Below are 144179 nucleotides of genomic sequence, written 5' to 3'. Positions count from 1 at the left end.
TTCTTTATTGTCGTATCATGTTAAGTCACATCATATCAGATGTTCTTGATTGTCATAAAGATATATTTAGAAGTGTGACAAACAGCCTTGGAAAAAATTGCCTTTTGATGGTTGATTGTATTGGTTAATGGATAACTGAAGCCAGCTAGAGGCAGCCATATATAGACAAGACAATCAATCTTTTTTTTTTTAAACCTTAAAAGGTGACAGAAGTGTGAGTGCTTCTAATGAGAACATGGAAGTGATTGTGTAAAAAAAAGCATGTTTGAAAGCATTCTAATACAATAATTCATATTTTATTTGAGTCTCTTCTAATTAAAAAAAAGAAGAAATTATGTCTTTTGGGAAATATCCAGAAACATTGTATATTTATGTCCTAAGATAGTTTTAGGAGCTTCTCTATGATCAAGATTTTTAAGAATCATTTTCATAATGGAACCATACTTTCATTAAAACATCCATGGATCGTTCCATGTAATTTCTTTTAACCCCACCAAAAACACGTCACCTACCATTTGCAGCCTCAAGAGTATATACAAATTTGTTAAACCATCTTTAGAGAAAAGCTTGTAGATTTTTCAAGTGTTTATGCTTAGTTTATTAACATTATTTAAATTGTGACATAACCAGTGTTGCTTTGCTGCCACTACCTTGGAAATGTTTAAACATTATTATAACTTAGCTCTACATTCCAGTTTTCTCTCTAAAATTAATGCTTTTAGGGTCAATTTATGCCTGTCAACAAGTAGTGATCAGAGATGTGAGCTGGCTCATAATCCAGAGGTACTAGGTTACAATGTGTTACCATGGAAACTGTGTTTTATTGCATCTTCTCTTCTTGATTTAAGGCATTTGACAATCACAGTAACTGTTTGCCAGTCTTCCCACATCATAAAAAGTTCAAAAACACAAACAACCAATAGGGGAAAAAAAAAAAAGGAAGGAAGTGGGGGTGGGGATCCTCTACTGTTCTTGGACCTCACCAGAAACATGAAAAAGAAATGACAGCCTTATATTTAACGTGGACCTTTTGTGAATAGTTTATCTCTCAGAAAGTGCAGGAGTGTTGGAAAATTCAATCAGTGGTTAGTCATCGAATGGACCTGTCTGCCTGTGGTTCATTTTGTTTATTGCATCATATATCTTTTATGATCACTGGGACTTTAGCCTGAAACAGCATTTTCTTTAACAAGAGCCATGTTTCCGTTAACGTTGTTTATTGCATCTGAAACATTACTCCTTGAAATCATGGTACATTTTCTATCGAGCAAAGGTCTGCAACAGACTCTTGCATGAATGTGTTTATTCAGAATCTAGAGTTTAAAAAAAAAAAAGGTCCAGTTCATGTAACATTAATCACTTTGCCAGTGTTAGCTGAGGTCATTGCCACATTCCTAGCAGTATTAAGGCAAGTCAAGATTAATTACGTACATTAAACCTTAGAAGGGAAGCACGTGAAAGGGATCTCAAATCAGACATTTCTTAAAAGACAGAGAAATGACTGTGGCGAAATGGGCTAACTCTGCGGCAGTTTGACTTTACAGTATGCTTGCTTTTACTACATGGGGTCAGTACCGTCTCTGTGAATCTGTAGGCATCCTGCTTCCTATCTCTGGAAGTTTATAGGTCAAATTTAAGGTTTTTCTGAGCATTCAAAATGAAGATTCATTCACTAAACAATTTTTTAGTACATGCTAACCACCAGGTACCGGCTAGGAACTGTCCAGGCAAAGATGAAACAGACATGGTCCTCCCTTTCCTGCTTCCTCCAAGAACTGCATGATCTACCCAGGGAGATGGGTACCAGATGTGCACAATCTGAGCAGAGTTTTGTGGGAGTACAGAGGAAGGAATGATTCATTGTGATGGAAAGTCAGAGAAGACTTTACTGACATTAACTTTACAGGGGTAGAAAGGTGAGCAAAGCAGTCCAGGCGGAGACCCAGTGAGTGTTCCCAAACTAATTAGTGATTTGATGGGACTGGAGCTGAAGGCTTTTGTGCAAGAGCTGAAGGCAGCGGCAGACAATGAGATTGTACAGTAAGTTAGAGCCAGACTGCAAAATCTCTGAACATGTACTTTATCCTAAAAGCAATGAGAAGCCTTTGAAGAATTTTAAGTAGGAATTTTTTTTTTTAAATAAATTTATTTATTTTTGGCTGCATTGGGTCTTCGTTTCTGCATGTGGACTTTTCTCTAGTTGTGGCGAGCCTGGGAGCCTGGGCTACTCTTCGTTGCCGTGGCTTCTCTTGTTGCGGAACACAGGCTCTAGGCGCACGGGCTTCAGTAGTTGTGGCACGTGGGCTCAGTAGCTGTGGCTCTCAGGCTCTAGAGCACAGGCTCAGTAGTTGTGGCCCACGGGCTTAGTTGCTCCGCGGCATGTGGGATCCTCCCGGACCAGGGCCCGAACCCGCGTCTCCTGCATTGGCAGGCAGACTCTTCACCACTGCGCCACCAGGGAAGCCCCCTAAGTAGGAAAATTTAAAGAACCAGATTAAGTTAGAAACTGAATACAACTTGGGGTGAGGGCAAGTTGGATGGCAGTTTCACTGGTAAGAAACTAGAATCATTGTCTTCAAAAAGGAGGAGAATTCAGTCATCCATGAAAGTGATAACAGCTTACGTTTGGCCGTAGAATGGAGAGAGACATGTATTATGGAACCAGATGTGATAGGAATATTCACCTGAGTTCCTGAAGGGAGCCAAGGATAGATGATGGAGAAAAAAGAATCCAAGATGGTGCCAGGGGATCTAGCTGGGTTGAATATGCAGATGGTAATGCCACCAACCAAAGCATCTGAGGTCGTCGGAACATTCAAATGGTGATTTCTGTTAGGATGTTGGACATACTACACGGCACTAATGAATGATGTTGGGACTGGATACACTGATTTGGGACCATTAACTTATACCAGGTTAAGTCGTCAGGGAAGACGAGAATGTTTAAGGGGAGAAGGTAGAAAAAGAAGGAAAGACAGTCTAGGGAAGAGTTTCTGGGGGAGAAAGTATTTCTCAGTTGTGTGATAGTTTTCACGTTGAGAAAAAAAAAATTAGAGGCTTGAGGAATTTTTATGTTTTTCTCTAAATAAATAGTAAACTTGGTACACAGAATAATAATGTCTAAGAGAGAAAATTTAAGAACAAATATTTGATTAAAAATATTTTACCACTGGTTGCATATATATATAATGCAATCTGTATTTAAGACGCTAGTGGGCTCATATTTGAAAAGCAATGTTTCATATGAGAGGCTTACATTATTTTGAACCATCGCAGCTTTAAATGTTCATAATATGCATATTTAAATATGTTCTTACATTGTATGTGACAGATTTACATACTTCCCATGTCACCATCATACACTTCCATTAAAAATTTATTTATATTTAAAAATACATTTTATATTCCCATAAAAAGGGGAAATTAAATCATAAAAATCCACACCAAGTTAGTGTTTATAGTCTAACTACTACTCTCACAAAAAAGCGTTAGAGTCGGTGTCTGTCTTGCCCGTGTTGAGTAAGGAGAGAAGGCCCAGGTAAGAGCTTTTTGCTCCTGGAGTTTTGTATTTCAAGGACTAAATTTTCCTAACAACATAGATACAGCAAATATGAAATACAAAACTGTTGCCTTCTAATAGAGGAAAGGGTTGAAATCGTATTCATCTATGCTTGGCCTCACCTTTATTAATATTGAAAATTTAAGAATTCGTTATCATCCAGTGTCAAGAAATCATTGGAAAAATCAATACTGCATGTAGAATTCAGGAACACCATTTGGGGGAGGTTTATGCCTCCTAACTAGTTTTCTGTTCATTCATATAATCATTCATTCATTTAGTAAGAACTTACTGAGCAGCCATTATGTTCCAGACTCTACTAGTAGATGTAGGATGCTAATATGGTCCTTGCATTCAAGAAATTAATACTCTTGGCAAAAAGATGAGATAGATTCTCAGATTGCTGTTGTGATTGGCTATGCCGGCTGGGCTCTGTACAACTCCAGAGGGAGCCATCCTTTATAGGCTATAGTGTAGCCCTGGAGTGATCCCAGCCCCAGCTTAAGCCAGTGGGCACCTGCATCTCCCTGGTCACAGTGATTAGCTCAGAGATAGGCATGTGACCCAGTCAGAGCCAGTGAGATGTGAAGAGGTGTTTGCTGGAACTTCTAGTAAAAAGAAGTTCCCTTTCTCTTCCTGAGAGCTCCCCAAAGGAGACTGTTTTCTGCTGGATGATGTAGTGTGAGCTATAAGGAATTGCTTCAGGTGTTTTGCCAGTGGGAGCTATGAGCCTGGAGTTACTGAGTTCCATCCTGTGGAGTCTGAAGAAGGCAGAGAGATGGTGGGCAGGATAGGGGGAGGGAGTACCCGGGTCCTTAGTGACGTCATGGGAGCAGTGGATCAAGCCTCTTAAAAGGCCAGGACTAAGTCAGTTGCATAAGCCCATACGTTCCCTTGTTTTTTGTTGTTTGTTGTTGTTTTTGTTTTTTGCATAAACCAGATTGAGTGGGTTTTCTTGTCACAATTACAAGAATCTTGACGTAGTCACCAGTACTGTTACCTCTTGTATAATATGTAACTTTTATGCCTTTTCAGACAATCTAGTGGCCATGTTCTTCCACATGTGTATTCCAGCTTAGGGTAACGTGGATCCCAGTGCAGTCAGTGAGAGGATGGATAAAGCTCGTTCAGAGCTTGACCTCTAAACTCAGAGGTGGAGCCAACTGCTTTCCAATCCATCAATTCTCATTCAACCTGTTATGGAGATGATGACAAAGAGAATGAATATTAAAAAAAACAAGAAGTATTGAACATTCAAAGCTAACCTTCCAAGCTGACTTGACACTATCTTCCTAGATTTGAAGGCTTTTTGTTTTTTATATCCTCAGTGACACATAGGAAAGTGCTTAGCGTTTATGCAAAACTTAACAAACATTTGCTTAAATTTTTTTATGTGTTTTTATTGTGGTAAAATATACATCATTTACCATTTTAATAACCATTTTTAACTGTATCATTTAGTGACATTAAGTACATTCACAGTGTTGTGCAACCATCACCACTATCTATTTTCAGAAATTTTCCATCAACCCCCAAAGAAACTCTGTACCCATTAAACAATAACTCTCCCTCCTCCCTGCAGCCCCTGTAACCTCTATTCTACTTTGTTTCTATGAGTTTGACATTTTAGGTACTTCGTGTAAGTAGAATCATGCAATATTTGTACTTTTGTGTCTTATTTCACCTAACATAATATTTTCAAGGTTCATCCATGTTGTAGCATAAAGATTTGCTTTCAAATATGTTCCTCTCCCTTTCCCCCAAGAGTGTTTAATTTCTGCTATTCAAAAAATAATATGTAAATATTGGGTTAATCTTTTAAAAAATTAGACCATACTCAGGAACTGACACATATTTTGGACCCAGAAGGAACCAGGCAGTGTACTAAGCATATAACAGACATTACATTATCCAGTGCTCACAGTCATAACAGTTGTGTTACTTCCAAAGACCCACAGTCACAACATCACATGATATTGTAGCCAGGATATGATCTCAGTTCACTCTGACCCAGAGACCATGCTTTTCCCATTTCTCCAATGTTCCATGGAATTCAAATCAGAGAATGGTCTAACTATAAGCCTATTTCTAGTTTTTTAATATCTTTAACATTTCCAGGGTAATAGATTTATCTTTCTAGTTAGGTTTTATTTGTGCTGATAGAAAAACTAGTTCACACTGGTGGGGTTTACTGAAATCTTTGTCATGAGGTTACCCTCCAGAAACCTACTGAGGGGTGCATAGTCTCATCCAGGGACTCAAGCCTTCTGTGTCCAACCCAGGGTTCACTACACACCCAGCACACACATACTCAGCTTGCTGTTTGTCTGAACGCCTCCTGTTCTTTGCACATGCTAACCCCTCAGTACACTTGCACTGAACACGTGGTATCCTTGGCTTCTCAGAGGGGATCTAGGCTCCATCAGACATTAGTGCTGATGACTCCATGACCATTCTTCAACAAGCTATAGGTCCAGATGAAATTTTAAGGCCAAGATGGAGTTCGCCTCTGCATCTTCTGCCTTATACGGTCCCTTGAATTTCCCTCTTATTATTTTAATCCCTATCAAAAATAAACAAATGCACGATTACCTGTGATTCTTTAGGATACACTTACCATGATTACAGAGCTCACCATTCTTCTTGCCCCCCTGTGCTACCATTCCAGCTACCCCAGAGGAACCCTGCCCAGCCGCCCGAGAGCCAAAGGACCAGGGCCACTCTTCAGCTCAGATCTACATGATTGTCTGGAGATGTCTTTAAAAGGATGGAAAAAGGCTTCTGAAAAAAGGTATTTCATTTTCTAGAGGCTGAAAAAAGTGGGTCAGAGGTTTTTTCCAAATCTAGGGCAAACCTATTTTTTGGCTAAGGACTTTATAAGACATTGCTCTATTTAGCAAGCAAACTGCATTGCCACGTATCTGGCTCCTCTGAGAGAACTGTCTCCCTAAGTTTGGATCATCACTAAGTGTGTGATCGTGCATTCTTCACTCACGTATAGTTTAACCTTGACAGTGGCTCTCCTGGGACACATTGGGGGAATTAGCGTACACACTGGCAAGCAAATAGATAGCGCAGTTAATAGTTGGAATCCCAGCTCCAACACTACTTCCTGTGAGGTTATGAGCAATTCTCTGGACCTCTCTCTAGCTATCATTTATTTATTGCTGTGTAACAAAGCAGTCCAAAACTTGGTAGGCTAGAAACAATAACTTTTTTTTGGTTATCATTGTGTGGGTCAGCAATTTGGACTTGGTTCCACTGGGCAGTTCTTCTGGTCTCTATGGGGTCACCCATTTAGCTAAGTGAGACAGTGGCTCAAATGGGGCTGCCTGGTCTAAGATGGTCTCATTTACATGTTCGTCTGGGGCACCGCCGTTCTCCGCCCCATCACCGTTCCAGCAGGCTAGCTTAGGCTTGTTCACACAGTGGTCTCAGGGTTGTAACCACAACCTAAAGAAAGCAAATCCACGTGCAACACTTTCAAACCTCTGCTCACGTTTGTCATGTCCCATTGGCCAAAGAAAGTCTCATGGCCAAGCCCAGATTCAAAGAGTGGAGAAATAAACTCTACCTCATTTTGGGAGGAAAGGCAAAGTCACTTTGCAGAAAAGTATGAGTATGGGAATGGGAGGAATTATGGTAGCCACCTTGCAAACAAACTCCCTGTTTTCTCTATGAAATGGAAACAATAATATATGGAATGTAACACTATTGCGAAAACTAAACTTATTCCCTCCTCTTTGTCAGTTAGATCACTAGGGCATAGAAATGGAAAAAGTGTGGGATAAGGTAAATTCAACCCTCATTATGGAGGGTTGATTGAGCTATTGGTTGATATTTATCTCAGCCAGCAATGGAGACTTACTGATACATCGTGCACAAGTTGAATGACATGATCTGAACTTGTTTAGGGAATGACCACTGTTTAAAATTATCTGCTTCATTTGTTTGTTTTCTTGTTTATCATCTATCTTCATCTATCCATGAGATTCTAAGTACCATGAGACAGAATAAGGATTCTGTCCAGTTTTCTATTCTGTCCCCAGCATGAAGAGCTTTGTCTGGCTCAAGAAATGCTTGCTGTTTAATTAAATGTAGTCCAAGTCACTTCGAAATTCCTCCTATGACATGACTTACAACCTTTTTTCACTGCACTCACCCATATCAAGATGCAGGATGTCCTCTAGTCCTCAATGTCCTCTGGTACTGTAAACAATCTCCCTTGTGTGTTCAGTGACAATTAGAGAAGGGAAGAAGTATCTCTTGATCTGGTTACTTCACTTTTGTTAAGATTGAATTTCTTGGCTCACGTGGAACTTTTAGGTAACTAAAATTCCTAGGGTGTTCTCTTACAAACTATTAGTCCAAATCCTAGCATTCTCTCATCCCAAAATGGTCACTAAAAATAATTAAAATATCCTGAATACACAAGTGTTGCCCCTGTTCAGTTTTGTCTTCAGTTTCTGGCTCATCATTCAGATTTGTCAAGATTGTCCTGAATCTACACTGTGTCATCAAATACATCTGCTTGCCTTCTCAGTTTTGTACCAAATTCAAATTTGATAAGCACACTTCCTCTGTCTTCAGCAAAGTAGATGGTAAAATGTTAGACAGGGAAGCCCTCCCATGGCGACCTGCCACTACCGTACCCCTGGACATCTTCCTCTAGGTTTAACCAGCACACACCACTCAACTCTCCTATCCTCCAGTTTTCATTTCTCTACCCTTTCCGAGCATGTCATTAGCAATTTGGCATATGTCTTGCTGAAATGAAGGTATCAAATGTTTGTAGCATTCGCTTTTATACCAACCTACTTAACCAATCCCATTTTTTTAAATAACAAGAAATGATTTGGTCATGGCTTGTTTTTACCTTCTCGTTGACTGATCTACATGCAGCCTTTCCTGCCACTGGGTCCATTTTCTTTACCTTCCTTCTTAAAAAGAGGATGTTTCCAGGGGAGAACATCCCTAATTCACTTGATGTTCCGTCCTTCTACTAGGACTTCTCCTATTATTTCCTCATATCTTCTCACAGACTTCAGGCATCCCTTCTCTTTTGTAGCGGCAGTCTTCCTTCTTCATTGGATCATAGCCGTTACCACTGCAGTATTTGTTCTCAAATCTGATTTTGTGTCAGAATCGCCCAAAGGGCTTGTTAGAACACAGATTGCTACATCTCACCCCCAGAATTTCTCATTCAACAGGTCTGACATGCGAGCAATCATTTACATGTCTAATAAGTTCCCAGCTAATGCTGATTCTGCTGGTCTGGGGACCACATTTTGAAAACCACCAACCTGATATATCCCATCTCATTAAAAACAAAACAAAACTTTTTCCTGATTTTATTAATACCTCCAAAAATGGTGCTCCTGTTCCCTCTTCCCTTTCATAGCCAGACTTCCTCACAACACTGTCTACTCTCACAGTCTGCACGTTCTCACCTCCTGTTCACTCTGATACCCCAGAAACATCTTTTAGCAAATTTACCAATTGGTTTTCTTGTTGCCAAATACAAAGGTCATTTCTCTGACCTACTCTTATTCTCTCCCTTCACCACATTAAGAATGTCTTTCTTAAAACGCTTTTCTTCTCTTAGTTTGAAGATACCGTATTCTTTTATGCTTTGCCTCCTAATTCCCTGACTGCCTCTTCTCTTTTGCTGGCTCACCCTAGTCTATCCAAATTCTAAATGCTGGAGTGCTTCAGGGCTCGGTTTTAGACCTTCTTCCCTGTCTCATTCTTGCCCTAGAAAATACCATGGTAAAACCTTATACCATGGTTTTAAATACCATGACTTCCACATTTATACCTACTAGCCAAGACCTCTCCCCTGAACTTTAGACAGATATACAAGTAAAGATCCATCGTCCGCATTGGATGTCCCTAGATCATCTCAAAGTTAAATCTTTATTTATCAGCTTAAACCTAGTCCTTTCCCAATTATCCCTGTGGTGGAAAGAATTATGGCCCTCCCAAAGATGTCCGCATACTAATTCCTAGAACCTGAGCATATGTTACCTTACATGGAAAAAGGAACTCTGCAGATCCAGTTAAGATTAAGGACCTAGAGATGGGAAGACTGTCCTGGATTATTTGGGTGGACCCAGTATAATTACAAGGGTCCTTAAAAGTGGAAGAAGGAGGCAGAAGAGAGAAGTGACAATGGAAAAGAAAACTAGAGATATGACAGTATGATTATCCATTCTCTCCAACCCTCAACCCCTTAAAACCACCAATTTGATTTCTGAGTCTGTGCATTTACCTCCTCTGGATATTTCATATAAATGGAGGCATAAATTATGTGACCTTTTATGTCTAGCTTCTTCCACTTAGCATGTTTTCAAGGTTCATCCACACTGTAACATAGATCAGTACTTTGTTCTTTGTTATAGCTGAGTAATATTCCTGTGTATGAGTGTGTGTGTGTGTGTATTGTTTACCCATTTATCTGTTGATGAACATTTGGATTGTTTCCACTTTTTGGCTATTGTGAATAGTGCTGCTATGAACACGTATGCACATTTGTTTTCAATAGGTCACAAATCCCATTTTGGAATTTGGAATGCAGGCAGTGATTTCTAGACGTAAGCCTTATTTAGTTCTTGCCTGTTTCTGATTTTCTCCATATTTCTCAGGCCCCAGGATTTTTCAGAGTCATTGAGAGTAGCTTAATGATCATTCCAGTTCATTATCATAGAATTCTTCATCAAGTTGTTTATTCTATGGATTAATACAGCAGGTTTCAAATTTAATAGGGCTAGAGACAGAACTGGGAGTAGGCTGGAAGAGATTAAGGAGAAGAGTGGTAGGTGTAGTTAAATTGATGACTTTTTAAAAACAAGCACATTACAAGATAATCAATTTACTCCTCCAGTGATAAACTTTATGTTTCCCGCAGAAATGTTAGTAACTTTATGTTTCCCTCAGAAATGTTAGTAGCTACCAATGCTTTCTGAATTAGGTACTTGGAACCCCTTGGTAGTATGTTCAGCACCGTCTCCAGTGTTAAAAAGTTTTAATCCACAATTAGATATATATTAAGCCATTAAAATATCATTGCATTTTAATGATTTGAATCTATGAAAATATGTAAATTAGTAATGGCTTATTAAACTTTACAGTTTCGGGTTATCGTACAAAAAAGATCTGTACATATAAAATGTTAGAGAGCAAAACGCCTTTTGTGTATTTTATTACAGCATCCTTCAGCAAGGATGACAACAATGGAAATGCTCATGCAATTCCGAATTTTAAAAAATAAATATATTCGCTGTCATGAATAGAAATTATTTCCATGAAAGCCAAGTACGCACAGTTGTTTGGGTCTGAGCGTGTTATCTTGATCCCTGGCACTCAATTTTGTGCTTTGGAAGGCTCTACTCAATTCAAAACATAAATTTGGAAAAGGCATCCTCCCTGGAGCCCTTTGAGAGCCTGTAGTTATGGTGGTTACCTAAATATTATTTCCATAGCTACGTTGGCTTCTAGCCACAGCTGAAATGCGTATCAACAAGCTTGGTGTGAAAATGGGCAGGAGGGGAAAAAAAGAGGAGACAGAGGACACTAATTTTCCTTCTTCGGAGTAGGAGGTATAATGTCTTTATAAAGTAATAATTAAAAGAAAAACAATTACTGGAGCCTTATCTGGACCATGCAGCTGTACTTCCTTCTTTTGCATTAGCAGTGTTTCTAAGGTTATGACAAACCATGAAAATTGCATCTTTAGAGGAGTTTTATTCCTTTTCCTATGATTTGATTGAAACAGACAGCTACATTTTGTGTATATATAATTAGGCAGTAAAATAGGCTTTGAAGGCAGGTTTCCATTTAGTATGTGAGTCACACACACAACAGCCTTTCATTCACCAGCCAAAGACTGATCTTTTTAATGCTTCAGCTCGCTCAACATGTTTTCTGAATGCTACATCTTGCACTGAGGGGGAAAAAAAGGGAAAGAAAAAAAAATCAGCTTTTCGCCCATATTTCTTTCTTTTTTTCATCTTCTTTCCAAAGGGAAAACAATCTGAAAAGCCAATCTAGGAAGTCTTTGGTGATTTAACCTTACGACAAACTGATTTTTATCGTCCTTCTTCCAGATTGTCGTCGGGCACCAGTGAATGCTTCGCCAGCTCCTGGCGTGTCTAATCCCTCTCATAAAAGGCCATTGTGGCAGTAAAACTGAGACCAATGGCTTTTTCATTCTCCACCTCTCAGCTCTCCAAAGTAATGGCGCTGGGTCTCCTCTTCGTGTTTTTCTTTTCAGATGCATAGTTTCTTCCTTTAACAAGGTTAAAAGGGGGGGGGGGGGCGGGGATGGAGGAAGAAGGAATCCAATCCCATTTTCTCAGTGCCGGTCTCGTACGTGGCATGAAGTGATTTTTTTTTTTCCTGAACTTGAATTAGGAAAAGCATTTGAGATACAGCCTGTTTTTATGAAAGTGATTTTCCTCTGAGATTTTGCGTACAATGAGAACAACCCCGGGTGTATTTTTTTTCTCATAATAGAAATCAGGCCTATCAGCTGTGCATCCTCATGCCTTATCTGATTAAAAAGCAGTTGTCTATTAATCTCCATCCTTTCATCTGCCTGTGTCCCATTTGCTTTCTCCTGTCCCGTTCTGACAAACCCGAAGATGGAGAGAAATAATATCAAGCCTACTTGGCTGATTTAGGCAAGTGATAGTTTGTGTTTGTAGAATGCCTTTCATCTGAGGAACTCAAAGAGCCTGAGGAACATTATCACAAAGGGCCCAGCTCCAACATAAAGGGCATGGAACAGCTATAGTCATGTAAATCTAAGTTTCTAGAGTGATTAGTACCTAGGTAACCAAGAGAGATGAGCCAGGTTCTCTTTTCTGATGTGAAATTCGATGTCCATGCAGGAATTTCAATTTCCAATTCAGGCCCCACCACAAGATAAACTACTCAGTATTCAATTTACCTCCTGCGATGTCCCCCTGGGGAGCCTGCTCCCCAAGATGAAGGGCTTTACATGACAGGCAGGTGTATATATTTCTTCAGTTGGCCTAATCTAATAAAGCTGGGCATGATTAATATGTGCAAAATGTTGCCACGATAAATAATTCAGAATGAAACTGCCTTTTTTAGTTGTGCTACAAATAGATGTCAGTCTGCATTTGATGGTGCTTGTATCCCACAGGGACTCAGGACCAACTGAAAGGAATATAGTCCTTGTGCTGGTTCTGAGGAAAACACTGGGGACAGCTCCCCTGACTGAGCCCATGTGATTTTGCCTCAAACCAAATGAAATCTTTCAAAGTGGACTCTTTTTGCTGGTTCTGTTTTTGTGATTAGAAGGAGCAGCTTCCATTGGAGACTGTTGTACCTGTCAGGACTTCCATGTAAATCTGACACAGAGTCTTCTTTTTTTTTTTTTTTTTTAATTTATTTTGTTGAAGTAGAGTTGATTTTCAATGTTGTGTTAATTTCTGCTGTACAGCAAAGTGAGTCAATTTTATATATATATATATGTATATTCTTTTTTTTTTTGGTATTCTTTTCCATTATGGTTTATCATAGGATATTGAATATAGTTCCCTATGCTATACAGAAGGACCTGGTTGTTTATCCATCCTATATATAATAGTTTGTATCTGCTAATCCCAAACTCCCAATCCATCCCTCCCCCACCACCTTCCCCCTTGGCAACCACAAGTTGATACAGAGGCTTCTTATTGTAAGAGATGTATGTGTACATGGTCAAGGCCCAGGTTGAACATCAGTGTCTCTTCCTAACAGTCCACTTTTTTTTTGCAGACTTCCTCCTTCCTCTTCACAATTCTCCCTTCTTTCTACCTCACAATCTCTTTCCCCCTCCCAGTCTTATTCCCCCAAACTGTGGATTTTTTAAAAGAATTTTTTTTTCATGAAAACCATATCTTGAGCCAAATTTTTATTGCAGCTTATCTTGAAGTCATAAAGTTTGCGTTCATCATTTCCATATTAACCATAGAGACACACGGATCTATCTGGTTAGAACTCCACACTTCCCTAGCTTTATGCTTCTGAACTTCAGCGATGGTTTGCATTTACATGATAAAGCAGAACAGGCATTATTTTCCAGTTGGAGCCTTTTTGCTTATGACAGTGAAATGGCAACATTATGAAAATGATCCCGCCAATGTCGGGAGTTTCCTGATAACTTTTGAATGCCAGTCTGTATTATCAACCTAGCCTAATTTTATCAATGACTGTGATAAAACAAAGGAAAGCAATGTCCCATGTTTTTATTTGTGAACTAGGGAGACCACAGAAGTCAGTTATTTCACCAGTCTTAAACAGCTGATTGGAATCCTAGCTTTGTGTTACCCTGAAAGAGGCTGCAGCAAATGGCCAGGGATGGAGTGGAAGATGGCCAGGGATGGAGTGGAAGATGGCCAGGGATGGAGTGGAAGATGCCCAGTAAGCCCTCCTCCTGTGCGTCCCATGATCACACAGAACCAGGACATGATTTTTCTGGGGCTGGCCCTGTTTTAGATGGGAAATTCTTAGTTAATATCCCCTTTAAGGCAAGCATATTTTTGCTGCTTATTTTAAACCCAATCCAGAGGAATATTCTACATTTAGGAAAGGAGTTCTTCATTGATTTTTTAATGAAAGAGTGGGGGCAGTAAGAGCGTTAAAGTTCCTCCTGCCCCCATCATTTTCCCTCATATCATCCTCTTCTGTTTTCTTACTATCTGAAATTATCATTTTTATTTACCTGTTTACTTATTTCTCATTTTCACTGGTGTAAACTCCATGACAGCAGGGACTTTGGTATTTATAATAGATATACCTGGTGTCTATAACAGAGCTTGGCGTACAACGGATGCTCAAGAAATATTTGTTGATTGAATGAGTGAATGGATATTGATAATATGGTGAATGTCTAGAAATAGCTCCTTCTAACCAGATATATCAACATTTGATAGATTTCTGACTCTATAGTTCTATAAATATTTAACTAGTATAGAAATGACCTGATTATTTTGATTTTCGTTTGGTATAAACATCAAATCCACTAGAATTAATTACAAGCCAATGTCCAGTGACTCTCTACATCTACTTTATCATATCTACACTAAAATGAAAAATCATATGCAAATGAATGACACAGAATCAGTGCAAGATGCTAATGTGAAGTTATAATTTTGAAACAAAGCTTCGATGTAGGTTTTGGGTAGTTTATTGTATTCAAGTTCATTGATAGTCTGTGGAAGTCATACACTGCACCCCTACCAACTAGTGGATGAATCAAAGACTGGTGTTGCTAAATCCAGTCCTCTTACTGTTCCTGCCTTCTTTGGAGGTCATGGAACGCAGCGGTTGAGCATGTGGACTTCGAACTTGTGCAGGCCAAGCTCCAACTCTCCTACTATGTCTCCATTTCCTTCTCCCCAAAATGGGATAATGGTTCCCATCTCAATTTTGTGAGAGTGAGAGATTTTAAAAAGAGAATTATGTAAAACACTTAGCACCATGCCTGGCACATAGCACTTAATAAAAGTTAGCTCTAAGCGCTAAAAAGTAGAAGTGTCATTATTCTCTTACTATTATTCCCAAGCCCAGTGTGGTTAGCCAGTCTTAATTTATGGAATCTTTTCCTTATGTCTACATTGTCTCCAGTTCAAGGTCTCCCTTCGTTAGCCTTTAGAATTTGTTTGACCCACTTTTGCTCTTTCATTGGAATGGATCAAGCAACAAACCTGCCTTTATTCATGGCTGTCTGTGAACTTCATTTAGTCTCCTAACCCAGCACCACCAGCATTATCCATCTTGCCCATCTCTGGAATCCCAGATTCTTAATTCAGCCACCACCGTGAGCCAGTCTCTCACTCTGGACTTAAAAAATGGTTTCAGGGGCTTCCCTGGTGGCGCAGTGGTTGGGAGTCCGCCTGCCGATGCAGGGGATGCGGGTTCGTGCCCTGGTCCGGGAGGATCCCACATGCCGCGGAGCGGCTGGGCCCGTGGGCCATGGCCGCTGAGCCTGCGCGTCCGGAGCCTGTGCTTCGCAACGGGAGAGGCCACAACGGTGAGAGGCCCGCATACCGGAAAAAAAAAAAAAAAGGTTTCAAAGATGGCTCTGAGTAGCTAGAATATTAGAATAATCTTGCTACCATCTCAAACGTGTGGTCTTGGGCAAAATACATGCAAGCTGAGCTTTCACGTTTTCAGCTACAAAATTAAGGGAGTCAGAGTAGAATATTCTTTAAGGTCTTTTCCAGCTAAAAACATTTGATTCTAATTATGTAATCTTTACTTCCATACCTGGTCAGGTTGGATTTTCAAAGAATTTCTACTATTGCAAAGTATTCAACCTCACTATTATTTTATCAAATATCAAACTACCTGATCTAGATTGCACATTTGCTATTTTGTCTTTATCTCAACATCCCCCGTAGCTGTCAGTTTATAATATCAGTTTCTAACATACTCTTAAGCTCATATGTATAGAACTGACTTGACTCCTCTATCAATTCATCCTGGAAATGCAATTTCAGTATATAATACTAGTAAATTTATTCTACCTGTTTGTATGACCCATAGCAGTCAAGATGCAGTATCATCCAACTGCAGGCTTATTTGATAGTTTGACTAGTCCACATATAAAATGAAAATGCATTGCATTTACAGATGGCTTTATATTTTCAAAGTACATTCATACACATTATCTCTTATGACCCTCACAAACTAATGAGGTAAGTAGAGCAAGCCTTATTGTCCCAGTTTTTAACAAGAAAAACTGGGGCACAGCAGAAAATGTAAGTGGCTTGCCCTAGGTACCACAGTTGATTGGTGACATCTAGGACAAGAACTTGGGATTCTAACTCTGAATTCAGGGTTCTTTCCATGGTGCCTGCCCCCATTCACAGCCTGCGCGTCCGGAGCCTGTGCTCCGCAATGGGAGAGGCCACAACAGTGAGAGGCCCACGTACCGCAAAAAAAAAAAAATTATTTGGACTAGAAACCATGGTGGGTTTAGACTTAACTTTTTAACCTTGGAATAATTGTATGGCTTGAATTACAGAAACGAGTGAAAAGAACAGTGGAGTACAGGTACAGTCATATGATGTTGGTTTTTAGGAAGATAACATGGACTCACAAGAAAAAGGGGTGGCAGTTGGTTTTGGACTCATATAGAGTTGGGTTCAAATTCGAGCTTGCTGTCTTTCTAGCTACAATAATAGGAGTTACCATTTGAATGCCTGTTTTATACCAAGTATTATGTTACACTCATTATTTCATTTAATCCTGCAAGTAACTGCCTGAGTTAGGATGCCTGGCACATAGTAAAAGCTCAATTGATGTGTGTTAACTTATTTAATACTAGAGTATGGGCCTTTTTCTATTTACAAGGAAGCCAAAGCTGAAAGAAGTTATATTACTTGCACAAGATCACACAGCTAATAAAGTTACCTTTCTGGGTTGGTTATGGGTTAAATGAAATACTCTGGTTAAAGGTTTAGTACGATGCCTGGCACACAGAGAGCGCTTAAATAAATATTAGGATAAAACATCTCATAGAAGTCAGCTGATATGGAATGAATGAGGAACAATAAGGAGAGCAGTAGCACAACTATTTTTGAATTTTCAGCAGTTTAAGGCAATGTGCTCAGAGTTGATAGAACTTCAAATGACCCATGTAAAGCAAATATTTGATGAGACGTTTGCTTTCATGCTCAGCCATGGCCGCTGTTACTTAGTTTTTTCTGTCTCATAATTTGAATCCTAAGCATAAAAGAGACAACTAAATGACTTTTTGTGGAATAGCCTCCATTTTCCATATTTACTAGTGGTTTAAGAATAGTTTCTGTAGGGATATAAAATGTTACTTGATACTCCTGACTTGTATAATAACTTAATAACTCTTTGAGGTGTTGATATCAAAACATAAGCTTTATTGAAAACAACCTAAATATCCATTCAGTCTGTTCAGGCTTCTATAACAAAATATCATAGACTGGGCAGCTTCTAAACAAGAGAAATTCATATTCTGCAGTTCTGGAGACTAATAATCCAAGATCAAGGTGTCACCAGTGGTGAGAGCCCACTTCCTCAATGAAGCACTTCCTTGATGATGGCCATCTTCTTAATGTAACCTCACATGGCAGAAGGGGCAAGCTGGCTCTTTGGGGGTCTCTTATAAGGGCACTAATCCCATTCATGAGGGCTTCCCCCTCCTGACCTAAGCAACTCCCAAAAATCCCACCTCCAAATACCATCACATTGGGCATTAGGATTTCAACATATGAATTTGGATGGGGGAGGACATAAATATTCAGTCCATGCAATTCATCAGTTGGAGAACTGACATAATAAATGACAGTATTTCTATCCTGAAGATATTATGCAGCCATAAAAAGAAAAAGAATGAAATCATTTATAGGTACTGAGCTGAGAAGATGTTTATCATTTATTTTTAAGTGAAAAAGTAATTGCAGAAAAGTTGTAATAGTGCAATTCCAGGTTTAGCAGGAAAAAAACTCTATATATCATTTACGTACTTGTAAATGCATGGGAGAAAGTTATGGGAAGACACCTACTAAACTACTGGGAGAAGTTTCTACCAGAGAACGGAATGTGGTTAGGAGGAGAGTGACAGGAAGCTTATGCCTTTTTACTTCATATAATATGTATTCTATCCTTTTTTTTTTTTAAGCTTTTTAAGATGAGCATGATTACTTTTATTTCTTCAATTTAAAACTCAGCAGGGGTTCTATCAACATAGTGCTGTAAACATACTATGTAATTCCCCTTACACCCTAAACTCCACTGAAATGATAGAAAATCATCTTTTAAGAGGGCTGCAAAACAACATGGGTTACCATGAGAGGTCCATATATTTTGAGAAATTCCTGGAAGATAGAAACCAGTGGATAGAAGAAAGCTACTACAAAGGTGATACCAGTAATCCCAATAATGACCTACCATGTATAAAGTTCAATAGGGGTCCCAGGATAATTCTCAGGGCACCTGAGAAGCTGCATTTGAAAAAGCTGTACTATAGGGTCCAACTCCTTAAGAAACTGAAGTGAAGGCCTCTAGCATGTGAGTTCAAATTGGAGAGGAACCCCATGTAACACAAAGTCTACTGAGGAGGGGAAATATATGCTGGATTCGACTGCTGTCCTTTCCTTTTATGTAGCGTTTGCTGCTAGAATAAAACCTTGAATAAGGATCTCTGAAGTGGGAGTCCTTACAGGTGCCATACAGGTGGCACCTCAGGTAGCTTACAGATGCCCAGAGGAGCTCCCAACCCAGAATATAAGCCAGGAGTATACTCTTCCTCCCCAGATGGTGAGATAGCACCAGATATTTGAAGGAAAACATTTTGAAAAATAGGCTCAAAATTCAGGAAGCAGAAGAATTAAGTCCTGAGGAAAGGTCTCAAATAATAGAATCGTGTATTTAAACTAGAAAAAAAAATATTAGGGTGAAATATTCAAGAGAATATTCGGGAAAGAATAGGCTGATGTGAAACAGAAACATTAAGATTTTCAGAAATAAAAATTATGATTATTAAAGAGGGGAGGGACAAATTAGGGATATGGGATTAACAGATATAAACTACTATGTATAAAATAGATAAGCAACAATGATATACTGTATAGCACAGGGAATTATAGCCATTATCTTATAAAAACCTATAATGGAGTATAATCTGCAAAACTACTGAATCACGATGCTGTACACCTGAAATAAATACAATGTTGTAAATCAACTGTACGTCAATAAAATATTATAATTATTGAAATAAAAATCCTTGATAGGAGAAGTAGCAGAATGGATTTGCTATGATCCAGTCAGTGCACAGGGAAACTGAGCCCACGTCTTTACCAGAATGCAGCTCAGAATGACAATGTGATGGGCGGAATTGTGTTTCCTCCAAACTCATATGTTGAAATCCTAACCCCTAGTACCTCAGAATGTAGCTATGTTTGGAGATAGGGCCTTCAAATGGGTAATTAAGGTTATATTAGGTTATATCTGTGGGCCCTAGCCTGACTGGTGTCCTTCTAACAAGAAGAAATTTGGACACACAAAAAGACATACCAGGGATGCTTGCCGACAGAGGAAAGGCCATGTGAGGACACAGCAAGAAGGCAGCCATCTGCAAGCCAAGGAGAGAGACCTTGATCTTGAACTTCTAATCTCCAGAATTGTGAGAAAATAAATGTCTGTAGTTTAAGTCATCCTGTCTGTGGTATTTGATGATGGCAGTCCTAGTAAGCTAATACAGACAGAAACATGGAAAGTATGAGAAAATAGTTAGGAAACACAGAAGATATACCCACAAGTTTCAGTAAGTATTCACTCAGACTTCCAGATAGGTAGAAGACAGATAATGGAAGAAAGAATACAATCAAGAAAAATTCTTAGAACTGAAAACAAGTTACTACTAGTTAAAGGAGTTTCAGGTTTGCTGAGCAAGATTCATTTTTAGAAGACCCACACAATTGTGAAATTTAATAAATTAAAAAAAAAGTGATGTGAGGGTCTCTTTGAATACAGTAATCTATTTCCAAGCAAAATGCACCAACAGGGAGATTGTTACAGCCTAACAATAGTTCTTGATGTCTTTTCTGTCTCCTGTTGGTAGAATCAAGGTTTAGAGGTGGATCAAGGCTTAGAAGCTGCTTCTATAGATCTCTTATTTCTTTTAAATAAGGAAATTGAGTCACAGAGAGATTAACTGGCTGGGTGTTTATAAAAACATAGTTTCAATTCTTTTTGACACTCTTTCACAGACCCCTGTAGGGGTGGAGTCTCTGTTCCTTCCCCTTGAATCTGGATGGGCCTGTGACCACCGGAACTGATACAGTATGGCACTAGGGTTTCCCAAGACACTCCTGGTTTTGGCACTGCAAAGCTCCCAAGAAACTGCTCAGAACCAGAGAAGAGACCTAAGTGCCTTCCAAGGTTGGACCCTAAAAGGCCAGGTAGCTATCACCTCATTCACTAGGTCTCACTCTTGGAGCCCTGAGAAGCCGTGTAAAGAGTTTGACCATTGTGAGCCTACCAGGTTGGAATGCCCATGTGTAGGTATTTTGATTGACAGTCCCAGCTGAGCTCAGACCTTCAGGCACCTCTCCAAGGTGCCAGAAATGTGAATGAAGCTGTCTTGGACTCTCTAGAATAGCCCATGCTCTGACTGAGTACCACCAAGTGGCCTCTGTCAACACCACACAGAAGAGAAAGATTCGTCAGCAAGACCTGCCCTTATTACTGACCCTCAAAATCATGAAATATATAAAACTGGTTGTTATTTTAAGCCACTAAATTTGGGGGTTGTTTGCTACATAGCTGTAATTAGAACAGTGGCTGAAATTATCAGTAGATTCTCAGGTCACTTCAGTTCTGGTCCAGTGTTTGGTCTATCACAACTCAGCATTGTGATTTTTTTAAATTAATTAATTAATTAATTATTAATTTTTTTTTGGCTGCACTGGGTCTTTGTTGCTGTGTGCTGGCTTTCTCTAGTTTGCGGCGAGCAGGGGCTTCTCTTCATTGGGGTGCGCGGGCTTCTCATTGCAGTGGCTTCTCTTGTTGCAGAGCACAGGATCTAGGCACATGGGCTTCAGTAGTTGTGGCACACGGACTCAGTAGTTGTGGTGCATGGGCTTAGTTGCTCCGTGGCATGTGAGATCTTCCCGGACCAGGACTTGAACCCATGTCCCCTGCATTGGCAGGCAGATTCTTAACCACTGTGCCACCAGGGAATTCCCATGATTTTCTTTTTCCTTTCAAAATTACTATAGATTCTCTTCCTAAATTTAGCCATAGCTTTCTAGATATTAGATACACTTATTGGTCTATAGTAAGTGGATGTTAAACTGTCTTTTGATAAAGGAATGATTATAAAGATTTTTTAAAAAGCAGATATTTTGGGCTCACAGTATATTTTTATATCAGTCTTCATCTAATCAGGGAGAGGAACCAAATAGTAATTGAGCAGGGAAAGTTTAATATAAATAATTATTAAGTATAACAGGGGATTGTAGTAATGAGGGACTGGCTAATAAGAAGTTACGAGAACTTTAAAAAAATGTAAGAATAAAAGGTATAATATGTAATATAATATCAGAAATAATACAGTATAATACAACCACTATCCCTAGTGCTGAGATAAAGCACCCAAGGAAGAGTTCTCTGTTCCCTCACACCCAGAACTGAGATCCACACATTTTGGAGACACATGGCCTTGGTTCATTGGATGGCGGAGAAGTCTTTGCGGGGCCATGCCAGCAGAACTTGCAGGAAATCTGCTCCCTAGAGTGTTGGCGAAATCTGTACACAGGGAAGTATCTCACAAGAGGCGTTTAGCAATGGTGCTGGTCACCTGGGTGCCAAGGGAGGTTGCTGGTCACCATATACTGCAGGAGCCTGGTGAGTGAATATGCTAGAACCAGGATGCAAAACCCTTCCCTTCTTCAATGTCTCTCTAGTGCCCTCTACCAACAAAGTTTAATATTGTGCCAGCTTGCAAGGAAAACTATTTAAAAGGCTCAGATCCACTTTTACCAAGTGGGCAAAAAGGATGAATTCAGAGCTGAGTAACTCAAAAAAGATAACTGTGATAATTTTTATGAAATATACATCAAGATTTTGCTTTATCATGTCTTGAACCTCTCATACCAACTTCTGGGAAGGATTATCCAGATGTTTCCAAAATGTGCATATTTTAGATGGTGATGGTCATATTGAAATATCAAACTCATTTTCCAATCATAACTTTTATGTGAATACCATGTTTTAGAGTATCAAAACATTAAATGTTGTTTCCAAAATGATTATTTAAAACCCCATTAGTGACAGTAAATAGGCACAAGGTTTTAGGGAGATGGGGATATTCTAAAATTAGATGTGGTGATGGTTGCAAATTTCTGTAAATGTACTAAAATTCATTGAATTGTACACTTAAAATTAAGGGTAAATCTTATGGTACATAAATTCTATCTCAATAAAATTGTTTTTTTTTTAAGTCAGACACTAATTATATGCTAAACTTTTCAAATGGAAAAATAGACAATATATATTTAAAGGTCTGAGAAGTGCTAGGTAACCTGTTTTTCCACTGCTAATTCATTTAACAGTTTTAAGACTTATCAGATATTACATACATATCCAGTGCCTACATTTTTTCCTTTTTATAATATTTTTTCCAGAGCTCCGATATTTCATAACTTCCATAAAGCTTTTCTGACTCCTCTTGTGAATGATATACCACTTCTAATTATTTTTTCCATTAGAACATCTTTGAATGTTTTGGGAAATATTTTTAGAATATTTTGTATAATCATCTTTAATATATAGTTTGATTCTATTGGCAGCAAAATGATATTTATCATCCTAGGAACTTTCCTCTTTCTTACTCACTATTTATTCTATTGAATTTAAGTAAATTTTCTGAGATGGCTGCTGAGGTTGCAGATTATTTTTGTTTTCTTCTTGAAACAGTCTCATCTTGGAAGTTTTGTTTGTGACCTGGTGTTACTTATGGTTTTGACAACCTTGCTGCTGGAACTGGACATCCTGAGCCCTGTTTTCTGATACTGACCTGTGCCTCAGCTAAGGGATGCAGGGAGTTCATTAATTAGTTTCTTGTTTCTAGAGTGCAAGGGTTAATGACTTTGTAGAATTGTGTTCGTCACTAAGTGACCATCCAACTTTTTAAAAAAATTTGAAAGTAAAATATAAAAAATGGGTCCTTTTCAAGAATAAACCAATAAAGTTATTTTTTGTATTAAGTCTAGCACAGTGTCTAGAATATAGTTTGGTGTTTGATAAATGATATTTAAGTAAAGGAATAAAATAACAATGTAAAATAAACTAGTAAGATTTTAATGGTGTCAGCTACATTTTATATTGAGGCAGGTGCCTCAAATGTGGGTCAATGACAAACCTTCACTTTGGGTTTACAAATAGCTGTAAATACAGAAGCCTTTTACCTTAGACACATATGACCCAGTGGGATGTAAAGTTGGAATGGAAAGTTCCTTCTTATTTTTATCATCTAAACCCTGTTAAGAAAGGGAGAGACTAATTTAAAACAATACACTCATTAAAATTTTTATACTTTGGCAAGATAAATCTGTTCTAATATCCCAAGTTTCTTTTTCCTTAACTCATCAGCTTCCCAGAAAGTTACAGGATATACTGAATTATTAAGAACTCTAGGTATCTGAATAAAAAATTCTGATTATCTGGGTCTCTATTCATATTAGCTATTTCACTTCATTGCCTGCTGTGACTGTTCTGGGTTCCACTGAGGTCCTTATGATCTTGCTGCGTGAGGGACAGTCTCCTTGTTCAAGCAGCTCCCTGAGTCTCCACTTAACTCCCTCCACTTTGGGTTTTCTGTGCTAGAAATACTTGTTCATGACGGAATGGTCCTGCGGCAGACACAGCTGAATGGTCTCTCCTTCCCTGACCCTCCTTTCTCAGCTCAGATCTGTGTTCATCAATTAACCTCTAAAACTTCAACTCCTCTCTCTACCGATTCCTTTCTCTCAAAATGGGTGTTGAAGGCTGTTTCATATTAACAACAACAATAAAAGTCTCCTCCCAGACCCTATTCAAACTACCCTCTCTATTCCCTTTCAACAGCAAGCTTCTAAAAAGAGTAGGCTTCATTTGATCTCTTGATTTGCTCCCCTCTGTTTCAGTCCTGAACCCATTGGTTTTTGCTACCATTTTGCTTATGTTGCTCTTTCTACGATCACTAAGTCTTTCTCCCAAGTAAAAACCAATGGAGGCTTTTCAGTCTCACACTTACTTGATTTTCCCGATGCATTTTGAATTGTTGATCACTCTCTCCTTCGCAGAAGTATCCCTTCCCTGTTGGTTTTTTGCTTTTCCTTTTATTCTCTCTGCTCACTCATTCATCATTCAAGCAGTTGTATTTTCTACCCCAAATTTAGATGTTGGTGTTCCCCAGGGAGACCATTTTTGACCCTATGTTCTGTTTGTTGACATATTTTGCTTCAATCAACATGTTTTCACTCATAAAGACCTATCTTTCAACAGGTTTACATTCATAAAGACCTCTCTCTGTTCTGGTTAGTTTATTTAATTTGGCTGTAGAGTATTCTTATAGAAATTGTACTTTCTAAGTTGAGAGTTTCTAAGTTCAGAGTTGGTTTACTACATGTTTATTGTTATCATTTGTCCACTGAATTTACATGTTGGCTTGAATATTATCTCAGTACACCTTGGGCTGCTCGTTAACCATTATGATCCCCTGCGTTTTTTGGGAATCCTTTCTACTCTTCTCACATTTAGAAGTTCAATATAAGTTCATTAGTTTAACAAACATATTTTGAACATTACAATTTCCAAGAACTCTGCCAGGCATCATGTTATAAGAGATTTAAGAGTTTTCCATAGGCCTACTAAAGCTAGGCCATTCATTGCCTTGTGATAAACTCAGACTTCTCATCACGGGATAAAGACCATCGTCCAGTCCAGTCTGGCTGAGAGCACCCTTTTATACATTATGAAAGGCTGCCCTTTCTTAGGCTGACCCAGCACAGAGCCAGAGCACATAGCTTGGTGAACAGAGCATGAGCTGGATGTCAGCTTCCATAGTTCCCTCACCAAAACACCTCTCTGCAGATTCATAATGGCCCTATTACAATAAGCCTTCAACCTACATCTATCTGACCACCATTCCTCCCCTTCAGGGTCCCTGTGATCTAGGTAAGCAGTGAACTAACACTGCTGTTCTCTTCTTTTTTGCCTCTATACCTATGTTCGCTGTGTTTCCTCTTCTTGGCATGACCTTCCTCCAGCTGCATCCTAATGTGGGACAACAATTTCACCTACTTCTTTCCTAGAGTCTGTACTGACTCTTTAGATAATGTTAGCTCTTCTTCTTCCCCAAAGTAATACTTTTTTACGGACTATCATAAATTAAATCCTCTCTGGAGTTTGGCAAGTGTCTTACCTCAACTATGAAATTTGAAGCATCTCTAGATCAGAGATGATGTGATGTCTTATTCCTTTTTGTATTTTCTGTGAACCTGTATAACACAATAGAGGTTGAATGAATATCTCAAACTTAATCTCAGGAAATGGGTTAATATTTATAAAATGCTTAACATAGTGCCTTTCACAGAGTAAGTGCTATACAGGTGTTTGTTAAGTAAAATGAAAGGTTGCCAGGTCCTGAGTTTGGATTTGAGAGGACTATTGTTATAATTAATGATAATTGTGTCCATAATTTATTTATAGACTCGAAATACTTTCCTCTTTTATCACTAGACTTTTAGTAATGTAGAACCGCAGAAACATTGCTTTCTTTTTATATTCTATTCCTTTTTCTAATTACATATCATTTCTCTCACAATGATAGTTAAATCTCATTATATTTAATGATTTATCCATTTTCTGCTATAACAGTTTTATCAGTGACTCCTTGTGTTATAATCTCATTATTTCACAAAATTATATCCTATTTGTTAAGAATAGTAACTGTTACCATGATTTCATCTTCTTCAATGCTCTTTTTAATCTGTGTCATAGCCTTCTTTGTGTAAAGATTAAACATTTTTCTCTTCATTTGGTCTAATTCTATTCAGTGTTGCTTATATTATATAGTGTCTTTCACTGTATGTTACTATTTTAAAGAATTTAATTCTGTATCTGAACTGTTGGTTTCACTTCTACAACTCTATTTCTTTGAATAAGACAGAAAACATGCCCTGAAGAAATCTAAATTACCAAATACTTTTTTCTTTCTCCCAGTGTATAATATACCTGTGATGAAATGTTGAATCTTCATTTCTTAATTTCTATTGAATATATTTCTATGTGGGATTGATTTTTTTCCTTTTTTTTTTTTTTTTTTTTTTTTTTTTTTTTTTTTTTTTTGCGGTATGTGGGCCTCTCACTGTTGTGGCCTCTCCCGTTGCGGAGCACAGGCTCTGGACGCGCAGGCTCAGCGGCCATGGCTCACGGGCCCAGCCGCTCTGCAGCATGTGGGATCTTCCCGGAACGGGGCATGAACCCGTGTCCCCTGCATCGGCAGGCGGACTCTCAACCACTGCGCCACCAGGGAAGCCCCACTTTTGTCTTTTTGACAATAGCCCTTCTTGTAGCTGTGAGGTTGGCATCTCACTGTGGTTTTGATTTGCTCCACTCCCCCTGTGTGTGTGTTGTGTTTCAGTCCTGATTTCAGTGTTGCAGAACAAGCTTGTTGTGTGTGTGCACCAGGGGAATTTTTCTTTTATTTTTTTCCCTTTGTGATTGAAATAGTTTATATAGAAAGTTACAAAGTGTTCAAATAGTACATGTTGAAAATAGAAGTAGAACATTACAGATTTTTACCATATATAGCCCAGCAAGTGAATTTGACCTAAAACAAATAACCAAACAAAAACCTGAGTAAACAAATGGTAGGAAGCAAGTATAATCGGCTCCTGCTTGTTTGTATACACAGCATTGTCATTTGAGAGAATTTTACCCTATTAGGTTAATGCCAAAAATGTTCCAAAGCCAAGGAATAAATTGTGTTCCTGAATAACCCTTCCTTCTCAAAGACCTAGTAGCTTTTCTTCTTACCCTTTTAATATAGAAATTTCCAAGTATATATGTGTGTATTACATAAAGAATAATATTATGATTCCAATGTATATATCACCAGTCTCAAAAATGACCAGTCGTGGGCTTCCCTGGTGGCGCAGTGGTTGGGAGTCCTCCTGTCGGTGCAGGGGACGCGGGTTCGTGCCCCGGTCCGGGAGGACCCCCCATGCCGCGGAGCGGCTGGGCCCGTGAGCCATGGCCGCTGGGCCTGCGCGTCCGGAGCCTGTGCTCCGCAGCGGGAGAGGCCACAACAGTGAGAGGCCCGCATATCGCAAAAAAAATAAAATAAATAACCAGTCGTATGTCATTTTTAACCTCACTGTGCTACCCATCGTTGTAATTTTTTTTAATGTTTCAAACATTTCAGTTGCATAATAACAAGAAACTGATTTTCTTTTTTTTAATCCTGAGTCTTAGGTGCCACATCTTCTGCTTGGCATAGTATTAATCTCTGGTGGAAAGAAGACACAGTGGCTTTTCTTTGATTGAAAAGTAGTTGAATTCATTATTCTTTCAGGAAGAGAAGTCACCAGTCACCTGCTAATGTTTCTATGCTCAACCAAATGGGTGGAACTGTTGTCTTGGAACCATGTGTGGGTGGCAGTTCAAGTGCAGTGGTTAAGCAACCAGACTCGGGCCAGTCTTCCTCCATTAAATCTTGGCTCCACCAAGATTTGGCTTTGTTACTTGAAAACGCTCCTTATCTTTTCTCTGTCTCAGTCTCCTCATCTGATGATGATATCTCATGGGGCTGTTATGAAGATTAAATGGATCAATACATACGAAGAATTAGGAAGAATTTCTGGAACATGGTAAGTTGCACATATATTTCCCATTATTATTCACTGTCTTAAATTACAAACCTCTTTTAAGTTTGAAAAAGTTGTGCATCCTTAAGACATTTGTGGGTTTTGGGGGATAACAATGTAAAATGTTGGACAATTAAAAAAATTATAGATAAGTTGCCTTAATTGTGAGGGAAAATATATTGTCTTCTTTGCTCCTAAAAATTGTTTGACGTGATTACTTTTCAGTATTAAGTGTTTTAATTTCATGTTTTAAATTTAAAAAATCTCAGAGAAAAGAATTCTAGTTGGGACAGGTAATGTTTAAGAAAAAAAAATTAAAGCATGTGTTACAACAGTTTGTTCATGTAACTTGTGTGGGAATTCCTCTAAAATCCAAGGAAACACCATGAGAACCCAATAAATAGAAAACATTAAAATATGGTTAGAAGAAATGTCCCTGGACATTAAATTCCATTCTTAGCAGATCCCCAATATGATCATTACGTCTTAAAAGTGTTTTAAAAAGAATACAAGGTTCTTCCCTGGATGATTTTAAGAATCTTGAAAAAAGACGGAAGGAAAGAAAAGAAAGGTGATTAAAATATTTTTGGAAGAAGAGGGTCCCCAGAGCAGGCTGGTATGCAGTGTTCATTGAGCTGAAGAAACCTTAACATACTGGCCCAGGAATCAGCCAATCAGGAGGCTGAGAACCATATTTCCATAATGATGATTGGCTGGTGGACTGGAAGCTCAGCTGAGCTGAGGATGGGACGGAAATGCTCTGTTGAGAAAATAGCAAAACAAGTTTCTGGCTTTCTGTTGTTTATTGCATATTCTCCAAATGATTGTAGTGATTCATCCTTTAGGAAAGCTTGTTTTGAAAACAAAAGAGGCACAGTTGTTCACAACGGAAGTGTTACTCAGCAGCCAAGGAGCTGAGTATAATCGTATTCTTTTATTTTTCTTTAAAATAAACCTGTCTCCTGATTTTTTCTAACCAAGTATGTTAAGACTTCCTAGGCGATTCATAAGGGTTTGATTTAAATTATAAATTAGACAAGGGCTATAATTTCTGATACGCTTTCATCCTTGCTTTATTAATCTGTCAGCTTTGTGAAGTACGCACAAATACAATGTAGTTTGTAAAGTGTGGGAAAGTCCTTAAATTCTAGTGCCAAGAGCGTATGAAATACTCTCACAATTAAGGGGATTCTGCCACCCTCCAAAAAGAAGCTATATTAGGAAATCTTTTTCATGTAGTCATATACGTATGAAAGCAAGAGATACATTTATCAATGTATTTGGTGTTACTCTCACAAATGTTTACACATACATAAAAATCCACTGTCATTAAGTCATAGAGATTTTTGAAAACAACCAAAGGGGGCGAAGAAAAAGGGAGGCAAGGAGGAAAGATGGAGTAGAACACGGCTGTATCCTGCTGCCTTTTGGCCCTCTCCTGCTTGGTGGTTTGTATTTTGTTGTAGTTGTTTTAGATTCAAATAGAGCATTGACAACATTTCACCTCCACATTTTTAAGCTTGGTTTTACAATCATATTTTCCACCAACCATCTTTCTGGAAATGAGAATAATTCTATAATGCAGATTAAGCAGAAGTGTTTTTCAGTTTCTCCCAGTGACCATTCCTTGGCTAGCTAACAGACCAGCCATTCAGAAGCAATTTTCTTCAGGCTGAAATTATGTGCTGACCGTAGCAGATCACTTCCCATAATAACCCTTCCCCCACCCAATGCTAAATACAATCTGTCTCCTACCCACTGTAATAACGTGCAAATGACTGTAATTTTGCAGACAAGAAACAGCCCAAAGTGAAACGTGTCTAAACAGAGGTCGATTTGAAAAATCAGGGCTATTACCTAAATCTGTAAAATACATATTGTAATAAAACCAGCAACAGCAATCTCCAATAAGTAGTTTTAAAAAAATGTAACTTGTGTTTTGATCTTCTTTAGGCACCCGGTCTCCACTGGCATAAAAGAAAAATCCTTTTCCAGAAATGGTTTCATTACATGCGATGTAAACTGCCTTCCTTTGCTAACTGATCTGCAGACCTTGCTTGGGCACCCGTTCAGATATAGTAGCGCACACCACACCAGAAAGACCCGGCAAGCAGAGGTAAGATTTCAGATACTTAACACTGACCTACATCACAGTTCTCTCAATGTGAGCAGTATACAGATGTTTTCCTTTAGAAGAATGTGCCGCTTTGCAATATTTTGCTGGGTTCCCTAGGACTGTATGGCATAAAAGGGACAAGATTTGCTGCTTTTCCTTTTGGATTCTTTTCAGGTTGAGGTTTGGGAGAAGGAATGGGGAAATACCGACACATACAGGGAGAAACTCCTTTAACTTTACAGTTCTTTACTATTAAAATTCATTGTAGTCGTGAGTCTCAGAGCATGGAAAATTTGCTTTATATCATTTCAATTTGTTTAAGCAAAACCGTGTTATAAAGGTTTTGGAAGATAGACATCATTCTCCCTCCCTTGGATGTAGAGTCCCTTTGTTTTACGCTGAGGAGTTTAAATTGAAGGTGAACTAATAGAGCATAGAAATGACCTGAAAAGTTAACACAGCTGTGTTTTACAGTGTGTGTGAATGTCTGTATTCACAAAATGTATATCAGAATGCCCATGGGTCTCTCATGAGGCGTCTTCCATGGCAGGGTGAACACCATCCGTGTCTTGCTTCCCTAAGTACTTCCCCCATTCCCATGGGGATGAAATAAAATGTTTCTGTGCCAGGTCCTCTCTCTCCACTAGACATCTGCCTCTTGGCACTCTTTTTTGGTCCAGTGATATTTCAGGATATTGCAAAAACGTCAAATGTTTGACTGAGAACACTGCCTATCTCTTTTTGGGGACAGTTGTTTAGAGATGGATATTGTTAACAATACAGAAACTTGAATTGGATTTAGGAAGCATGTTTGAAAAGAGTTTTCTCTAAAAGACCTTTCCTCGGTAGCAAGTTAGGATGTTATCTCTAGGTAAAGTGAAGAACATCTAGTGTTTGTGCGGGTGTCTTAATAAATCACCCATTCCATATTCCCTAGAAACCAGGTCACTTGCCCACAGCCTTGAGGCAGGTCTGTTCATAACCAAGCCCAGACAGATAAGACCCTTTCTCCACAATCTTCCTGGGCAGCCAGAAAGTTTCTCATTATGTCTAAATTAAGTTTATTTTCTCATAAGTCCATTCCTAGGTAGGTTTTTTTTTTTTTTTAAATAACTTTGCTTTCCACTTTTTCCCCTTGGTCTTGAACAACTCTCTAGTGTCAAAGTTGGCATAGATTTAGAAAAGTTAGACCCACGTATAGACTGCCTTCCAAATAAACAAAAATCCAAGAAATTATTTCTGATCCTTTTATGATACAGCACAAACCAGAGGAAATAGGCACCAAAGAAAGACCACTGTGTTTTCCTGTGTTACTGCCTGAAGCCCCTGGCCTCAGCACTGAGCTCTTTGCCCTTAAAAAGGAGGAAAAGTCTTGTGTCAGGATCTTCTGATCACCTAGTAATGGAAGCAGTACAAGCAGGAGCTCAGCTGGTGGTGGTGGTTATTGGAGATGGGATAGCACTCTTTAACTGCTCCTTTTACACTATCCTTCTGGCTCCTCCCACCTCTTCTTTCCTCCTAGACTCCTTTCCAGCCGCTGCTCCCCTCTACCACATCTCTGAGTAGACACACATTAAGATGTAAAATTACAAAGTATACATGTTATACAATAGTGTACTGGTATTATCAACTATATGCGTGTGGATATCAGTACGCAGGCTAGTATGTTCCCTATCATCTTGATAAGAGAGGCGGATAAAATTTTCTTCTCTAAAATATGGTAGAACTTCCTAATTTTGTGAGGGGAGTAGCTCTGATTTTCTAAGCCGGTAGTTAATTATCTTAGTTTCATTCATCAATTAGCTGATAGCCCTCTGATGTCTCTTGATTGGCCCCTTTGTCAAACAAAAGAAAACAAACACTCACAAAGCCAGCAGAATGACTCTGGTTGATTCAAGTCTCTAGGCGGAACTTGGAGGGTAGGAGGTGGGGGCAGGGTGCGAACGGAGTGTGGAGATGTTGGAATGGAAGGAAAATGCTTGAATTTATCAAAAACGGTTTGGGTTAAATATGTGATTGAATTTGGCATAAGCCTTTATCTTTAACCAGGTGGGGTTTATTAAAAAGGTTGAAGAATTAGGGTTAAGTATTGAAGTAAGGGTTAGATCAGATTATTTGAATACCAGGAAGCCTAAACTTTGGTTTTAGTTACACTAAATCTATACTGCAGAGCCTGTGATTTGCTTTTACCAAGGGAGTGTGTTGGAGGTGTTGCTTCTACCCTTTATGAACTTCAGCAGGTCTTATTTTCTATGCCTTTTCAAGTCCAGTTGTTTTAAAAGCTAATTATTGATTTTTCCAAGCTGATTATACAGGGTAGCCATGGGCTTCCAAAGATGGAAATACTCCAGGGACATAGGAAGTGTCTGAGTGATCTGGTCCTTTGAGGAACCACTCTTCTAAAAGAAGAAGAGTTAAAAATCAACGTGCATGTTCTATTAGCAGTGGGACACACACAAACTGTAAAATCTGTACGTTCAAAATGATAAAACAAATATGAAAGTTAAAATAGATGATAAGTGGATATCAGATTATCTTCTCTGCCCTATTTGTTAATGTACGGCTTTGCTTTGAAAATAAATCTATTTAGGCAGATCTAAGGACTATTATAGATTGCATTCCTCTAGTTTATGTACCCCAGCAAAGGATGGAAACTGCTGTTTATTACTATTTTAGCATCAAATCGAGTTCATCTTGGGTAGTGAAACAACTAATTGGCATTAAAAAAAATGAACTAAATACATCGAAAGCTCAAACACGAGTCAATAGACATTACTTAAAACATGTGACATAAATATTTTTATTGATCCACAAAGTCATCACTGAATATTTATATCATAAGCAATCTTCTGCTAGCTCTAATTCACTTTATATGTCCATTTGACTCAGTTAAGACACATTCTTAAATTGCGATTGTCGTGTGGAAATTACAAACCCGGTAGTGCTGCATCTTTAACACTTGGGATCATGACACTTTCAATTAAATTCAGTGCACCCTTTGACTTTAAAATTTCCATATTCCGGCTCCTAAAAGTGATGGTAAATAACAATGAAAAATTAAAACTAAAAGTGCTTTAAAGGCTTAATATATATAACTACATTAGCTTAAGTATATTAGCGGTTACAGTACAATACTTGTTATTGTTAAACTTGTTATTTCATATTAACCTCTCTGGTCCTATGACCTCAGAGTCCCATTAACTTGGTTGCTGGCATTTGTCCTACAATACATTCTAAAATATTTTTGTGTTCTTGGTGGACTGCACGGTGCTGCGTTCAGAGGACTTTGACACCGGCTCTCCCCAAGAGAGGGTTAAATATTTGGGGAAGGGGAACTCTGACAATCCCTCGGCTTAAAAATGGTACTGGGACTGTTTAACGGGTTAATCTTCCTAGTATATTTATCTCCCACAAATCGATTTTTTTAAAAAATGAGACTAGCCCGAAGTGTTAACATGGTTGGCCGGGACCTCATTTTTTAAAAATTTAAAAAAATTTTTTGGAGCTGCCTAGGACCAGGTGGAAAAGCTTTGTTACTAATTCCAGGGAAGAACCTTTCACGTAGTGGTGGTTAAATGGTTGCCAGCTTTCACATTTCATTGCTTGTGGACCAGAAGCCTGGGAACAAAAGGGTTACTTGTTTCCCCACCACCGCCTTCACCCCCAGATCGATTTTTCTTATTTAATCAGCGAGTAAAATGAGAGACACAAGGAAAAAAAAAAAAACACCCATTGAAAGAAGGGCAAAGTGGCGGGGGGAGAGTTGAAAGCCAGAAGGTGCAATACAGAAAATCAGTCCGGGGAGTTTGCGCTGCCGAGTCCTTGCAACACGGAATGGAAGCCGGCAAAACGCTCGCAGTCATTTCCACACAGCCAACCTCCCTTTTCTCCTCGCTACGCGCTAGTGGCTCATTTGGCTTCCCTCTGCCACCGAGCGATCACATACATTATTTCCCCCAAGATAACACAATCAAACTTATATTTACCGACATCCTCTCCTCGCAGCCTGTTTGAGATTTGTTTTAATAAATAAGTGTTTTATGTGAATGATGTAGTAATTGAAACAGGCGCACCATTTTTTTTTTTTTTTTTCATCTTACTGCAGGAGGTTCCTCAACCCCAATCTGGTTGGAAAATAAAACGCTTTGTCTCCACAACCGCCCCCCACCGGACCCCCACCCGCTCTCAGTGTGTGTTTTATACGTGTGTATATCTCAACCCCCTACAGTAGCCAAGAGAAAGCAGCTAGCCAATGAGAGAGCCCAGTTTCATAAAAGCTGCTCTCTGATTGGCCCGATGAGAAAGGGCAATGGGAACAAAGAAAAGTCCCTTTCAGGTATAGAGGCTGAGAGCTCCTTTTGCTCCACTCCCCCTGTGTGTGTGTTGTGTTTCAGTCCTGATTTCAGTGTTGCAGAACAAGCTTGTTGTGTGTGTGCACCAGGGGAATTTTTCTTTTCTTTTTTTTAATTTGAATTTTTGTTTTTATAAAAAATACACAGGCCGGTCTGTGACATTTGATGGTCCATCTTCTTTAATAATAAATTTGTTGAAGAGATTATAATTTCCAAAATAAAGCGGCTGCAACCAAACACATTCAATGCAGTTAGAAGGAAAAGGTCAACTCGATCCAATACAGACCGTAAGTACGGTTGCGTGGTGTGTCTCTATATAGCACTTAGCGGGGACTTCATGCAGGGGAATGTGCGAGTTTTATGCATTGAAATGAGGAACTAGTTACAGGGTTTGGCTTTTGCATTGAGAACAACAATCCAAGAAGGGTGAATTTTTATTCAGTGGAGGGTGAAGCATTTGTAACTTCTTCACACAAATTAAGCTTGACTGGGCACTCGGGGTAACTTAGAGTAAACTACCTTTGGGGCTCTAACCCAAGGAGAATAAAAGTGACACAGTTACAAATCTTGATCTGCAGTGTCCATTCTCTAGCGCACCTCACCCCTCCCTCTCCTATCCTAGCTGGGAAGGACCCTCTTCCAAACTGAACCAGGAAAATGGGGGCAAGGGCAGAACAAGCCGATTTCTGTCTCTCGTCACTTCTAGTGCCCATAATTTAATATTAAACAAGGGAATAGTCACCCATTACCTGTAATGGTTATAATTACCATTTTCCACCTCCTTAAAAAAGCAAGCAGCAAAAACACCATTAAGGGAAAAAAATGCCCCACCCAACCCGAACAAACCCGCAAATAGTAACAATGGTGTGTTTATTACAGGACCTGGATTGGGAGCTAGCAAAATGTTTTTCTTTGTTTAAGACATGAGGGGGGGTCCCTAAAATCCAAGTAGCGTGGAGGTGCCCTGCCCCCCTCGCCTAGTCGTCCCTATCCCTGGCCCCTTGGCAAAGACGGCAAATTGGAGATAAGCTGAGGAAAGGTTTATAAGGTGTTTCTTTAAAACATCTGCTTTGCTCTTGTACTCATTACATTTCACTCCTTCCGAACTTCCGAGAGCCTAGATCTGCGAGAAATGTTTCACATTCATAACTTGTAGCTGCTCCCACTGCAAGGGCGGGAGTGGGGGGAGGCGGCGGGGGGGGGAGAGTGTGTGCCGCGGGAGGGGAGAGACCTTCAGCTTTTTTTTAAAGACCAGATCAGTATTTTCTTGATACGCTTGTCACCATTTTTGTTCTCACGACAACCAATTGAGCCCTTGATCCTCACGTGATGTGAAAGGCTTGCACTGTAACAAAATCGCTCCTTTTCGATGGTTGGTTGTTGCTAACTCGCCCATCCCCCTCCCCCAGCCCCGACATTTCCAGCAAAGCGACTCTCCACTTCCAATCTATCAACAATTCATTACTGCTTTTAGCTTCCAAACGCCAGCTAATTAAAAATACTAAGCCAAGCTCTGGGGCCATCTGACTAAACACAGGAGGGGGGGGTGAGAGAGGAGGAGGAGAGAAAAATAAATAAAAAGGAGACGCACCGTTTGCTGCGACTGTAAACGGGAAAAACTGTCCTGAAAAAGGTCGCCTTAAAAAAAAATCTTTTTTTGACTCTAATTATCGAATTACCACATGACTGATCGGCTTGAACGACAGCGGATTTTTCCCCCCCTCGGGGACTATACTAGGAACTCGGTTCCTTTTTCTTAAAACAACATAAAACAGGAAAACATCACATCCTTTAGGTTTCGAAGACTGAACCAATTTTAAACGCCGTTATTTTCCCTACCCCGCCGCCCCCCGGCCCCCACCCTGAATGCTGGTATAACTGGTTTATCAGCTCACTGAATCATCTGCTCCCCTCCCCCTCCACACCTTTCTTTTTCTCCTCTTGCTCGACTTCTCATCCCACCCTTTCCTCCACCTCCTGCTCCCTCCCTCCCCCTTCCTCCCCCATCCCCTTCCCCCTCCTTTCCTCTTAAGTTAGTTCAAGAAATCAAATCTGTCAGGACGGGCGGAAAAATGCCACTTCCCGACTAACAGGCGGAATCCAGCCCAGATTTTCAGTCCTTTCTTCTTATTCTTTCTTCCCTTTCACTAATTTATCCCGATGTTAGCACATTCTGTCTTGTTACTAGCGGACGCCTGTAGGTTTGCTACATGGGATCATTACTTACTGATCACGGTGACTCTGAAGTCTGGAACTGAAGGCGGAATGAGAAGTTGGGAAAACTTTTTTCTCTAAGCTCTCTCTTTTTTAAAAACTATTATTCTCGATGCTTGTTAAGAGGAAAAAAACCCTTTGGTGCTTCTGTTGTGAATGTGAAACATTATCTTCCAGCTGTACAGTGACACATTTTTTTAAGGAGAAAAGGACTGATCCGTTTGCCAAAAGGGGGGTGGGGAAGTGGAATAATGTTATCGAGTGATTATTCTGGCTGAGATGTGTTATTTGGTTCCTTCCTTCTTGATCATTTGGTGTTTAAGTAAAATGAGGCACAGGCTTCTTTGCCGAGTGGAGTGGGAAAGGCATTTTGATTTGCTGGCCTAATTAAAAAATGATAAAGGAGTAAAGGTAAGCAATGTCTGTGTGTGTGTGTGTATGTATATTTATTTATTTTTTCCTTGACAATCAACTGTTAAAAAGGGGCTGATCCCTTTAAAAACCGTTTTAACTGATCTTTGTCAAACACACACTCATTTGCGGTCATTGAGGCCACCTTGGCGCAGATCACTTAAAGTGTATGTCTTAATCAGTTTCCCGTACAGTCAGTAGCACCATATTTAACAGATTGAGCCAGTCTGTGACCTAGGAATACGGTAGAATTGTTTAGATGTAATTTCTTTTTCTCAAAAGGCATATATTTAGCCTTTTATTTGACACTGTCTTTTCTAAAATAGAGAAATGCTCTTAAAGACGTGTGTGTATATCTCAAAAATAAAATTGTATAAACTGTTGGGGAAGAGAGGATGGGGGGGTATGTGTATGGGGGCGTTATTGGTTGTTTTTTTCTGTTCCTTACTGGGAACAAAAACCAGATTGCCCAGACAATTTGTAAAAAGAAGTAATAAAATTAGAAATGAGGAAAATTTAGCAACATCATTCTGAAACTAGCCTTAGAGAACTTCCAGGGTCTGGTCTTTTAAAAACTGCAAGATCTAGGACATGTTTAAGGATGTTTAAAGCGTGTTCCTTCCTCTTGTCCGAGTGTTCAGGCTGTGTTTCTGGGGTTGTTACCATGTGTATGTGCTAGAAAAAAAAATCCTAAACTCTTTTTTTTTTTTTCCCTTAAACCTTTCTGGACTTGACTCAGATCCTTAAGATATTTTAATGCTTTTTAAAAAGTGATTATCCTTGTGTTGTTGATAAAGGGCTTTTCTTTTTTAGCTACTGTAAGATGCTTACTGTCATGGGTACGTTTTTTGGGTTTGGTTATTTTTCTTTAAACCTGATATTGGACTGTGGAGACAATACATGAGCCACCTTCCTCACCATCCTTCCCTGTACCCCTCACTGACTCCCCAGTATTAATCGTTTTTTATTCTGGTAACACCCAGACAAGAAATATTCGACTTTTCCCCCCTTCACAGGAAAAGGTGGACCTGGACTGAAGGGTGTAAACCCCCTGGACCCATTCCTGGGGCAGGAAAAAGAAGAGGAAGATTAGAAGATTTTTTTTTTTTTTTTTAAGAGAAAGCCCAGCGGAGCTAAACGAATGTCCCCTCATCTCCAAAGGAAAGTTCATCGGATTTTTATTCTAGAGAGCTCATCTTCAGGATGTCAGTGAACATTTCTACGGCAGGAAAGGGTGTGGATCCAAATACGGTTGATACTTATGACAGTGGCGATGATTGGGAAATCGGGGTTGGAAATTTAATAATTGATTTGGACGCTGATTTGGAGAAGGACAGACAGAAATTTGAAATGAATAATTCCACCAACACCACTAGCAGCAGCAACTCTAAGGATTGTGGAGGTCTGGCCTCCAGTGGGGCCGGTGCTACCGCAGCCTTAGCGGATGGCCTAAAATTTGCTTCTGTTCAGCCCTCTGCTCCCCAGGGGAATTCACACAAAGAGACCAGCAAATCAAAAGTGAAAAGGAGTAAAACTTCTAAGGATGCTAATAAATCTCTGCCTTCTGCTGCCTTGTATGGGATTCCCGAGATCAGCGGCACTGGCAAGAGGCAGGAAGTCCAAGGGCGCCCTGGAGAGGCAACTGGCATGAATTCAGCGCTGGGTCAAAGTGTGAGCGGCGGCGGCGGCGGCAACCCGAACAGCAATAGTACCAGCGCCGGCACCTCCGCTGCCACCGCGGGAACGGCCTCCTGCGGGAAAAGCAAAGAGGAGAAGCCAGGTAAAAGCCAGAGCAGCCGAGGCGCCAAGCGGGATAAGGATGCGGGGAAATCCAGGAAGGACAAGCACGACCTGCTTCAGGGCCACCAGAATGGCAGTGGCAGCCAGGCCCCTTCCGGGGGCCTCTATGGCTTTGGGGCCAAGAGCAATGGAGGTGGCGCGAGCCCCTTCCACTGCGGGGGCACTGGGAGTGGCAGCGTCGCGGCTGCTGGGGAAGTTAGCAAAAGTGCCCCGGATTCAGGGCTCATGGGAAACTCTATGTTGGTAAAGAAGGAAGAGGAGGAGGAGGAGAGCCACAGGCGAATCAAGAAACTGAAAACTGAGAAGGTAGGATAAAGATGCCTTCCTAGATCTCCTACTTTCCTCTTTGTGTGCATTTGTGTGGGTGCGTGGTGGGTGGGGACGTGCCTCTGTGTGCCTTACACTTCGTGCTTTCTGGTTCTTTGTGAGATTTCTCTTCTGTGCATCCTTCCTGTGAACTTTTGGTATGGGGCAGCTTAACTTGGGTGCAGTGTTTAGCTCCTGCTTCTGCTGCTGCTTGTGGTGCTAGTGTTTGGGTCCCCAGGTGGGAGGGTCTGGGTGTTCCAAGTACCTTTTGCCCTGCAGAAGGGCTCTTGGCCAGTCAGCTCGTTGCGGTGTGCTTTTAACAGAAAACCTGCTCCTGTACCCACTTACCTCTTCTCCTGATTTCTCCCCCTAAGGAGAACTGTCTTCTGTTTTAATTTACACGTCCTAGTATTTCTGGTAATGTGTCCTTAGGTGCAGGGTTCACGTTGCCTCCCCGGAGAGGTATGTCGAGGATTCGAATTTGCACTCCACCCTCCACCCATTTATTTTTTCATGATATTCTCCAAGATAGTCTTGTCAAAGGATATGTTACTGTTATTGGTCCCGAATGAAACCTTGGTCTCCTAGGGTCATTGGTTTCATAACCGTGTAGCAAGAATGGAATGGTTTTGGTGACCGCCAGGACTCTTTCCTTGTTCCCTTGCCCAGTTCTTAGCTGGAGATGTAAGAGTGTTATCACTTGGATTTCTTGCCTGACCAGGGAGCTGAAATGTTGGTAAGAAAAGTGAAATGGACTTGGTGGATTGGTGTGCTGAAAGGTGAAAACGGAGCCAAAAGGTACCCGAAATACGTGTTGCATTTGAGCGGTGGGGAGCGTTGATTTAGGTAATTCGGACCCTTTTTCCCATCTTTGTCATTGTCGGAAAGTCTAGTGAGACACTGCCTTCGAAAAATTGCCCCTCGTGTTGTGCTGCTTTGTGCTGGAGGCCTAGGACTTACTGGTCTGGCAATTACTGTGCATTAAGTGATGTCCCAAGAGCTGAAGGTGCTCTGTCCACAGAGCAGGTTGGGAGTGAACTGGGGGAGTGAGTGCTGTCTCTATAAAATTAACGTTTAATTCCACAGATTGTGCCTTGCAGAAGCAAATGCGTGTCGTGTGGTTCGTGGCATGGTTGTTTGGTTATATGCTTATTAAATAATTTGATCTTTGCTCTTTCTCACTTGGTCAAAATTGTGAAGTGTCTTTGGGTGATTATTTCTGTGTACAGTTTCTCACTGCTGTCTATTTAAACCTTTTTCTTTTTGCAGGAATAAAGTTTTGGTTTTATGATTTTAGAAGTCGATGAAGGTACATTAAGGTGTAGATGATGCCAAAATCGCAAAAAGCCTCTGAACGCCTGCTTCTTCTATCCATATCCCCTTGGTCAGACAGCATTTTACACTGATGACTTTAAATGCATTAAAAAAAATACAATCCAGGTTTCGATTCTTATGCTGAAATGTGGACTTTCACATAATTTCTGCTAAAAGGCGTTCTGAAGTCTTCTTATTAGTACAGTAGAGCATTTACTTTTGTTGCCAGTAGTCTTCAAATTGCAGTTCTAATCTGCCCTAACTATCTAGATGAATTGCCCTAATCCAGTGCTCACAATGGCTGTGGTTAAGGAGTCAGAGCCATTTGATTGGATTCACTGCTGCCTGGAATGTGGGAGGTACTGCCCTTAGCCTTTTAATCTTCCAGCCAAATGTTCACAGTCAACAATTTTGTTTAGCTGGCAATTGGAACATTTCAGTATCTCAAAGGCTGCTGTCATGGCAACTGAGATGAGAGCGTGGTGTCGGTTCTCCAGTTTTTGTGTTCTTTTCACTTTCCAGTCACACAGGAAACTGGATGAAAAATGGAAGAATTAAGTTATTCATATACATGCAACTCATCTTCAGTCAGAGGAGTATAAGTGTGATAATGTGAATTACCTAAATAAAGAGCAAACAAGTCATGATGGGTCTGGGGTGGAGGGAGGGGAGCAAGCACGGTGCATTTAGATTCGTACCACTGCCAACCGTAGCTGCTGGTATGGGCACAGGGCCCCTTCAGGGATGGCTCCGAGGGGCTTGAATACTGCAGTGTGGGCCATTCTCTGTCAAGCTATGGTGCTGGCTCAGGATCTGGAAGCCCGTTCCTTCAGCTTTCCTCCCCACGCCCACTGCACCCCAGAAGGACTTCTCTTAAGAACGCTTTCCTCCTTGGCACACAGATATGGCACTCCCTTGTACAGATGCCACCCAGGGAAGTCACTCTAATTCCACTAACTCTTGGTTGTGTAAAATTTGACTTCAATTTAGAAAATACTTCCTAATGACAAGGAGGAGACCTCTTGAGGCGGGAAAGATTTAGTAGGACAAGCTTTACCTGGCAAAATAATTCGACACCGAGGCATGCTTTGAGAAAGGTTTTTTGATGTTTTTGTACAATGTTTTAATTTCAGCCTTGTTTGATTATCTGGGTTTGTGAAGAGTAAGTGTCTTAAGGGTGAAGGTGGTTAATTTTCGGCAATCGGATGTGGCTCATGAAGGGGTCAAATGTGAAAACCAAAGAGGGGTGTAATGTGGTGTGTGTGCTTTTTTCTTTTTCTTTTTCCTGGTTGGATGGTTCCAGGAGATTCATAAGACTTGCTGTCACCGGTGAATTTTCACAGCATGCTTCTATGTCTATTTTTGGTCTGTTTATTCTGTTTCTTCACTACACAAAGTCATGTAAAACATGATAAATTGGACCTTATGAAAGGTCCAATTATGAAATTAAATCAATGAGCGTTCTAGTCCTTTATGTGGAAACCACAAGTATGTTGTAAAAGTCGCCACTCTCTTAATATGTGAACAAAATCAAAACATGCCATAATTCTAAGATACTTGAGCTGTATTTCTATAGCCCATTTTGTGGTTAAGCCACCAGTGACGTGTCTGAATAAGTAGATTTGACGGTTTGGTTTTTGGTTGTTAAAACCTGCTTCCCCACCTGCCCCCTCCTTTTCTTTTGAAGCATAATAGCCTGTATTGAGGCTCTTCTGCATGTATCCTCCTTAACCGTCTTACAGTTTTGACCTATCAGACGGAGGCATTCGGCTGGGCTAATAGTTCAATACAGTACATGGGTTTATTTGATCGCTGGGATATTCCAAAATACATACAAGAATTCTTAAAAACAGCTGAGACTTCAAATACATGTGAAGAGCCTAGGAGATCTTATGGTTGGGTCTTAGGATTCTGACTCTTCAGTATGCATTTAGAAAAGAGAATGATTTGAGTAATATCATGCTGCTTTCATTAAGCTGGTCCTTAACAGCCTAAGTGTGGGCTCTACAAATGGACCTGTCTATAAAGGATATCATTCATTTTATTTTATTCTCTTGTAGAAGCCTTTTTACACTTCACTAGGGAATTCTGGCACGTTTTCTAAGTGAGTGTGATTAGTTGAAGAACATATTTTGATTAATAAGTTTTGTGGATGATATGCTTCCCCCCCAAATACAGTGCCCCCTACAAATTCTGCTTAGAGAGTGCAGTTTATCTACTGTGAAATAAAAGGGCAGAAAGGTCACTTGCTATAATTAAAGAACAAAGTCCATTGTTGTTGGACAGCAAACTGTTTTGAAAGCTACATAAGGGATTTAGCTGTTGAAAACGTTGGTAACTAAGGGTGGCTCCCAAGCAGCATTGATTCAGCTCCTTTCTTTTCTATAGGCTTCCTCGGAGGATGACAGGGCTTTTGCAGTGGGTGCAGAGGGGCTGCTCTTTCCCCAACGAAGTTTTCTGTGAGACCCCGTGGAAGCTTGGAAGATTTGCATAACCAGGCACATCCCTGGGTTCTGAGCACAGTATCTGTAATCTGCTGGGCTTGCTGGAGAAATTTTAAAAATTACTCAGCAACTGATCAAGATTGTGCTAAAAGAGATAAATAACGTTTAGCAACTTTTAATAACTTTGCAAATAGTCTGTAAAAAAAAAAAAAAAAAGAGGCGGGGAGGGATTGATTGTCCAAATGTCATGAGGTTAAGAATGCTCTTCAAGGGAAATTGCTTGGCTGCAAGATGGTTTTAATTAGGGTGTTAGAAAGACTTATTTTTCCTAAGCAGCATTTTATAGTTAGTAAATGAAATCTATGCCGAAAGTGCTAAGCAGAAATCTCCCTAACCACAGAGGTGTTCAATAACCAGATTCAAACAACATGGAAAGAACCATCTGTTCTTCGTTTTCAGCATGAAAAACAAGGATTGAACGGCTGAGATTTGCTCCAATTTTGACTGTGTGTGCCTTTTTTTTAATTTAAAAAAAGTTCACCTGGTACTTCATAGCAACTCGAAATTGCTGTAATATGAGCAACACTGTGAAAACACGTGTTCCTACATTTATTTTAACCAGTTCCACTTTTATTTAAAAGATTTCCAGAAGCTCAGCCATTGAACACTTTATAATGGTTATTCAGTTCCTGCAGGCAATCACAATGAGGGGTCAGTTCTTCAAAGATCTAACTATTTAGGCAGTATCTGAATTATTCTGTCAATTTTCCCCCTGGAGGCAACGGGGGGGGGGGGGGCAAAGGCTCTCCCAGGCTAACTCTGGTCAGCGTTTATCGGTTAATCTAATTGTACGTGGTAGCCACACCTGGACCGATGTTTGTTCTACATAGACCTTGCTCTGGTTCAGAGCTGTTAGTCTAGGATTGTTGATCATGAGGGAAATATTCTTTTAACACTGATAACTTTGGAGTCCTTGACTTTTAGATGGTAAGCTTCTTGGCTTCTGGTTTTAGTAAGAGCCCTGGGTAAAACATTATCCGGCCTTTGTTTGAGGTCTTTTATAGAAGCTAATGACTGGGCTTGTGCCTCCCTCAGATAAATGACATTATCTCTGAGTGGGCTGACAGGAAACAGACATGTTAATGGTGAAGCTGCGGGGAGGATCTGCCCGGGTTCTGACAAAAGAGTGGAGAAGGGACCCCTGGTTGTGGTCATTAACACATAATGCATTCTTGCTCTTCCTAAGAGGCCCTTGATAATTGGAAAGCTATTTTAGCCACAAGCACTTAAATCATAAATCTACCACTCCTAGTTCCTTTGCATTCTTAAAAGTAGCAAAGTAATGTGTTTTTTGTTAACAAGTGTGTGATCTGGTTTTTAAAAATGGTGGCAGTTCTAGGCGGTGTGGTAATGACGTTTGGGAGGGCTGCACATCCCACTGCTTCTATCAGATGGGATCTCTCTTTGTCTTTCACCAGGGCTCAGTCATCCCTCTACTTTAGTAAACGAAGAAGTGGGTCCAAAAAGTAAAAAGAAATCATTTTTATACTTGAAGATGTCTCATGGAGAGGGATAGAATCTGTTTTTTCTAAGTTGGGCAAAAGATTTTGCTCAGTGATTTGAATGTAATGAAACCTGCCTTTTGAAGTGTATGTTTAAAAAGTCATGGGTATAATTGAGTTTCGATGCAGTTTAAACTCTCTGCTTCTTGAACAGAGATAATTGCCATGTTGAACACACTCTAGAGGTGTAGAAGAGGTGGAAGGATCATGTTATTCTATTCTTTAATATTAAGCACTGGAAGTTTTTCATAGTAATTACTGTAGCACAACATAGTTTTGATTGCCAGCACTCTGAACTTGCCGGTGATCTGAACATCAAGGGTTTTGCTTGAATACTAAACAGTTTATTCCTAAGTTACTTGTATCACATTCTTGTAGAACATGGAAACCAGAACTAAGGAAATACTGGGCGCTCCTTAGCAACAGCGGAGTGGAAATAACCCCTCTTCACGAGGACAGTTGTCGATAAATAATAATACCCTTTTAATCTGTACATTTAAGGTTATAGGGAAAGAGAACAGGTGAAATCTCTGACCCAGGAATGACTTCAGTCGTCATTACAGGCTCATACAGGGATCAGACTGGTACCCTGTGTCTGGTATTTATTTCATAGGTATGTGTGTAGAAATGTTATAATGGCATATATAGCTGTTGGGTTGGGAGTGGACTGGGAGTGTTTAGTAAGTGTGGGCTTTATTCTTTTAAAAGAAGTCACCGTTGATTTTCTGTTCCACTCTGCTGCCAAGTAATTGGCCCCTTCATATCCATCCAGTTCTCTCTCCCAGCTGAAGTTTCTTTAGTGACTTCTTGCTCTCCGTAGCAAGTTCTTTTTAATTTAAGCTAAAGGTTTTGGCAGTGCGAACAAAGCCTTTGCAACTGAATGAAAGGTTGTTAAATAATTCATAGTAGATTGACCATCAGTCGGGCTGTTTGTAATGCTATTTTGAGCGCATAAAGGATATTCAAGACGGGGAGATTGGCACCTTGCTCCTAGAGCTGAGTTCTGCTAAATATCTGCTAAATTTTGGTTAGAAATACCTTTGAGAAAGCATTAAAATAGATTATAGGTTTTGCCTGAAGAACTGAAGAGATTACAAAGCGAATACTTCTTCTATTTTGATAGGTCAGTGGCCTTTGAACCACCTGTATCTCATCTGGTACTCAGAAGGCTTCCCCCACTTCCCCATGAAGCTAAATGAAAATTTAGAAATATATATTTTGGTTGTAATAGAGAACTCAAAGAGAAGGGTGCTTCGGTCCAAACAAATGGGTTGGAAGTGATGAATAAATACTGCTGCTGGTTTTTCAAAGCTACTCTTTCTTCTTTCTCATCCCCACCTCCCAGCCCAGTTTGATTATTATTCACTGTGGCTCTTCTCGCTCAACCACTGAGCTTTTTGCAACTCCTGGTAATCCTCATTCTCAGCTAGCACCTTAAGAAAAACGTGCCTACGGGGGACATTTAGGCACATTCCAATAATGCCATATGAAGGCGGCTTTCACAGTTTAAAAATACATCGATTGTATTTTGTGTTGTACGTAATGATTTTAGAAAGCAGATATTTAGGTTGTGGAATTGGCTTATTATCTTAACCAGAGAGCAGATGGCATGGTGCCACAGACGTATAATTTTACTTAAAGGGACTTTTAAGGTTTTGATGTGTTTTCTTTTCCTCTTATTTCCCTGATGGCTTCTTTTTATTGAAGGGTAACTTAAGGAGACCTGGTAGCAATTTTACTGCCTTCCCCCTGACAGTTTGAAATAATAGCTTGGTCTTTGGTTGTACTGATCTTCTACCAGTCAACTTGATTCTGGTTTTTGTCATGTGGCAGTGAATTAAGGGAAAAAAAAAAGGGTTTGTAGTATGTTTTAAGAAATGGACTCTTTTATATGCTTCAATTAGCAACAGACGACAAAGTTCCAATTGGTCACACTTTCAGGAACTCCTAGAAGTGACTGTTCCTCCTTTTGATTTAAGAAAACTCCTGATTTGGTTTCTTAGGAAAGCACATCTGGTCCTTTGGCTGCTTTAGATCCACCTTTTTGTCTTGTGCATTAGTTCCTGCAGGTTCAAAGGTCCTTTTTGAGTTGTTCTTGGTAGGTTAGCACGCTTTCCCCATACTGGAGGGCTGTCCTGTTTTTGGTTGCTACGCCTACCACGTGTTTGAATTCACTTGGCATAAAAATACCATTTGTTTCAATGACTGGATTTTACAGTTTTACCCATTCTTCACTTAGAACATCATCAGGATGAGTTGGAAAGCATCTCTCTCTCTTTTTTTTTTTAACAAAGTGCGCATAGCCAGACCAGATTACTTTTGGATTTCCTGTCACCTCCTTGGCCGATTTATGGATGGCTCATGTTAAAAGCAACAATAATGTTTGAATTGGAAGGGCTGAAGCCTCGGGTTTTCATTCTTCACGGAGAACTGTTTATTTGTGTGTGGTTCACCACAGTACATGGATAATGCTATCAAATCTGTGCTTTATTATAGGCTTATGACTAGCACAGCAGCACTTAGTTATGTGTTTCTGCGTTTCCCTTCTTTGCCAATTCTTTTGTGATGGAAATGAAATTAGAACCGAATCTTTGCAGCCAAGGAGAAAATAGGCACAACAAGTAGAAATTGTCCCTTGAGCCAGTTCAGAAGTAAGCAGTGGTGATTTAAGAAACATTTTTCTCAAAGGAAGTGAAATCCATAGGAAAAAAAGGACTCCGATTTAACTTTTCCGTGAAGATCAGTGGAAGATGAGCCGCACACTTTGACAAATGGAGGCTGTTCCAACAGAAAGGCTTTATCCCTTTATATTGTTTCACATCTGAAGTAACTGATTGAAGAGCGGTTCCCATTCCCAAACCTTTCAGCTGCTTTGAAGGTGGAATGTGAGTTCAGTAATATTGTTGGCTTCTGCTCCCCGAAGGGAACAACATGATTTGAAGACAGAGCAATTGAGCTTTTCCGCATCAAACTCCATTTGGCCAATTGTCTCCATTTACATTCCTTGCCCAAATCCTTCACCAGCCTTTCCCATGATGCCGCAGCAGATGCCAGACACTGAAGTAGAAAGCGAGCAGCTGTTTCCATTACTCCAAGGCTGTATTATCCTCCACAATCTGCTTGCTTTTTCGCTCCCCTCCCCCACTGGAAAAAAAAGAAAGAAACCTTCTCTCCCTCTGACGTTTGCCCGCTCGCTCGGGTTTATCAGCCTGCGGATTTTCTATCTTATCAGGACCACGGATTTCTCGGCAAGGCCCGGTTTATTGTTCCGCGGGGGAGCAGATGGAGGGCCCTGGGCTCCGGGGAGCGTGGCCGGGCCCGCGCGCTCCCGAAGCTGGGGGCCTTGGCGGGGGCGCGCCGCCGGGGCCGCGCCCTCCTTCCCTCCCAGGACCCGTTTATAGCCCCGAGCGCAGTAAATCTGTCAGCTCTTCACGACGCCGTCACCTCTTTCTTCATTTGCTCCGGCTTCTAGTTTGACAACGTTCCCCTGAGGCGGAATTCTAATCTGCTTCCAATTAGTTGCAAAATGTGACTGAAATTTCCACATTATGACTGCTGTTTTACTTGCACGCATACATCCAGAAACAAATTAATGCTCTTGAATATTTATTTTTTGAGCCCTTGGATTTCCTTGAAGAAGAAGAGTTTCCAACTGTTGGGAATGACTTCCAGGATTTGCATTTTCTTCTCTAGAAGCCTTCTCTACTCAGTATATTGCACAATAACCACCGTGGGGTCCCCCCCATCTCTTAATAAGCCTTTTCCAGCTTTTTCAAGATTTCTCAAAATGTGTCTGTTCAAGTTACACAGATTAATTTTTTAGTATTTCTAAAATAAAACAAGCATGTTTGCCCGAGTTTAATGGAGGGGGCCTCCTGGTGCATGTTTTAATAGAACACGAATACACACAAATTTGCTTCTAAGTATAGCTGAAATACATTTGGTCAAGGCACAAAAGACTTGTTACACACTCTTAAATACTTTCATTTGATATTCAGAAACTGAACGAATCGAGCGATTAGTTAGCCTAACAGATACAAGGACAGCATTAAAGATGTCACTATGGGCACTAATGTTATCCTACACGTTTGTGCCTAGATCCTGAGCACACCTTCTGGCAGCTGTTGGAACTCGTGGGTTGCAGCAGACATAGTCGATGGCTTCCTGTGACTTCAGTACCCCTTATCCTACATAATCCAGTGTTACGAGAATGTCTTGGACTCTGGGTTTCGGGGTGGTTCTACTTTGAGGGAGGTCAACTGCTCCAACTCTCTTTCCTCCTTTTTAGTGTTTGTTTTTTTAACAAAGATACGGATCCATCTGATTATATGTAAATATTAGAGTTGTTTGCATCTTGGCTGCTGAGAGGTCAAATTTAGCTTTATTCCTTGTCTAAAAGACTACTCTCTCCTGTACTGCAAATTTTAGTACCAAGGCAGCGGGGTCTCGGCTTTAGTATTTGCAGAAAGGTGGTGGCCTTAAAGAATGTAAACAGCCGCATTTACTGGTGTATTTTATTGTAGTGTTCCGACTTCAGCATCTTGGCAGATTGATATCAACAGTAATGATGGACTCTAAAAAGGTGTGAAGAATTTTATTGATGGTAAAGTGGTTATGTTGATCACGTTACTCTGTATTAGTTTCTAAATAACACCTTCAAATGTAAATAGATCAAGTTTTTTCTACGACGTTGTCACATATAATCATAAAAGCCCTATATTGATTGATTTATAATGTCCTTTTTTAATGTGCTGTTTTCAATCTCTATAACCAGGAGGTGGAGCGTTTATTTTACTATGTTTAAAAATAAAACTTATTTTAAATTATTTATGACATGTAGGATATAAATTATTCAAATTATTTTATCAAAAAACTTCCAGCTATTCTGGAATTCCACAAAAGAAGTAGGAACGTTCTTTGTTTTGCTTCCTTTCTTTTTACTCTGTGACTGGTAGTAGAAAAAATAGCGAGATTGAAATCCTTAAAAATTTAAAATGTGGGCCTTTCAGGCTGTAGAGACTTCCTGGGTTTAAAAAAAAAAAGAGAGAAAAGAGTGGCCCCATAGTGAAATGCTCACAATGGGCACGATTGTGCTAGCCCCTGAAGTCCTGGGGTTCACTAATTGCCCTTTAATGAGGTCGGTCTGCCCCAGCTTTTCCCCTACCTTGGGAGGAAAAGCACACAAGACAGTTGGAGTTCAAGTGGATCTTGCTGTATTTGCAACTTAGCATAACTGCTCTGAAGGCCCCCAGGGCGCTTAATTGGGGCTGGGCATTTTTGTTTTGGGGGAGACTACACACAGCTCCCCATTGTGTGTGTAGAAGCCACCGTGCGTCTTGGAAACATTACATGCTTTTGTTGATGGTGCATAGTTTTATAAACTCCAAATGAGCTTATTGCCTTTTAACCACTGGGAGCACTAAATAGTGGAAAAGCCTAGAAGTCTCTGGGTTGGGTAGCCGCCAAGCAGTTAAAAAAAAAAGAATGAATGGTTTAATTGTAGAGCAAACCATTTGTTTACAGATTAAGATTTATTCAGTCACCAAATCCTATGGACCAGGAGGTAAAAGAAGGAGGCCTTAAGGTATAGGAATTGAGTGCCCGGTGTTATGTTTTGTGATCATGCTTAGCTGTTTTTACCCATGTTTTTCACAAAAGAAGAATGAATTGTTGAATGGTGAGAACTGCTTGGCCAAGTGTACTTTTTAAACTCTAAAGAGAGAGGGGAGGAAGGAGGAGGCAGGTTGTCATTTCTTTGCTGCCTGGTCAGGAAGCTAAAGACTTAAAGTTTCTCCACCTGAGAGGGGGACACTGGCTGTCGCTGAATTTTCCTGTTCAAATGAGGGGGACTGGTGATGGTGGCGGTAGAGGTAGGGAGTAAAAAGTGGGAAGGAGGTGTGTGGGAAAGCGGGTGGCTGGTGGAGAGCCTTTGTTAAAATGGCCCTAGACAATGCATTCTCTTAAATAATTGGGACCCTTTTACAGAAATTCCCCACTATTTCATTAGTTAGTGGCCGTGGTACTGAATAGAGAGAAACTCTCCAGCCACGGCGGCAGGGAAGTGGTATATAATTTTGTGGGGGGGAGGAACTATTGCCTGGCAGCCAGAATTTCAGGTTGTCTTTTTTTCCTTCCCTCCCTCCCTCCCTCCCTCCCTCCAATAGAAGAGCAGAAATCCTGGCATTTGGTCCCACTGTAGTTGTCGTCCTTTTAATCCGTTTTTGAACAAAGGGTTTAAGGACATCACTAGATCACTAGTAAAGTGCTATTTTCTAGAAGTGTCATTTTGAACACTTCCCAATTCACTGTTTTTTATTTTTGCATTAATCTTCTTGGGAATGAAACCCTTTATCTCAAAGTGCTCTTTTGTGTATCAACTGTCACCCTAATGATAACTCTGGTTACTTACAAGTATTGTTTCTACGAGATGTCTTTGTATGCTGTTTGGCCATGAAAAAGCCCATTCCTTCTGTAACATTAAAATTACTTGTTTGCTACTTGATGCACATTTGATAAATTGAATTTTCAAATATGTTAAATTGGCTTAACATGATCTTGTTTTGTTTTTCTCCTTAACTAAGTTCTGGTACTTTTATTTTGGTCTGATCCTTTTGAAATGGCTTGATTTTCGAGTCTAAATCATGGCTGATAGCTTCACTTTACAAATCTTTCCTTTGGCGGGTGGTGAGTAACAGGATTATAGGAATGGGGGCGCAGAGAGGGTGTAAAGATTTAGGTGTAAATGTTTTCAGACTTGTCAAACTGGTGACTTTTTAATGTGCCGTTGTTCATTCTAGATGCTCTTCTATTAACATTTTCTGTGTTAGTAAAGAAAGAGACTGGATTTTATTCCTGTGAGCATCCAACATAATTTTTCAAACTTTTAAAAAAATTTATTTTATTCAAGTATAGTTGATTTACAATGTTGTGTTAATTTCTACTGTGTAGCAAAGTGACTCAGATATATATGTATATACACACACACACACACACACACACACACACACATTCTTGCTCATTCTTTTCCATTATGGTTTATCACAGGATGTTGAATATAGTTCCCTGTGTTATAAAACTTCAAACTTTTAAATCTCGTAAAATTCAGCACTGTCATAGTCACTAAGTAGACTGAATTTGTGTAAATACATTTTTTAAAAATCATGTTTTACCAAAGAGGTAAATCCCTGCAAAGCCCACCTAAATTTGATTTCTTTGGGTGTAGTTTGACTGATCATACGTGCTCAACCTAGGTTGACTTAGGAAACCAAAACAAAAATGCAAAGATAAAGAAACATAGCTCATGTTAATATTTATGACAGCCTAGAGGCTTTGCAAGATTGAAATCTCTTTGCAGTTTTAATCCCCCCTGGAAAGAGAGGTTCCCCAACCCCCCACCGCCCCAGATTGTTAGTGCCTCCACAGTGTGAATGCTTCTCTGAGGGTTTTAAAAAGCACCTAAACATACCCTGTATTTCAGTGAGTTTGGTCTGTGTTCACGTGTACATAGAGAATGGGGAAGCGGTGCTGAGCTTCCTGCCTTATTAACAAGGGTTCTCTTTTGTCTCATTCCTCCTCTCTAACCTGTTCTGTATACTATTTTAATTGGTTGTTTTTTTCTTGTCCATATAAAATGTGAAAGGAAACATGCTAACCTTTTTAAGATGCTCTGAAAATGACTTTTATAAACCTGCTTACACCAAAGTCAGGTACTTTCTATTTTAGCTCACATTAAAGGCTTAAAGTCTCCTTTGAAAGGCTAACATACGAATCTATAAGCCTGCTATAAATTCATGTACCTTATTTCCTTGTAAAAACCAGTGTTTTCTACTTACCTGGAGTTATTAGTACAGCTGCGGAGTTACTTCCCGCAGATACTCCTGTCCAGTCTTAGGTGGATGGAAGTTCTGTACCATCTACAACTCTTTACCTGTGACGGGCTGATGACACAAAATCACTTGCCCTTGTTGGATTTCAGCTGAAAACTTAAACACATTGAATTTTCCTTTTCTGACACATAGTGAAATCTGAAGAGATTTGTAGACTTTCGTACTTGAAAAAATCTAGAAAATGCCCAGTGTATTCAAATCACATTTTTACTGGTGTTCAACATGTAGATACAGTTCTCTTTAAATTACCTCTGAATTTGGTGAGCAGCTTGTCAGCACACACTAGTAGTAGTAAGAAGTTTAATGGTGGAGGACACATATACCTGTTTATCTTTTGCCTGTAAAATAAATTCTGCAGGGTTTTTGAAGAATTTCATTTTGGCTTGTTTGTAACTCACTCAGGGCTCTGAAGAGTAATACTCACTGTACAAATATTCTGTGCGATGTGGTCTGGTCGCCTCCATGTTATTTGAGCCTGGATGTGCGTGCATAATTGGAGAGATTATTGGAGAGAGAGTGTTTTGCTGTGGTAGATGTGGTTTAAATCCTAGCACTGAGCATAGCATTTACTTTCTCAGCTTACCCACAAAATCTGTGACTAATTTAGTGAATGTGAAGATTTTAGTCCAGATGGTTAGGTTTAATTGTAAAAACTGGAAAGATTTCAAAGTACCCTTTGGGGGAGTGCGGGAAACAACAACTAAACAACAAAAGAGAAGGAGAAGTAAGTCACTAAATATAGCATATTTGTATATTACACATTTATAAAATGTGATACACACACCCACACCCACATATATATATATGTCTGTATATACAGTCAAGGAAAAGCTTGAAGAAGTTTTTATAGCAGTCAGCAAGAACAGCTAGGATCAAGAAGATAAGTGATTTTTAATGTTTAATGATTTAGTATGTTCTTTTTCAAGTGTTTCCTACTATTTGTGTGTTTGGCCTTTCCTGGGCTCAAAATAGGTTTCCTCTCAAGCGTGTTAAGAAGGTACCACTTTCCTGTCACCCTCTATTCTTGGTTAAAGAGTGTTGGCAATTACCTCATCGAGAGTTCGGGAAATACCACTCTTGCCCAGGCCTTGGCCTGTGCCCCCTCACTGTGGTGCTCTCTGAGGCTTGTGCCAGCCTGTCCTTCTGCAGCTGTGAAGCTCAAAGAGGGAGTAAGCTTGCAGAAAGGGGCTGATGATTAGTTAGGTGGTGATTAGTGCTACGGAGGGACCAGCCTCCTTTTCAGCATCATTTATTCTGAACAGCTCTTGTGCCAGCATGAGTACAGTCATCTGAGTGGCTGCTTTTAAAGTTGCTCAAGACCTTCTTCTGGCTGCTTCCTATGCAGATCAGACCTTAAAGGATAGAAATTGTCCCCTTCTCTTATTGTAGTTGGGATACCACTGACCTAAAGTCTTGGGCCAGTAAGTTAGCTTTGAAGTTGGTAAGCTAATAGGGCTCTAGAGTGGACTTGCTTTGTACTACCTGGAATTAAAAGGAGAGATGGGGGGAAGGAGAGAAAGTTATCAAGGGGCAGGAGAAGGTTAGACCGTGGGGCTATTGATAAGATCTACTTGGTTCAAGTAGAATGACTGGGATTCATGGAACAGTGATCTACGAGGCAAGCAAATGGAAATATGCCCAAATACATAATGCATGCGTACATATATGTGTGTGTGTGTGTGTGTGTGTGTGTGTGTGTGTGTATACACACACACACAGATTTCATAATATTCAGGAAATGTAGAGAGAGATGAGTTCAATTTGTATGTTTTTATTTACTGTGTATCCAGTGCTTTAACATTTGATTATTGAGCTCTCAGCATTGAAAAATGGCACAAGGAACAAGCGTGAGGTTGTCTTTCACGGTAAGGAAGATAAGCAGAAGGCCGGCTGTGTGAGGCTAATGATTTTCAGATTATGGAAAACCTGTGTAATACAGGCCAAGAGAAGGCGCTTCCTGAAGAGAAGTAAGTGTAGATCTTCAAGGCTATTATTGGGAGCATGGGAGAGCAAGATAAACGGAAGGCCAGCCACCCCAAAGCAGAGGTGATCTTTGCTTTGCTTTGCTTTTGCCTTGCTTACATTACTTTTAAAAATATCTTTCTTTTACCTTCTGGTATCTCCCCATCTGCTTAGAGCCTAATTTTTCTCCATTTATCAAGAGCTTTGCCCTACAGCAATCCATTGAATAAGTGATTAAGGTGATTTTAAGATGGTACCATCTTAAAAGTCTACTGTGAGTAGACTTCTTAAAGGCTCAAGAATGGAGCTCAAATGTCAGGACTTTCTGGTAGGAGGAGAGGCTGGGCTTCCCTGGTGTCTTCATCATACCTTTGGGGCGGTCATCTTTTCTGCCCCCAAAGCTTATTTTTTTGTACAGCTGAATTTTGGAGAGAACCTCTTCTGTAGATGTTTTTTAACATTTGAAGCTGACAAGGTGTAAGTGATGAGGTTGAAGCACAGTCTGACGTGGCTTTTTTTCCCCTCTGTCCTGATTTCATAGTGGATATTGTAAGGGACTTTTGTAAGGAGTGAAGCTCAAATTGGGACCTGATAGGCACATGAAATCCTGAGGATTGGTATTGCCATTAAGTTATGGGGAGAGTCAGACTTGATAGTAGTATAAATGTCACAAATTTCTATTTCCCATATGTGTTGATATATTTTTATATATATTTATATAATTTGTGTTTTCTTTCCACTTTTCTACTATACCTGATGAATTTGATTTGAGAAATAAAAATAATAGAAATAATGTGCATAACTGAAGAAGAGCTATGCGGGCAGCTGTACAAGGTCAAGGCTACTAGAATTCTAAGGACGCAGGTCAGAAAGATAATGGGTAATAAACTCACCAGTGCACCTGTCAACTCACCAGAGTTCCCCACAGTTTGTGCAAGCAGTGGTGCCTCTAATTTCTCTGAGGCCTTGCCTTCGGGAAAGAAGAGAGTTTTAGGGCTGACAAAGCCCACGGCTGTGTATTTTTTTCTGTTGGAAACCCTGACGCATCTTAGGACACAGTGGAGAAGAGAGTCATTGGAAACAACGGAGTAGAAGATTGCCTACTTGTTGAGAACCTTTTCTCTTGACATTTCTTTAAGACCTCTGACGCGAGGAATTGGGTGTAAGAGATGAGTGTGAAGCAGGGTCTGATGTAGGTATGGTTTTGAAGCCCAGTTGCAGGGTAGAGAGCTGTGTCAAGTATGAACTTGAGATGGGAGAGAAAGAATTGGGCTGACTTGAGGGATATCAAAGTCTGTTCTCACGATTGGTTGGATATTTACACTTTTTTTTTTTTTTTTCTGGACACACTTCCTAGTCTTTCTCTTGGTTGACTGCACATGCTGTTAACTCCACCAGATAATACACATGGACTGTGTTCTGGGCAGACCATGTTGTATTGGATTGGGAGTTAGACTCAAGTCAGATCATGGAGGGCCTTGTAGACCATGGTAAAGAGTTTGGAGTTTAGTTTGAATATGATGAGAAGGCTTTATGCAGTTTTGAGTAAGGGAGTGACATGATTTGGTTTGTTTCTAAAAAGTTGCCCTTGACTGCTGTGTGGAGAAATGACTATAGAGAGAAATAGGGAAATGAGTCAGTAAGACTTTTTCATTCGTCCCAGTGAGAGAGGATAGACTTCTTCATGGAGGTGGTGAGAAGTGTTCACATTGTCTCAGGTAATGAGGACAGGACTTGGCTAGGGAGTGGTGAGCGGATGAGAATTAAGGATAACATCCAGGATTTGGGGGTGGGTGTAGTCAAGAATTGGGACACACCATTGATATAGCTCATAGCTGCCAGGTAATGATGCTCAGATTGGATGGCCAGTGCTAGAGGCGTTGATTGGAAGAAGTGGGAATGCAGGTGGGCTTTAAAGTCATGGGGCCGGAAGAGGTCACCTAGAAAGTATAGCTGGAGAAGACGGGGGCTCAGGGCTGAGCCGCGGAGCATTGGAGGAGCCAGCACTGCATTCACTGAGGAGGAAGATAACCAAGCCAGTCTGGCGTTTCTGGAAAGCAAGTGCAGAAATTCTAGCAAGCAGTGTAATCATGATGCAAGAAGATGTGTTAAATGATGCCAAGAAGTCAGGTTAAGATGAGACTCAGAATTGACTCCTGACTTTGGAAGGATGACTGTTGTTTGGGATCGACCTTAACACAAGTGGTCCTAGGTGAGGGGTGGAGAGAGCTTTGTGTTCTGACAGTAGAAATATTAGAAAGGGGAGGTGTCCGTGCAGGTCTCAGTTTATTCTTTCATTCATTCCTTCACGCAGCACATATGTTTTGAACACAGATTAAATGGCAAGCACAGCCTGGGTCCTGGAGATACAGTCAGCAACAAACAAAGTCTCTGCTCTCACGACCCTTATATTCTAGTATATTTGGGACAAATAAAGATATTTTGCTTGGTGTTAAGTGCTGTAAGGGAAAATCAAGCAGGAGGAGGTAGAGAGGGATGTGGAAAAGGAGAGTTGAGGATTTGTTTACACTTGAGTAGGGATGTGATAGCCAGTGAGGAGGAGCCATGTGACTCCCTGGGGAGAGAACTTTCTAGACCAAGGGGACAGCCTGTGAAGGAGCCTGGAGCAGGGAGTGTGTTTGGTGTGTTGCAGGAGACACCAGGGTTGCTGGAGCAGCAGGAGGGGTGGATGAGAGGGCAAGGAGGTGAAGTTCAAGTGGCAGCAGTCAGGCCAGGCTCCGGGGATCCAGGAAGAGCTAAGTAAGACTCAGAGATGGGGAGGGATCGGTAGTTTTGAGCGGCGGCGGGCCAGGCTGTGGCTTAGGCCACACAAGGATCTCAGTGGGTGGGGATCTACCCTAAGCTTAACTTCCGTCCCTATTCCTCGAGTCTTTTGATTTCATTCTAGTTTCTGAGTGGTTAAGGGAGATGCGGGGTGGGGGGGGCGGGGGCGGGCGGTTATCTCACATGATTTTAGCAACTGATTTCAGGTGCAAGATCATAAGTGTAAAATTTTTTTCCCCAGAGAATGGACAAAATGGCACCTTCCTCAGAAGACCTTAAAAAGGGACTGTTACTTTCCCCAGAGCGAATGTTTACCGGATGTCTCTAGTTGTGTGTATACACACACACGCACACACACTATTGTATGAAATAGTTGATCATTACTAACAACAGAAATTTAAAATGATGAAGTCATAGTATAAATAGAAATTCTATTTTTTTTTTTTCTTGCATCCCATTGGAGTTCTTGTATGCTCCCCTGGGGGTTTAACATGCCTCTTACTTTGGAGACTGATCTAGGGCCCTAAGAAACTAGTTGTATTTATTAAAATACTTTAAATTTGACCTGAAGTTTAAAAAGCAGTACATAAATTGTTAGGCTGTATGCAAATATTATATAATGGAAAGTAGATTTTACTTCCCCTTTAGACCTACTCCCCAGGGTCAACTACTTTGAACAGTTCTGTATGTCTTTCTTGAAATAGTTTCCATGTGTTCAAGCATGTATATTTATATATCTTGTCTCCTTATACAGATCAGAGCATAGTAAGGAAACGATCTGCACCTTGCTCTTTTCACATAACTCTGTGTCTTAGATATTATATGTTCCCTTTCTATCTTTGATTCCATAATTTATTTAACTGATCCTCTGCTAATAGCATTTAGGTGTTTTCTAGTCTTTTTTTCTAGTTACAGAAGGCTCTGGTGAATCTCATTTTGAATGCATTTCAAGACTGTCCCCCAACTTGATTTCATCAGGTGTATTCCCACCAACAATGGAACATGAAATGCGTGTATTTGTACAATTTAATGCTGTGAGTTCTGATTTGTTGGCTTTAACCTGTGATAGATAGTAGTCCTTTTTAAAAATTTGTACTTTTTATGTTTACAAGCCATTGTATCTCCTACATATTGAGAGTTTATAAGCTTTGAGTAATTTTCTAATGAGTTGTTGGTCATTTCTTATCGATTTTAAAGTAGTTGAGTGTATATTAGTTAAATATACTTTTTTTCATGTTTTACAAATATTTTTTCATGTGCTTAAATTTTTTTTTTCCCGTCGCTTCGTTTGTCTTTTGATTCTGTTTATGCTAGTTTTTTTTTCCCCTGTGTAAATATCTTAAATTGTGTGGTTAGGTTTATAATTCATTTCTTTTTATGGCTTCTGGTTTTTGTACTGGTGGAGAAAGATCTTTCTGCAAGATTATTTAAAAATTTTTTTTCTTGTACTATTTTGATGGTAATTGGCAATCTTTATAGTTTTCAACTTGAAGGTGAACATGATTTCCATCTTACTGGCTTTTGGGGTTTATATTTCAATGTAAATAATATTTGACCCAGTATCCAAAATCCTTGAATCAAAGACATTGTTTCTTAATCAGAGCTGTATGTCTGGATCACCTGAAGAGTGCTTAATTTTTTTCCTTTCCCCAAATACCCTGTCCCAGGTCCCCTACCCATTTAGTGGGGGGAGGGGGCTTCTTTGGGTGCATTTAGAAAAAGCTTCAGATCGCTCATTTGAAGAAGTCTTTTTGGGAGAGCAGGAAGGACTCATGATTTGCAGTTCCAGCCCTAGGAATATTTAGAGCCTGGTAAACACCCTTGCTAGTGTTTCTTAGACTCCTAGAGCAAAGGCATGCCTGCGCAGTGAACTACTTACATAGTGAAGATGGCCATGGCTTTGCTTAGTTAACCATTTGGTTTGGGCAGGAGTAAACTGCCTCACACGTTTTGAGACTGTATGAAGCATGCACTTGGAGTAGGTCATCTCTCCTGATCCGCTGGGCTTCAGAAAATTGCCACGTTGCTATCGTGTCCTCTTAGTCAGCAGAGCATAGCCAATGAGCCCTACTGATGTTGGCCCCGTGCGCCTTCAGGTAGACTGTTCCCTGTAGCAAGTCCTTTACTCTGATTCCTGCCTGGGTCATGATCCAGGGGAGAAGCTCAGGGACTGGGGATTGAGAGACTGGGTCCCACTTGATGCTTTGGCGCTGTCTTCTTTCATGACCTTGGGCCTAGTTTCTTCTTGGACTACTGTGTCTTAGTTTCTTCTTGGACTATGTTTTCTGAGTGTCCTTTTAGTTCCAAAAGGAGTTGTAATTCTCCCCACTCCTAGTTGCTCTACTGGAGACGCGTGTATTTGATTTCTACCTCTTCTGTTTCCCCAAGCCTGAGACCTTGGAGGGCGCGGGTTCCACCTTACTTACTTTGATCTCCTCAGCATCTAGCACTGAACCTGATTCTAGGAAACGCTTGGTAACTACTTGCTGACCTGGCTTCTCTCTTAGTAGGGTTGTAGAGAGAGGAGGGCCTTGAGCCAGGCTCCACAGGGTCCCCGTCTTCTATCTTTCTTCCATGCAGAGATCATAGGCAAAAACGTTGCTGGGAATTATCTGGATTTTGGTATATCTCGCATTTATGTGGCATTTTTCATTCTCTAAAGCACCATCATCTGTATATAATCGGTTATATCGCACCGGCCTGCCTGGGTCTGCTAGAGCGTGTCTGTTGAATTTTAAAGATAAAGATGCTTTACCCGGAAGAGTTATGCTGTGTCAGAATAACAGATTGCTGTGGCATCCTGTTTGTGGCAGATTTTTGTCTGATGATTTCTTTGTCACCTGCAAAACCCTCAGGGCAAGAATGGAAGGCTACTCCTAACAAAAAAGTCATTATTCAAGTGAGAGAGAAGTGACTATTATAGCTTACAGCTTAGGCGTGACCTTAGGAAAATTGTTTAAACTGAGTTAACAATCTAACTTTGGGAAAAAAAAAAAAAGCCACTTCCGGAGTTTGGAGTGTAATAAGATCTTAGGAACTCAGGGATGAATTTGGCCCCTTTATCTTTGGTGAAATTTGTCTAAGAACTTGGAGCACAGCCTGTTCTGACAGCTTTGGTGTATGTTCATTGATTGTAATCATATGTCATTCATAGTCATAACTGTTGTTAAATAGAACAGTGGTTTGATTTTTACCTTGAAGTTGCCTATTAAACTCAACATGTTATTAAAATATATTTTTCAAAATAAATGCACTTGCAAATATACATTTAATAGACTGAGACTCTATGTGTTTCGTGAAAGACTTTTTCTTCTCTTCCAGTGTTGCTGTGTTAGGTGGCCAGGGCACAGTTGTGGTTAGTTACTACGAGTTCTAGAGTTTCTGACAATAAGAGAGCTTTGGCTGGAAAACTGCTAGAGAAAAGAAATCTCATAATCACAGGTGAAAAAAAAGATGATGATGCCCATAACTGAAAACTGTAACATCTTTTGGAGTGAGCTTCTAATGCAGCATCGATAAAGCCGGGGAATAGTTTCTTTTTCTGAGGACACCCCCCTACCCCCCCAAGTAAGTTTCCCAGGTGCATTATTTACTCAGAAGGCTATTTCCTTTCTAATATCAAAAATGCAATCAATAATTATTAGTCTTTGTACAGCGCCTAGCATCTTGCTGCCCAAGGAATGTTTGTTGAAGTTATTAATACCTTCAATTATGTTTAAGCACTTCTAAAGCCATATCCTGTAGGTTTTTATGACAGCCTTCGAAGGTCGTCAGAGAACATGTTACAGTTCTGGTTTTATAGGTGAAGAAACTAATGCAGTGCCTTTACCTTTGCAAACACGTATTGAGGATGCACTATAATGAAATAGAAGGATGGCTCTTGCCCTTGACTTTACACTAGGTCCACGCTTCTTAAGACTATTCTAGGTTATGGTTTTATTGAGCATCTATGGACTCTCTCTCTGGGGAAAAAAAAAAAGAAGAAAGTGCGCCTATGTGCAAACATAAACCTTTGCTTCTGTAATTACAGGGTTTCTCAGACTCCACAAAGTCTTTGAACCCCAGGTAAAGAATCTTTGATTTAACAATTGCTTGTCAGCAAGCCCTTGAATTAAGTAACTTACTTAGGGGCCAAATAGCTTGACTCCTAAGAAGTGACAGGGACCCCATACTTCTCTTTTCTCCCCTAATGATTTTTCCTACCACCCCGTGCTGATTTTGAAATGATAAGCAGCAAATGAAATATTAGGAAAACACTCTGTAAATATAGAGTGTTTTACAGATAAAAATGCAAACAGATCTCTCAGTGGCAGGGGAAACCCAGGCCATGCATTTTGTAGTGTGGCTTATGTTCTCGTATTAGGGAGCCTGCTGGAACCCCACTAAACCCTTAGCTGCCAAGTATTTGGTTTAACCTGATCATTTACAAAATGTAGCAGTCCTCACTGGTGTGTATGTTAAAAGCAATATAAATGAAATCAGTGCTGTGCCTGTGACATCTATTTTTGCAAATGCTTTCTGTGTGTGGGTTGTGGGAGCTGGCTTAATTCTAACTGCAGAAATATCAGTGGGGTTTATATCTCTCTTCCTGAGATAGCTGGAAAGAAGGAATTTAAGTACTTAGAGACCACACATTTTGATTTTTGTCCTACTTTGGTCAGAACCATGTTGATTTGAAGCAGCTCATTAATGCGCAGGGTAGTACTAGTTGTTTCTCTTAGTTAATTAAATTTTGTTGGCTGGTGGAAGTAGAAGAATAATGTGAGGTTTTACAAAATTTCTGACTGGGTAGAGACAAAGTCAATGGATACTTCTCCATGCATACTGTTAATAATTTAAAAATAATTCACGAATTCCACAGTGACCCCATTTGTTTCATTCCAGTACTTAAAAAAGGGACATGAGGGCTTGCCTGCCTTTCTTCACGAAATAGCTGTTTTACAGACCCTTACAAGTTCCCATATGTTAGTGAAAAACATTTCCCAAGAAATTGGCAGCTTTGCACTTTGTAGCTGATGCCAGCTACTTCCTTGGGCCAATTCGACAGAGAGGAGAAGGGAAAAAAGTGCCTTGTTTTAGTGGCTGAATTACTCTGACAAGCTCTCACATTGCCCCTCCTCTTATTAATATTCTTTTTGATGTTAGCTTGTAAAACAGAGGATTGGCTGTTAATCTCCAGGATCTCAAGGGCTTTTGGCAGTGGCCCATAATTGATGTGTTCACATGGCTGTTGTCTGACTACTAATGATTAGACAGCAGTGTTATCTACCAGCTACATCAGTTTTGCTTATAAATCACACTTGATAAACTGCAGTTTCATTTCTTCAAAGCATCCCGACGTGTCTTCATACTTTGATAGAACTGCCAGAGGCATCTCGCGATTCTATGACAGCTTAGATTAGGTTTATTTTTCATTTCTGTTTGACAAAATATTAGACTTTCTAACGCATGAGAAAGAGAATGTGTTTGTTCCTCTCACCAGGCCCTTGGAGAATGATAGGCAGAGAAAGATAACCTGCTGTCAGTGGGAAGATGTACAGGTTGGGGTCCCAGGTTGTGTTTTCGCCTTAGGTACTCACGCCTAGGGGAATGGAGTGGGACCATGCCTGTTGGAGCTGTGACACTCTGGAAGAAGAAGGGAAGAGGCCGCTGGGGAGGAAGTCCTCAGAATGTGTGCCTCTGCTCAGATTGTGACATGGGGGGGGGTCGGCCATCTAGAGCTGTGAGATTGCACTGTCACTGTGCAGTTGCAGTGTGTGTTGACCATGCCTCGCGGTATGACTGCGCTCTGTACAAGGGCAGGAGAAAGCAAGAAGCTTTTACTAGGGGGAGAGGTAACTGCCACAGAAATCGTATCTGTTGTCCTCCTTCACTGCCCATAGGGCAACACTTCACTGGCCCAACACACACCCAGAGTCCCCTCTCTGCCCAGAGCCCTGGGCTCTGCAGAGGTGAAACCAAGTTGCACGTTGCATGCGCGCAAGGAGCTTAGATGGGGAACCTCTGCTGAGTCTTGGGCCTTTGTTCTGCTATAAACTCCTGTGTCCTTGAGCTAACTTTCCTCATCTATAAAACTAAAAAAAAAGGAAGACTAATTTCTACCGTAGTTTTACATATCCTTGGGGGCTGTGTTATTCCAGAGCCCCTTAAAATCTTTTTGTTAACATTAGTTAATTAATCTTCACTTAAATTTTGAGATGAAATATTAGATTTCAAAGGAGTATTTATAATTATTTGTGATTTTAAGAACTGGCTTTTTAAAAACTGGTTTTTAAAACCACTGCTTTTAAGAGACAGTTATGTCGGCTTAAGGTGTGTCCGAGGTTAAATATTTTATCAAACTACAATTTTTATTCAGAATAAAATTATGTGGTAAAGATTGGGAGGAGAGTTTTTTTAAATTAATTTTTGGCTGCATTGGTCTTCCTTGCTGTGTGTGGGCTTTCTCTAGTTGCTGCAAGCGGGGGCTGCTCTGTTGTGGGGTGCGGGCTTCTCATTGCAGTGGCTTTTGTTGTGGAGCACGGGCTCTAGGCGCGTGGGCTTCAGTAGTTGCGGTGCACGGGCTGAGTTACTCTGCGGCATGTGGGATCTTCCCGGACCAGGGCTTGAACCGTGTCCCCTGAATTGGCAGGTGGATTCTTAACCACTGTGCCACCAGGAAAGTCCCAGGAGCAGAGGTTTTGTTAATAAATTGTTAGAGTTTAAAGAGTTACCAGAGTTCTAGAATATAAGAAGGCGTGAAGAACACACTTAATACCAGATCTATCCTAAACAGATTCCCCCAGCCCACCCCACTAAAACAAAACAAAACAAAAGTCACATAAGATATCAGAGTGCTTCAGTTATTATTAAAGATATTTAAAGTGGTTGGTTAAAACAACTGCTTGATAGATGTGCTTTTTATACACTATTTGATATTTTATGTACATAAAACTGTTCTCTCCAGTTTAGTTTCTTACTTGCGTCCTGACTTTTTTTTTTTTTTTTTTTTTTTTTGCGTTTTGGGGGCCTCTCCCTGTTGTGGCCTCTCCCGTGGCGGAGCACAGGCTCCAGATGCGCAGGCTCAGCGGCCATGGCTCACGGGCCCAGCCGCTCCACGGCATGTGGGATCCTCCCAGACCGGGGCATGAACCCGTGTCCCCTGCATCGCTAGGCGGACTCTCAACCACTGCGCCACCAGGGAAGCCCAAGTCCTCACTTTTGATAAGTGTTAGCATTGAAGAATAAAGATGATTAATAAGCTGCTTATCTTAAAATGATTTGCCGTTGAAGAAAATGCCCTTTTTATTTTTATTAATTTTTATTTTATATTGGAGTATAGTTGATTTACAATGTGTGTTAGTTTCAGGTGTACAACAAAGTGATTTGGTTATACATATATCTATTCTTTTTCAGATTCTTTTCCCTTTTAGGGTATTACAGAGTGTTGAGTAAGCATTTCCTGTGCTATACAGTAGGTCCTTGTTGATTATCTATTTTACGGAAATGCCCTTTAAAAAAATTAAACAAAATAATTTAAATTATTTTGGTTATGACTATTAGATTTTAATGCTCTGTGGGAAGAATTCGTGATTAACTTAGAGAAGATAGTCTTTCAGTGATGTAAATGGATGCTTCATTTAGTTTTGATATATAAAGGAATAGTATTAGAGTTTCTAATGTAGCTGTAAAATACAAAAAAATCTATTAAGAGGTGTTGAGTCTTTTTGAGCATATAAAATATGTATGCCGGGCTTCCCTGGTGGCGCAGTGGTTGAGAGTCCGCCTGCTGATGCAGGGGACACGGGTTCGTGCCCCGATCCGGGAAGATCCCACATGCCCTGGAGCGGCTGGGCGCATGAGCCATGGCCGCCGAGCCTGTGCGTCCGGAGCCTGTGCTCCGCAACGGGAGAGGCCACAACAGTGAGAGGGCCGCGTACCACCAAAAAAAAAAAAAAAAAAAAAAAAAAAAATATATATATATATATATATGTATGCCTATGTAAGAGCTATATGTTAATATTAAAAATAATTGGAATATTTTAAAGATTTTTTATACCATATTTAAATAATTTTTTTAAAAAGCAGTATATGTATAGTATCTGAGTTTTATGAAGCTTATTACCATTATGGCAAAAATAAGTATGCGCTTTTTAATTTTAAAAAGATACCAGTTCTTCTTGACTGATGATTTAAATCATAATTCAAATCAACTAGATTTAAATTTAGCTTAGTCTAATGCTAACTCTCTTTGCAGGTGTTTAGCAACTGACTGGAATTTACTGTACTATTAAGGGATAGAGTACTAGAAATATACATTTTAATATAAATATGGAAAGTTCCATCGCCCACAGGGTGCTTATTGTTTGGTATTCGTGTATAGAATATGTCCTCCATCATTTGCTTTGTTTTGGGGGATGCATCATACACAAATTTCTTATTCATTGGTTACATATCCACTGAAAAGTGTGGCTACCTGTTTATTTTGGAGCCGATCTCTTATGGTTCTATGCGAACAGGATTTAGAGTAGGTACTCTTTGGTAGGTATGAGATTGAGTGAATTGCCCCTAAAAATTAGGCTTAGTAATTTGTTGTAGCCATCTAAAATGTATCCTGAAATAAGACACATGGTAAAATTAAATATTCTGGAAATACGGTTGCTAAGATAGTGTGACCCTGTCTCCCACCCTCTGCTAGCCTTCATTGCTTTTCGACACCAGAGAGTAACTAACTGGATTAGTGAGTGTGATAGTATACTTTTTAAAATTTATATTTGTGCTTTCTTTTGAGACCGTTTTCAATTTAGTTTGATTCTTGAAGTACCCCTGTGAAATAGCTAAGGCAAGCATTCTTAATGCCATTTTGTGGACGCTAATCCTGATTTCATTATTAGATTTAAGATTCCTCCCAGGACACCAGTTTCTGGAAGAGGAAAAATCATTGTTTCTCCCAAATCAAATCAAATCAAATCATATACCTGATTCTAAGTAACTGTAAATGTTTGACTATAGATTAATCTCCAGATATTTTGAAGTTTTTCATTTCATTTGAAAAACCTTCCTCTGGTTTCCAGAGACCATAGGAGCAGGTTTTTAATGTGTTGGTTTAGCCATGTGACACACTGAGTAAGTTCTGAAAACATTGCTTTTGTGGTTTTGGTGGAAACTGTGTGTGGATGACAGGCGCCACTCATGTTGTCTCAGCGCTTACCACAGGATGAGGATGATAAGGGCTTGATTTGGGTGACCTCATTTCATGTGTACATTACATTAATTGCAAATTGGTAACATTATACACTGCAATCCCCACTTTATAGGTGAGGAAACTGAGGCTTAGCAGAGTTAAGTGAAATTGTAAGATGATGCAGCTAGTACGTAAGTGATCTGAGAGTCAAACACAGAGACTTATTTGTGACACACACGCTCTTACTCAGTTTAGAAGTGTTAGTGGGACACTTGGCATGAGACGTTGACCTATCCATCGTGATACTCTGTGAGAAGTGGCTTCTGGAACTGATGATCCTAGTTGTCCCATTTATGACTAGACTTCTGGATAAAAGAACCCAAGTTTTTGGGATCGCTTGATTCATTTCTAGCTCCCAACCAAATGTATTTGAGAATCATAATTTCATCTCATTCACTGGCTTAAGCCAGTGAAAATTAAGGTAAAATATCCTGGTTTTCAAGATTAAAAATATGACCCAAAACACATTGCAGTTACACAGGATGCTTAAGATTCCTCTACTGGAATAGAGAGGTATAATTGATCAACAGTGTTGTTATTTCAAAAAACTTGACTTGTGTGTAAGCTCTGTGCAGGGAGGGATCTTGGCTGTCTTGGTTATCGTTATGTTAGTGCCAAGCTGTCATAATAAAGAGATGTTCAATAAATATTTATTGAGTTTTTAAAGTCATGACTGCTTAAGTTAGAATTGAAGTGTACCTCCTGTGTCTCTTTGTGGGTTATGACTCCTGATTTTTGATGGGAAAGCTAAGCATAGTAGTATATTAATTTTTTTTTCTTTTTCCCTCATTCAGAAATGAATCTATGCGCTTACTCCTTATTCCTGTACTTCTTCCTGCTTCCCTTTTTCCCTTCCTTCCTGATCTTTTCCAGCACCCCCCATCTCATCCCTTTTCCCTCTCCCTGGTAACATTCATTGGAGTCCACCGGTGAACCTAAGTGAGCTATTGAAAGGACCAACATTTCCCATTAACCCAGAGCAGGGGCCAGCAAACTTTTTCTGTAAAGGGCGCATAGTACCTGTTTTAACCATGTGGGCCCAGATGCAAAATCATGGATAATATGTGGGTCCTTACATGATGAGGGAAGGAAACAATCTCTACAGATTTTTTTTTAATTGATGAAAATTAAAATCTAATGATAGTAATTGAGTACAATTCGTTTGTAATACAGGTCTACTCATGAGAAGAATGGAATTCTCTTTTTATGGGGGAGGTGATAACATTTCACTTCATATGGGTTCAGAGTTAGTGGTTGTCATCATTAAATTGATTGTAACATTTCATTTTTAAAAAACATGCTTAGCTTGTGGGCGGTACAAAAAATTGGCAGTGGGCCAGATTTGGCCCAGTGGCCTTTGTTTGCTGCCCCTTGAACTAAAGATATCCTAGGCAGGGTACACTGTTCCTGATATTCTTCCTCTGTAAAGGATCGTTGCCCGGAGACTGGCAAGGCAGGGTGTTCACATTGGGGGAACTGGGACTTGCAGGCTGGGAGCAGGAATGTAGGCAACGAGGGGACGTGTTTTTAAAGGTACCAGAGTAGGAAGATAGAAGGGAAGGCAAGCGAGTTTACCTCTACTTAGGGTCTGGCGCTGATTCTCAAGGGGAGGTGCCTTGGACCCTTCAGGACATCGTTTGGGGAAGGGCAGGGTCAGGTGGGGGCAGTCTGAAAAAGCATACTCAGAACGCCCACCGGTTTTGTGATAACAGCTTCCTGAAGTGAAGGTCTCATCATCTTGGCTGCCAGTGACACACAGAGATGGCGGCAGGAGCTGGCATTTGGGGATGAAATCTGGGTTCTCGCAGATCAAGTCATCTGATCTGCAGTCATGGTGGCTGCAGTCATGGTGTTGAGTCATTATTTCTTCACCTGGATTGAAACGGAAGGTTCCAGAGAGATATAGGGCCCACACTGTGGGGCTGCCAGCGGCTGTTAGGGTGAATTTAAGGGCTTGCTATTAAAAAGCTAGCAGTCTTGCTCTTCTGGTAGATGGGGGCGCGAGGCCCAAGCCAGCTCCCCAAGGGTGGGCACTGTCTCCCCTTGACTGCTCTTTGGTGTTGGCCACCAGACCTCCGAGACCATGGTGACCTTGGACCCTCTCTTCTTTGGTTTTGGTCACTCAGCTCTCCCCTGGTTTGCTGTGACCTCAACAGACACGCCGCCTGCTCTCTTTCTGCCCCATCAGTGTTGGAGCCTGCAGGGTTCTGGCCCTTCTCTTCGTACTTTTCACATTTCCCCTGAGCCATCTCGTCCTCTCTGCTGGCTTCACCACTTTCTCTCTGCCAGTGACTCCTCTCTACTCTAGATAATTCTCTGGAGCTCCACACCGTTCTGTCCATCCGCGTGATAGACATCGCCCCTCCACCCTCCGCCCATCCTTCCCATCCCAGGGAGTGACGCCCTGAGCCCCTGGAACAGAAACCTGGAACTGGTCCTCGAGCCTCCCCGCTTCCCCACCTCGCAGAGCATGGCCTCTCCCCTGACCCTCTCCACGGCCGCACCCTCTTCCGTGGGTGACTCTAGTAGCTTCCTAACTGTCCTCCTTTCCTCCAGTTTCAACCCCCTCACACAGCTTCCTTTTTACCACAGAAACTGTCCATCCTCCCATGCCCCCACTTTCATATGCTCACCGCTCTCTGCTAACTTGGCACTCACCCCCCAAATTCTTATCCTGACCTGGGCTCTTCACGAGCTGTCTGTTTCTCCATCCTTAATGTTCCATCTTTTTCCTGACCCCCTAAGCCCCTTAACCGACTGTGCCGTCCAGCATGGCTCAGCTCTGCCCACACCTCCCGCCCTTCCCCAGGCTCAGTCCTGCAGTTCCTTCAGATCCACCTTGAACAATTCCTGCCCCACCCCTTGGTGCTCCCACAGTGCCCTGGGCCTGACTGACCACCGCAGCCCTGACCCTACACTGCTCTGCAGCCACTGTTGGTCCCCCCAGCATCCTCGGGGCCCCCTAGGGCTCACGGAGCAATGCTTGGTACGTGGTGGCACTTGGCCACCAAGATGAGTGAACGACTTCCCCACTGGTGAGGGGGCTTTAATCAGCAGCCCTTGTAAAGAGGAGGACACAGGGTCAATACACCATCTCCCATCACACACACTAGGTCCCACGCAGTAACACGTTGGCTTGTTGATTTCAGGACCTCTGCACAAGGAGTTGAAATAGTCTCAATCACGTGCCTTCTCCCTTCTGCATTAGCATTTGTTTCCTTTTATTCTAAAGTGGAATGGCTTAGCATCTTTTTTATTAAAAACTAGTTTTTAAAAGAATTATGAAAGTAGTACATACTCATGTTAAAATTCATGCAAGCACAGAAGGCTATAAAATGAAAATCGATCCCTCCCCATTGCCCCGCATTTTTTTATACGGATTAAGTTTCTAGAAGGATGCGTAAGAAACTGTTAGAAGAGAGGATCTCCCTGGAGAATGACCTGTTGACTTTTAAAGTCTGACTTTTCCTTCTGTTCTCGGGAGGGAAAACAGAATTCTGGGCCTGTGGGCAGCTTTTTTGTCGGGGTTTGGGAGAGTTCTGTGAGAAGAGAACTTTAAAAGTTTCAGTAATGGTACAAAGCTTGGTAGAGGGCATGGCAGCCCTCACTGGGATAGCCTGTGGTCTCTTTTGCTCCTGACCTTGTGAGGTAGCTTACCTCTTAAGACTTTAGTTTCCTTAGTTTATAAAATCAGATGAGAAAGCCCACTCTTGCCTTTCGGTAGAGCTGAAATAAGAATGAACGTAAAAAAAACAAAAAAAATCCAAAAAAGGATAAAAAAAAAAGAATGAATGTGAGTGTCTCCAGGGTGTCCTTGAAGACAGGTATGGAGGTGGCTGGGGGAGCTTCGTGATTTTCTTTCGTTTTGTAATCGTCCATCTCTGTGATGAACTATGGAGAGCTTTACTTAGTTGTTCGACATGAAATTAAAATTTCAAAGCTTGCGTTAAGAGAGTGATGGCTGTTTTGAATCCGTGTTTGGAAGTTATGGAAGGATGAGGGATAAGATGTTGATGATGCAAGCTGAACATCTTAGACCTGAATTTATGTGAGCAGCGTTTAGGTTTTGCAGGGAGGGAATGGTACCAAGATGGTATGCTGGGCAGGATGTCACAGCTGCCTCCTTCCGTGGCTAGCCCACCCTGCTGTGGAAAGCGGGGCTTTGACCCTTTCCGAAGTGCAGTCTTAGTTCCCATAAGGCGCGACTCAGGCACTTCCTTGTTTGAACTTGTTATGACCAGCATGTATTGTGTCCATAATTTAAGTGTCGAAAATGTTCCTTTTAGGTGGTTGCAGGTGAGATTCTCTACTATAAAGAAAAGAAGTGCTGTTAGTTGAGAGGATTAGGAATAAGGTGATTTTTCTTTTTTTCCCCAAACAGCCTTCTCTTTCGTTCTTTTCCCTTCCTTTTTCCCTTCTTTAAATCATATCTGTGTCCAGAGATGGTTGAGGATGATAGGCCTCCAACCTTTCCCTAATTTCAAGGGGAAATTGGGGTCGTGCAAAGACAGGCAGTACACTGATGGCCAGTATCTACGAAGATACCCAGTAGTCAGGGATTTTGAAATTGATTTCCTTGCTGATACAGGTGCACCCACGTGAAGCAAAATGCAGAGTTAAAAATTCAGAGTTTTACCTCTGGGCCTCCTTTTTTTTTAAAAGTTTCACTGTTAGGATTGGGGGCCAGATCTAATTGAAAGAAATGGGATTTGTGTGGAACTCTTCAGGAGTTTAACTTTATACAAAGTAAAGAGACTTGTGAAAAGGATTAATCCAAGAAGACAGACTTTTTAAAATAGCTTTTACCATTGCCTCCTTTGTGTGTGTGTGCGTGTGTGTTTAAGTGTCTTTGGAAATAGGCAGGATGTGACGAAATCAGAGAACCCTTACGAACAAGATAGGAAAACACTGATCCTTTCCTGCTGTTTAAAACATGCCCAGCTTGCTGAACAGTGGAAGATGTCACCGACACTTTTAAAACAGGTGAAGGATCTGTCGCTCAGCAATAGGACAGATTCTTTTTTTTTTTTGCAAAGAACACAAATGAGGCTAAGTATGTGACAACTGCTGTGGAAAGTGCCCGAGGCTGCGTCCCCATGTCCCCTCCACCTCCACTGGAAGCGCTTTCCTGTGGAACTCAGCACAGCTGATGGAGGGCCTTCTAGGGGAGAATTTGGTTTGGCTTCAAAACAGCAAATCAAAGAACTTAAGACACTGAGTCTGGAGTAGTTGAATTACACTGTCTTTCCATACTCAGTACCTTCTCTTTTGCTTTGAAAAATTGTCATGGCTAGAGAATGAAGTTAAGGATCGTCACTGTGGTTTAACATATATTTTACACCTGTGGCTGGCCCGTGTGTGCCTCTGCCTTGTGACCTGCACGTATGGAGTCACTTCTGGAGTGACACGCTAATAGTCAGGGACCTTCCCTTGACCACCCCCCGCAAGCAGCGCCACAGAGACCCTGGGCTGGCATTCTGCGACTTCAGCATGGCTGAGGTCCTGGTTGGAAAGAAAGCATCCGTCTTGGCCCCCTGGGCCAGAGCCCTGTTTCAGCCCCAGGCTGAGTCCTACCCGTTCAACGGAGAAGCTCTTAAAAGCACTTGAACAGCTAAAAAGTACTTTGGCTTTTTATTTGGGGCGGTCTCTGGTCTTTATACCTGGGGATGAGAAAATGAAAATAATGGTATGATTCCCAGTCATTGTACCTAGCTGTTGCTTTTGGAGTCGGATGATTTAAAACAATAACAACAGCTAAACAAAACCTGAAGCAGCCGCATAGCACAGGGAGATCAGCTGGGTGCTTTGTGACCACCTAGAGAGGTGGGATAGGGAGGGTGGGAGGGAGACGCAAGAGGGAGGGGTTATCGGGATATATGTATATGTATAGCTGATGCATTTTGTTATACAGCAGAAACTAACACACCATTGGAAAGCAATTATACTCCAATAAAGATGTGTAAAAGCAAAACAAAACAAAACCTGAGCTTTGGTTTCCGTGAGGTTTTTAGTTGAGGTTTCTGGAGGGATGGCAGTATTTGCTTGGACACGACGAGGTGCACCATTCTGAACTAGGTGTTGAGAAAAGTGAGCAGATGCGTGCCTTCTAACATGCAGAAAAGGGTCAGAAATTACCTGGGGAGGTAGGTTTCAAACATCTTGTGTTCTCTTTTACAATGAGAAGAGTTTCTTTTGTCGTTTGACCAATGTGGGTTCAAATTCTGGCTCAGCCACTGACCCTAAGTTACCTTTTAAGTTTAAGTTTCTTATTCCTCATCTGTAAAGTACTTTCAGTCATAGCCTGTGAGGACTGAATGGGACAATGCCCAGTATAATCCCTCCTGTGTTATATGTGTTAAACAGTAGCTACTGATGTCATTAGTGGTTTTACAAGAAAGCCCATGGACTTGGAAATCAGAGAGGTTTGGCCTTGAATTTCAGCTTTTTGGGTAAGTTGCCCATCCTCCGAGATCTTCAATTTCTGCTTCTATAAAATGGGGACATAATGAGTGTCAAAGGAGATAGACAACATATGGGGGCCTGGTGCACCGTCGGCCCTTAGTAAGAGTTTGCCCCTGTTGTGTGGCGGCAAGTTGTAGAGCATGCGTTGCCCTGATCACAGTTCTAGACGGAAAAGTCTTCACTACATGTAGGAAAGATAGACTTAGGAATGACAGAAATACAATTGTTGCAGTTGTGTCTGACAGGGATGGAAATTTACCCTTGACGAATCCTTTTAGGGAAAAGATGGGTGCTTAAGGAAACCATTTTTTTTAACATCTTTATTGGGGTATAATTGCTTTACAATGGTGTGTTAGTTTCTGCTTTATAACAAAGTGAATCAGTTATACATATACATATGTTCCCATATCTCTTCCCTCTTGCGTCTCCCGCCCTCCCACCCCTCCAGGCAGTTACAAAGCACCGAGCTGATCTCCCTGTGCCATGCGGCTGCTTCCCACTAGCTATCTACCTTACGTTTGTTAGTGTGTATATGTCCGTGACAGGAATAAAGACACAGACCTACTGGAGAACGGAGTTGAGGATATGGAGAGGGGGAAGGGTGAGCTGTGACAGGGCGAGAGAGAGTCAAGGAAACCATTTTTTAAGCTCCCTTGCTCTACTCATGAAGCAGTGATGTCAGGCAGAAAGGGTAGTTAAAATGCAAAGTGATGGACTGTGCCAGTGGTCACCTTTAAAGAGCTGTGATTTCCCCTACACGAAGTGCAGTCTCTGTCTGATGCTTTTTAAATTAAAGAGGTGACTGTGGGCAATCTCATAAAACAGCCAAATACCAGGATATGGAGAAAATGTGAGCATTAAGTAATTGTGCCCTGGCGCGCTCATAGAAGGTAAAAATATTGACTCGGAGCAAAATAATAAAACACCACTCCCGCTCTGGTTGTTGGTGACCTGAGAGTCCCAGGATTGAGGGGTTAAGAGCAAGATGAGCATGGAGATTTGTGGCAACAGATGGCAGAAACCTGGGCAGGCTCCCCAATGGGAGTTCAGACCTGCCACGGGGTGTGGGAGGGAATCTTTCCTTGAGGCTTGCCCGTCTCCAGGCTGTGAACTTCCTTCCCCTCTGCCTGGCAGCGCTAGCCCTCCCCGCAGCAGAGCCACCTGACTGTCCCTTTGTTGGGTCTGAGCGGAGCCGGAGTGCCCTGCCGACCCCTCCTCACTTGCTGTCAGTTTGTGGGTCCTGGAAACCCATCAGCGGCTGCCACAGTCCGTGCTCGCGTGATGCAAAGCTGCTGCCACTCACGCTCCAGCTTTGCAGCCTTCCTTGCTCATCGGCACTCAGGAAGCTCTTGAAATAAGGTGAACAGAGAAAATATTGCCAGAATCTCTCTGCAGATTTCTTCCCCCCAGTCCTCTGATTACACACCCTAAGTGCCGCTATCTGTGTAAATAACCTCTTCTTCCCCGCCTCCCTCTCCCCTCTCTGCTCCCCTACTCCCATACTCTTAGCCTCTCTCGAGTGATAAATAGCCGGGCTACTGCTCGGCGTGCACCAACACCTGGGAATAATCATGCAAAAATAACAGTGAGAGACTGCCGCGCGTCTGTTCTTGACATTAACTTTCCTCAGTTTGACAGGCTGCCACCACCAGCTGTTAGACTTATGGGTCTTTCTTTCTTTTTTTTTTTTCCCACTGGAGATGGCTGCTTTCCTGCTTTCCTCTTTTGGGCTCTAGCTGGTTCCATCAGTGTCCCGTCAAGATAACAGAAAAGAGCTCTGACAAAGGAACGATCGCTAAAACGGGCCAGTTCTCTCTTCTGCTCTTTTATTCCATTTATTGGTATTATTTGACTAATAATTCCCCACCAGTGTTTAAATGGAATATCTGATGATTACTATTTTAGGGTACTTCCCTCCAGAAAGGTAGTTATAACTGCCTCTCTTGAATTGCCTTTGAACGTAGCAAATCCTAGCATTTGGCTTTCAAAGGGCCAAACCACCTATTGTTTTCTTTTCAGTTCAGGTCTCAAGTATATTTGTAATAATAATAATCATATTGACAATGGCAATAGCTTTTATTTATTGAGGGCTGTTCCGTACTGGGCCCTGGGCTAATGTTGTTGGAATGATCTCAGGTAGTAGTCACCTTAGCAGCCAAGTGTTATTTACATCTTACAGATGAAGCCACTGAGTCCCAGACAGATCAAGCACCTTGCCAAGGGTTCTTAAAGGTTGAGATGGATTCCGTATCCAGAGACTGATCCCTGCCCCGCACTGTCTTCTACATGCTGTTTCTTGTGCTCAGGCCACCATGGACAGCCCCTTGGATGAGGTTCTGCAGCGACACTTGTAATTTTGCTGGATCTGTGTGTTGATTACTGCTACGGTCTTGCCCACTCGGCGCCTGACACACAGCAGGTGTGTTAGTAATTATTTATTGGGTGGACATGTGATCGAGTTGAGGTGAATAAAAGGAGACTTTGGGGAGGGCAGTGCACAAAAAAAGAGGTACAGCTAGAGACGAGTAGAAGGAGACTTTCTAGAAGTGTAGGACTCATCAGGGCCTGCTATAAAGTGGGGTTGGATTAAGCCGGTGGACGGCTGCCAGATGCCAGTGTGTGAAAGGAGCAGTATTTCCTCAGGCTGAGCTTCTCGGGGTTAAGCCCTTTTTCTTATACTTTTAACACACTTTAACCGCCCTTAACCATGCATTTGGAGAGGATTATAGATTTATGTTAAACATAGTAGGATATAAAAAGGAGCTTTGTAAAAGTGGATGCAGGGTTAGAGAACTGTAATATCAGACCAGGGACTTTCTTTTTTCTTTTTCAAAGTCATTGTTTACTGAGCTAAGCACTGGGCATGAATCATCTCATTGCCGTCTTCACCACGACGCTGTGCAGGTTATTGTTACTCTTATTCCCATATCTTAGGTCCAGACACTGAGCCTTAGAGTAGCCAGGTCATTTGCTCAGGGTCCCATGCAAGCAAGTACCACCAAGGTCAGGATTTGAATCCATCACAACCCGAGGTTTATCACTACCCAAGTCCAAGTGTATGTTGCTTCCTCCCCGGACTCTCTCATGGGAACTGTTGCTGCTCTCTGTCTTAAGGAGCCTCATTGGGTGAAGAAATTACGTTTCAGTGTATGATCAGTGAGTGACTGAGAAATCAGGGTGCAGTGGAGTTGACCTTTTGTATAAGGCAACAGTAACTGTTGAAGATCTTTCAAAATCCTGCGTTACGTATGGTGTCACGTGACTGTGTATTAGCTACCATGAGATACACAAGAGAACCAAAACCTTTTTGAGGGGAACTTCTCCCACTGGGGGTGTTAGCTGGTAGGAAGAAATGGCCACACTCTGAATTATTTCCCTTTCACCTCTCTTGTCTCTAGTGTTAGTGTACGTTGAACCCGTTCTGTGAAGGTCCTGCTTGGAGGATGCGGCTCTTTTATGCTCACCTGGGCTGCCCCTAGAGATGCTTGATTGCCCTTGCACACACTAACAGATATGGGCCACGGTTTTGTCTACAATGAGTAAGTTGGGTTAGATGCCCTTCTACCGCCAACGTTCTGTGGTCGTCTCGGAAAAGCTGGAAACGCCAACTCACTGCTTGTGCCTGGGTAGGTCACTGCAGGCTGAGGGAAGCTCAGGCCTGTCAGTTGATGCCACGAGGAAGGTGGGCCCAGCATAGCATGTGAGCCAATTATTATGTTACGAGATAGTGGAAATTCAGACTTTTCCCTAATTTTTTGTGTTGGTCAACAAATGAAAAGGTTTTTAAAAGTAGCATACCTGCCAAATAAAACCTGCCTCTGGGAGTAGCTATCATTCCCCACCCCTTTTCCAGTTGGTGAGCACTGGGGAAGAGGGACCCCCAGTAGACCACGTGGGAGGTCTTTGTTCTCCACTCTAAATCTTGAAATCTCAAGGGAGAAAAGTTCCCTTTTCTACTCTCACTGATGATGATGATGATGGGTACCTGTGGGAATGGGAGTTTTGAGCTACATGGAGGAAGTGAGTACAGTGGAAAAACTAAGAGAAATTCACTTGTGCAAGTCAAAGAGTTGAACCTTTAAAACTATATTACCTATTGAGTTCTCCTATCAAGTTTAAGAGTTTTAGACTGTTACCACATTGGGGGGCTGTTTATGGTTAAGTTCATATTTACAGTCAAACTTCTCTGAATCTTACTTTTCTCATTTTAAAACCAGCATGCACAGGGCTCCAAGGTCCCTTCTTTACATGTCATCAGCTGAACGGTTTTCATTGCATTTGAATTGTGTTAATGGAAATAAGTACAGTTAACTTGCTGGTGGGTCCAGGATACCATGGCCTCTCCCATCAAGCTTCTAGATTCTTCAGAAGCTTCATCTTTGAAATTACATAAATATCCCAAATAAGTATGTGAGTGTATCTCTATACAAATATATTCATAAGCAGAGTTATACTGAAATAGGGCTTTGGTCTAGAAATTCTGTTGTGAGAGGATTCGTCATCACTATTAGAAGGCCAAAGAATACATTTTCCAGTTGAGGACCATGGGCCTCGGTGAGGTTAAATGACTCTCCCAAGTCACAAGCTTAATTAATGTGGGAGGTGGGGCCAAAGTCCCGGTGTCAGCACACCCTGTCCCTATAACTTCTGTTGCACGTGTCGCCCCAGGGTGTCCTGAAATTCAAAATTAGAGAGTTGATACCGAGACTCCTCACCTCATTTATTTTATTCCATTTTCTTGTGTATCTAACTGAAGCTATATTTGTTCTCTTGGAATTCATGTACGCTGTCGATCAAGGATATAAAGGATATCTTGAGAATATCGTTCCATTTTGTCTTTTCAGTTTACATGTGTAGCACCAAATTACAGTTGACAACTAACTATACAGATTAAGAGGTTGTTGGGAATCATGCTCAAAAAAAATGTGCAGTGTAGTGGTTTATAATTTTCCTTGGTCTTTTTTTTTTCTTTTTTAAATTCTAGAAAGTGATTTCAATCTCACGTAATCTTTTAGTTGTAATAAAGACTACAAGGTTGCATCGGCTTCCCCTGTCCTGCTTAAATTTTCTTCCTCAGAACCCCTTTCTTCATTTGTCAGCTCAGTTTTAAAATAGGAACTATCAGTGTGAACTTTGATCCATGTTAAACTGCATTTACACAAAAGCATAAATCACCAGATCTGGGGTTTGGGGCTGTTAAATGCTTTCCTTTCTTGGGCTCTGTGATCAAGAAGGAAGAACAATAAAAAGCATGGGGCAAAAGGAGTTTTATGGCAGCTTTGAGAGCAGGAAATTAAGTTTCTTTAGTGTGCAGTTGGATGAGGGGCTGTTCTATTGCATCTTGGATCACTCGGGCATGTGAACGTTGCTGTATCATTTTAGTGAAATGCAAACTGTAGAAATAGTTCCTACAGTCATATGAACAAGGAGCCCACACAGATGACTGCTTCAGCTGTTTATCTAGGAGCACACTTCCTCATATGACTTCTTGAAATACACTCTTTTTGTGTGTGTGGGGTTTTTTTTTTGACGAACAAAGACTATATAATATTATGTCTGTAGCCAAATGTTGATTTCTTACAAACGTTTACTGAGAATATATAAACAGACTAAGATGGCATTTTACCAGAACAACCTTCTCTGTGTCCTTTTTACATATCTAATTTGTTAGCCCAACTGATAAAACACATACGGTATCATCTCTTGTGTGTAGGTGGTGTCTCTGTGCAGCCTGAGGACATAGGTGATGTGGAATCCTGGCGCAGACGTGCTGTGTGTTTGGCTCTTTCACATTTGATAACCTGTCAGCAGGGCCAAAGCTATTCCATAGCAGTCACAACAATGGTTAAAATGGGCGGAAGGAATGAATGAGTCTGTTGACCGTCTACCTACTTAGTACATGCATAGTCTTTGGTTTCATTATGGCCTGACTTCTAAACTTTTTGTGGTGAAGGACCCCTTTGCTTGCTCTCCTCAGGATCGGGGTGCAAAGGAGTTATTGTACCACAAGATCTTGTTTTGGCTGTCTCTTTTCAGACATAGGGCTGCTGAGTCTTGGTCCAAACTCATCAGGAATCTTTGTTGAACCACTAAAAGATTTGTGCATTGGAGAAACTCAGATTCTGTCAAGCACACGTATTTATTTCTCCATTTATATGAATTCTGCCAAACTTTGCAGTAGAACACTTAGTTAAAAGTTGATGCTTAATACATGCTAATAATATCCAGTTTCTGTGTTTCAGTGTGTGTAATCAAATTGATGTATTCTATATATTTGGCAGAGTAGTTAATCTACTTTAGTAGTGATTTAATTCATTATGGTTTATAAAATACTTTGCAAACAATTTTAGTCCATCTCCTGTACTTGAATGGCCAGTGATGCCTATCTGGGTATTTATTAGAGTTTCTCCTTTGGAAAATATTGCAGTGTTGAAAATACGATTTCACGACAAGTGGGAAATAGTCTTCCTTTGGCAAAGCATATTTCATTCACATCTGTGGAGGCCGAGGGTTGTTAATTGGTGAATTTAGAAGGACCTTGAAGGCCTGTCTATAGCTCAGGAAGCTAGAGCTCCAGTGTTTACCTTGTGTCATGAAAAACGAAAATGCTTATTTCTATTCTGCTTTGTATTTTGGCACCATTAAAACACTCAAAGCGTATTATAATTGCAAATGGAATTTGGAATGGTGATGTATTCTGGAAGTGATGTAAACAGATTGCATTGAAAAGAGCTCCGAGCATGCAGCACCACTGCAGTAAGCCTGTCTGTCTTTCAGGTTGACCCCCTGTTTACAGTGCCAGCACCACCGCCGCCGATTTCCAGCAGTCTCACGCCTCAGATTCTGCCCTCCTACTTTTCCCCATCTTCATCCAATATTGCAGCACCGGTTGAACAGCTTTTGGTTCGGACTCGTTCCGTGGGTGTCAATACGTGTGAAGTTGGAGTAGTGACAGAGCCAGAGTGTCTTGGGCCCTGTGAACCCGGGACCAGTGTGAATTTGGAAGGGATCGTGTGGCATGAAACAGAAGAAGGTAAATACAATTTATTTTTCATCTATTTTCCCATGCCCTCTTCCTCATGATGTATGTGTGTCCCACCTGTAAGGGGAATTTGCTGTGTGGTGTTCAGAGAGGACAGAAAAGTGGTTTCTATGCTCTCTCGATTTTTGTTGAAATAAGAGCTATGTTTCTCTCTTTGTTCATGGCTGCTCTTACATTCACGAGCAATATGGTGTCCCTCAAAGTGGTTTTCCGCTTTAAGCACTAACTTGGAAGGCCTGTGAGAAGCAGGGTGAAGGTTAGTTACCCTTTCTCCTAGGAGGTGTCATGGAAATCAGAATGGGACATAGATCTCAAGTTCATTTCCTTCTTGGTTTGCTAACAGATCTGTCTCCGTGTGGGTGTCGTCGTGTTGTTGAGGCTTATATTTTCCCTTCTGAATCGACACAGGATTCCTGCATTTAGCAGGGGCCCTTGCTGTCATGTGACTGTGGCTGGTTGTGCTGAGAGCTAATGAAGCCGAGGTCAAAGACTTAAGCCCCATTTGAGCCAGTCAGTTCTTTTCTGTGCCTGGAAACATAGCACCTTCCCGGCCCTTAACCCAGCAAGCCCTCTGGCAAGTGCTATTCATTAGTCACAAGAGAACCCAAGGTGCAAGAGAAATGGATCAGGGTGAATGTCTCATTGCTATTGGAAATACACATCAGGTGTATGTCGTACTGACAGTGGATCCAGACCGTGGTTGGCCACATCTCACATCTCATATGATCATCAAGTAGAGCGTGTTTCAGATGGCCAGTGTCCTTGACAGAGGCCAACAGATAATTACAAACTGAATATCAAGGAGAGAGCTGCATTGCTCCACGGGGGAGTGAGTAGAGGAGAGCACATAAGAAAGAAGCATGCCCCAGGGTACACCAGGGGACCAAAGGAAAATAAAAAACACAGGGGAAACATTTTTTCCTCTGAGCTGGATTGGTCAAGGATAAGGAGATGACTGTTGTCAATATCATGGTCTTTCGGGACAGGAGTTCAGAGCAAGGATAAGGGTAATAAGGATCTGAGACACAAAATCATCGTTTAGGTTCCTCTGTATCAAGGGGAAAAATTGAGGGCTGAAACTCAAAGGAGAGGACGTAAAATATATGCTAAAGAGGCTGAGTTGATGGGAAAGGAGAATATATTGGGGGTAATTGTTGGGGAAGAAATAGTTGGGAGAAAATAGTTAAGAACAGTGACAAACTAGGGAATGAGAATAAAAATGAAGACTGAAAATCAGGTGACAGGTGTAAGCATAGTGGTCAGAAGCCAGAAAACAGCCCAAGCTGTTTCAAGATAGGAAAAAAAAAACTTAAGGGGAAAATATTTGAATTCTACATATTACATTGAATGTACTCTTCTTGTAGGATGGATTTGGTAATTAGATTTAAAATTTTTGTGGATAGCATCATTAAGGAAATAGCAAGATTGAATTATGTAAGAAGAGACCAGAGAAAGGGAATGAAAGCAGTAGATACGGGGAGCTCTCTTATTTGCTTAAATAGAACTGAGCAACAGTTAAAATTTACTCTTGGTTTTAGAAATTTGGGGGGTTTTGGGGCTCCTCCCTCTTTGTACTTTTAACTGGAAAGCCATTTAAAACAGAACTACGCAACCACATTGAGAGGAATTGATGTCAGAGGAGCGGGAATTAAACCTCTCCTGTCTTGCTTGCCTGTTTAGACCCTGTTCAGTGGCAGGGGTCCATGCGGGGAGACGGCTTCTCCCTCATTGCCCGTGGGTTGTACACAGTGCATCTTCCCTTAGATTTTCCCTAGAGCAGAAGTGGTGGATAAGAGCTTCAGACTGGCATCTTGGAGAGAAAAGTATAGAAAAGGCATCAGGACATTAATAAGGTTAATTAGTAGAGGTGACTTTCAGGAACAAAAAGATTTGGAAAGAGTAAGGGTTCATTCCCATCAACTTAAAAATCAGATTTTCTTGTAACTTGGATAATTGACTCCTTAGGGTGGAACACTGTCTTCCCTTTCCTAGATATGACTTGGTGCCCATCTGTATAAGGCTTGCCATGATTTTATTTATTCCAGCGTGTGATAGGACAGGTTCCCGCGGTGTGACCTTCCTGCATGGTAGATGTTGTAAAATTAAATTAAAAATCCAGAAAGCTTGTCGCTCTGGAACAGCTATAAGGCTTGGGTTATTTTTCACTGTGCTTAGGAGTCTGCTGGGTTTTGCCTTTTAACCTTGGCCTCTAAAAAAAGATGAGAATATTTAGGGGGGAAAAAAATCTGTGTTTAAAAACTATAGCAGTACATGAGTTGGTCAGTAATTCTGATACTCTGGGCATGTGCTTAAAGAGCTTTCATCGTCATTATTATTTAGGAGTGATGTACATAAGCCCTCCCCATTTTCTTCCTGTTCTCTGAAAATCCGTCTCCTAAGTCTGATGTAACTGCTCTGATCCACTGTGATCCGTGCATCCCTGTGGGTGGCTTCCCTTGATTCCTATGGCAGACCAGTTGCTGTAGAAGCTTTTGAGGCGCAGCAGTGGAGCCCTCAGCAGCTCCAGCCTCCTTTGAATTGCCTCACATTTTCTAGGATTTGGAGTGTGTGGATATTTACTGTGGTGACAAGTAGGAGACGGAGCTGTTAATAGAGTTATTCTTGCTGAATAAACTAAACTTCTGACCCCCGTAGAATTTAAGAACTCGCCTTAGTAGAGGCCTGGGTCATTAGATGTGTGTTTAATGTGTAACCATTTTCAAGAGCATTCCGTTTGCATTTTTTTTTCGGTACAGTGTGTTTAAAGCTCTTGTACCGATTTAAAAATTAAACCCACTTGACCATTAATTTTTCCCTTTTGGGAAAAACAAAGAGAGAAACAGAACAAACACATTTGGAGCCACTTATTTGGCAGAGCTAAAAAAAGATGGATTTGGGGGGAAGTGAAGGGAAAGTAAGCTGTGGCTGTTCCTAGTATAAGTTTTCCCTAACAGAGCATTTGTAAAACTGTCGGTTGCCTTTGACTAACGTCCTATAGATTGAGTTGAATAAAATCTCTTCCTTGGTATTTTCGTTTTGAAGATATTGTATAACTGGTAGTGTTTTTCACAGACCCAATTTATGTTCATTCACGCATATACGAAGCTTTTGTGTGTGTGTGTGTGTGTGTGTGTGTTTCTTAAGATCCTAGAAGTCTTAAAAGCTCCTATCTGCAGTCTTTGGGGGAATATTGAGTGTACTTGTGATTTCGTTGGAAGGTGGTAGGAACAGCAGAACTGGAATACGAAATCCCCACTAGGTACCTAATTGTTTCTTATGCTTGGAATTCCTCATTTGAGGAGTGTTCTTTTAATGACACTGTCCCACTTGTATTACTGCCAGCCCATGAAGTCCTGGTTGCCTAAGAACCAAACTACGCTTCGGAATAAAGTGTTAGGAGAGAAGTTCCCTCTGGAAATAATTAGTGGGTTTCAGATCATGCTTAATAGTAGAGCAAAACTATTACTGCATTTGGATATATAGTTATTCTACTCTGATCTTTCTTCTTTAAGGTGAATGCATAGGAGCAATGACGTATTGTACAAAATTACTTGCAGATGTTAGAAGGAATTTCCTTAGCATTTCATTCCTGACATTTGGGACACACATGCCAGTGTATAGTTATTTGTTTGAAAATTTGCTCTTTTGGGGAGGGAAAAACAGAAAGAAAACATGGTGTATACAGCGATGTATGTGAATACCTATGTGTTGAACTTGGCTTTTTAGCTTTCGAGAATGTGTTTTCCTTTTGATTCTTGAATCCTATTTCTTACTGGTTTTTTTGTTGTTGTTGTTTTTTGCCCACCCCGAGAACATACTTGTTTTGGTTGGGTCCATTATTCATTGTTATGACTGTTGTTTACCACAGCTCTGCCATTCTGTCCTTAGGCAAAGCCACCGAAGAAAAGGAAGTGAGAGAAAGAAAGTCGGTGTTTGCCAGTGATAGTGATGTCCTTTTAAACATCTGTAGGTTAGAGATGACTGGTTCTCCACTTTGTGCCTGTGAATCACCTGGAGAGCTTTTAAACCATGCGGATGCCCAGGCACCATTCCCAGGTATCTCCATGGTCTGGGCTGGCATCTTGGTCTGGTTTGGTGACCTGCCATTGGTGTTTTTTCATATGTCCCCAGGGGCTTCTAATGTGTAAGCAAGGATGAGAACCATTGTCTCAGGGGAAAGAGGGGATGTCCTGGCCCTTTGCAAGCTGCTCAACTTTTTCCCTTTAAGGAAGTCACATGTATTATTGTCTCATTTTCTCAGGTATGACATGGGCAGAGACACCTGCCATGTTTACCTTACAGGGTAGATAATGTCTGTCAAGATGCAGTGGTGTGACAGGTGAGCATAGCTGTTTAGTGACTGTGCTAATGAGAAAAAGGGTTCAGCTTTGATCCTGACCATGAATTCCACATAGGTTTTGAGGGGCTTAATGCACAACTGACTGGTGTACCGCTCGTCCTAATTTATTAGTACGGTGGGGTGGACCTTAGTTTGTTTCTCCAGTGAGCCAGACACTGTAACTTCGTCTCTGTGTGGTCTGCTGAGTTATTTTTGAAATAGTTCAGAAACCCAGAGTATTAAGGAAAGTTGATAAAAGTAGCAAATAAAAGATTGTACTCAGAAAACATTGAGAGTTTTCAGAGGGGTCGATGGGAGTGCAAATGATGACTTATGAGAAAACACCTAGCGTGAGAGGAAGAATGCTTGTTTATGTCAGGTCCTTCACCTGATGTTCTGTGTGTTTTCTGAGGAAAGAAAAGTGATCTTGAGAATTCATGTTTGGATTAGAGAAGTAAATGATTTTTAAACCATCAGAGATGTTCTTAAATTCTTCTGATTTTTCTGCATCTCCAAAGTCATAAAGAGGATAGTGTTTAACTGTGCAGTAGAGGGGGTTTCAAGCTAATTCGTTAAAAAGCAAATGATCCTACATAATTGACGACCGATCTAATATTTGGTATTGTTATTCCTATTCTGCAGTACTTACTTACCAATCTTTTTGAAAAGAGAACGTTCTTTTTAAATCTTGATTCAAGAGATTAAGTATTAATCCAAGCTTACTTTGTATTTTTAGTAACTGAGCATGGAGTTGGTGCAGTACTTTAATGATTGAAACACTACTGTTTGTTGAGACAGTTCCCAGTGATCTTATAAGTTCAGCTTTGACTCATAAGGGGAATAAGATGCCCACTTTCACTTCTGCATTTCATTACCTGCCATACCAGTGATGATTACAACTGTGCAGTGATGGGGCACTTTAAGATGGCTGGTGGGCAGGCTCCCTATCAGTACTGTGCTCAGTGGAGATAAACCAGCCCCTAGGATGTGAGTTTGCCAGGTGAACGTAGTTGTTTAATCACTGAGCTAATGAGAAAAAGGGTCCAGCCTTGATCCTCAGCATAAACTCCACAGAGGTTTTGAGGGGCTGAAAGAACTACTAGTTACTTCCACTCTGTGTATCGTGCTGGGCGCGCTTGCTCCCCCGTCACCTTCCCGGGCCATCTTGCAGTGGTGGTTGCTGATGGAAGTATGGATTGTTTCTTGAAATTCATCACCATTGGTGGAAGAGCAGCTCAAAGGATGCCCCTTCCACAGTGTACAAGTGCTACTCATTTTCACCTGCAAAACGCAGCCCAAATAGAAAATCAGATCCGTATGTTTGCTGGACCGTATGCCAGCTTAATTACCTCTGATTATTCTGTGTACAACGGTGAAAATTTTTTTAATAAACTAAAATTGGTTTGATGATGTATATTATAAACAACTACAAAGCTCGTATCACAATTTTTTTTTTAAAGAGTACTGAAACTAATGTTAGCAGCTTCATAGAAAAATACAGAAGGTAAAAATGGAGGCGAGGTCTTCACATAGTAGACGCTCAATAAAGATGTGTTGACTGAAGGAGACAGGAATGGAGGACGGAAGCATTGTCTGGGCCATTTTCCTGAGTTTTGCTTTATGGTTTCTTGGACCTGTTTTATGCTTTTCTGATGAGGTAACGTGGCCAAAATCTGGATATGATGAGTGATTGTGCGTTGCTGGAAAGCCGTAACACAGTCACTTACTTCACCTCTTGTTATTGTGAAAAATAACCTGCTATCAGGTAGGATTCAGCTTAATGTTTTTGGATCAAACATTTGTTCTTTTGTGTTATTTGTATATGTATTTTGGTGGTGACATTAGGTGTTAAGTAATGAAGTGGTAAGTTTCAAACTGACTGTATTAAAGGCATTTTGTTTCACCTTTTGGTTGGTTGATATTGCAGCTAAATATAGTCCTGTATGTGAATACAGAATGTAAAACATTTTAAACTAAACTTTCCTTCGAACTAAGGTATATATAGTGAAAGATTTAAGAAGTTGTCTTATAAGATTTGTGGCTGTGTGGTATTGTCCTGTGTGCTTGTTTATCTTTTCCCTGTAAAGGAGTTGGTAAAAAAATCTGAGTCTTAATATTATAGTGACTCAGAACTGAAGATACTATTTTCTAATTACAAAATTCACACAGTCTCATGGGTTGCAAAGAATAGCTGTTGGCCCATCTGGATTAAAATATGACTTAAAATATTCCATTGGGGCTTCCCTGGTGGCGCAGTGGTTGAGAGTCCGCCTGCCGATGCAGGGGACACGGGTTCGTGCCCCGGTCCGGGAAGATCCCACATGCCGCGGAGTGTCTGGGCCCGTGAGCCATGGCCGCTGAGCCTGCGCGTCCGGAGCCTGTGCTCCGCAACGGGAGAGGCCACAACAGTGAGAGGCCCGCGTACCGCAAAAAAATTAAAAAAAAAATTCCATTGACTTTTTTAAATACAATTTTTTATAGCAGTTTCTTGAGCTATAATTTACATAACATACAATCCATCTGTTTAAAGTGTAAAACTTGATGGCTTTTTAGTGTATTCAGAGTTGTGTAACCATCACTACAATTCTAGAACATTTTCTTTACACTCAAAGAAGCCCTGTATTCATTAGCAGTCACTACCACTTACCCCAGTTCCCCATTTTGTAGACTTTTACATCTTTGTCCTTTCCTGATTCTTTGTTGTTTTTATGTGTAAATATGCGTGTTTTATGGATAAGGGAAAAGCTTGTTGAGCACTTACTCTGTGCCAGGCACTGTGCTGGGCGTGCTTGCCGGGTAATTTCCTTGAGTCCTCAGGACAAAATCCAAAGTGAGCTCACTCTTATTATATTTTATTTTTTTAAAAAAATTTTTATTGGAGTATCGTTGATTTACAATGTTGTGTTATCATGTTTTAAAAGAGGAGACTTAGAAAGGGATTCACCTGTGCAAGGCAGCACACCTGGTGAGGGAATTTGAATCTATGGTGGTTGGACTTCTAGAGCCCTTGCTCTTCACACCTCCTCCTGGGTGTTCTGGATTTCTGTCACTGCTCGAAAGACCCTGTATATCTCTCAAAGTGCTCTTTGGAGAGAGGGAGTAAAAAGTGATGTAATAGCTGGAGTTTTTATTTTTAAGTGTGGAATGCTAGGAAATTCTTTATAGGTCTAGCGTCTGATTTTGGCAGGAGTCATTGAATCAGCTTCAGCTGGGTTGCTGTGTACAAACCATCCCTTTCAGCCCCACTATGCTGTAAGCTTCCTTAGTGCACAAATCCCATCTGTTTTATTCACTGTTGGATCCCCGGCGCCTGGCACAGAGTACGTATGCCATACATATTTGTTGAATGTTGAGTAAATTCGCAAAACAAAGGGATATGGTCTTGATACCTGTTTAAGTTTGAATAGTGTCGCTTTCTACTCAGGAATATGCTACTTTTAAATTAAGTTTGGCCTACACAATCTGGAAAACAGAGTTCCAGAAATCTACTTTGTCACTGATTTTTTTTTTAAAGCCATTATAAAATCTGACAATGTTTTTATTGTATTTCAACTTCCAACCTTGCTGTTATTAGACTTATTTCCACAAAAAAGGAGAAACAAAATATTTGGCGTGCTTCCTCCCTTCAATCATTTACATCCTCAGTCTGGTTTTAATTTTTTGATTATAAAAGAAATACATGGCCATTTTAAGACATTTGGGGGAAAGAAAGAAAAAAATCTATGATCTCACTATTCAGGCAAGTACTTCAATTTGATTTCTTTCTTAACTTTTTAAATATCTATTTAAAAAAATGTAATGGAGATCATTCAGTAGTATACTTTTGAATATTCCTTTCTCTCCTTTTAATCTTAACATTAAAAGATAAGCATTTCTGATGTTATTAAAATACTTTCTAAGACACATATTACATTGATATAAAAGTACATAAAATGGACGCAAAAAAATTTAAATTCCTCTCATGGCAGCTTTTTACATTGCCTTCAACTCCTTAGATAGCTGTCGGCACTGCGTCCTTGTGCATGCAGTTTTTGTATTGTTTTATGGACTTGCGATTATTACGCTAGCATCAGTTTTCAAGAAGCAAAATTGCTGAACCCAGGACACAGGCGTTTTTAATGCACTGGAAGACATTAACCGCTTAACCGCTTTCCCAAAATGCTGAACCGGTTCACACTGCCCGGTGGAGTGCCCTCCTCCGTTACCTTTCCCAGCTGTGGCCTCAGTGACATTTTGATGACAAAAGGCATGAGGTTGTAAGTCAAATGCATAGCTTGCAGTGCCCATATCCAGGGTTCTGTCCTAGACAGAATGGGAATGGGACTTTCCCCTTGTAGTAAATATCAGAGTGGTCCAGCCTGAGAAGGCAGGTGTGCACGTGAAGTGACGTTCCCAAGAGAGCGTGCCGCCGGGGCTTTGCCCGGTGGAGGCCTTTGCTCTGGATGGAGGGAGCTTCAGATTTCATTCCTGCTTGTGTCTAGAATGACGTTACAGCTTTTTTCCCCCCCAGTGAAAGAAGTTAAAGAGACTTTTAGATCTGAGGAATTCAAACACCCAGGGGAGAAAATTAGCCTGTCAAGCATGCATTCTGAATTGGGAGGAATGTAAGTCACTTGTGTTTCTGTCTCTGCAAGCATCTTTCTTTTGGGTTCTTCTCCTTCAGAATAAGGACAGGCGAAGGACAGGATCTTTATAGGAAAACCTTCGCGCCGCATGATTTGTTGATAACGTGTAGTTTGTCACTTGCCATACGCCAGCGGTTTTCGGATTTTTCTGGGGCGCACCCCAGCCCTGCCCTGCCCCCAGCATTCCATTTCCTCTCATAGCCCCTTGTCTTGGCAGCCTCTGTGTATAGACACAGCAGGAGGAAGAACTATCCAGGTAGTTTTGAAAAGTAATACCTACCAGAGCATTCCCATATGGACCCAGGCCTTCTGTTTTCAGAGAAGTTTGGTTAATATTTCCCAGGCAAAAAGCAAACTAAGGTGTAGGGAGAAGGAATAACATAAATTGCAAAAAAGCTGTTCTCAGTGAAGTTGGGGGAATTAGGCTCATGGGCACGATTACAGAGTAACCAGCAAAGTCTGCTGGAGCGGCCCGGAGACCCAAGATGGGGGTGGATAAAAAGTGGTATGAGGAAAGACCCTTACTGCTCACTTGATAATTGCTTTTAACTTAATAGTAAACCGAGCCATCATGTACTCACCACACCCATATATATTCATTTCCTAATGATGCCTTCTGACTCAAATATATATTTGAGACACTTTCATAGTATTGCAGTCCTCGGGTGTTAGAAGTATGGCTGTTTCCTTTACATGGCACATGACACATTTGGCAGGCCTGAACAATTAAACAATTTTGCCCCGGGAACTTTACATTGCTCTGCCAACACCATGTAATTAGCATCTCATTTATGTGGAAAACTCCTGTAATTAGCCCTATTATTCTTCTAGAGAAACTGGGGTCCAGACAGTCTAAATAAAGTGACTGTGTACCCTTTCTGGATTTCTAGATTCTACCTAAAATGATCAGCCTTGCCTAGTTTTAAGTCTGTGTTTGTTGATGTATGTGTGGATGAATATAACCAATTATTTTAAAAATATGCTAAAAGGCAAATAAACATTTGCTTGTCAGTTTGAGGTTTTGACTGAAATGTGGGAACTCAATTCGGCTTATAGAGGGAAATGTTTTTAAAAAATTTAATATTCACCAAATATTTTTACAAAAATACCCCAAATGTCATTTTCGACTCCATATTTCCTAACAAGAAAAAAAAAAAATGGCCCAGCACTTCCCATGCGTCAGAGGCGGTACCACATGTTCTTCTGGCTCAGTGGGCAGCCTGTTCCCGCCAGCCCTTCAGGGGCTCACACGTACATCTGCACCGTTGGTATGTTGCCATGTCGATGTCTTCTTGGTATCCGCGTTGACAGACAACTTTTGAAGGAAGTCAAGTTGAAAGAGCTGACTAGGGAGAACATTTAATGTGTCTTATTTCGCCTGAGTAGCAGCAGAGACCGACTTGTTTAAAGAGAGCCAACGAAGACTGCTTTCCACCACTTTCTGCAGCTTCAGGAGAAGACCCAGTAGCTCTCCAGAATATGAAAAGCCACCCAGTTCCAGCCAGTGCTCTCAGAGAGCTGCTTCTCACCAGCACCTCGAATATATACATACGGAATTCTTCCTAGTTCAAACAAACCCGTAGAGGGTGGATGCTGGAAGAGCAGAAGAACCATCATTGGGGTCAAGGGCATTGGCTGGGCGCTCTCTGAACCTGGAACCTGGGTGGCTGCAGTAAGCAAGCATGTGAGAGGAGCTCTGAGTTCCAGAAGTCTTCGAATAGTCAAGGGCAGACAAGTTAGCAGGCCGTAGACCGGAACTGGGACAGGCTGCTTTGCAAAAGCACTAGTGCCACGTTGTTGTCTCTTCCTTAAGACCTCTGCTTGGTAGGGGGACTAAAAGGCATTATACATTCACAGGGAGTTCTAAAAAATGTTAAGTGCTAAGTGGGTAGTGGAACAGATGACCCGATTAGGGGAACGGGGGGTCAGTTTTCAAAGAAGCAGAATGCAGTGAGCTACTTAAAATTATATTGACTGAACATTTATCTTCAGTGATTCAGAAGGAGACTGTTAACCTCAAACCCTCAGCCAGTTACTAGAGAATCTCTGAAGTGTATTCCCTCTAGGACATCTCACTTTATATCTGGCTTTTGAATTAAATACCTTCTAAAAGTAAATATCATCAGTCATACCAGCCCACCTTGCATTTTCTTGCAGTAGCACATTTCCAAGTATGGAATTTCAACAAAGCATGACATATGTTGAGTGTGACCGTTAAGTATTTGAGGCTGTGGTTAGCGTTTTCTCAAAGCGAGGAAAATGGAGTCTGGGGAATTTATGACTGGGGTGGAAATCAAGGTAGGGTCTTAAGGAGAATCGAGTGCCACTGAGTTCCAGTAGCTTCAGTGATGGCATGGGAGGAATCCAGTCTTGCCCACATAACCTCACCTCAAGGTTTCAGAAGGATATGGGCTGGACCATACTGAGCCCCTCCTCTGAGGAGTCATTCAGCTAACCCAAATTCTCTGGGGTCTGGCTCGTCGATAAGCCCTTTTTTCTTCACATTTGACTCCCACCCTGATCACCCGTGATCAGTAGAGTCAAGCTTTACACTACATTTCACCCAAGGGAGATGCAGATCTCTGCCAGAGGGGTAGCCACCCTTCACTCGGGTACGTTTACTCAGGGTAAACCTTTGCATATTTTGGGAAGTAGAAAGAAAAGTCTGGTGTTTAAAAAGGAATGTTAGGGAATCGTCAGGGAGCCGAAATTTGTGTTATTCATTCACTCTGCAAATTCTGGTAGCTTCAACTTGTTAGGATTCAGCGTTTGGTGTCATTGCCCTGTTTATTTCATTGTGGTTATGAATGAAAAGTGACAAGGGATAGCAGGAGTGCCAGGCCTGTTGGTAAGCGTAATGGGATTGATTAGAACCCAAAAGAGGGTCAGTTTTCAAAGAAGGCAGCCAAGGCCTTTCTTCTATTGCATATGAACTACTTTTTTTTTTGTTTGTTTTGGTTACTTGAATAGTGAAAAGTATTTAGAGTGACAGTACCTGAGTAAAAAAAGTATGTTGAGTGGCTATGTGCCTTTATAGTCCCCCATGATAACTAAACAAAAGGAACATTTTTATACTTCTTACAAAATACTGTGTATCAAGATTTTCTGGAAGGGCACAATTGCATAAAGCAAGAAACACCTGTAATGTTTTTATTAAAAATTCTCCTCTTGAAAAAAAAAAAATTCTCCTCTTGGCTGCAGTGGTTCTGATACCTGTCCATTTAGCAGACTTTTAAAAATGTATTGTTGCAGAACCCTCAAGAGTTCTTGGTGTTGCCGTTTGTGTTGGCTACTAGACAGATGGTTTTTGAGAAAAGACGTGTGACTAAACCACAAGAAAAACCAGATTAAAACAAAATGGTGTGATTGCTGTTACTTTGGGGATGCTAGAAGGTATTGGTCTTAAGAGCAAAGGGAGACTAGTTGAAAGGAAAAGGAAAACTGTGACTGTAACTAATAATGGTAACTTCCACTTCCCACTGTCCCCATTTGTTATAAAAGTGTACCTGTATGTAATGAACTAATGAAGTTCTTTGAGAGTGTTTGTTTCTTCTTCAGCTTTTCCTACAATAGCTCTTGTTCACTGTGAAAGCTAATGTATTTTACATAAGCTAAATAATATGATGTAGTTCAGAAATGCCTTTGGACTTGTAGGGAAGCTTGACAAGGTACCAGGGAAAACCAGAACCCTAGAAAATAGCACTAGACCAGGTATCAAGAGAACCGGGGTGTTGTCTCACTTTCCTCTTGTGTGAAAATGGGGGGTGGGGTTTATAGTACATCCTCTCTTGAAGATACCTGAAGTTTGGGGAGCAAAGGAACGTGAATATCTTAGAGTGTTCTTGCCGGAATTATTTCGGACTTAAAGGATCTGGAACAGAATTCTTAGGACACAGCCTTGATGGTATTACCCTTAAATCACTCTCTGGGTTAGTGCCAGGTTCTGTTGAACGGGTGGCGATGGCCTGAGTCTCCAGAAATGAATCTGTTTACTCAGATCATTTATTGAACTTTTAGCAGTTGTGCAGATAAAGTGGAGTCTAGTCTGAGTTTGGCTGACATTTATTTTATGCTCTGATACACTCCAAGGAAGAATGAGCACATTGAAGATGTTATCTGATAAGATTCCTAAAAGGTAGAATCCTCACAATTTCATTAGCAGGTTTCAAGCCCTTGGTCATTTGCCTGCTTAAGGTCCAACAGCTTCTAGCTCTGCTCTATCTACAGCTGGTTAAGACTCCCTAAAATGCCCAGATGACAGCTGTGATAATAGAGAATTGATTGGATGCATGAGAGTAAACACATACACGTAGTTTAGTTTAATTTTTCACTTTTTTTAAATTATTGAAGTATAGTTGATTTACAATGTTGTGTTAGTTTCTAGCGTACAGCAAAGTGATTCAGTTTATATATATATATATGATATATATAATGTATATATATCTCATATATACATGTGTATATATATTCTTTTTCATTATGATTTATTACAGGGTATTGAATATAGTTCCCTGTGCTGTACAGTAGGACCTTGTTGTTTATCTGTTTTATGTATAGTAGTTTGTATCTGCTAATCCCAAACTCCTGATTTATCCCTCCCCCACCCCCTTTCCCCTTTGTTAACCATAAGTTTGTTTTCTGTGTCTGTGAGTCTGTTTCTGTTTTAAATAAGTTCATTTGTGAAATATTTTAGATTCCACGTATAAGTGATATCATGTGATATTTGTCATTCTCCTTCTGACTGACTTCACTTAGTATGATAATCTCCAGGTCCATCCATGTTGCTGAAAATGGCATTGCAGTATTTCATTCTTTTTTTATGGCTGAGTAGTATTCCATTGTGTGGATGCGCTTTCCATGTGTACACTACATCTTCTTTATCCATTCATCTGTTGATGGACATTTAGATTGCTTCCATGTCTTGGCTTTTGTAAATAGCACTGCTATGAACATAGGGGTGCATGTCTCTTTTTGAATTAGAGTTTTCTCTGGATATATGTCCAGGAGTAGGATTACTGGATCATATGACAATTCTATTTTTAGTTTTTTAAGGAATCTCTATACTGTTCTCCATAGTGAGAACACCAGCTCACATTCCCACCAACAGTGTTAGGAGGCTTCCCTTTTCTCCACATCCTCTCCAGCATTTGTTATTTGTAGACTTTTTGCTGATGGCCATTCTGACTGGTGTGAGGTGGTGCCTCACTGTAGTTTTGATTTGCATTTCTCTAGTAATTAATGATGTTGAGCATCTTTTCATGTGCCTATTGGCCATCTTTATGTCTTCCTTGGAGAAATGTCTCTTTAGGTCTTCTGCCCATTTTTTGATTGGGCTGTTTGTTTTTTTGTTATTGAGTTGTATGAGCTGTTTGTATATTTTGGAAATTAATCTCTTGTCGGTTGTATCATTTGCAAATAGTTTCTCCCTTTCTGTAGGTTGTCTTTTCATTTTGTTTAGTTTTCTTTTCTATGCAAAAGCTTGTAAGTTTGATTCCGTCCCATTTGTTTATTTTTGCTTTTATTTCTTTTGCCTTGGGAGACCTAAGAAAATCTTTTTAACTTTTAATCTGATTATACATGTATATAGTTTAGAAAGCAACATAGTTCTCTGAGGCCCATAACAAACCCAGCAGTTTCTTGTTCCACCTTTCCCTCACCCAGCTCCTCCTTGCCTGAAGCAACTAAATACTTTCAACTCTTTTTTTTTTTTTTGCGGTACGCGGGCCTCTCACCGTTGTGCCCTCTCCCATTGCGGAGCACAGGCTCCGGACGCGCAGGCTCAGCGGCCATGGCTCACGGGCCCAGCTGCTCCATGGCATGTGGGATCTTCCCGGACCGGGGCACGAACCCATGTCCCCTGCATCGGCAGGCGTACTCTCAACCACTGCGCCACCAGGGAAGCCCTACTTTCAACTCTTTTCATTGATATTTTTCTCTCTATTTTGAAAACAGTTGTTTACATGGCTATTTCTTATTTTTCAATTTTAGGTTTTTTTGTATTAACTTCTTATTATAGAAGATGATTCAGCTCTCTTACTCCCCTCCCTCCCTACACAAAAGACAGTAAAATGTCTTCTACTGCCTCCCATCCTCCCAATATAGTTATGAGTTATCTGTAGCTGTGTAACAAATTACTCCAAAACATAGTAAGTTAAAACAGTGAACATTTAATTATCTCATAGTTTCCATGGGCCAACAATCTGGGAGCAGCTTAGCTGGGTGCTTCTGGCCCAGGCTGTCAATCAATCTGTGGGACTGGGGCCACAGTAAACTGAAGGCCGGACTGGGGCTGCAGGACCCACCTCTCCTCTCACTTACTTGGTTGTTGGTGGGCTTTTAATTCTTCAGGGGCTGTTGAACTGACCTTAATTCCCTGCAGTGCCCCATGAGCCTCTCCGTAGGGCTGCCCGTAGCATGGCAGCTTATTTCCCCAGCAAGACCCAGGAGACAGCTAACCCAAGATGGGCTGGAGTCCTTGTATAAATGTTAGAAATGACAACTGTTCGCTTCTGCCATTCTAGTCATAAGAAGTGAGGAGGTCCAGCTCAAACTCAGGCTGGGGGAGGGCATCACACAAGGATGTGAAGAGGAAGAAGCAGGGTGTTTAGAGGCCAGCATAGAGGCTGTCCTCCACAAGAAATGTCAGGTTAGGTCAATATCCAGTGTTAACGTTATCATGACTATGCATATATTATTCACAACACAGCCATGTACTATGATTACCCTTCTTTCCTCATCCAGCTTTCTCCCTGGAGGTAACAATTGTCTTATTTTTTGTTTGCTTAATGTTCTATGTGCCCATCACTAACTCACCACAAACTATCATGCCAGAATTATAAACTGCCTCTCAATTTGTTGCAGTACCTCAAGCATTTCTAGACATTGTATCTTTCGGGGCAGTCTCTCTAGAGTCTTCTGATCTGCTCCGATCTGGACTGATAGCTCAGGCCTTATGCAGAGGTATGAAAATCAGAGCTTTCTCTCTTTCATTCCGTTTGCCCTTTAGGTTGGATACCCTATTTTCTGGGCCTGTGTACTCTTCTCTCTTGCTTTTGTCCCTTCATTTTGGTGAAGCACGTCTCCCAGTAGCTTCCTAAGAAGGGGTTCATGGGAAGTGCAAATTTTGAAATGACATTTGAACATGTTTTCCTTATACCCTCTCACTTGATTGATAATAGTGGCTCCACGAAGAATTGGTTAAAATCATTTTCTCTCAAGGCTCTATAACTTTGAGCCGCCCAGTGTTGTCTTGGACAAGTCCAACACCGTCCTGATTTGACGTCCTGTTTGATACCTGTTTGTTCGCCCAACTCCCAAGCCTTCGTCTTTTCCTTGTCCCCAGCATTCTGACATTTCTCAGTGACATCCTTCTTTAATTTGTTGTACTGTACTTGGTCCTGTCACTGGAAATTCAGGCCCTGTAAGGTTGGAAGTTTTGTAGATGTATTTCTTCGGAAAGTATGTAAAATCTGTTTCTATGTTCTCTGTTTCTGGAGCTCCTTTTATGTAGAAGTTGAACCTCCTGTATCAATCTTCTACTTTTCTCATCTTTTCCCTCCTTTTTCAGATCTCTGGCTTAATAGGTTTTTTATATGTTTTCTGATTTGGGGAGATTTTCTCAACTTTATATTTCAGTTTTTACATTGAAAAGGAGATCCGTTCTCATAGAATTTTCATTTCTAAAAGCTCTTATTGTTACTGGAATTGTTTCCTTAAAAGCCTCCTATTCTAGTTCCATGAATGCAGTGTCTGCTCATTTCCCCAAAGGTATTAATTACCCTCCCTCTCTCTTTCCTTCCCTTCTCCCCCTCTTTTTATTCTCTCAGCATTGTTTCTAATTTCTCTTAAGTTCCTTTTTTTGTTTGTGTTTGCTTTGGCCCCTGTCTTCGGTGTTGGAGATTTTCCTCAGATGTCCTTCGCTGACAGTGAATGATATGCTAAGAAGCTAGTTTGAGGTTTCACAATCTTGGGTGGACCTTTCTGATGGTGTAGGGAGGTCTGGGTGGATGGTTTCTCTAGGGGTCTCCCAGCTGCCTTTTCTCTTGCTTTGATCAGTTTCCCCAGAAGAGCCTTCTCTGATTTCCCGGCTACCAGCTTTTGGGGTACCCATTTCAGGGGAAAATGGGTGAAGGTTTCACTCTCCATTGTATAAAAAATCTCATCTTCCTGTTTTTTTAGTAACTATGATATTATCTCCATTATACAGATGAGAAAACTCTTAACGAGCCTAAAGTTCCTTTGTTGAGTTTTCTTGGTAGCTACCGTTTATTTCACGGCCTGAAACTGAGATAACTTCAGGTGATTTGGAATGTGCCGTCATAACGGCACTTCTATAGAAGATCACTTCTATAAAGATCACTTTATAGATCACTCTCTTTAAAGATCACTCTCTATAAAGATCACTTCTATAGAGAGATCAAGTCATTTAATTTATTATTGTCATGGCTTTCTTGGCCTATTCCCCCACCCCCACCCCCCACCCCCAAATGTGGCTTTAGTTACGCTTGGTTTTCAGACAGACTCTAAGTTTGGGAACTTAAAACAGTGGCATATAAATGAAACAGCAAACCGCCTTTTTTGTTTGGCTATTCATTATCTAAACAAAAGAAATTCAGTAGCTTTTGGAATGGACAGATTCTTTCCTAACCCCAGCTCTACCCACCTCCCTTCTGGGTCCTGGCCAGATCATTATTTTGGGCTTGAACTCTGTTCTTCTTATCTTCAGTTAGCAACATGAGTTGTTCACCAAGCTGGTTTTTCACAAATTCCTTTCAGTGTTTGTAGCAAAACTCTTATCCCCCTGGTTTTGACTAACCCTTTAACATCTGCACGTCTAAGACTCTGAAGTTGAGACAGACCTCATAAGCACTTCCTTCTACAAAGAACAGCTGTGTTGAAGGCACCTCATGAAAGCCAAGGTCCCTTGGCCATGTCCTGTGGTAGAACCAGACCCCAGGGGTATCTGGAAACACTCTGCTCGCTTAACCAACGCACATGCAATTACTTGCATTTCCAAGTTTTTCTTCTCAGCCTAGAAAGGAGCTTTTTCCTTTAGTCCACCTACTTTTGTATAATGAAGGGTACTTACCTTCTTTATTGAGTATAAAGACTGTAAAAGTTGATTGTAAATATCACATCCATATCTTACCGCGAGGCATTTTTTTGTCTGTCTGGTTTGTGCCTGTATCCCTAGTGCCAAGCACATGGGTAAGCAGCCAGTAAATAAGTGTTGTCTGAGTGAATGCATGGTGAAGAGAAAGGAGGTCAAGTAAGCCCATGACTTTATTTTTTAAATTAATTAATTTTAAATTTTTGTTAGCGTGTAGTTGATTTACAGGGTTGTGTTAATTTCTGCTGTACAGCAAGGGGTATCGGTTCTACATATGTCCACTCTTCAGATTCTTTTCCCATATAGGTCATTGCAGAGTATTGAGAAGAGTTTTGCCCATGACTTTAAAACCACCCGCCTCCGCCTGTCCCCTCTTCCCGTTGCTCAAACCCACGTTGGCTCTCACAGGGATCTTGTGCGGCTTTTGCACGGTTCTGCCGGTCTAGTCAGTAAGGCGACAGGCGGTAAGCTGCAGGAAACATTTTTATATCCCTAAAAGTGTTATCTTCGAGGAGCATAGTTTGTAATACTGGAGTGAAAAGAAGCCTTCTTTCAGAGGGCTGGCTTGATGCAGGCAAAGCTGCTAATTTGTTTTCAGCTTCAAGGAGATTTAGAGCCTTGACCTCCATAGCAGTAGCTCACGGTGGAATTGTTTTCCTGCTTCTTCATCTAAGTCTCCTGCACGACAGTAGGGAAGGCTGGACGTTTACAGAGCTGGCAGCAAGAGATTCTTCTTTTGCAGACAGTTGAGGCGATTGGTTGCCCGGGACTTTTCTGACTTAATGGTGTGCTCTTGGGAAAATACACTAATCTGTTTTCATATCTGAGGGCAACCACAGAACCTCCCGTGGGAAGGCCAACTGGCGTCCGGTCACTTACCTGCTGGGAAGGGAAGCATCAGAGTGAAAGTTCTTGCCCACTCGCCTGAGTAGAGCTGTTATCAGGCCTGCCTGAAGTAGATGGCGTACAAAAACACCCACATCCAGCAACCAATGTGCGACGTCAGCAAATGCAGTCAGATTCGAACTTGACCAGGTCGCACCCGGGCTTTGCCCACCAGTTGGAGGTACGAGAGTGGGAACTGAGATGACAGCCCATTGTCGTGGAGGCGACACTTCCAAGATGTCCTTTCTGGCCCCTGGTTAAGCCCTCAGCCTGTTTAGACTTTTACAGGAACACACCAGTGGTACTTATAAGGGGACCATAGAAACAGAAACTCTAGTGGGTGGTTATGTTTGTACACTCTTGGTCAGAACTTTCGTTATTATGTGGATTTCTATAGTTAATTCGATTACTTTTAGTCTTTCACAGTTCACTGAGATTTTGTCCCAAAGTGGAGGCGTTTGGGTACTGAGGGTTGAAGTTTTAGCATTTCTTGGTAACGCCTGGATCAACATTCTAGGAATTTGCTTCATCGATGCCAGCTTTCCTTTTTTGGCAATGGAAGACGCGTGAATAATGCCTTCTTTGAAGCTCTAAGGCACACAATGAGCTTAAGAACTCTCTAATTGAACTTTACAAGCTGAGGGGGCCGTGTTGGACTTACGGGCTGCATTTAAACAAACTTCTAGTCACCATAATTTAGTAAGGGTTAGCTGCCAGAAGCCATGTGGGGCTTTATTTGATCCATTTATGAATTAAGAGCCTGCAGTAAATTAATTACCGTATATTGGGGCTAATAAAAGCTGCAGGATGAGAAGGCCTTTGGGTTCTTGTGTGGAGGGGGACCGGGACAGAGCTGCTTCCTGGGGTGGGAGCCTTTCCTGGCCCCGGGCCTTCCGAGATGCTGGGGGTGGGTGGGAATGGTGTTCGTGCTCTGTGTCCAGCGAAGAGGCATTGGAGCCACTTTTGGCTCTGCAACTGCAGGAAGGCTGTGCTTTATTGATCATAATAAGCTGTTCTGTCTTATTAAAGTTGCATCATGGAGTCTGGTTTTTAGGAGCCCTATTGAGACGTAGTCGCAGAAGAAGCGATTTGCTTGTATTTTCCGACAGTTAACAGGCCAAGCAGATGGGAGAGCAGACCTGAAATAGTTGCGTTGGCTGCCTGCCACTGGTCTGTGAATTTTGATTTGCATGGATATGTAATAGTTTGATTTTTCCCTTTTTTGGAAGTTCTTGCCTCTGAGCCTCGGGGAAATTAATCCTTGGTTTCCTGCGGAAGGCCCCCCTTGGAAGCGAATGTTGCCAAGATGGGCCACACAAGCGCCTGTGCCAGGTTGGGCAGATCAGGACACCACCGGCCCCATGTTGTCAGGAAAGGGCCAGCCCCGGCGTCCCACGGCTTTTCAGGGAAAACTGCTTCCACTCACTACTTGCCTTGCATTTTCAGGTGTTTTCCTTTTCTTCAGCCTATGTTTATCAACACACTGAATAACTGAAGAAAGGATGTTAAACTTACACTTCCAACGAGACATTTATATACAATTGTGAAATAAGCCAGAGCTGCATGTGGGCAAAGATGATCTATCTGAGTTCTTGCTCAGTCAGTTTTAAAAACTTGTTTTGTTAAATATATGGAAAATACTATTTTAAACCTATGTGTAAGGTATAAAGAACAACATGAAAGCAAACATGTATTTCCTGCCACCTAGATGCAGAAATAGAAAATTGTAGTTTTAGGACCTTTGAAACCCCCTGATGGCCCTTCCTTCATCCCACTCTGCTGCTGCTTCTCTCTCTCTCTTTTCTTTTAATTTTATAGATATCACTCCTTTTTAAAAAAATAATTTATATTTATTTTTGGCTGCGTTGGGTCTTCATTGCTGCACACGGGCTTTCTCTAGTTGCGGGGCGCAGGCTTTCTCATTGCGGCGGCTTCTGTTGTTGTGGAGCGCGGGCTCTAGGCGCACAGGCTGCAGTAGTTGTGGAGTGTGGGTTCAGTAGTTGTGGCTCGCAGGCTCTAGAGCGCAGGCTCAGTAGTTGTGGTGCATGGGCTTAGTCGCTCTGTGGCATGTGGGATCTTTCTGGACCAGGTATTGAACCCATGTCCCTTGCATTGGCAGGTGGATTCTTAACCACTGCGCCACCAGGGAGGTCCCTATACCATTATTATTTATCCATTCCTGTGCCCATGGACTTTTGGATTGTGTTCTTGGCTATTTCAAATGTCCTCCATGTGAACATTCTTGTATATGTCTCCTAATATCTAAGCCAGTTTTTTAAAAAATTATTTATTTGTTTATTTATTTATTTTTTGGCTGCATTGGGTCTTCGTTGCTGTGCGCGGGCTTTCTCTAGTTGCATTGAGCGGTGGCTACTCTTTGTTGCGGTGTGCTGGCTTCTCATTGCAGTGGCTTCTCTTGTTGTGGAACACAGGCTCTAGGTGTGCGGGCTTCAGTAGTTGTGGCACGTGGGCTCAGTATTTGTGGCTCGCAGGCTCTAGAGTGCAGGCTCAGTAGTTGTGGCACACGGGCTTAGTTGCTCCGCAGCATGTGGGATCTTCCTGGACCAGGGCTCGGACCCGTTGGCAGGCAGATTCTTAACCACTGCGCCACCAGGGAAGTCCTAAGCCAGTTTTTAAACAAACCAATCTACTTTAAACACTCTCCCGAGTTTTTTTTTTTTTAAAGATTTGTTGTGCTAAGAGGGTATGCTACAAAATATTTCAGGTATTATAGATTATAAAATGGCCATTTATTACACACTTCAAAGAAAGGCCTGTATTTACACGACAGTATAAAAGAACAGTAGCTTTATTTCTCTGCTCTTAAAAGTGGTCCAGATAAAAGTCCTCGTTGCTGCAAAATGCATTTCATTAATGTTTGTTAAAACTGCAACTTGAAGAGTCAAATGGAATTTTAAGATCAAAAAGACAAACGAGAGCCAACAGAAAAGAAAACCAACAAGAAATACCTGCTTCATTTACAGGTGCTATCTTCACCTCTCCTTCCTGGGTTCATGGAACATTTATTGTTTGCACTTGCCACTAGGTGTTCTGGTTATGTTTCTCTAGTGGCACTCACTAAAAGCCTTTGATGGCATCTCTTCAACCTCTATAAAGTTGAGAACACACTAGGTTCTCCATAAATATGTACCACTCTTCAAGTATGTCTTCCAAGAGCAGCCACGTTGAATTAAGAAGAACTCTGCATGTCTTCTGGAGCCTCGTCTTGCTGCCCAGGGCCTTTTGCCTCCCTTTTCTCTCTGCACAAAGCCCTCTTCTCCCAGGTCTCTGCGTGGCCCACTCTCAATGTCTGTCTTGGCTTACATATTACTTCCCCAGAATAACATTCCTTGACTCCCATCCCCAAACTAACTTCTCTCCTGTTACTTTTCAACCCCTTATACTGCTTTATTTCTTCAAGAACTTAGTACCTAAAATTGTAGCTCCTTGCTTGGTTATTATGTGTCTTGTCCCACTTGGTATGTAGGTATGGAGTCTGTCTTGCTAACTGCTGTTTTCCAAGCCTGCAGTGGTAGCCAGCACTCGGAAGGGGGGCATAAACATGATTTAAGTAAATGAATTTTCCTTAAATAACGGATAGATTAAAGATATTTCTAAGTAAAGGTTGGCTGTAGTCTCATGGAGTGTATCCTAGTATAGACTAGAGACGTTTAAGCAAGTCATCAAACTCCTTAGGACTTATTTTTCTCATGTGTAAAATGGGGTTATGGATGTAGTAAGTATAAAAACATTAATAGATATAAAATCCCTTTTTTAAAAATGGAAAAGGTGTATCATTATTGTATGTATGGTTGACATTATGTAAACTGCCACAGGCATACTAGCCCTTAAGGTTGTTGAAGGGAACTTGGATTGAGAGAGTTTTAGAGTTTTTCTATAGGAAAACACTCTATAAAGATAAAAGAACCAGTCAAGTTGGAAGGCTCCAGGAGACTTTGTTTATCTCAAACCCATGACTCCAAATCACCCTTAGTAATTTTCATCAAGAATCTGTCTGCTTTTACAATCTTGAGAACGAAAAACGGAGCTGGAGGAATCAGACTTCCTGACTTCAGACTATGCTACAAAGCTACAGTAATCAAGACAGTATGGTACTGGCACAAAAACAGAAAGATAGATCAATGGAACAGGATAGAAAGCCCAGAGATAAACCCACGCACATATGGTCACCTTATCTTTGATAAAGGAGGCAGGAATATACAGTGGAGAAAGGACAACCTCTTCAATAAGTGGTGCTGGGAAAACTGAACAGGTACATGTAAAAGTATGAGATTACAACACTCCCTAACACCATACACAAAAATAAGCTCAAAATGGATTAAAGACCTAAATGTAAGGCCAGACACTATCAAACTCTTAGAGAAAAACATAGGCAGAACACTGTATGACATAAATCACAGCAAGATCCTTTTTGACCCACCTCCTAGAGAAATGGAAATAAAAACAAAAATAAACAAATTGGACCTAATGAAACTTCAAAGCTTTTGCACAGCAAAGGAAACCATAAACAAGACCAAAAGACAACCCTCAGAATGGGAGAAAATATTTGCAAATGAAGCAACTGACAAAGGATTAATCTCGAAAATTTACAAGCAGCTCAATAACAAAAAAACAAACAACCCAATCCAAAAATGGGCAGAAGACCTAAATAGACATTTCTCCAAAGAAGATATACAGATTGCCAACAATCACATGAAAGAATGCTCAACATCATTAATCATTAGAGAAATGCAAATCAAAACTACAATGAGATACCATCGCACACCGGTCAGAATGGCCATCATCAAAAAATCCAGAAACAATAAATGCTGGAGAGGGTGTGGAGAAAAGGGAACACTCTTGCACTGCTGGTGGGAATATGAATTGGTACAGCCACTATGGAGAACAGTATGGAGGTTCCTTAAAAAACTACAAATAGAACTCCCATACGACCCAGCAATCCCACTACTGGGCATATACCCTGAGAAAACCATAATTCAAAAAGAGTCATGTACCAAAATGTTCATTGCAGCTCTATTTACAATAGCCAGGAGATGGAAACAACCTAAGTGCCCATCATCGGATGAATGGATAAAGAAGATGTGGCACATATATACAATGGAATATTACTCAGCCATAAAAAGAAACGAAATTGAGTTATTTGTAGTGAGGTGGATGGACCTAGAGTCTGTCATACAGAGTGAAGTAAGTCAGAAAGAGAAAGACAAATACCGTATGCTAACACATATATATGGAATCTAAGAAAAAATAAAATGTCATGAAGAACCTAGGGGTAAGATGGGAATAAAGACACAGATGTACTAGAGAATGGACTTGAGGATATGGGGAGGAGGAAGGGTAAGCTGTGACAAAGTGAGAGAGTGGCATGGACATATATACACTACCAAGCGTAAAATAGATAGCTAGTGGGAAGCAGCCGCATAGCACAGGGAGATCAGCTTGGTGCTTTGTGACCACCTACAGGGGTGGGATAGGGAGGGTGGGAGGGAGGGAGATGCAAGAGGGAAGAGATATGGGAACATATGTATATGTATAACTGATTCACTTTGTTATAAAGCAGAAACTAACACACCATTGTAAAGCAATTATACTCCAATAAAGATGTTAAAAAAAAGAATCTGTCTGCTTTTAAATGGTATGGGCACCTAGCTGACATGACCTGGCACTTACTAAGAACTTTTTTATTTCCCTCTCAACAGTTAGGTATTCAGAGTTCTATAAAGTTTGCCCTTACTGATAGTTTGTAATATTCTCTCGTTCTTTTTAATGTTCTCACCACAGGGCATGTGGGATCTTAGTTCCCCAACCAGGGATCGAACCTGTACCGCCTTCATTGGGAGTGTGAAGTCTTAACCACTGAACCTCCAGGGAAGTCCCAATATTCTCTTGTTCTTTCATTTAGTGTATTATTTATCTGACCAGCTGAGTTGCACTCTCTTTAAGAGGAGACACTGTTTTGTTTGGAATTTGTTATTCTCCTGGACAAACATAGTCATGTGCTTGGCCGAGAAAAGGTGTTTGGATACAAGCTTATTAAGTTGTTTAAATACTTTTTATTAACTTTAGAATCTACTAGACACATTTTTCTCAACCCAGACTGCACATTAGAGTCATCTTAGGAGCTTTGGGAAAATGCCATGGCTCAGGTCTCATGTCCAAAGATTCTAACTCAGTTGGTTGAAGATGGAGTCTAGGCATTGTTTTTTTTTTGTTTGTTAGTTTCTTTGTAACTTCTTACAGGCTTTTCTGATGGGCCCTCAGGGTTGAGAACCAGTGAACTAGAGTTGATCATTCGTTTACAAATGTGGCTGTCTACTGGGGTCACCTGGGGAAATTCGAACATGCTGGTGCTTGGGGCCCACTCTCAGAGGTTTTAATTTAAATTCGGGCAGGTTTCAGGGTTTTTAAAAGACAACTCAGGAGATTCTAATGTGCAGCAGTTTGGGAACCTCAGTGCTCAACTGTGGGCTCCTTGAATGCAGCACGAGACCCAAAGAGGTCTGGCAACTTTGCCTGATGATAAGATTTACATGGAATACATGTGAAAATACAGACCCCCTCCACCCAGAATCTCCAGAGGAATGGTTGGGAACCCCGAGCTCCACAGGTGGTTTTATGATCAGGCAAGTTTGGGAAACATGGCCTATTACCATATTATAGTTGTGGGTGGATTTTCTTATAATTGACTTGGTTTGCCTCTGAGCAATGAAACCTGCTCTGTAGGCACTCACTATCTTATGAATAATGAAGACAAAAGTCTTTAAGATTTAGGAAAATGGAATAAGCAGGAAAAGGTGTCAGTGTTGTAATTTAATTGAACAATTTCTCTCTTTTTGTAGTTAAATAATGGGAAACTAGGTGCTGCAGAAGTCTGAAATAAAAAGCCTATTCAGAGATGAACGTTTGATGATAAGAATGTAGCAAATTCTCAAACGTTGATTATGATTTGGGATATCGTGGATAAATGAAAGCCAAAACCCAAGAAAAAGTCTTGTTGTAGGTGATGGTCTTCTCTCCTGTTCTCCCCCGCCCCACCCTAGTCTTTTTAAAATTTGGGGCTGTTGTCTGGTTTGTGTTTCATTCTGTTTCATTTACATGATTTGGTCTTGTGGAAGTAATCAATACACCAATATATTAAAAACAAACAAATAGGGACTTCCTTGGTGGCACAGAGGTTAAGAATCCGCCTGCCAATGCAGGGGACATGGGTTCAAGCCCTGGTCCAGGAAGATCCCACATGCCGCGGAGCAGCTAAGCCCATGAGCCACAACTACTGAGCCTGTGCTCTAGAGCCCACGAGCCACAACTACTGAGCCCGCGCTCCACAACAAGAGAAGCCACTGCAATGAGAAGCCTGTGCACCACAGTGAAGAGTAGCCCTTGCTTGCGGCAACTAAAGAAAGCCCGTGCGCAGCAACAAAGACCCAACACAGCCAAAAAAAAAACAAAAACAAACAAACAAACAAACAAATAACCAAGCAAAAGTGAAAAGCCAAGAACCTTCAATAGAATTGCCCGAAATCCATTCCGTGCCTAGCACTGTGTGAGCGACTAGAAATGTAAAGTTTAAGACCACCTCTTGTGGTTGGAAGATAAATATGAATGTTTTGTAGTGTCTGAATAATGTGCAGCCTGTTTAATCTACCAACTGGTTAATCAATTGCACGATAATTAAGAGTGGGAGATGTATATAATACATCATACTGTCTGGTGTTTCTAATCATCTGTAAGAGATTTGCAGTCATTTGTAGAAGAAGGATATCCTTTCCCATGTGAGTTAAGAGCCAGAGTTTAATAATGACAAGTATTCCCAACTTTGTGCAGAATCCATTTGAAAGATGCACAAACTGTGCTCACGTTGATGGTGGGGATTGGGTGTGTGGAGACATGTAGAAACTAGAGTTAGATCCCCTTCATTGGATATTGGGGTCTCCAGAAATTTATTAACTGCATGTGCTCAGTCTCTCATGTTATATATTTTTTTCTGCCATTTTAGAAGCCAGTCCATTGTACTTCCCCTTCCTTGTTTTTTCTTAGCAAGTCACCTTAATTTAGTAGAACTTTCCTGCTGTCACCACGTACTGAATACAAGCCTATGATAAATGAGTTGGGTTCGCGCTCCACTCTGATGAAAGAACTTTTAGGATATGTATTTGTTTTCTCTGGGTTTCCTCTGAACAATGTTAAGATCTGAGATTTTTGCCTTTTAGCATTTGAGATGCTAACATCAAAAGGCTATTTCTTCAAAGAACTTCATGTTGCTATTTAAATGGTAATCACTTTTCTCCTGGTTTAGCTCTGGGCTTGATAAATTCAACAGGCTTGGTATTTTTATTTTATATTGTTGGTACTGGGAGATGAGTGTCTGAATCAAAAACATTAAATTCTGATTAGGAAGACAATTGAACACCTAGATAGAGCATCTGCTCTACTGTTACCTTGGGAAAAATCTTAAACTATGTTCCAGTGAAAATAAGTGAGTGATCCTTTTGCTTTTTGTAGTTATTCATTTTGTATGCATTTTTCCTTTAGTACTGGAAACAGTTTTTGCGTTTTCCCAGTCAGTCGAGCCTACTGCTGTTACTGAGGGCATAGTTTGATTCATTTTTCTGAGATTGATTACTTTCATGGAACGAAGGATACTAATCGTGTTTTTAAATAGTGCTGGTCCTGGAACCCCGATCAACTGAATCACGATATTTAGGGGTCAGAGCACGGTATGGTTATTATAAAAACTTTTCCCCTGTAATTCTAACAGTAACTGATACAAACCAATTCCACATTTTATTTAGGTGAGGAAGAATGAAATCAAGTTTATTTAGCGAGGTGCTAATCGCTGGTATTTTATGTCATTTCTCAGTAGTGTATTTAGGGGAAGAAATTGTCTTTCCGTTTTTTAATCATTTTTCTGGGTAATTTCTGGAATCACTATTGGATCCTTTCTTTCTCTGTAGAATCGGGCCTTCATGAGTTCCGTTATCTTTTTTGTGCACTCCATGATAAAGGAGCCCGAGGACGATAGATAGCATGTGTGTCTGTTGCTTAATCACAAAAATAAAAGCCAATTTCTGTTTTCTTGTAAAATACTTTGGGTTACGGGCAAAGAGAGAAATTTGACTCTTGAGGTATTGTGTGAGTGGAGGCATTTAGAAGAGAAGGTTGGAAATTGGATGTGTGGTACTCACTGTGGGCTGGAGTCCTCGTTAGAAATTTAATGTGGAATGGGATTTGTTTCCGTGGTTTCGCATGACCTTTTGGTTATGGCAAGTTATTTGAAAACCCCAGGTGGTCAGGTGAGTCTTGGCACGTCACCAATCTAATAATTGAGCGGGAGACATACAGGCAGAAAAAAAAAAGACTTTTCTGGGCTTTGCTTTTATATTGTGTATCTTTGTTTCCTGACCATTTAGTTGGAGCTTCCTTTGAATATTTTATTATCTACTTGGTTTATAATCAGGACCACCCACCTGATTTTAGCCTGCTGACTTTTTTCCCTGCCTTTTTATTCCCTCAAGCCCACAGTGCGTGTGTATTCATGTTTTTGCTTTCCATTCACGGAGGTCTCCAGCTGGGAAAATATAGTGTGTACAATACTCTCTGCCTTCAACTGACGTTGCTCATAAATTGCAACAGAAACACTGCTATCAGCAGCTTAATAGCAGGTAGGATACAGCTCTACATATCAAGTCTCAGCAGGATACAGAAACTATGGTTACCAAATTTCCAAAGGAGGAGAGGAGGGGGGAGAAAGTTTCCTCTCTGAGAATAACTGAAACAACATTGCAGATTGATTCACTGAAAGCAGCTTTTTGAAAAGGACATATAAGCGTTGCCTCAGTGGTTGCTCTTCTGTCACTTTTTGCTGAATTGTTAGTTTTGAAGACCTCACAAGAGGTTTTTGTGTGGAGCAGTGTAGAAAAGGCAAGCTTGTTTGCTTCTTTTCTCTTTTCTTTTCTTCCTTTCTTTTCAACTCTATTCTCTCTCTCTCTCTCTCATCCTTTTGAAACAAAAGGTCTTAGTGAGAAGGGTACTGGTTAACTCTAATTCTAAAGTAGGGTGAGTAGGTAGAGTTAGAAGCTGCCCTCAGCCACATCTACCCTCAGGTAAGCCTATGTCTCTGGCCGAGGCATCCTGCCTGTAACAGTGCTATTGGTTTTGCCTCTAAGCTACAATTTATTTTAGCTGCACAGTGACCTGTCTACTTACTTGACCTCTGGTAAAAGAGCACACAATTATATAGCACATCAAGATGTTAATATTTGAGGCTAAGATGTGAAAATGGACACTCTTAATTATAGATCCTTTCCAGTAAAAGGAAATAGATGGCTTCTCCAGTGTGAGAATTTCCAGTGCTTTAGCACATCGTTTTATCTTAATAAGTGAGATTATATTAATATTTTTAACATTAAAAATCAAGGTTTGCACCCCAATATTCAGAGCATCCCAATATTCATCGAGGGAATTCCCCTCGAAGAAAGGATCACTGGGCTCCATCATCTTTTGTGAGTGGCCGTAGCAGAATCCCGCCTCTTGCCAGAAGAGATTAGTGTGGATGGCGAAATAATTCTTGCTTTAAATCGAGTTAAGCTGTTGTATTAATACTCCTGTCAAAGGGCTCAGGCAGATAAAAAGTTCTCAGCCTCATTCCAGGCTCCTTGGTGGCATTTCCCAAAGGAATAGAATAATACCTCCTACCCCAGAATGTCAGAAAGTAATTAATCAAAATCATTATTCCCCATTTCTTTCCTGGTAAAACTCAACATGGTTTATATATATCTTATTTTGTATGATGAACATTTTTCTTTAAAGTCTGTTAGCTTAGTTTCTCTGCTAAGAATCACCTCACATGCTTGGGGCACGAGTAGACGTAAGAATCAGTGTTTTTAATAAGCACTCAGGTGGCTCTGTATCGTCCTGCAAGTTTGGGAAAACATTAGAGTCTGATAAGCCTGGGTTTGAAACCCATATTCCATCTTCTAGGGTGTGCGTGCGTGCGCATGTGTGAAGAGATGGACATATTTCTCTGTATTCCAACCAGGAACCCAGGCTCAGAAACATGCCCTGTGTTTCCCCCAACATTGGAACCTTGATTCCTTTTTTTTTTTTACCTGAAGTATAGTCGCTTTATAATAATATATTAGTTTCAGGAGGATAGCATATGATTCAGTATTTTTACAGGGTATACTCCATTAAAAGTTATTACAAGATAATGGTTCTAATTCCCTGTGTTATACAATATATCCTTGTTGCATGTCTGTTTTTATATGTAGTAGTTGGTATCTCTTAATCCCATACCCCTATCTTGCTTGCCCCCTCCCCTTTAGTAACCACTAGTTTTCTGTATCTGTGAGTCTGTTTCTGTTTTGTATATACATTCATTTGTATTATTTTTTAGATTCCACATAAAAGTGATATACAGCATTTGTCTTTCTCCGTCTGCCTTATTTCACTAAGCGTAGTCTTCTCTGGGTCCATCCATGTTGCTGCAAATGGCAGAATTTTGTTCTTTTTTTATGGCTAAGTAATGATGGGCACTTGGGTTGCTTCTATATCCTGGCTCTTGTGAGTAGTGCTGCTCTGAATATTGGGGTGGAAACCTTGATTTTTAACAGCAAAGCCTATGGAATTGACTGTAACTAACACTCCATTTGGTTTAAGTATTGTGTGTTGTCCACCCGTTCTTGCCAGGTGACTTGCCCATGTACCATCTCCATAGGCCAGGAAGGTGTGGTGACTGATTGCCATCCTGAGAATGCCTCATCTCCCAAAGCAAAGATGGAGAACGCCTGGGGATGCAGCCCTGGCCTTTCATTGGTTACTTTTGAGCCTTGTGATAAAATGAAGCAAGTAGAACAAAGGGTTCTCGGTGCAAGTTTAGATAAACTCTATTTTGTAATGTTATTTTTGATATCATTCCATCAGCAGGTAACGAGTGTGTGTGTGCGTGTGCGTGTGTGTGTTTAGGCTTGATTAAATGAACAGAGGAGTCCCTCGTTCCCGTGTCACGCACCATGGGACTTTGGTTTTATTGTTCACTGCTCTGGCTCTTTCTTTACCCAGATCTCAAAGAAGCCTTTTCTTGATGACCCCTCTCCTCCAAAGCAACTTCTAATCTTTTGGATGTGTGTTAGTCTCACTGGAGCAAAATTCTGCAACGGCTCCTGGCTGGTGGTCAGACCCCTCAGCTGTGTGATGGGCTCTGAAGGGACCCCTTGCTCATTGGAGAAGCACTGAGAGCCTGTCGACTGGTATCCTGTTTGCCACTCACCTTGGGTGCTTGTGTGTGGACGCAGAGGATCACTGTAAGAGAAGGAAGGCTCTGTCCTCCTTCGCCCTGGGGCCTGGGACCAGACATTTAACATCTCTGGGCCTCAGTTTCCTTCTCTGTAAGGAGCGTGATCTTCAAGATCCTTTTGTGCTTGAAGATTACATGAGTTTTTGATTTATTTTATGGGAATTCAGGGCATGATATGATGAAGCTTACTGTGTAAAATGAACTAGGGCAAAGGGCAAACCCCTTGAATCGAGGGCCTGGAGGGTACGTTCATCCTCTTTGTCTCTGTGTCCATGGGGTTACTGGGTCATTGTCACGGGCTGGAGCCAGACCCTCTGGGTTCCAATTCCCAGTTCCACAGCTTACTGCCTGTGTGACCTTGGGCAGTAACTTACTGCCTGCTTTATGCCCCAGTCCATCATTGGTAAAATGGAGATAAATATAGTATGCCTTACACCCTCCCTCCCCCAACACACATTGGGTTGTTAGGAGGATTAAATGAGTAAATATCCGTAAGACATTTTGAATGGTGCCTGAAACATATTCAGTATGAAAGGCACTTGTTAAATTAACAGACACACAAAAGTCTGCTCCCCAGCGTTGTAATATTTGTTCTAGGCAAAGACAGGAGTGTTCTTCGGTCGTCTGCCAGAATGTTCTCTAGAATGTGAGATTCCATCTAGAAGACAGGAAGACCCTTGGACTTGTAGGTTCTCTTCCAGTTGCCAGGAGCAGTGTTAATGTTGGCAGTGTGTCCTTTCTGACAGCCGCATCAGGCTAGCAGGTGTCTTGACAGCAAGACCTTCCAACACGGGTGACCGTGAGAGGAGGGAGATGGCGGCGGTCAGGGAATGTGTGCATCTCGGGATCCGCAGTGGACGAACACTTGTTCCCAGGAGGGCATTTTGACTGCTTGTCAGAGACAGCTTTCCTGTGGGTCATGTGGAATGTAAACTACAGGAAGAGGTGTGGAAGCAGTGTCATTGGGAACAGTGCTTCATGGGTAAATATTTATTGCCCCCAAACCCACGTCAGTAAATTTCTTCTTTTAGTTTCTTTCATCTGGGATCGTGAACGCACCCTAAGTAGAAGTGATCTTGAAGGATTGATCTTAAATAACTCATGCACTCAGCGATCAGGCAATTCACTTTTTACTCTCAGTTGAATTGCTAATTGAATACATTAAGTAAATGAGAGTTTACATGTCTATCATCCTCTCTCCCCAGGATACCCTCTGCATCTACCTTGACTGTATTAACTCGTGTGTTGATTACTGGCATTTCTATTGTTGCTGTTATGGCCATTTTACTTTAGAATAGCAATTTTTTATAAATTTTTTTTTTAGTTCTATTTTGTAGAATATTTGCCTGCACACCATGCTTTACATATATTTACCAGATTTATATTTAAAAATATGCCTTCACATAAAATTAGGCTACTTTAATTAACTAGAATTAAACATTAAATACTGTAATTTGATGAGCAGATTAAAACACACACAACAAACCCAATTTGTGTTTTGATCATTTGAGTTGTGAAGAGACTAGTCAAAATGAGTTACCAATCTTCTGGGGGCGGGGGAAGTGCCTTTACTATATTGTGAAGGTAAGAATATGGAAGTGGTTGGTGTTCGTCTCCTTCCTTGTATGAGAAGCCAGGCACATGATTCCTAATAGCCTAAAGATGTGACTTTTAAAAAAAAATTTGAATATTTATTTATTTGGTTGCATCGGGTCTTAGTTGCGGCAGGCAGCCTCCTTAGTTGTGGCTCGCTGGCTCCTCAGTTGTGGCATGCGAACTTTTAGTTGTGGCATGCATGTGGGATCTAGTTCCTGGACTAGGGTTCGAACCCAGGCCCCCTGCATTGGGAGCGTGGAGTCTTAAATTGCGCCACGAGGGAGGTCCCAAGATGTGACATTTTTAAAGAAACTATTTGTATTATTGGGAGACCTGAGATAACCAAAAGCACACTGGGAAAGAAAATCATCATTCTGCATTTCACTTGGCACCAGGAAAGTCCGTAGTAGAAGTCACAGGCCACTTGTTGAGGACAAATGGTGCCTGCCCCATTTTCAATAACCCTAACCAAAGGGCAGGTGACCTCATCTGTGCCAACAAGGATCACACCTGGAAAACATCACTCAAAATATCACCTGAGTCTTTCGCTAGTAATGATCATGAATGTGTAACCCAGGATTTGCACTGCTGAGCAGTAAGTTAAATAATTGTATTATCTCCTTGAAATCAATTTCTGGTGATCACACATGCAGATTGAAAACCATGGCTTTAAGATTTACATGCGGCAAATAAAATTTACGTTCCCTGAAAGGCAAAGAAGGCTGTCATTTCATGCTTCCTAAGCTTCATTGTCTATTTCCCTTTGGTACACACAAGCCGCCTCGGACGCACCAGTGTGCGTCCCATTATGGAGAGAGAGTTTTCTGCTCTGTCAACTTTGTTTTATAAAAGCTCTGTTTTCTTTATTACCTCTGTCTATTACATCTGTAAAATTTATTTAAGCAATGACAAATCTCTCTTTGGGGCCCAGAGTCTGGGAGAAGAACCAGTAGCAGGCTATTGGGAGGAGATTTGTTGGACCTGACTGTTCGTTAAATTGGAAAGAGCAGGGGGAGAGGCCAGCGGTCCAGATCTGCCAGGGCTGGGTGGGTTATGGTCTGTGTACGTCTGCATCATGTGAGCAACAAATGTACCTCATCAGTTGCTTTTGTGATAGTTCAGTAAAAGTGGATGGCTCTTGAAATCCCAGAGGAAGGTTCCTGGTTTCTTTAACTTATAAGGGTACTTATACTTAGTTCACAAAAATTTCTAATAAAAAATGGAAGATAAATAAAGCCAAATTGTTTACATCTATATTATCATCATCTGAAAATGGAAAGAATCAACCGAGATGGGCTCCTTCACTTAGGAAATATCAGAATCGGGTGATGAATGACGCTCAGCTTCACGGTTTTTGCTTTTATATTTTAATTTGTGTATATAATTATAATACGGGGCTTCCTTTATGCTTTTATTCATTTTTTTTATTGAAGTATAGGTGTTTTTCAGTGTTGTGTTAATTTCTGCTGTACAGCAAAGTGATTGTTATACATATATATATACATTCTTTTTAAAATATTCTTTTTCATTGTGGTTTATCATAGGATATTGAATATACTTCCCTGTGCTATACAGTAGGACCTTGTTGTTTATCCATTCTATATAATAGCTTACATCTGCTAACTCCCACTCCATCCTTCCCCAAACCCTCTCCCCCTTGGCAACCACAAGTCTGTTCTCTATGTCTGTGAGTCTGTATCTGTTTCGTAGATAGGTTCATTTGTGTCATATTTTAGATTCTATATATAAGAGATATTAAGTGGTATTTATTTGTCTTTCTGTTTCTGACTTACTTCACTTAGTATAATAATCTCTAGTTGCATCCATGTTGCTGCAAGTGGCGTTATTTCGTTCCTTTTTATGAATAGTATTCCATTGTATATATACCACATCTTCTTTGTCCATTCATCTGTCGATGGACATTTAGGTTGTTTTCATGTCTTGGCTACTGTGAATAGTGCTGCTATCAACATAGGGGTGCATGTATCTTTTTGAATTAGAATTTTGTCTGGGTATATGCCCAGGCGTGGGATTGCTGGATCATATGGTAATTCTATTTTTAGTTTTCTGAGGAACCTCCATACTGTTTTCCATAGTGGCTGCACCAACTTACATTCCCACCAACAGTGTAGGAGGGTTCTTTTATGCTTTGATTCATTTCAATGTTTCACTTGCCTTAAAAGAAAAACCCACTTACTGAGTACCTGCTCTTTGCCAGGCACTTTGAAAGAGATGGTGCTTAGTCTGAGAGGTTGGCAGGTAAAAATCGGGCATCCTGAATGTTACGGTAAGTTCTGTGATAGAAATATCCACGGATGCAGTCAGGCAGCCTCAGGGCTTCCTAGTTCAGGCACCTGAACTCAGACTCCAAAGATTAAGGCAGGTCTGGGTTCTCCAGGCAAAATGTAGGAGCAAAGCATGAAGGGACCTGTTGTGTGCCAGGGAAGTTTAAAGGCATCTTGAGGTGTGAGGCAGGGGAGAGGTAGTGGTGAGTGGAAAGGTAAGCAAGGCCTGACTGGGCAGTGGTATGGATGAACAGGAGGGGATGGAGTCGGGAGAGAGTTAGGAGTCAAAATAGGCACGACTTGATGACTGATGAGATGTGAACGCTTAAACAGAAGCCGGTCTGCGGGTGTGAATTGTGACACCTTTGAAACAACACCTAAAATCCTAAGAAGTTAGAACTGTAGTCTACAGTGAGTTCTAGAATCATCCCTTGGTTTTATACTATGGATAATACCTTCTAAGCAGTTAAACATAAATTGAATATAGAAGCCTTTCCAGATTCTGTGCTTTTCCCAGACCACTGTTTTCTCTGACACGGCACGTTATAGGAGAGAAGAGTAGTTCAACAAATTAAGGGTTTTAAGCATTGGTATGCTGGTAGATAGTTAAGCGCTGGCTCTGGGGTGGGAGGTGGGAGCTGAGAGGAGGGGAACCCTGATGTGTAGTGTTTGCTGTTTTCTGTAGTATATATTCTCACCACGGTTCATTTCAAGCTTCTAATGTGGTGTCTCATGTGGAGCTGGGACCAGACGCATGCACAGACCTCCAGTCTCACCACTGATCAGCACGTACATGGCTGTAACCTTGTGGGTTCCCGTCCATGCATGCGTAGTTTCTTCATGAAATTGTGTTGTTAATAAACTTAATGTTTATGTAAACTTGTACAATGCATTTAGGAGCATGGTACAGATGCCATGCCTGCCTGTGTCAGCCTGCCTGTGTTCAAATCTCTGACTGGGGGCAAGTCAGTCAGTTAAACTTTCTTATTGTTAATTTGCTCACCAGTAAAATAGTAATAATAAAAGAACCTGGCATGTAAGCGCTGAGAAATAAATGAGGTCATCTGTGTAAAAGCACTTCTTCTTGTGACCTACACATAGTAAAGCACTCAATCAATGTTCTTATATTTATTTTCTGTCTTTACGCCCTGGGGACAGTAACACAAATGTTAACTGCCTGTTGTGTAAAATAATGCTGCCTTTATTAGTTTTGGATTGCCATCTTTGAAGCTTCAGAAGAGACTCCAAATTCAACTATACCAAGATGCAGTAGCAAATCTCGAGTTCATTGTGTCTAGAGGCTTAAACATTTCAGTAATCAATTTGGCCCCCTTGCAGCTTTAATCTTATTGACTCAAGACTTATACTTTATAGTCTGTTTTTATATGTAGCAGTTACTTGAATATTTTAGTTGATTTTTCTCTGAATCTTTTCCTAGCTTTTTTCTGGATGGTGAGACATAGGACGACTCAAGGAAGACCTTTTATGTAAGAACAGGCTACGCGTGCAGTTTTGTCTTGAGTACTTTACAAAAAACAAAAACGTTGGCCCTGGTAGCCCATGATACTTATGAGTTTAATGTGCTTTGACCATTGCACTCTTGGTTGAGTTAGAAAATTATAGTTTTCTTTAATATTAAAGTTGAGTTGAACTGAATGGCACCAGAAGATGTAACCTGTGCACCAAGAGATTTTGTTCTCTTAACTGTCACCTCTTGGGAAAGCTTACCAAATCTAGTATTAACATTCACATACCTTGGAGTCAGTATACTATCAGACACACAGCGAAAAATGGTTTTCTGTTCACTCTCTTGGAAACACATGCGCTAATGTCTGTGTACTGATTCATATACCAGTATATACTAAATAAAATAGCGTAATCTATCTCGTGGCTAAATGGTATAGGGTTTTGTGACCCCAAATCTCTAAATCAAAAGCTAAGTAAAACACCAAGCCGTTTGGATTTTCTGTTTTTCTGTATCCAAGAAATGTGATTTCTACAACGTCAACATGTGATTTTCTCCTTGGCACCAAGGCTGTTGGTCAGCAGTTTCAGCACGTTTGGAGGGACTTTGCTGTGTGGCATGCCTGGTCTGGGCACCCACTGCACTTAAGGGACCGTCCTGGTCCTGTAAGTGCTTGCCCTTTCCCAGGCCCCTGCCTCCCCTCCCCTCCCCCTCCCCTCCCCTCCCCCTCCCCTCCCCTCCCCTCCCCTCCCCCCTCCCCTCCCCTCCCCCCTCCCCTCCCCTCCCCTCCCCTCCCCTCCCCTCCCCCCTCCCCTCCCCTCCCCTCCCCTCCCCCCTCCCCTCCCCTCCCCCCTCCCCTCCCCTCCCTCCCCCTCCCCCCTCCACTGGGAGGCCCGTTTGGATAAGAAACACATGGTCTGCCTGGTTTTTCTTTCAAAGAAAATGAGAAAGCCTTTGGACCACTAATTCTGCAACCCCTTTCGAGTGCTACATTCCTCAAAGGAAACCTGAGTGGAATTTTGTACCGTCACCCTGAGGCCATCCAGTTTGTTGCTAGCTGCTCACAAATCTAACTTCCCATTTCAGCTGAAAAAGGTCTTTAGTTATTTTAAGCAAAGGACATCAGAAGGAAATAATATGTTTCTACCTCATTTCTCCATCCAGCGTTTTCCTGTCCTGGATACTAATCCACACAGTTACTTGTCGTCCAAAAAAATACTTAATGTTCCATATGCCAACTGCCGAGTGGTAGCATTGTCCCACCAAACATTCCGTGTTTGTGTTGGTATTAGAATTAGCGATTTCAGGGTCTGTGGTGGGTACAGATCAGATTTTGGTCGTTTGCGTTGTATGTTTTCACTCTTGGGAGAATTACAAGGCAAGCTGGAAGGATGCTGAAATGTTGAGTCAGGTCTTCTTTCCCTGGAAAGAGGTGTATAAAACACACCCTGATGATGAGCAGCAATTAACAGTGCATTACTTTCTGGAAAAGACTTCAAGCTGGCTGCCCTGCAGGTCAGAGTCGATAAAGACTGAGTTACTAACAATAGCCTTTCTCTCCTGCTGAAGCCTTGGACTTAACCCTAACTTCATCAGACCTGAGAAGAAGAGAATCATGTGAACAATGGGAGTCTTGGAGGTTGACTTGGGCCTAATGCTCAGAGGCTGTAAAAGCTGTCAGAGCGTTTGATCGATTGGCTCTCACGCCTTAGTCCCCAGTGCAGAGCTCCAGCGGTCCAGCCTCTTCTCAGAGGCTTGATGTGCCACCTGGGGTCAGAACTTATCAGCCTGCGGGGCTAATGTTTCAGAGGAGGCCAAAGTGCAGTCAATAATTTATACGGAAATTTGTGCTCAGAGTTGCAAGGAAAGCACGTTTTGACTCGAATTCTTGTTGGTCCAAAAAAGAAGTCCAGGTCAACTTAAAATATTCCTGCTAACATCGTTGTTGCGTGTATTAATACCATTTAAGGCAAACTTTAATTGAAGAAGAGAATTCGAGTCGTCATGGGATATATCTATTTAGCATTTATCATGTGGAGCTAAATTTCAGAATCAGTAGGTGAATTGGGGAAGGAAACACTGGCAGTTTGGAATTTATTAAAAAGCAAAAGCCAATCACCCCTAGGATGTAATCATATGACTTTGGAAACTAATGAAGTGTCCTTGGGGAGTGTCGGTTTACAGGCTCTAGAATTGAGGTCGGTGGTACTGACAGCATGGAGAGAAACGTTAGGTAATATCAAGGGCTAGAGGAGATACAGGTATCAGAGAGGAATTAGGTTTCAGTTAGATGCCTTGAATCCTTCATCTGGTTTGCAGAGAAATGTCACCCAAAGTTAGCCGAGATGGCTGCGCGTGACTGTGTATGCGGGAGTGTGTCTAGAGCACCTCTGTGTCCACGTAAACACATGTATTTATACACACGGTATATAGAAGCAGACAGCCAAGTAGTGACACCGAGCGAGGATGGTCAATCAATAACCAGCTAAGTTTTGTTCTGCTCCAGCAAAAGGATGACTTGCTCCAGTAAGTGCTAACAAAGGCCCTTTTCCCTGTGCTCTGCTCTGGGAGAGAGCACTGTTAGTCACGCTTCATTAGGCTTGTTTACAGAAAAGAGCTGGTCTCTAAGCACGTTATTGAAATACTTGTAACTCTGTGGGGCTGTTTTCTTCCCTGAAAGATAAGAACTTTGGAATGTGGGATGGGGGAGGGTGGGAAGGCAGCCTCTGACCATTGTCATGAAAACTGGTCTGCTCAGCTGGGGTCGGAAAGATGAGTTTGCATTTAAGCTCTATCTGCATCCCCCGTCTGGTTTCTGTTGTCGAGGTACCGGGGACCTTGAAATTTGCTTTTTGGTAATTTAGACAGATGTCGGGTGTTCCGTTCGCTGTTCCTGAAATCTTGATGTGAGGTTTCCCTACCCCAATTCAGAGAGGACGCTTCAGGGATTTAGAACTGCATTTCTCAGTGGCTTTACTATTGAGTGCTGAAATGAGGAAACGTTTGTTTTAAACAGTGGATGTGGTAGGAAGGATGACTTGTTATTGGTTGAAACTGGTGGTAGGTATAGAAGTAATAAAAGTTCTTTCTTAAAACCTTGAAGTATAGTTGATTTACAGTGTTGTTTTAATTTCTGTATACAGCAAAGTGATTTGGTTTACATTTATATATATTCTTTTTTTAAATATTCTTTTCCATTGTGATTTATCATAGGATATTGAATATAGTTCTCTGTGCTATACAGTAGGACCTTGTTGTTTATCAAGTAATAAAAGTCCTTAGTATTGGAATTTGCAGCCCCTAAGATTCTCAGAGATAGATAGATACACCACATGTTCAGTAAGCGGGGTCACCAGGAATACAGGATAATTAGTACAGATGCCCATATCTGAGGTTGCTTCCTCTGGAAGCAACACAGGAGGCCCTGCTTGCTGCTGGCTGTATTTCCCAGTGGGGGATCCTTAGTACGTTGGCATCTCCCTCCATTCTTCAGTGTGTGGACCTCAGTTACAGGAAGAGTCCAGAGGTGAGAAAGCCAGAGTTTCATTTGCTGAGTGACTATTTTGTGTCATATTCCGTTAATTGCTTTCCACAAATTACACCTTCTTTGATATTCATATTATTCCTACTCTGTAGATGGGGAAACTGGGGCTCTGAGAGGTGTAGTTCAGGATGAAGCAGCAACGCAGTGGCTTTGAGCCTGGTGGGTCTGTCTCCAGAGCCATCTCTCTAGGCGTTTAGGCTGTTCCGTTCCATCTCCGGTCACTCTGAGTCTTTCTTCTTCCCTTGTCCAGTCCTTGAAGTAAAATAGACTGAAGAGTGAGCTTGATTAGACTTAAGCCTTCAGTTTATTTATTTTTTTCGATTACATTCTGAACCTGAGGCATAATTATGTGGCTTCACTTACCAGAGGGTGTGAATTACCTCCCATGCTGCCTGCTGGCCATGGCCACCTCCAGGTGTGAGCAGGGAGGGTCCCCAGTGACAGAAACCTCACTTATCCCATTGCCTTAAGTTGCGAGGCTGGCTCTGGCTTCTCTGACGTCACGTTCCTCATTTCCTTTTTAGATGTGCAAAGACGGTGAGTCTTAGGGGATACACAAAATACACCCCTTTGTGTGCCAGATACATCAGAGCCTTCCCGTTGACGTACACACACACACACACACACACACACACACACACACACACACGAGTGAGAGAGGCAGTTCCTTGTTTTTCAGCTGCTGTTGTAAATTGCTATTTTAAATTTCAGCAAGTGGAATAATAGCAGAGTGATCATTTCCAGTAAATGCTGTTGGCCTTTGTAAAGAATGGCTTGTTCAGAGGTTTTATGATTTACGGGGACACAGCTGGTGGCCAGCAGAGCTGTAGGAATGTGTGCTCTCCTGGGCCCAGTAGAGCTGCAGATGAAAAGGGCCCAGAGCTGGCACAAAAGCAAATAAGCGCTCTGGCTTTAAATAAAGCATCATAATTTATATGAAGCCTGGCTCTTCAGTCCCAGGGAGATACATGCATCAGTAGCAGCTTTTTGATATGAGCATAATTGTCAATTGGTTCCCACTGTCTCCTTATATCTCAAGGAACTGGGGATGGTAAGAAATTACTTTAAAAATGCAGTCCTAAAATCTCTAGTTGTGTTAACGCAGATTCTGACAAGCAATTCACTAGCATTTAAATCTGAAACTGCTAATCACCCACTGAGATTGATCTACAAGAGGTCTGTGAGGAAGACAGGTGATGAGAGGTATTGGGAGAACGGATGCCTTTGTAACCCTTCCCCGAGCCTACCCCCTTCTCCAAGTGTGTGAGGGTTTTCAGTCTTAGATTTTATTTCCTTTGCATCTTTCAGTTTCGTTCATCCCAGTGATTACTTTGCCTCCCCTCTTGCCCCGTCCCTCTGCTGCTCCTGCCACGGGGGAGCATTGGGCATGAAACAGACTGCGGCCTGCAACAGGAAACAGGGACAGGGCAGGTATCTGTTAAATGACCTTTCAAATTCATGGCTTCCTGCGCCTTCCTTCTTCCTTTTAGCCCTAAGAACACTCTCTTTTAGGGGCAGTGGTGTAGAGGGGAAGGTTCTGCCTTCAGTATAGTTCATTTGTGGCCTGGTTTTGCTGTTCTATTTACCTGTTTTCCAAGTTGCAGAAACAGCATTGTGGAGATCCTGGATGCAGACGTTGTTAGCTGAAAAGATCCTGTAATTAATATTAAGTGCAGGAAACAACTGGGCCTGATGATTTGAAAGGCCTGCATTCTTCCAGTTGCTTATCTTCAGTGGCCTGCGAAGCTGCAAGTGGGAGTGTAGAGAGGCTGTTTCCCTCTCCTCCTGGGGCATGCTGGCTGTGTGCTGTCTGCCCAGGGCCCCTAGCTGTCTCCTAAAATAACCCTGTTAAAGGAACGATGTGTTAGGAGGTAATAAAATAACAACCATATCGTTATCATGGCTCATTGCAGGCCTACTTCAATAAATACTTATCAGATACCTTTCCCAAACTTCGGAATGCTTTTATTTAAAGGAAGAAAAAATGATCTCCCAACGAGCTAATAATTGAAGCTTGTGAGACTGGATTGGGACAGGGGAGTCCATTCTGTTACTGTTGGCATTGAACCCTCGTCTTCCCAGGGAGAAAGAGAAGGGGGCGGGGTGGGGGATGAGAAATCATTCTCCCACTCTAATGAGGAAGTTGTGCCTCCAGAAAGGAGAGGGCCCGAGAAACCTGCCAGCACTAGAAATCATTCATCTAAGTGCATCTGATTTCACATAAACTAATGCCTGCCTGCAAAGGAGGAGGAGAAAATTCAGGTTTAGAACTTTGCCCCGGAAACCAGAGTGGTGCTGTCGCTTATCAGGCCTCAAGGATACCTTACTGAGACTTTCAAAGACAAGAAATGAAACCTCTTTGTACAAATGTTTACGTGTGTACATATACTCTGCACAGGTACCTGTTCAGTTAATGCATTTAAATTGCTCCAAATGTCTGTCTCAGAGACTGTGTGTTTTCTGTTCTGTCCCTTCTCTCTCTCTCCCTCCTTCATCTTTTATCTTTTACCTGTTGTGTTCTGTCTGGGCCCTGATGGATCACAACCTGAAAAGCATCTTCTTGGGAGCACAGGGGCGGGGGGGGGGGGAGTGAGGGGGCTTTGGACGCAGCCTGGCTCTACCCCGAAATGTCTATAATGACACCTGTGAACTAAATATTATTTGAGCTCTAGTAATCTGTTTTGATTTTTTAAAAATTATATCTTGGGCTATCAAAGTTTTCATGAAGGCTGAAACTTGTGTAATTCTTGGTCAGTGAAAATACTGTCACCATCCACATATATGGTGCAGGCTCCCATGCAAATGTGTGGGACAGCATTTCTGTGTTCCCGGTGGTGCCTTACAAAAAGAGCCTTATTCCTGCTCCCCCTTTTTACCCACAAGACTTCTTCACAGGCCATTGTATTTTCTAGAAGAGGGGAAGGATAACGTTTCTAGGGAAGTGAGAAAAGAAAAGCAGCGAGAGCTTCTTTGCGCTGACCAGTCAACTGGGTATCGACCACCTGTCTTCACGGGAAAGAAATAGATGGCAGTGAATAAGCGAGAGTCTAGTTTTCCAAGAAGCTCAATGATTTTCCCAAATCAATACAGCTCATCAGGCCTCAGAACAAAGGCTGCGGGGGAGGTGACAGTGATGGAAGTGGCTTTCTGTTCTTTTGTGTATTAAACCATAAGACCCATGGGGGAACAGGGTTTCTTTAGCCAAGTTTCCCCACCCCCTCTTCTGGGGCTTATCCAATGTATTTGTGATGGTGGGGGGGAATCCTTTCAGGTTTTTTGTTTTGTTTTAAGATTTCCATAGATTCTATCCTGATGATCAAATGTACTTTTGAAAGAGATAAGCACAGTCAAGTAAGAAGGAACATCATCTTTTCAAATGTAGATTACAACAGCCTTTTGCCATTGCTTTTTGGTATTGGTTTAACACATTTATTTGAATTAAGGTCTTACATTTTTTCTTGTTATTTATGGAAAGGCTTTAGACGAACCAGAAAGAAATGTCTCAGTGTTCAGATTAACCTCTGGCAAATAAAGAATCATAACTGTCCTCCCATAAATGGACCTTGTTCCTAATGTCCTGAAAATAACACCGAACCCTACTAGGAATGCTGAACTGTCATTGGAGAGGTTATAATTAACGTAGACAGCGTGGTGCCGGCATTTTCCAGCCGCCGGCAGAGAACATCTATCCGAACCAGCAATTTTTAGCCCTTCATTCCTTTAATCTTTAAGCTCACTGTGCTTTCATAAAAGCAGGACATTAACACCAGAGCAGTGCGTCTCTGGGGTTTATGACTGGGGCGGCACACTAGGGCATAAAGCGTTCATTACACTTCCCCTTGTTACTACTGCCCTATCTCCCAACCCCATTGCCTACACTATTTGTTCAGATAAAGCCCACTGTTCAGGGTGACTAATCGCAGCACTGTGTTCCAGATGGTTTGATTACAGGATGTGGTTAAAGTGACTCTTCAAACATTCAGCCCAGCAGTAGAGCTCTTTCTTAAAAAAAAATACTGCATTTTCTGGTCATGTCACAACACTTATTTTCCTGGTCCTCTCGTGCTCCATACGTCCTTGGCAGAGGTAATAGGAAGGTCCCTCTGTTCTTTGGCTGTCAGGTACTTCATTGGCAACCCAGTTGTGAATTTAAAATTCCCCCCAATGATTATAAACTCAACTTTGTCCTTTGAAGAAAGACCTATCTGAAGGTTTGAAGCTCAGAAGCCAGAAACATGAACAAGGATACTAGACAAGACTCAGCTTTTTAAAAAGTACCAGTGTTGGGCACAACAGAATTTTAGAAGGAGGGAGTTCAGTACAGAGGAGTGGTGATAAATCCTACCTTGTACAATAGTCACATTGTATGAAAATCGACAGTAATGTGATATCCTAAATACATGAACTTTATCCTGTACTCAGGAAACAGCATATTGTGACATTCCTATTGTCACTAATGTTTCTACTAGAAAAAAAAAATGGAAAGGAGGAAAGAAATGTGTACACTTAAAAAAAAAAAGGATCGTGGCATAAATGGGTTCCATTTCGGTGTTACTGGAGTGAGGTTTCTGTTTACTGCACAAGTGCACACCCAAGCCATCCAGATGTGGCAGTGTGAATAAGAGGGTCAAAAAACGATGTCGGATTCCAAATTCGGCATTTGCAGTGCTTGGCGAAAGACTTCTGTCCCAGGGGTGAGGCACTTTAAAAACTCTGAAAGAGTCTGTAAACTCTACTATAAACAGAGTTAGGCTGATCCGCTGGGAAATCAGGCATTTGCCCAGTTCTTGAGGAAACATCTTCACAAATCCCAGAAACAGTAGTTCATAAACCATATTTATAACATCTTCAAAGAGAAATCTCTCCACGGAGAATTCCTATCATCTTGAAGCTAGTGCGAGACGATGCTTATTGGAAAAGTATGGTAATCGTGAAAAGAAGACACTGGGTAGCATTCCCATCTCGATTTTCTTCAGTCATCATCTAGTAGCCCCTGGGAGTCGAATGAACTCCCTCCATGTGCTGGGCACTGTGCCCACAGGTACGGTAGGTGCAGACAGTACTCATGTTTTCAAGGAGTGGAGTCGGGCTGGAAGAGACAGGCCTCTTGTGTATATGAGTGGAGTAAGGTTTTAAAGGGACCGTGTAGTTTAAGACAGTCTCCGCAGTGTTCAAACAGTAAGAGTCTATTTGCTGCTCACCTAATGGAGGGAATTCGGTCTTCCTGTTGGATGCGGGTTCTCCTAGTCATAGGGTCCCAGCTGAAGGAGGCTCTGCCATCTTCTGTGGCCTTCTGGGTTGCTCTGGTCTCCATGCCAGCGAGCCAGGAAGGTGAAGAGGTCTGAGGCACGTGCACAGGAGATGCTTCTGGGTCAGGCCTGCCAGCGGCACTTATCAGTTCACTTGCCTTTCATAGAACTGAGGGACAGGAGCACGTCTAACCGGTAGGGAGGAGGCTGAGAAAGTGTCTAGCTGTGGACTCAGAGGGAAACCATGGATTCTGGAGAGCATCCACTGGGGAGAGGACTTGGATGGAGCATAGTGGGGACTCAGGAGGGAGTGGCCGTTTTCTGGCGGTATGCGTGGTCTGTGTGTCTGGAGAGGATTCATAGAAGAGAGAACGTTAGACTTGGTCTCTGCTTGGTCCTGATTCATTAGAAACCTGAACTTTCCTTGGGGATTTGGTCAAGTCCATCTTTAAAGGTTTTTTTTCCCAGGGCAATTAAAAGTGTGATAACAAGAATGGTTGAAGAAACTTGGTTATGCTGGAGGAAAAAAAAGAGGGCAATTGGAGGCAAAGGGAATATCGACATGGTCGTCGACCTTGCGTGGGTGAAAGGCTGTCAAGTGGACTGTCTGTAGGGTATCAGAAGGCACAGCCAGGACCTAGGTGTTCAAAGACAGATTGTAGTTCAGAACCAGGGACAACTTTTTTTTTTCTTTTTGCGGTACGTGGACCTCTCACTGTTGTGGCCTCTCCCGTTGCTGAGCACAGGCTCCGGATGCGCAGGCTCAGCGACCATGGGTCACAGGCCCAGCCGCTCCGCAGCATGTGGGATCTTCCCGGACCGGGGCACGAACCCGTGTCCCCTGCATCGGCAGGCGGGCTCTCAACCACTGCACCACCGGGGAAGCCCAGGGACAACTTTTTAACAAGATGACTGGAAAATATCAGGACAGTCCTGGGTCCTGGTGAGACACTGCCCTCCCCCCCCCCCCCACCTCCACCCCGTCAGTGATGAAGTAGGCGGGAAAAGGGGCACACAAATATGAGGGCCTTGCACTACCCATTGGCCTCTGTCTCATAGCTATTATATCCTTGTCTCCATCATGGTCCTCTCTCCCTTCAGTAGCTTGTGACCTACAGGTTTCTACTCTTGTTATCAACTTCCCCTTCTATACCACTAGCTCAGATTCCCAAAGCACATCCTTGTTTAGTTACCTCTGCTTCAGTTGCCCATCACTGGAACAGTCGGAGGAGGCCAGGGTTACGATAAGTGGTCTAAGAGCCTAGTCTCCTGAGACTACCCTCTGAGCAGGGACTGTGGGCAGGGCGGTTACTATGAAAGTCACATCCTGGGTCTAGTTTAATGAGATCGATTAAGGGGCCTACTCTCTAGTATGGGTAATATGCAAACCATACTTCCACTTCTGGAATACAGGGTATCCCTATGTTCGGCTACAAATTTGCAGACTCTTAAAAGTGTAGAGTTTGTATGGAGTTACAGGCAAAAAACATGGTTGATTCTGTAGCACCAGATAGGTTCCTAGTGTCGTATACGCTGTAGATGCACAATAAATGCTTAATGGGCCTGACCGTCTCTCTGGGAACACTTAACTGCAAAGTATTGACAGAGGAGATAAGAGAACACTGTGAATGTGGAATCCTTGTGGGATCTCAGGGCTCTTTTGGCTTTTATAGAGGTAAGGAAAGGGCTCAGGTTATAGAGCACAGGCCACCTTCTTACTAAGTGTCCAGTAGCTAATATGCTTTGTGGCGGCGGCAGCTTAGATTGTGTACCAGTATCTAAGACATACCCTTAATACAAAGAAGAAAACCCTGTGTGGGAAGCACACCCAAACCATCTGTTGCTCTCTTCAGCTTTATTTTTACTTTATTGGTAATAATCTGAAGATATTTTTCAAATTTAAAGTGTTACAGGGCAGGCATTATTAGCATTTTGAGAAAGATGATGCCCAGTCTGTGGGTGGGAAGGGAAGATGATAAATCTGGTGGGATACCTGAGAAGATAAAGATGAAAAGGACTTGTACAGAGTGTCCCCAGCACCTTGCAAATTGCCCAGATGTTTGAAGGAATAAGTGTGTAGTTGGAGAAATATTAACTCTTTTTGGAATAAATGTACATTTGTTTTTAGTTTATCTATGATAAGTGAGAAAAGTAACCATGCCCAGGTTTATAAAATTCAAATTTGGGCTTCTGAAGGACTCATGTTCATGTTGGGCATTTATGCCTTTAAAAAAGTATAGTCTGCTTTATATGGCCGTGGGTTACAAAGTGTTCAAGATGCTGTGACTCCAAAATAATAAGCCGTTTATATCTTTTAGAACTAAACATTACCTTTGTACTTGGCCCCTCACAATAGGATGTTGTCTAAACATAGACTTCCTGACAAAGAAACAGTACACTTTGTAGTTTATATGAGAAGCATTCCTTAAGCCTTCATTCCAATACAGAGCAGATTTGGCTGCGTAAACATGTGCGTGCGTGTATTCGCACGTGAATTCTAGGCAGACATAAATATTACGTGACATTGTGGACTGTGCATATAAAGAAAAATAGACCAAGCACACGTATTTAATTAAGAAACTGTTCAAAATCTTCCAGGGAGTAGAGCATTTATTTTGAACATTTTTTAAAATATAGAGGGATTCTAGGAAAATTAGGCTGACTTATTGAGGCCCTTTGAAGTTGAAAATAGACTTTTTTTTTTCAGAATGATAATGATTTATAATTCTGTCACTTGTACTTAGATAGGAGTGTGGCTTCAAGAAATAGTGTCAGGCGATGGGAATAGTTTTGCAGTGTGGAAGTTTCAACTTGTGTTTCTCCCATGTGACAGCTTCACCCGATAACCCCACCTAACCAACGATTAACTTTGTGTTGGGGTCCCGTCCTTCTCTCCGGCCCCCACGTTTCCCTTTGTCCTGTTCCGAGACCAGGAATTTGATGCTGAGACGGTTGTGAGCCGGCTGGCGTGATGTGTGTGCGTGGAGCTGCGCAGTGTGGGTCGTGCTGGGAAAGCCAGCACGGTCACGCGGACAGTAGCCTTTCAACACACGGATCAGCCCGCGTTGATTTACGGAGCTGGGCAGCCCTCTGTCCCCAAGAGAGCCCCGGCTCAGGGAGCGCGCCCTCGCCTCGTGGCGAGCCCGCCACCGCGGCCGCCTCTTCCCCTGGCGATGCTCCTTTATCCCGGGCTGCTGCCTCGCTGGTCCGGGCGGCCGCCCTCGGCTCAGCCAATCAGACGCCGGCGTTCCCAGCAGGCGTCGGCCAATCCGCGGCCATCATTTGCTGGAAACGCGAAACCCTTTGGGGAAAAGCAATAACAAAAGCCTTTCACTGCAGACAAATGTTAAGTGTCTGTGCAGACTTTTCCTGTTTTTAATTTTATTACTGTAAGAATGGAGGGTTTGTTGTTTCTTTCATGTTTCCTTTCAAGCAATTTTAATTATACATTTGTGCTACATCAGGGACTCTGGAACGCGGTGTTTCAGCCTATTGCGTCTAAAGCTAAAATGCAGTACCCTTCTGGCACTACAGATAGATTCCTGCACTGTAAATATAGCTGACATGCTAAAGAATTTTAAGCAGCTGCAAAGGTCTTTGACACCACACACAGTGCCCCAGAGAGCAGATGATGAGAAAACCAGCTCGTCTTCCCCTTCGCCTTGTCTCCCACCCGCTCCCTTTTCCTGAAGGGATGTGCTCATAAAGAATCCTTTCCTCCAATTGTTCCGTCTTGTGCACATTTTGACCAAATGCCTAATTACCATCGATTCTCATCTCAATAAGAATTTTTATACTCAATGGCTTTAATTTTTTTTTTTTCCCTGAAGGAATTAGAATGGAGTCAACTATGATTTGAGGAAATGCTTGCTTTGCTTCGTGCTAACTCCCCCTCACCCCCCCCCCCCGCCCCCCACTGATATAGTGAGTAAGTTCAGCTGTCACCTAAGTAATAGTAACACAGACCATATGGGAAACAATTTTTAAATCTCTTTTTGGGCCTTTTGAAAGAGATCCTTTCTTCCCCACTATGAGTCCCAACGATGCAAATATTTTACCTGCTGTTAAAGACATTCCCAAGGAAATGAGTCTTACCTTGTGAGGTGTCCCTTGCCACAAAGGAGTTCAGTACAGATTTTCTGCAGAATTCAAAACGGCAGTGAGCAAGCGAGTAAACCAGCTAGAAATAGACTTTGAGTATTGCCCCTTGGTGTTTCCAAGAAAGAAGGGGGAGTGGTGCTTTATAGAAACTAAGACACACTTAAATACTTTATTTCTTTACCCTAATATTTTATGTGTGTCTCAAAATCTAGGTCCTTTTACTGTATGCTTTAAAGGAGTGAGTTTAAAAAAATACGGCACTTGTCCTCTAGAGAAATAAAGAGGATGTTATATTTTGTTTCCCTGTGACATTTGGTATACTAAGTGCACTTAAGTTTAGTAATTCACAGATGCAGCGCTAAATTAAATTGTCTGTCTGCAAAGCAGTTGGGAAAAGCAGAATGGCTTGCAGGAAACAAGCGTGTTGGTTTTGAGGTTGTTTGTTTGTTTTTTTTTTTTTCCTAATCCTCTGTGGCAAATGCTTACTAAAGTTGATTCTAAAGATAACCCCAAGAGCAAACCTATTGTGCACATTTATTTTCTTAAGAGGGCTATTTTAGGAGTCCTTAATATGAAACAATACCAAACAGTGAAACAGATACCATACCAAGGCTGATTCTTGTCTCACAAAGCCAGAGAGGGGAGGATTAGGAAAGAGAAATCATAGCTGATTGTCTGCTATCTGAACTCCAAGCTCCCGCTTTCCCCCCTTCTAGACCTATTTTTGTGCACGCGCATCATTTTTTTCCTAAATAAAAATCACCGTTATTTTATATTGCTGAATTGGAAGCAAAACCGATCCCTTTCAGTCACCTTCTGGTTTAAGCACTGGTAACTGGGGCTTAGTTTTTGTTGGCTGCTTGCCAAACGAAAGCAATTATGTGTAATAATAGAAAAATTAAGAGGTGAGTGTTGCTGTTTTACAGCAGGACATGGCAAAAACCATTTCCTTCTGTCAGCAGTATCTTGATTACACTCTCACACGCAGCCCTTACCCTTTTGTACCACGCGCGTATGCTCGTGAACACACACACATGATTTCCTGTGGGTTTTTGCTTGAGGTCACTGAAACCAGAAAGAGGAAGAATGCAAACCACAGCTTTTGAAAGCAAATGAGAATAGAGCTTTGCTGGTAAAAAGAACAGTAATAATAAATGAACTGGAAATAGGGTAATTTGTGCTAACCTTGGTCCATCTTCATTCCCCACTCCTGCAGGTGTCCTAGTGGTCAATGTCACGTGGAGGAACAAAACTTACGTAGGGACCTTATTGGACTGCACCAAGCACGACTGGGCCCCTCCCAGGTAGGCATGGAGCCTTTGATTTCAGGCTCTGTTTTCCTCTCCTCCTTCCTCTTCTTGCCCTCTCCTTCCCCCATCCTCTCTTTGCAAGGAGACTACAGAGAGAGATTAATAATACATAAAAGTCAGTTTGTAATTGAAACCAGGCAAAAGAGCAATGAGCAATTCAGGATTGAATACAGTAAAATGCAGATGCTGGGTTGCTTTTTTGTAGGGAGATCACTACTTCCTGCCCCCTTCTCTTTCTCCTTTGTTTTCTTTTTCTCAATATGGGAATTTGAACTGGATTGGAAACTTAGCTACCCGAGCTGGTTTTCTGAGGAAGAACATAAGCCATTGGTAGCCTGTTCTTTCGCAGGTGTTGAAATTGTCAGTGGAAGAATTGGGTGACTTTTCTTTATCTGGGCCCAGCCCTCAAGCTGCTGGGGTGTTGCCTGCTCTTTGCTGCATTGCGTGCCTTGTGATTTCACTCGGCTCCTTTGGGGATGCTCGTTTTGACATCTGTTACTTGCTTCCCTAGGTTCTGCGAGTCACCGACCAGCGACCTGGAGATGAGAGGGGGCCGGGGCCGGGGGAAAAGAGCGAGGTCTACCGCAGCTGCCCCGGGCTCAGAGGCCAGCTTCACAGAGTCCAGAGGGCTGCAGAACAAGAACAGAGGGGGGGCCAATGGGAAAGGGAGGCGGGGCAGCCTTAATGCCAGCGGGCGAAGGACACCCCCGAATTGTGCTGCGGAGGACATCAAAGCCAGCCCCTCCTCCACCAACAAAAGGAAAAACAAGCCTCCGATGGAGCTAGACCTGAACTCCAGCTCCGAGGACAGTAAGCCCGGGAAGCGTGTCCGCACAAATTCGAGAAGCACTCCCACCACCCCTCAAGGGAAACCAGAGACGACTTTTTTGGACCAGGGCTGCTCTTCTCCGGTGTTGATTGATTGTCCACACCCAAACTGCAACAAAAAGTACAAGCACATCAACGGCCTCAGGTACCACCAGGCTCACGCCCACTTAGACCCAGAGAACAAGCTGGAGTTCGAACCGGACAGCGAGGGCAAGATCTCGGACTGTGAGGAGGCCTTGAGCAACGTGGCGCTGGAATGCAGCGAGCCAAGCACAAGTGTATCGACTTACGAGCAGGTGAAGGCGCCAGTGTCCCCTGGCTCGGGGAACCCCCCCGGAACCCCCAAGGGGAAGAGAGAGCTGATGAGCAATGGCCCGGGCTCTGTTATCGGATCGAAGCCTGGGAAGAATTCCGGCAAAAAGAAGGGCCTCAACAGTGACCTCAACAACCTTCCAGTCATCTCCAACATGACGGCCACCGTAGACAGCTGCTCGGCAGCAGACGGCAGTTCGGCTGCCGAAATGCCCAAACTGGAAGCAGAAGGCTTGATCGACAAGAAAAATTTGGGAGAGAAAGAAAAGGGCAAAAAAGCCAACAGTTGCAAAATGGACAAAAACCTCTCTAAGCTTAAAAGTGCCCGGCCCATTGCCCCTGCTCCGGCCCCAACGCCGCCACAGCTAATCGCAATTCCCACCGCAGCCTTTACGGGCACCACCACGGGGACCATACCCGGACTGCCCTCCCTCACAACCACAGCGGTCCAGGCCACACCAAAGAGTCCTCCGTTAAAGCCCATTCAGCCAAAGCCCACGATTATGGGGGAGCCCGTCACCGTGAACCCAGCGCTCGTGTCGCTCAAAGACAAAAAGAAAAAGGAGAAGCGGAAGCTGAAGGACAAAGAAGGGAAGGAGACGGGGAGCCCGAAAACGGATGCGAAGCTGGGCAAACTAGAGGACGCCAAGGGGGCTGGCAGAGATGTATCTGGGCATTTTTTAAAGGACCACCTCAACAAGAATGAAGGGCTGGCGAACGGACTGTCCGAGTCACAAGAGAGTCGGATGGCCAGTATCAAAGCCGAGGCTGATAAGGTTTACACTTTCACCGACAACGCTCCCAGCCCTTCCATCGGGAGTGCCTCGAGGATGGAGTGCAGCGCTTTGGTGAACGGGCAGGTGCCCGTGGCCCCGCTGCACGTGCTGACCCAGAATGGGGCCGAGAGTTCCGCAGCCAAGACGAGCAGCCCTGCCTACTCGGACATCTCTGATGCTGCCGATGACGGCGGTTCTGACAGCAGGTCGGAGGGCGTGAGGTCCAAGGCCAGTTCCCCGTCAGATATCCTTTCCAGTAAGGACGGTGTTGTAAAAGGGCATTCTTCAACGACAGCACAATCATCTCAGATGAAAGAGTCCCACTCTCCCTATTACCATGGCTACGATCCTTATTATTCTCCGAGTTACATGCACCCTGGGCAGGTCGGTGCCCCTGTAGCTGGGAACGGCGGGAGCGCGCAGGGAATGAAGATCAAGAAGGAGTCTGAGGAAGATGCAGATAAGAAAGACAAGGCAGAGCAGCTCGAGGCCAAGAAAGTGGACCATAATTCTGCATCCTTACAGCCTCAGCACCAATCGGTGATCACGCAGAGACACCCGGCCCTGGCTCAGTCACTGTATTATGGCCAATATGCCTACGGGCTCTATATGGACCAGAAGTCTCTGATGGCCACCAGCCCTGCCTATAGACAGCAGTATGAGAAGTACTATGAGGACCAGAGGCTGGCAGAGCAGAAAATGGCCCAAACTGGGAGAGGAGACTGTGAAAGGAAAAATGAGCTCCCCTTGAAAGAGCTGGGCAAAGAGGACAGTAAACAGAAAAACATGCCATCGGCCACAATCTCAAAAGCTCCCTCTACTCCGGAGCCTAACAAAAACCATTCTAAACTAGGGCCGTCAGTGCCTAATAAATCTGAGGAGACAGGTAAATCACAGCTTCTCTCCAATCACCAGCAGCAGCTTCAGGCCGACAGCTTCAAAGCTAAGCAGATGGAAAACCACCAGCTTATTAAGGAAGCTGTAGAAATGAAATCTGTCATGGACTCTATGAAGCAGACAGGTGTAGACCCAACCTCGAGATTTAAACAAGTAAGATTGTGGAGTGTGGTCCCCACAGGGAGAGAGCAGTCTGAGGCTCGTACGTGGCTGGGCTTGATCTGGTTAAGAGTTCTTCACAGGAAATCCACCCAAGGGCTCCTTAGGCTGGATTCCTCTTCTCCTGAAAAATATTTTCAATGAATTCTCGGGAGTTCTTGTGTACCTCTGAAATGTACATCGCTCACTGTTTCCTTGTCATGTTGTGTAGTGAAAAGAACCTTGGCCATGTGCTTTGCAGACTCATGTTCCCTGCCGTTAACTAACTGACTCTGATGAGGTCCCTTCACTTCTTTCTGAGTCCAGAGTGAGGGAATTCTACCCCACAGTGGCTGAGTTCTCTTCTAACTCTGAGATTCTGAGTCTGAGCACTCAAACAATTTGTTCTTTTACATTTTCAAATTCATTTTGGCATCTTCTGGGCATATGAAGATGGGGACCTTAAATTCACATTTCCCACTCATCTTTTTAATGAAACTCGGGGTGTCTTGAGGTGCCTAGAGTTCCGTTTTACGTTCTACATTAAGGACCCCAGAGCAGAGCTCAGAGCTTCTTGCTTGTGAGGAGAGCGGGGAGTCTGGGCGGATGGGTCTCAGGCAGTCACCCCAGAGCCCCCCTGGTCAGCCAGTCTGAGGTTAAATGTGACAACACCTGAAAATCGGTCACCGTGAAACCACGCATGTGCCAGCACTTTCTGTCACAATTCAGATGTCCTGACTCAGCTGCAGTCCCACGAGTATGAATTCTGGTATTTCCTAGCATCCCAGCCCCCACTGAGAGGGAGGGGGGCTTAGAGGTCCCTGGTGAATCAGAGCAACAGAATCCTTTCTTCATGCTCATTTCTGTCCCAGAGTTGGGCCTTAACCCCAGATACCCAGTGGGTTTATATCATGAATGGCATGGGCAGGTCGCAAAGGCCATTTAAGGACCCTCGGTTTCCCCATTTCTGGAGGCTCGAATCAAGCTGTGACTTCACAGGGCTGCATTAGAACTATACAATTTGGGAGGTTGATGGATGCCTTTGTTTCCTGGTAGAAAAGCCATAATGTGTCCTGTTAATTTTTAATTTTGTTTTGATTAAGATGTTAGCACATAATGAGACGTGATGCAGTTATATTAAGCCTCAGCTGCAGTAGGTGAAGAAAATGTCTTAGGAAACCAAGAGTTTTCCCCTCTAAATGATGTAAATTGATATAATAATTACTTAAACTGTAGTAAAACTTACTTAAACAGTAAGTAAAACATTGTTATCAGCTTGAGTTTTCTGAATTCTTTTTACCTGTGTGAGATGTTAAAAGGAAAATGAGGTTAGATTAAATATGTCTGAGGATGTTACCTAATGTTAAGAATTGACCTTAACAGCCCAGCTCTGAATTCCAGCGGAGCTAAGTTTTGAAGCTCAGCTCCACGAACTGGGCAGCGGTGTGACCCTGATATTACTTGAGCTTGAAAAACTTAGCTTTTGTCTTCTGTAAAAGGGATTATTCATGATGCCTACCTCAGACATTATTCCTCTGTGAGAGGAGGCGGTAAAGCTCGTTGCACAGTGCGAGCATATAAATAAATGTTCACTTAGAAGTCATAGTAATCGTGCTGTCATGGTGATGAATGAGTTTTTCTTGAAAATTGAAATTTTGAAACATGTCTTCTTTTTTTCCCCCAAAATCAGGATCCAGATTCAAGGACATGGCATCATTATGTATACCAACCCAAATACCTAGACCCGCAAAAGTCAGAAGAACTCGATAGAGAGAAGAAACTAAAAGAGGATAGTCCCAGGAAAACCCCCAACAAAGAGGGTGGTGTGCCCAGCCTTCCCGTATCGTTAACGAGCATCAAAGAGGAGCCCAAAGAGGCCAAGCGTCCTGATTCTCAATCCTTGGATGAGAGCAAGCTGAAAAACGATGATCGCAAGACTCCCGTGAACTGGAAGGACTCTCGGGGAGCCAGAGTGGCCGTCTCCTCCCCCATGAGTCAGCATCAGTCCTACATACAGTACTTGCATGCTTACCCTTACCCGCAGATGTATGACCCCAGCCACCCTGCATACCGGGCTGTTTCTCCCGTCCTAATGCACAGTTACCCTGGTACGTGTCACGGGTTCTCACTGTATTGGAGGGAAGAGGCTGTGTTCAAATACTAGCTATTTTAAAACTCAGGATAAATTAGATGCTTCAAGAGGGACCTTTGTTTGGCTTGTATTTAATGCTACTTAAAGAAGTCCCAAAGATGAAATGGATTTCATGGAAGATTTTTCATTTTTTAGACGAAATGTCAAGAGTCCTTAGCTCTAGTTTCCATAGGCTCTGATGGTCTGCTGCAGCCATTAGACTGACAGATACTTTATGGCCTAGGAAAATATTCTGAGCACTTACTGTCATAATCATAACAGTTACTATTCCTTGGAGTTAAACGGACACATAAACATATGAAATGGCTGGAAGCTCATTTCTTTTTAGAAACCTCTGATCATCAGGATGAATTAACTGGGAGAAGAGAATCGGAGAACCTAGATACAGTTTAACGATGACGTAGCCCATTCTTAATGCACTATTCCCTACTTGAAGATCTCCGACTCTTGTCCCAAATTCATGTCATCCAAATGGTTTTTGTTTTTTGGGTTTTTTTTAAGATGTCGTCTGTAACTTGATGTGGCATTTGTTGTGTATCTGCAGGGGCCTATCTCTCGCCAGGATTTCATTACCCTGTTTACGGGAAGATGTCAGGGAGAGAAGAGGCAGAGAAGGTCAATACCAGCCCTAGCATCACCACGAAAACAACCACTGAATCGAAAGCACTGGATTTGCTCCACCAGCACGCCAGCCAGTACCGCAGCAAGTCTCCCGCTGTATGCCTCCTTTTGTCATCACTAACAAGTACTATGTTTCAGGGGGAGAAAAGCAGACAAGCTAGAGAACAGTCTTGAAATATAAATGGTTTTGGAACCCAGCTGTGATTTCAGGGTGCTGTTTTAGTCTAATATGGAAAGAATGGCATGTTCAAAAATAAGATGCTTTCATACATGGGGGAAAAATTGTGAAAGCGTGTAAGGTAGCAGCAGTCTTTTCTGTTGGAAAATCTATACCTTGCTTACCCAGGAGGATGCTTGTTAGCCAGACATTTAAATTCATAGGAACCAACCTTGGGCGCGAAATATTTGTGTCGCACTCGTGTGCCAGAGTGAGTCACTTGGCTAAGGAGTGGCGGCTGTCTCTGTTCTGCTTTGACCTTGACTCCTCCACACATCCCTGTAGCTCTGCGGAAGTGATTCAGACGTGTGTCTTTGTGAAAGACGGCTCCACTCCCACGCACCCACCTCCCCCAGAAAAGTGCAATTGCTAGTCCTAGAGACTGTTGGGAAGAGAGAAAATACAAAGGATGTGGTAGTTCTTGCCTAGAAAAGAAAAGTTCGGAATAAATTAAAATATGGGCACTGTAATGTGCGTCTGAGTGTGCCTACCTGAGACTCCGTAAAGAAACCGGGAAAGATGATTCATGACTCCTTTCCTAAGAGTACTCCTAGCGCGAAGATTGTTTTCAAGTAAGAAAAAGAACTTTAGCGAAAGAGTGGTTAAGTTCTAGTGGGTAAAAATGTCTCGGAAACCCACGATCCTTAACCAAAGTATGATTTGGGAGAACTGGAGCTTCTCTGAGTGTTCAGAGATGGAGAGATTTTGGAATACTTCCGGAGGCGTAGGGCAATGATTTGCTTTGCTTGATATTAACATATAATATTAGGATGTATGTTCTCAGTGGAGGTAAGTATAAAGATAGGCTTAAAATTGTGAGATATATTCCCCTCACAAATTGTAATTAATATAGAAGAGTAATCAGAAAACTTGACCTGAAAGAAATCTCTACAACTCCTTCTTCTCCTGATCCCCATGTGCAAGTTGTTTCTAGGAAGAAATTGGGTCGATTCTAAACCTGCAATTATGAGTGAGATGAGAGGGGTCCTCTTATTTCAGTCATTTGAGGAAAACATTGATGCTGCTTTGGCGGGGAGCAGTACTGTAGTGTTGGCTCAATTCCAGTTGAAACTAATGCATGTCTTTTGAAATGATCTTCCATTAATAAAGAATTTTAAGTGTCTGTGTATTTACTTTTTAATCGTTAGCACCTGTTGCCAAAGGGAGCAAGGTGGTTTCCTACGCTCCTCCGGATTGTTGTTCAGAGGATTAAGGGGGGAATCTCTCTCTTTTCTGTTGCAGCCTGTGGAAAAGTCTTCAGCTGAGCGAGAGCGGGAAGCGGAGAGGGAGAGGGACCGCCACTCCCCCTTCGGCCAGCGGCACCTGCATACACACCACCACACCCATGTGGGCATGGGGTACCCACTCATCCCTGGGCAATACGACCCTTTCCAAGGTCAGCAGCTCTGTCTTACTTGTGCCTCTGTTCATCCTGCTTTGGAAAACAGTTGCCAAAACTGCCTTCCTTGACTTCAAATGAAAAGGTTGAGTGAATTAACTCTGGGGAGGGTTTTTAAGACTTCTTTCCTGGTATTTCCTTGGGACACAACTAAGGCTATTCCCACATCTCTGTATTCTGTTAGGAAGTGAAATGGCTACCACTTAATAATTGTCACTTGTTGATGTTATCGGTGGTGGCCAGTGTCTGGGGCACTGAATATAACAATCAGAAGATCAGATAGCTGCTGCGGGGAAATTGTGGCACAGGGAGGGTTGGTGGGAGGCTTTGGTGAAACGACTAGCCCTGATCTCTGCAGGCCTTGAGATTGCTCTTTTTCCCGTGGAAGTAATGGGAGTCACGTAATCAAGCTCAACATTTTTTATAACCTAATCCAGGGACTCTTCCAGCCCTTCACTCCTGGGACCCTTTCAGTAAAGAGGAGAAACATTTTTAAAGAGTCACAGCAACTGACGTGAGGAACCTTCAGTTTGTGATGTTTTAGTTGAGCATTTGTCCTAGCTCTGTCACCTCATGGCAGGGGCGGGGGAGTGGCACCATCTTTACCAGCAGATCACTTGCTAGGATCTTGCTGTCTTAGCTTTGGCTGTCATAACAAAATACCACAGTTTTTATGGCTTTAAACAACAGAAATGTATTTCTGTTCATAGTTCTGGAGGCTTATAGTCTGAGATCAGGATGCCAGCATGGTTGGTTTCTGGTGAGAGCTCTCCTCCCAGCTTGTGGACGGACGCCGTCTTGCTGTGTGCTCCTGTGACCTCTTTGTGAATGGGGAGAGCTGGGGGGCCGCGGCGGGGAAGAGAGTTACTCTCTCGTATCTCTTCTTATAGGGACACTAATCCTGTTGGTTCGGGGCCCTACCTATAGGACCTCATTTAACCTTAATTACCTCCTTATAGGTCCTATCTCCAAACAGTCACGTTGGGGGGTTAAGGCTTCCACATAGGAATTTTGGAAGGACACAATTTGGTCTGCAGTGCTTGCCAAGTTGCCTCTTACTCTGCTGTCTGAAAACAATAATAACAAACAATAATATGTTTGAAGGTACTTCCAAAAGTAGGAAGCGCTATCCCCACGTGAAGGGGTCATTTAAATTCATTCAGCTCATGTTACTTGGTGTCAAATAGTGGTGTTAAAAGAGACCATAGAGGACATAGAAGGAGAGAGTCATCTTCACGAAGTTTACATCTGTTTCCTCTATTTTTTTCCGGGATGGTTTTCTAAAGAATTTTCTGTTAGGCAACTTCTTGCCATTTGGAGCTATTACATTCTCTTACTGCTCCCTTTCTCTTGCAGGGTAAAAGTTAAGACTATTTCTAAGTTCAATTCAGTGATTCCATGTACCTTATGGGATACATTGGTGTTCAATCACTGGGAAAAACGTTAAAGTGGTAAAAGTTATTATGAAAGTATTGTATTCTAAGCAAATAGAATGTCGCTTCTATAATTCACTGTGACTTTTGATTCCTGTTGTTACCTGGTACCTGTCATTCCTCCTGAGCTTCCTATTCAGGAATGCGTGCAAACCATTTAGCACCACGCAGAGCCAGAGAGATGGAATGCTGTATTCACTTTGAACAGCTATTAAGAAAACCGCCGAGTATTCACTGAAGGGATGGGTACTGGTTAGACCGAGCAGTTTGTAGTCTGTCCTCGATGCATGAAACGTTTCATGTGTGTGTGTTGAAAGGACAGATGGCTACTCACAGGGTCTGCAGCCTTTCACCATTGGGCCTGCATCTACTTTTACATTTCTGAAAGTCACAGAAACCCTGCATTTTTTCCCCATTAGGCTTGACCTCTGCTGCCCTCGTTGCCTCTCAGCAGGTGGCTGCCCAGGCATCTGCATCAGGAATGTTTCCTGCACAAAGAAGGTAAAGAGCCTCTATGTTTTGAATCAGTTTTCTAGGTAGAGACATCTTAATGGTGGGAGGAAGCAAGTGTAGGCTTTTTAGACCAAACACTTAGCTCCTAAGGGTTTGATATTGGAGTGAATGTGCTTATTTTACCACTATGCTTCACATGCAACTTCTATTCCATTCTTATAGCTGTAATGTACGTTAGTGATTAACTGACCTGTGTCTTAAACGGTTGAAACTTTCTTAGGTTGTCTTCACTGCTTTGTTAAAATAATTCACCATGACTCCCTTTGTTTTATTATGTTTAAAAATGAAGTTGCAAATGGAGGAATGTATTTCCATAGTGCTAAAGGTAATGTTTGTTCTTTGATATTTTCAATTACCCCTCAAGTTGTGTTAAAAAGGAAAATAATTTATTTTTCACGTTGTCTGTCATTACCCTTGTGTTCATTCACTTTCTATGGAATTGAGTTCCATTGACTGAATAGAATTAAAATGTCTGTTGGTCTTACAGTTTTCATATTTTCAGTGTCAAATGTGGATGGAACCCCTCTGCTAAGGTTTTCTTTTCTCTTGCAGAGAATAACAAGATTGGAAATGTACGTTGTCATGTGACTGGATCACATGGGGAAGCGCTTTATACAGACATCAGTTCCATGGTGTTAATTTGAAATGCCTTAATGGCAGGCAAAAACCAGTCATTTCATTTTTGTAAATTACAGATTTTATCAGAGAGTAACAAATGTTGCTGTAATTAAACTTCTGTTTTATATATATATATATATATATATACGTATACATATATGTATATACACGCACACGCACACGCACGCACACACACACACACACACGCACACACACATACACATATATATTCTATACTTTTTGTATCAGTAACCAGGCTCGCACACACAGGGTCTGCTGCCGGGTCGCAAACTGCTCAGTAAAGGAGATAAAAGATGTGCTTGTCAAATTGAGAAGTGTTAGCCACGGAAGGCTGCTTACTTTCTTTTCCTTTTGCTTTTCAATTGTAAATAAATAATGTTATGTATCAGTGTGCCTGAACCTTGCGTATCCTTCATATATTTCCCGTAAGCCCCTCAGAAAGGCTAACTGTGATGACGACACTTGGGTACAATTTAGATGTCTGTTTGGTGGCCCCTGTTACGATGCATCAGTGTAAAATGTTCCTGTAGTCACTATTTGTACTTGTGTATTGTGGAAAAAATACTTTTGGAAGGCATGGGGTTGCCAGTACCACAAAAACTGTGTTGTATATAATGTAAAGATTAAAACGGGGAAATAATGAGCATCTGTGAATAATGAGGTGTCATTTTTGATAATCTTGAATGGCAAATAACCCAATTGCCTGCATACCAGAGACATCTGTGATTGTTCTATTACTTGAATAGTCCTGCAGTCCTTTTTTTTTTTTTTTTTAATGTTTACAATTATCCAGTTTTAGAAGAGAGAGACTTTAACGCCATTGCCTGGTTACTTGTTTTATGCTGTAATCTAGTTTATTTTATGTAAAATGTATATTGAATGCTTTCCTTTTTTATACCTGCCTTAAATAATTTGGCAATCAGAATTAAAAAGGTTTTTTTTTTTTAATATATATAATGGCTTCTTGTCTGTCTCATGTTATTTCTAGCTGGCTGATAGTATTTCTAATTCCCAAAGAAAGGTTCCTTAATATTATGAATGTCCATTGCATAAGATACAGTACAGAAATACTGACTTTTCTTATATGACACCCAGGTTTAACAACCAAATAAGTGGATAGAATCCAGTGGATATATGTATCTTTATTGGGTATTTACTCAAATACAGAGTATAATATCACTACAAATTGATACATACAGGTTTCTGTGGTATGGAATGATATTCCAAAGATGTCAGGCTTGTGACGTGTGGACAGTAGGTAAAATGTGTGAAAACTTGACTTGTCATTAAATTGTTTTACTAGCATATGTTATGCCGAACATACGGAATTAACTGCTTTCTCACTGTTTTTCCTTTTCCTTGCTTCCCTTTTTCCCTCCCTTTCTCCCTCCTTCCCAGCAAGTACTTTCTGAGCACCTGCTTTATCCCAGGCACTGTACATGTGCTGGGATATAGCCATGAACAAAGCAGACAAAAATTCCTGTCCTCATAGAGTTTGCATTTTCTAGTAGGTGGGGTAAGCATAATAAAATATGTAAGTACTATGTGGAGTATGTTAGATGGTTGATAAATGCCCCGGAGAAAAATAAAGTCTGGGAGTGGGCATGAGGGATGTGTGGGTGTTTGTAACTATTGGGTTGGCCAAAAGGTTCATTCGGTTTTTTCCTGTAAGATGGCTCTAGTAAGTAGCGCTTAGTTGTCTTTAACTTCATTCGAAACAGTTTTGTTAGATTGTATTGTGACAGCTGTCATATTAGCGTGCATTAAAAAAAAACCTTATCAAACCTGGTGAATTTTTGTGTAGCCATTCTAATATTGAAGATGGAAGAAAAACAACATTTTCGGCATATTATGCTTTATTATTTCAAGAAAGGTAAAAAACACAACTGAATCACAAAAAACGATTCGTGGAGAAGGTGCTGTGACTGATCGAACGTGTTAAAAGTAGTTTGCAAAGTTTCATGCTGGAGACTTCTCTTTGGGCAATGCTCCACGGTCAGGTAGACCAGTTGAAGTTGATGGCGATCAAATCGAGACATTAATTGAGAACAATCAACATTATACCACCCAGGATATAACCAACATACTCAAAACGTCCAAATCAAACGCTGAAAATCATTTGCACCAGCCTGGTTATGTTAATCGCTTTGATGTTTGGGTTCCACATTAAGTTAAGCGAGAAAAAAACCTTCTTGACTATTTCCGCACGCGATTCTCAAACGTAACGAAAATGTTCCGTTCTTAAAACAAATTGTGACGGACGATGAAAAGTGGATACTGTACAGTAACGTGGAACGGAAGAGATCGTGGGGCAAGCGAAATGAACCACCACCAACCACACCAGAGGCCGGTCTTCATCCAAAGACGGTGATGTTGTGTATTTGGTGGGATTGGAAGGGAGTTCTCTATTATGAGCTCCTTCCAGAAAACCAAACCATTAATTCCAACAAGCACTGCTCCCACTTAGACCAACAGAAAGCAGCACTTGATGAAACGCATCCAGAATTAGTCAACAGAAAATGCATAATCTTCTGCCAGGATAACTGAAGGCCACATGTTTCTTCGATGACCAGGCAAACACTGTTACAGCTTGGCTGGGAGGTTCTGATTCATCCCCCATATTCACCAGACATTGCACCTTTGTTTTTGTTTTTGTTTTTGCGGTACGCGGGCCTCTCACTGTTGCGGCCTCTCCCGTTGCGGAGCACAGGCTCCGGACGCGCAGGCTCAGCGGCCACGGCTCACGGGCCCAGCCGCTCCGCGGCATGTGGGATCTCCCCGGACCGGGGCACGAACCCGTGTCCCCTGCATCGGCAGGCGGACTCTCAACCACTGCGCCACCAGGGAAGCCCTGCACCTTTGGATTTCCATTTATTTCGATCTTTACAAAATTCTCTTAATGGGAAAAATTTCAATTCCCTGGAAGACTGTAAAAGGCACCTGGAAGAGTTCTTTGCTCAAAAAGGTAAAAAATTTTGGGAAGATGGAATTATGAAGTTGCCTGAAAAATGGCAGAAGATAGTGGAACAAAACGGTGAATATGTTGTTCAATAAAGTTCTTGGTGACAATTTATTTATTTTTACTTAAAAGCCGAAGGAACTTTTTGGCCAACCCAATACAGCTAGAGTGATCAGGAAAGGCCTCACTCACGGAGATGAGGAAGCAGTCATGCACATATCCGGTGGGGGGAACATTGCAGTGAGATGCAAAAGCAGAGCCAAAGCCCTAGAGTTGGGGTGTGTGTCATGTGTTTGGACTGGTTGATGCTTTATCCCAGCTGTAAGTTTTAATGATTTTACTATAACTACTAATAAGAGTTCTACCCCCTTGGTTTTTCCTAAGACGGTTCTTTAAGTTGACAGAATTTGTCTTGGTATAATTTGGTTAGTTTTCCTACTTGGGGGCCTTTGCTTCACAAGTGAATAGATAATTGCAATCAAAAATACTTCCTCTACTTTTGGAAGCCACCTGAAAGCGGCTTTTCTTATGACTTTTGTCTAACATTGTTTATGGTGTTAGCTACACGTCAGCGTATTTCACCTATTTTTCATCACTTTTTAAAGTTATCACATTTTTTCAGTTCTTAGA

The 144179-nt window shown here is 41.7% G+C and overlaps 1 protein-coding gene across 4 annotated transcripts; it reads left to right on the top strand.

Annotated features, from left to right (window-relative positions):
• The first annotated feature begins 34483 nt into the window (after nt 1-34483).
• ZNF608 (zinc finger protein 608) lies at nt 34484-140978 on the top strand. 4 transcript variants are annotated; one of them, XM_019940915.3, is made up of 10 exons: nt 34484-34718; nt 38073-39162; nt 79577-79832; nt 130572-130659; nt 131177-133631; nt 135307-135724; nt 136313-136485; nt 137849-138002; nt 139858-139939; nt 140504-140978. In XM_019940915.3, exons 2-10 carry the CDS (start codon nt 38260-38262, stop codon nt 140508-140510), a joined length of 4536 nt encoding a protein of 1511 aa, XP_019796474.2. In that variant the 5' UTR covers nt 34484-34718; nt 38073-38259; the 3' UTR covers nt 140511-140978. The 4 variants fall into 4 exon arrangements, with proteins under 4 accessions (XP_019796474.2, XP_073658561.1, XP_033709009.1 ...); XM_033853118.2 differs by lacking the exon at nt 34484-34718 and adding an exon at nt 36491-37056; XM_073802460.1 differs by lacking the exon at nt 38073-39162 and having other exon boundaries at nt 34488-34718.
• Nucleotides 140979-144179: the final 3201 nt, after the last annotated feature.

The sequence above is a fragment of the Tursiops truncatus genome, chromosome 3 (genome assembly GCF_011762595.2).
Source record: "Tursiops truncatus isolate mTurTru1 chromosome 3, mTurTru1.mat.Y, whole genome shotgun sequence".
Taxonomy (NCBI): domain Eukaryota; kingdom Metazoa; phylum Chordata; class Mammalia; order Artiodactyla; family Delphinidae; genus Tursiops; species Tursiops truncatus.
Note: the sequence above shows the minus strand (reverse complement) of the source record. Positions and strands in the feature narration are given on the sequence as shown.

Coding starts and splice junctions, on each gene's coding strand:
- ZNF608 (XM_019940915.3), top strand. CDS start 38,260: ATGTCAGTGAACATTTCTACGGCAGGAAAGGGTGTGGATCCAAATACG. Junction 39,163..79,576: donor AGAAACTGAAAACTGAGAAG/GTAGGATAAAGA, acceptor TCTGTCTTTCAG/GTTGACCCCCTGTTTACAGT. Junction 130,660..131,176: donor CACGACTGGGCCCCTCCCAG/GTAGGCATGGAG, acceptor TTGCTTCCCTAG/GTTCTGCGAGTCACCGACCA.